General features: G+C 26.3%; 10 protein-coding genes and 1 long non-coding RNA gene across 17 annotated transcripts in view; 4 read left to right on the top strand and 7 right to left on the bottom strand.

The window, feature by feature from the left end:
* Positions 1 to 2858, bottom strand: part of LOC126897082 (polyamine-transporting ATPase 13A3-like) — a 19172-nt gene extending 16314 nt beyond the window's left edge. For all 4 annotated transcript variants that reach the window (XM_050670500.1, XM_050670501.1, XM_050670499.1 and 1 more), the window contains exon 1: positions 2582 to 2858. The gene's annotated coding sequence lies outside the window, so the exon portion shown is untranslated. The remainder of the gene's footprint in view (positions 1 to 2581) is intronic.
* A 4920-nt stretch (positions 2859 to 7778) lies between these two features.
* Positions 7779 to 13973, top strand: LOC126897084 (uncharacterized). Its single transcript, XM_050670506.1, has 12 exons — positions 7779 to 7869; positions 7940 to 7994; positions 8084 to 8323; positions 8413 to 8602; positions 8666 to 8812; positions 9386 to 9467; positions 9531 to 9678; positions 10189 to 10401; positions 12529 to 12671; positions 12954 to 13160; positions 13426 to 13557; positions 13617 to 13973. Exons 2-12 carry the CDS (start codon positions 7958 to 7960, stop codon positions 13839 to 13841), a joined length of 1764 nt encoding a protein of 587 aa, XP_050526463.1. The 5' UTR covers positions 7779 to 7869; positions 7940 to 7957; the 3' UTR covers positions 13842 to 13973.
* Positions 13974 to 13980: 7 nt separating this feature from the next.
* LOC126897083 (uncharacterized) lies at positions 13981 to 21920 on the bottom strand. 2 transcript variants are annotated; one of them, XM_050670503.1, is made up of 9 exons: positions 21552 to 21920; positions 19895 to 19968; positions 18323 to 18625; positions 18186 to 18242; positions 17855 to 18125; positions 17675 to 17796; positions 17346 to 17615; positions 15805 to 16497; positions 13981 to 15647 (listed from the first exon to the last, which is right to left on the bottom strand). In XM_050670503.1, exons 2-9 carry the CDS (start codon positions 19919 to 19921, stop codon positions 15486 to 15488), a joined length of 1905 nt encoding a protein of 634 aa, XP_050526460.1. In that variant the 5' UTR covers positions 19922 to 19968; positions 21552 to 21920; the 3' UTR covers positions 13981 to 15485. The 2 variants fall into 2 exon arrangements, with proteins under 2 accessions (XP_050526460.1, XP_050526461.1); XM_050670504.1 differs by having other exon boundaries at positions 18323 to 18628; positions 21552 to 21919.
* Positions 21921 to 26765: 4845 nt separating this feature from the next.
* LOC126894178 (protein LSM12 homolog A-like) lies at positions 26766 to 29806 on the top strand. Its single transcript, XM_050664991.1, has 5 exons — positions 26766 to 27144; positions 27412 to 27545; positions 27619 to 27728; positions 27791 to 27926; positions 29520 to 29806. Exons 1-5 carry the CDS (start codon positions 26994 to 26996, stop codon positions 29616 to 29618), a joined length of 630 nt encoding a protein of 209 aa, XP_050520948.1. The 5' UTR covers positions 26766 to 26993; the 3' UTR covers positions 29619 to 29806.
* Positions 29807 to 33832: 4026 nt separating this feature from the next.
* On the bottom strand, positions 33833 to 35541 carry LOC126893889 (bromodomain-containing protein DDB_G0270170-like). Its single transcript, XM_050664428.1, has 3 exons — positions 35264 to 35541; positions 34955 to 35070; positions 33833 to 34805 (listed from the first exon to the last, which is right to left on the bottom strand). Exons 1-3 carry the CDS (start codon positions 35539 to 35541, stop codon positions 34015 to 34017), a joined length of 1185 nt encoding a protein of 394 aa, XP_050520385.1. The 3' UTR covers positions 33833 to 34014.
* Positions 35542 to 37590: 2049 nt separating this feature from the next.
* On the bottom strand, positions 37591 to 40342 carry LOC126893888 (putative ATPase N2B). The gene is made up of 7 exons (XM_050664427.1): positions 39807 to 40342; positions 39530 to 39691; positions 39205 to 39446; positions 38430 to 38598; positions 38235 to 38375; positions 38042 to 38161; positions 37591 to 37815 (listed from the first exon to the last, which is right to left on the bottom strand). Exons 1-7 carry the CDS (start codon positions 40110 to 40112, stop codon positions 37693 to 37695), a joined length of 1263 nt encoding a protein of 420 aa, XP_050520384.1. The 5' UTR covers positions 40113 to 40342; the 3' UTR covers positions 37591 to 37692.
* Positions 40343 to 42011: 1669 nt separating this feature from the next.
* Positions 42012 to 45393, top strand: LOC126910348 (pleckstrin homology domain-containing family G member 1-like). The gene is made up of 8 exons (XM_050692842.1): positions 42012 to 42142; positions 43597 to 43691; positions 43910 to 44026; positions 44170 to 44320; positions 44422 to 44595; positions 44721 to 44876; positions 44952 to 45047; positions 45125 to 45393. Exons 1-8 carry the CDS (start codon positions 42050 to 42052, stop codon positions 45260 to 45262), a joined length of 1020 nt encoding a protein of 339 aa, XP_050548799.1. The 5' UTR covers positions 42012 to 42049; the 3' UTR covers positions 45263 to 45393.
* A 931-nt stretch (positions 45394 to 46324) lies between these two features.
* LOC126910260 (uncharacterized) lies at positions 46325 to 69447 on the top strand. 2 transcript variants are annotated; one of them, XM_050692664.1, is made up of 7 exons: positions 46325 to 46733; positions 63416 to 63464; positions 65125 to 65222; positions 65913 to 66158; positions 66242 to 66375; positions 66464 to 66789; positions 67786 to 69447. In XM_050692664.1, the coding sequence occupies exons 2-7, from the start codon at positions 63422 to 63424 to the stop codon at positions 68697 to 68699; spliced, it is 1761 nt and encodes a 586-aa protein (XP_050548621.1). In that variant the 5' UTR covers positions 46325 to 46733; positions 63416 to 63421; the 3' UTR covers positions 68700 to 69447. The 2 variants fall into 2 exon arrangements, with proteins under 2 accessions (XP_050548621.1, XP_050548622.1); XM_050692665.1 differs by lacking the exon at positions 46325 to 46733 and adding an exon at positions 59431 to 59531.
* A 7504-nt stretch (positions 69448 to 76951) lies between these two features.
* LOC126893620 (protein gooseberry-like) lies at positions 76952 to 88434 on the bottom strand. 2 transcript variants are annotated; one of them, XM_050663992.1, is made up of 9 exons: positions 87991 to 88434; positions 87421 to 87724; positions 84043 to 84081; positions 82274 to 82389; positions 80146 to 80342; positions 79787 to 80015; positions 79403 to 79635; positions 78820 to 79021; positions 76954 to 77698 (listed from the first exon to the last, which is right to left on the bottom strand). In XM_050663992.1, the coding sequence occupies exons 1-9, from the start codon at positions 88046 to 88048 to the stop codon at positions 77448 to 77450; spliced, it is 1629 nt and encodes a 542-aa protein (XP_050519949.1). In that variant the 5' UTR covers positions 88049 to 88434; the 3' UTR covers positions 76954 to 77447. The 2 variants fall into 2 exon arrangements, with proteins under 2 accessions (XP_050519950.1, XP_050519949.1); XM_050663993.1 differs by lacking the exon at positions 84043 to 84081 and having other exon boundaries at positions 76952 to 77698.
* A 13809-nt stretch (positions 88435 to 102243) lies between these two features.
* LOC126894507 (uncharacterized) lies at positions 102244 to 109077 on the bottom strand. Its single transcript, XR_007701434.1, has 3 exons — positions 109056 to 109077; positions 108799 to 108951; positions 102244 to 102755 (listed from the first exon to the last, which is right to left on the bottom strand). It is a non-coding gene; the product is annotated as an uncharacterized LOC126894507 (long non-coding RNA).
* Positions 109078 to 110941: 1864 nt separating this feature from the next.
* LOC126910236 (uncharacterized) overlaps positions 110942 to 123166 on the bottom strand; it is a 38784-nt gene continuing 26559 nt past the window's right edge. Inside the window, exons 2-9 of the mRNA XM_050692610.1 lie at positions 120276 to 120324; positions 119617 to 119637; positions 116745 to 116765; positions 116304 to 116327; positions 115349 to 115381; positions 113519 to 113536; positions 111832 to 111975; positions 110942 to 111180 (exon numbers count right to left, since the gene is read on the bottom strand). Of these exons, the coding sequence (XP_050548567.1) occupies positions 111161 to 111180; positions 111832 to 111975; positions 113519 to 113536; positions 115349 to 115381; positions 116304 to 116327; positions 116745 to 116765; positions 119617 to 119637; positions 120276 to 120324 (330 nt within the window). The 3' untranslated portion in view covers positions 110942 to 111160. The remainder of the gene's footprint in view (positions 111181 to 111831; positions 111976 to 113518; positions 113537 to 115348; positions 115382 to 116303; positions 116328 to 116744; positions 116766 to 119616; positions 119638 to 120275; positions 120325 to 123166) is intronic.

Genomic DNA, 123166 nt, shown 5'->3' with positions numbered 1-123166 from the left:
TATGCAAAATTTGGGTCTTTTCTGTCAAGTTTAACCGTTTACATAGGCAGATTAGACTTTATTGGACTGGTCATTTTGATATATACCTTTTCATAGCGCTTATGATATTTTCACGAAACAGTAACAGAGTTAGGGATGGGCTTTGAGGACTAAGTCCAAAAATGTTGAAAATAATATATATTAATATCTCCTTATCTTTATAGCAATTATTTGGGTTTTGCTCTACTTTATTGATTTGTCAGGATTTTTACATCGGCTGTCGACCTGACGCAATCTCATTTTTGTTTAGAGAACCAGTACAAATAAAAATTATATAGTGTTCAAAAAGTAAGGAAACGAATAAATTATTGCAAACAATCAGAACAAAAGAAATTTGTGTTACGTCGCTACTTAATATCACTTATATGTGATCGTATCACCTGATTTCTTACTTCCTGAACACTATATAATGTTGTAAAACAATATTTTTTAAGAGGATGGGAAAATTGTTAACAGCCTTCAAATTTTTTTTTTTTTTTTATATGATTTTTTGCGAGGGAAAATATGTAAGAATGATTTTTACTACCACGCCTAATTTAAATTATGACTAAATTTTTGTAATATAAATATTTTTTCACCACGGGTGAATATTTAAAAATCATAAACAAAATAAATAAACTACATAACTATACTACACTTTAAATTTCAATTTGATATGTAATATACAGAAAAAAATAACTGATCTTTCCATTAAAACTATTTTTGGGTTGATTTCATAATTGTGAAATTACTACCAATAGAAAGATATATTTATGAAGAATTTAAAAATATATTTTAGTACTTTTTACACGTCAAAAAAAACAGGAAAAGCACAATAATACAATAAGATATACTTAAAAATAAAAAATCCAAAAAAACTATAATTTTATTTTTAAAAACTTATTTTCGTTATTTTTTGTGAGTTTGAAAAAGAAATTTTACAGCCTTAACACATTATTCAACGTTATGTGTTTTTTTAGACTTTGGGCTAAGACAATGGTGTAATTAGATTTCGCGTATGATACTTGGGTACTCAGTTAACTAAACACCCAAGCATTGTTTAAATAATTATTCAAATAATAGTAAAGAAAAAGTTACAAATATTTTACAAATTACAATTTTTCACTCAGTTAGGTAGTCAAAAAAAAAACCATCTAAATTTTGAAATACTTGTCATAATCCTAATCGAATTGTCCCATTGTCTTTAGCCTCAAAAAATACAGAATGTAAATTATTTATTTTTGAAACTTACAAAAACTGTACTAAAAAACCAGCATAGTGAGGAGCGGCATAGTTAGGACAAATATAGATAATATTGACAGTGATTTACTTGATTATTTTAAAACTCTTCGATTATTTAACATGTATTCTACGCACTAAACATTACATTATAAACCCAACCCAACAATCAAAGTATCACCTCTAGGATAGTACCTTTTATACATTTTAGTACTTATATGTAATAATTTATTTGTTCATAAGTCCCATTTTATAAATAATTTCACTGTTAAAAAAAATTGTATTAAGTTAAGAAATTGTATAAGTGTAGTATAGTTGTTAAAAATTGTACTTTTGATCCACTATACTGAAAAAAAACGTTAATAATGGAAATATTTCATTATGAAAGTATGCCAACTCTATGATTGTGCTAAAATTGCTCTCATGATCGGCTTGCTTCACTCGTGTATATTTTTTTTCGCTATACCCATTAATGCATACTCAGGATTTTCTCAGTATTATAATACTTAGAAAAGTGTTTATTATCACTTCCAAGTGATATCTTTAACACATAATTAATTCTATTATAAAAGGGGGAGGATTAAATAAAATATGGTTTTAAGTTTTACTGTACATAAATAGTTTATTATTTTACTAAATAATCTATAAAAGGTCAAAACTTAAATATTTGTTTGGTAATTTATTTACTTTTTACACATCTCAATAAAAATCTTTGTTCAAAATAAAGTGCTGCGTTTGGTGTTAACACTCCTTAAACATTTGTCGTCGATGTTTAAAACAAATCTTATCACTTTAGTTTTAATAGCTATTTGCATGAATTTTCAATTAAAAAAAAGTATATTTTAGCATAAATTACTTCTGACAATCCTAAAGACTGAATTTTATGGTCTAAGATAATAAAAAAATAAGAAATATCATATTTTTTTGTATCGTAAATAAAAATTAAATTCCCAGTATTCTATTAACTATTTCTTAAACAAATTTTAAAGGTGACTCTGTGCTATAGTATTTATTTTATCTAACAGCAAATTTTGTTTTACAATTAAGAATTAAACGAAAAAATGTATTCAAACATCTTCAATTAAGAACAAAATTTATCTAGATTATTGTAAATGGTTGATTAACTATTTATCAGAGCAGATAGTTAATCAGTATTCGAAAAGACATATCTAATAACCTAAATTAGTTTATTACTTAAGTCAAAAAATAGGTTTTACCGATTAACTATTATATAAAAACATAGTTTACCTATCCGATAAAGAAATGATAGTAGAAAATTCTTCAATTATTTAAATATTTATAATTTATATGAAAAATTACGCACCTTTAAAATTAATATTACATTTTATGATCCAGTATCATGTTGAATATATCTTTTATTACACTACACAGAGATAATGGTTTTAACTCCTAAAATTGTTGTAAACCACATATAACTTTTCACACAACGTCATTAAAAAAAATTAACTGTGACTAGTATTTGTAAATTAATATTAATCACAGCGCATTTAATGTTGCTTTATTTGGTTGATAAATAACTTATGAGTATTATCATCTTTTAATATATAAGAGAATGTATTCAACGACGACCCACTAACAAACTACTTTTATAAGAAGCATATTGTCCACTTACTTAACCGCTACCTGAATAAGCAATTATTATTATATTTAATATACGGGTTTAGAGAGAGAGGGAAAGTAAAAATTTCTTAAGTTCTAATAACCAAAAACATAGACTATAGTTAATAATTACAAACTTAAAGAAGGTCAAGGTTAACATTAAATTTGGCACATATTAGATTAATAAATATCATGTTAGCTGTTCACTTTATTTATATTTACAGTTAAAATAAGGTAATAAATATTATATCGTAAACTTATTAGATATTATTTTATATTTCCTATAACTTCAAAAATATTCATATTTAACATTCACAGAATTATGCTCTGCTATTTTATTGTGGCCCTACATATCCCAGTTATTTTTTTCTAATTTAATGTAAATACACTTGTGTGCAATTTTATGTATTACTTACTATGTTTTTCCAGTTTTAAGAAATAATACATTACATAACACAATATCTAACAACACCTTTCACATTGACTTCAAAGCAATTAAACTGAATAGCGTCTATTAAACCGTACCAAAAACTGAATTACTTTTATCTTTTAGTGTATGGGTATGGGCTGGAAGCTATTGTAGTACACATTATATTATATATTCTATAATACTGAAATATTTATTTACTTAATAAAAAGTACCAATTACATTATTATCAGACACGTATTAAAAAATTTGGCGCCCCCAGGCATATAATTTATACCCCCACCCCACCCTCATCACCACAATAAATAATAATAATAATAATATAACACTATTTATTTCGTTCATAATTGATTCTTTAATATTAAAATCCAAAAAATCCAACTTAATAATTAATAAATGAGAATTATTTAATACTTTTTTAGCTTCGATGCGAAGCTAAGAAGATATTAATTTTACTATGATGTGTTTTTTTTTTTTTTATGTCTGTTGCCACTTTTTCTCAGCTCTCACTAGACCGATTTCTTTCAACAATACGTCAAAAGATCACAAATCGTATCTAGTTAGAGAAATTACCCTTAAAAATTGAAAAAAATTCCCTCGTTCCCCAAAAATGGGAGAAATATCCAAAAAAATTACAAATTTAAAAATCAGTAAATTTTATCATTTCTTTCACTTTTTTTTCTTAAAACTACCATAATTTTTTCAAAAATAACAAATCAACATAATTTTTTTTATACTAAAACCTTAGATATTTCCCTTTTATTTGATATCATTTTTTTGAAAATCTATCACTTAACCTGCTCATTGGGGGGGGATTTAAAATAGCAACTTTTTTACAAAAACTAACTTTTTCAACTTAATTTTTGAAAATGTTTCGGAAATACTGCGTCCTTTAAATATATATCAAATTAAAGCTTATTTTATGTACTACAAAATGAAAAAAAAAAATTTGTCCCGACACTTTATCTTCTGTGTGTAAACAGCTGCCGTAGTTAAAAAAACGGTATTTTTGTGTTAAAATTTTCGATTTTCGATTTTAAATTTTCAACTTAAAAATGCTATAACATTTCGAAAAATGTATGTATCAGCACAAATATTTTTTTCTAAATACATTATAAGTACATCTTTAAGATAATATTACATCTATAAGACAAGGGTAGGCTTCCGTGTCACCTCCTAAATACGGCCCTGATTATTATTAACTTATGAAAATGGGTGATCAATTAATTGAATCATAAAAACCATGAACATATTCAGCTTCGATGCGAAGCTGAGAAGGTATTAATTTTACCATGGTTTGTTTAACTTCTTTATCTTTGCTCTCACTGGACCGAATTTTCTCAACTTATACAACAAATATCACAAATCGTATCTAGTTAAACATAACCCTCAACAATTTTTAAATCCTCCATAAAATTACGATTTTTAAGATCTTATTAAAAAATAAACAAATCAAAATAATTCTTTTAGCTTCGATGCGAAGCAGAGAATGTATTGGTTTTACTATGATGTGTTTTTTCTTTGTATCTATTACCACTTTTTCTCAGCTCTCGCCAAACCGATTTTTATCAACAATACATCAAAAGATCACAAATCGTATCTAGTCAAAGACATTACCTTCAAAAATTAAAAAATATATAATTGCTGATTTGAAATTAGCACCATAAATAGAATAATAAAAGTAAATTTTTGACTCTGATNAAAATAAAAAATTTGTCCCGTCAACCTATCTTCTATGCGCAAATGGCTACCGTATTCAAAAATATGCTATTTTAACAATTTTTTTTTTTTTAATTAAATACTATCTACAGATTTGCATCGAAGCGTTTTTTATGATAGTGATTTTAATCACTGTCAAATATCATCTATACTGGACCCAACTATGCCACGACCCCACTGTGCTGAGTTTTTTTTCATTACATTTTTAAAATAAATTTTGCTAAAATATTTTGCCGCTTCTGAAACATGCCGCCCCTGGGTATAAGCCTACCCGTGTCACCTCCTAAATACGGCCCTGATTATTATTAACTTATGAAAATGGGTGATCAATTAATTGAATCATAAAAACCATGAACATATTCAGCTTCGATGCGAAGCTGAGAAGGTATTAATTTTACCATGGTTTGTTTAACTTCTTTATCTTTGCTCTCACTGGACCGAATTTTCTCAACTTATACAACAAATATCACAAATCGTATCTAGTTAAACATAACCCTCAACAATTTTTAAATCCTCCATAAAATTACGATTTTTAAGATCTTATTAAAAAATAAACAAATCAAAATAATTCTTTTAGCTTCGATGCGAAGCAGAGAATGTATTGGTTTTACTATGATGTGTTTTTTCTTTGTATCTATTACCACTTTTTCTCAGCTCTCGCCAAACCGATTTTTATCAACAATACATCAAAAGATCACAAATCGTATCTAGTCAAAGACATTACCTTCAAAAATTAAAAAATATATAATTGCTGATTTGAAATTAGCACCATAAATAGAATAATAAAAGTAAATTTTTGACTCTGATGAAAATTATTTGTAGACCATTTATTCATAATTAACCACAAATTATCTTCTGAAAATTTTTGTATCAAGCCCATTAATATTTATACACGTTTACCATAAAAATAACAACTACTTTATAATTTTTTATAATTTCTCCGTAAAAATTACAATACTAAATTATTAAATATCAATTTACTATATTTAATTTCTTTAATAGATATTTAATAATAGTATATTATACTTCTAAATCAAAAAAACTACTAATCAGGAATTATAAATGGAAATAGGAATTAATTTTGCTTTTGGTATAATCCACTAATATCTTAAAATTCAACACTATCTACAGATTTGCATTGAAGCGTTTCTTATGATAGTGATTTTAATCACTGTCAGATATCATCTATACTTGTCCCAATTATGCCATGTCCACACAGTGCTACAGTTTTTTTCATTTTTTTTTTTTTCATAGATTTTTATAGTTTTTATTTGTTTTAACGTTAACGACATTATTTAATAATGTTTTCGATCCCAAATAAATTGACTTGGTCTATGTTTATTTATTTGAAGCCTATTACTCTGAAGTTATCTATTTTGATATACAAGAGTTATAAAACAAAACAAATTACATTACCATAAAAGAAGCCAATTTTATATTTTACACATTTTCGTGTAATCTATAAAAGTATTTTATTTCTGCATATTAATTCTGAATAAGTGAATTTAAATTAAATCTACTATATAGATAATAATAAAATTATTTTTTATAATTTACTAAAAATATTCTGTAGAATTTTTTTCTTATTACAGTCTTTAGTGAAAATTACAATAAGAATCGATCAATAATAAAATTGTTAAATTAAAATAATTATAGTATTTTAGTTGGAAAATACAGAGATTTTTTTTATAATATGAAAACATAAGATATTACAAATACACGTTAAAAATTATATTAAGTATATTATATTTTAATTCCAATTTCGATGTGTTACTTTAAAATTATGAAATTAAAAAATTATATATTTCAATTTAGTATAATAAATATGAAAAACAGTGACAATCAACAATGAAATACTTAAAACATTTATTTATTAATTATATTAATACATTGATTATATATTCTATAATGAATATTTATGAATTTTTTTTAAACTAAATTTATGCGGTATTTTTTATTTAATGTAGCATAACATAACTAGGACTTAATACAAGATCAAGCACATTGCCAATTCAAAATTAAAAAGGTCCAATAGACCATCTTGATGATATCGACTCATATAATATTAAAAAAATTATAATATATTTTATCTATTCAGTAAATTTTATTGTAAATGGATTTTTGAGTATCAAGCTTCAATTAAGTTGTTGAGTCATTAAATAAATTTTATTAAATTAACTAATAAGACAATGAAATACGGTTTCAATATTATTATATAGTATCATTAATATTTTTTTAATACATATATATATATATATATATCAGTGCTATATTACTCTGATAAAATCTACAACCAAATAAACAATCAGTTGTCACAATATTTTCACTATTTTTATGAACCTTGAAGATTAAAGTTTCATAATAGCAATTGGTATTCATGTGCATTTGCGCAACTTTTAACAATACATTAATAAAAATTCATTTTGCATTATACATAGTTTTATCGTATTCTGCATATTACATGGACAAAAGTTAAACCGACAGCTATTAATTATCTCCAATTAAAAGTGGTCGTGACCCTTATAAAATAATATGTCAAATTCTATATTTGCAAGTAATTAAGTAGTTAGTGAAAATATATTTAGGCTTTTTTCATCTATGTAAAATTGTCCCACATTTGTCACTTAAGTAACCCAGACAATTAATTAAAATAAATATCAACTGTTATTTTACTCTATAAATTAAAAAAATTTCAAAACATTTTTTCCTTCTAAAATCGAATTAAAATTTTCCATTTATAAAGTAAGTGCTTTTTCAAATCTTTAATAAAAATGTGATCTTATTACACAAATGCTATTCGAATAGTGGCATACCAAATAATTATATTATTAACAATTATTCCACACGTATGTGTAAATTTTGTACTTCTTAATGAACCTGCACTATTAATTATCAATAATAATATGTGTTTTTTAGTGAATGACTTAGTTTGGAATGTTCTCAAGGTCTTGCATACCTGTTACTAAAGAGGGTAAAGAGTAATCATCCTTTATTGTCATTATTTAATATTTTATTATACTTGTTTACTAAAATACAACATGGTTAAATTCTGAATTCCAGCGGATGACATATTTAACATTCAATTCTTACCGACGAAAATTGATAAATTAGTGACTTGTTTTCTACACATAATGATAATTTGTTTGAACTCATTGTTGATTAAACTTAGTCTGAATTTGTATCGAAATAGGCTAAAATTTGCCAATTACCTAGACTTTATAATGTATGAAGTTATACATATTGTAATGGAAGTCGTCGAGATAACTGAACACTATTGTTACATGATGATAATTCATAATGGTAACATCATATATATATATATATATATATATGTGTGTGTGTGTGTGTGTAAAATGTAAAAAACCTTATTTTCAAATTTAACATTTTAGTACTCATTCTGAAGATATCTGGAGAAATAATATTAGTATTTTTTTTAAGATTGATATTAAATTATTTAATGAAAATAACAACTAATTCCTGTGCATATAAAATTTTCCATTTAAATTTGATATTTGTTGTATACCAAACTAGTCCAGTAATAATAACAAAATTGTTAAATATATTTTTTAAAGGATCCTTGTAAGTTTTACTCTAAAAATTTGATTTGTTTATTTATATGATAATTTATTCCAATCATTTCAGTTCAAATATGTTGTGTACACAGAATTTCATTAAAGATAACTATACTATATCAACTTCTAAAGAGCTAATAAGAGAAAATATTTATCAAGGATTTACAGCTTTCAGAAAAATAATGACTCTGGTTATATCTAGTTACTTAAGCAATAGGTAACTTATAGTAAAAAATTATAATCATATGATTATAAATTGATTGCATAATTAATCTAATATAATATTTACAAATAAATTGGTCAAATTAGTAAAGATGTTAAATGTATTACTGGTTAAGCTTTGAAACTAAAATATTAATCTAGTAAAATGCCTGTAATGTTAATAATAAATAAATAAATAAATCAGTCAGTATTTTATTAATACTGATAAGGACTATGAAATAATAGATGATTTTTTCTAAATTACAGAAATGATATCATCAATACTATAAACAATATATATATGCATATCTTACCTTAAATCCTGTTATAACCAAACTTAATTTTTAACAAAATACTAACTATTTAAGAATCTAAAATATTATATTATTAATCGTCTATAATTATGATAAAACTAGTATAAAATCCTGATTACTTTCAAATCCATGAATCATAATAGAGTACACTTCACCCCTCACTAGTTTAAAAAACTTTATCAAAATATTACTTAAAAAATTCAATTTTCTTTGAACGTCTTATGATAAAATAAATGATATAAGTAAATAAACATTGATGTATTACTGTATTGTAGAATTATGTTAATATTGTGGTCCACTGATATTATGTGTACGAAAAATGTATTTATTAGAGCCAAATGTAGCGGTCATACAAAGGTTTTAATATTGCATTATGAAACGAATAATTATAATGACTAAATATCTTTAACGAATTTACAGATTCAAAATACTTTAAAAGCTTCAACAATGGAGGCAATTGTTACAATAATATTTTTAGCTGTACAATTATTTTTTCGGGATATCAACAAATGTTTTACCACTAAATACTTAGTAAAAACGTCTATAGTGATGTCATTCAATATGTTTGGTACGTATTAAGTTCATAACTTTTTTCGGAAAAGCAAAACTCATTTACAAAAAAAATTTCGACTAAATATGATTCAAAATTATTATTAATTATGGAAATACAGTGGATAGGACTTACTGAACACTCTGTATATGAAAAAATGATACGTTTTTTAAAAGTCTAATATGAAAATTTAATTAAAACTTAAATTTGATTATACGGTTATGCCGTTGTATAAAATCTAGTAATTTTTGTAGGTTTATCACATTTTTTCATTCAAATGAAAAAAATATCGAATTTGTTTTTTTTAGATTTGTAAATAGTTTAGTTCACTTGAATATATTAAAATATGTTCAACATTTCTAAAAAATTATTTTAATACTCACAGTGCTTGCTAATGTATATAAAACAATTTTACAATTAGCAGCTAATCTTATTTATTATTTATTTAGAATTATTGAAAAACAAATTTTTTGATATTATTAATTGATTTATTAAATTTATTATAAAAATAAGTAATTATTTTTAAAGCGTTTAGATATGCCGGTGCTATGATGAATCCTACCTATGCTACAGCTGTCATGTATGGATGTAAAGATATGATTAACAAAGAACATTTTATTGTTTATTGGCTAGGGCCGTTTATCGGCGCTGCCGTGTTTAAAGATATAATGAAGACTGTTCAATTTTTATACAAAATAATAATGTCTCAATTTGGATTGTCTTGGAAATTTCCATGTCCCGGTACTAAATGGGAATAAACTTCGAAATAAGTTATTTGATTACACGCAAAATTAAATATCTCATAGAAAATTTCTCAAATTTAAATTATGAAAATTGTATTAAAAATTAATTGTTTTAATTCTATTATTATAGATTTATAATTTACAATTTTCATTTATATAAAATCGCTAAAGATTTTAAAACAGTAAACACAAACATATAAGGTTATCCTTATAACTTATTTTCAAAATTTTAGACAATTTTGATGTAATAACAATGTAAAATATTATTTAAAAATAATGGAATATTTTATTAAAGGAATTTTACGTAAGTAACCACAGCCCTCTTTGTATTATTAATATACATATTATATAATGCATATTTTCGTATTATATTAAATTATTTTAAACCAACTAAAGTGGCTTTCATGGCTTACACACTGAATTTTAATGAGACTTAAATAAATAAAAAATAATTAATTAATAAATATAGAATCTAATTTTGATTAGTTTTCAGCCTTTAAAATATCGTAGCAAATAATTTATCTCATTGAAAATGCCAAATCATAATGGTATTTTAAATATAATTATGATTATATATAATACATATTATAATATATACTTGATTATACATATAAGAACTGATCATATTAATAAATAATTTGTTTATTACTACCTCAACAAATATACGTTGTGTAGATTTTTTAAGAAATATCCTCATTTTGTGGTAAATTATAAGTTTTTCATAAAAGTGTACAAATTAAAATTTTGTTTACTTTTATAAACTATAGTAAATATTAAGTTTATTGTAAGAAAATATTATTTCTAATGATTAGATTTTGGAGGTAACTTTCGAAAATTTAATGAAAACCTATTATTTTATTGAAAAAAAGAATGGTCTAATTCAAATTTTGACTGGTCAATTATCTGGTTTGTATTATTGCTTAATACTGCGTATCTCAGTTTAACTAGGTTTACAGGATGATAAAAAAAAATTGAATTACATACGTCGTAATGTAAGAGGTGATTTTATTTTCATAATTATCAATAATGATAAAGTAAATGTATTTTATCATTATTAATAAACAATCTCATTTTGTCAAATGTTGAGATATGCATTGCTAAACGTTAAAGTAAACCGTGCAAACAACTGTCTAAAATACTATTAAGTTAAATTATCTCACACTAGACTATCCATGGTGATTAGGTTAATTGACCTTGTAGAGTGTCATTTATCAAGTATAATAACCCCCTCCCACCAATTTTTCTTAAAAGTATACAGATTAAAATTTAATTAATTTGTACAAACCATTGAAAATATCAAGTTTGTTGTAAGAAAAAATTAACTTAAATGTAAATTTTAGGGGTAATATTCGAAAGTTAAAAAGAACCTATTTTTATTACTATTAATTGGATAATGCGGGGTATGCATCGTAGAGGAATTCTCATCTATGCGTAATGGTAAAAATATTATGCGTTGCTTAACAATACTCTGCTCTTAAACAATACTCGACTTTTGTAATTCTTCATATAATAATATCCCAAAAAGTAATAATACAAAACTAGCTATCGACCATTCAAAATTTGATTTAGATTTCTTTAAATCATTCTTTATTTAATAGCTAATAATGTATAAATAGGTTTCTATTTATCTTTCAAAAGTTACCTCCAAAATATACCTTTAGGAATATATTTTTCTTAAAATTAATTTGATATATACAATGGTTTATAAAAACGAATTAAATTTTAATCTCTGTTTGTATGAAAACCCCATTTAACAAAAACGAAACAACAAGGTTATTCTGGAAAAACACCATTGTAAACAAATCTGCAGTTTACTTATTGATTAGGCGATATACTCATCAGTTGCTAAGGGACCTGCAGCAAGTTACTTTAAATTTTTTTATTTAAAAAACATACTTTGTTATAATATTAAAATTAAAAATGAACCATGATGATATAAACCCATTTAGAGTTAAAGCTTTTGCTAATATTTATCAAAAAACTTTAGTGAAGTTATCAATTGTCGATTCTCTTTACAATACTAATAATGTTACTTACTTGACAAACATTTTTCAAACATTTATTAATGACTTAAACAATTATGAATCTATGCAAGCACTAAAATTAAAAATCAATAATACTCTAGAATTAACAAATAATAAAAACCAAAGAAAAGAATCGCTTAATATAAATGACGAGCAAAATTATGTTTCGGAATCATTAAAAAAGGAAATAGAACAGATTTCATTAAAGGAGCAAGAAATTGATAGAGTTATCGAAAACTGTAATGTTAGTATGGCTAAAAATATTATTTTTAATGTAGATGAAATGGGCAGATGACATTGGTCACCTGAACACTTGTAACTAACCAGGTGAGGTACAAGGGGGGTTGTATTGGTTAAATGTAACATTTATTAACTTTAATTGTGAATAAAATCCGAAAATAGTACTAATCACAAATGCCGGAGTATTCATGGCTAAGTAACTATTTCTGGGAGGTCATTATGATCCTTAATGGTCTGCAAAAGCATGAAAAAAAATAACTACTTAATTTTTAATTTTAATATACAGGAAAGATGTCAAGGAGATCTAATAATGAGGGGAATGGAAAAACTATACGTAAAAAAATGGGAAAAAGCCCGAATAGAATATTTTAAAATAAAACATGTCTCAGAAGAGTTCGAACTTTCAAGACTTATTGAAAATACAAAACGTAGGATGGAAACTGAGGAAATGATTGATAATGAAAGCTTATCATTCCTAAAACATAGCATTTTTGTAAGATTATTTCATATATTCGGCAACGTGAATAAACCTCAAGTCATATTTATAACTTTTTTTTTTTTTAATTTTTTTTACATTACTTTTTTACGCATATTAGTATCACAAAAGAAAAATTTTAGTTGTAAATCTATTATGTTAATGCTGAAAAATTAAAATTCGTTTCTACAGCAACAAATACAAATGGAAGTTTTATGTAACATAAAATATGACTACGAGGTTTTATATGTAAATATATATGCATGTTTCATATTATGTTAAGGAACTAAATGAACAGTTGAAATATTGGAAATTAAAATACGATAATGATATTGTGGAAATAAATGAAAAATTAAATAAGTTATTACAACTTTTGAAAACCAAAAAACACGAAGAGAGTCTTATTAGTTTTACAGTAAGCTTAATGATGAATTTAAATTTTTATTTGCATTGACAGTATTAAATCATGTTTAGTTCTATAAAAGGCAAGGCATTATTGATGAATACGAAAGAATACAAATACAATTAGAACAAGATAGGAAAAATGCGGAACATAAAGAAAATATGATAATTAAAATTCAAGCTTGGTGGAGAGGTACTATGGTCAGACGTAGATTGGGGCCATACAAACAAATGTTATCATTAAGAAAAAAGAGTATTAAAAAAATGACATCTAAAGGAAAAAATCATAAAATGTAACAATAATATTGGTTATTTCATATATAGAAACAAAGAGTAACAAATTTGTTTTAAGTTATAGTAAAGAAGTTTTCTAACTATTTTTAATTTGCAAAAAGGTATACATGAATTGTATAAATATAAATAATTAAAGTCAGGATTTGTTTCCTTACTAAATTATTGTATTTTAGTTATTAAATTATAATATTTAACTATAAACATTTTTTATAACTTTTAATATAACTTTAACTTTACAAACATAATAATCTACTGAACAATTACTTAAAAACTAATTAACTCATAATCAACATTTTTTTATATACATTAGGATACAATAAAAAAAATGAATACAGGCACTTCAGAGATCACTGATTATCCAAAAAAAAAAAATACCGCTTCGATATTATTTCTATCTATTATTTGGCAGTATTGAGAAACCACCAATAAATATTATTTTTCAGTCAACAAAAAGTTTACATTTTATCAAAAGAATTTTTAGTTGGTTAAATTCTTGTTACCAAGTTTACTTAATAGTGATGTTATTAAAATATTACAAATGTATTTTTTCACTAACTTTTAAATTATGAATGCCCAAATAGGCAATTTATATTTATATATGCTTATAAATTTTAATACAAATTATTGTATTACCAAAGAAATATTTTGTACCTTTGAAATTTTTTTATAAAGTAATTACTGAATTTTAATCATTTTAAGCAAAAAAAAATTAATAACATTTTATTTTCAGTATTATTACTTACATTATACAATAGAAAGTCAGTTTTTAACAATTTTATAGTAAAAATGGCAATGAATTTTTGTTAATTGAACCATAGTAAATACATATTTTTAGAACTCAAAATACATTTATAATAAGAGACATAGAATTTCATAATTGTTTTGTACATAAATAGATGTGATAATTTCATTACCCAATATAAATATATTCAAGTTAACTTCAGTAATTTTTACACTATTAAACTCAGTTCTGAGAATTTAAGTATCTGTATGCTAACATTTAATCTGATTTTCAATAAAATAATATAAAAAAAACTTTTTATTAAATATAATTATGTGAATTTTTTGTCAATATTCTTATACTAAGTAGGATTAATGTACTTGAACATTTTTGGTTAACAATGATAAAAAATAAATAAATGCATATTTATACATATGATAAATATATGTATAATATACATATATATTTATATATAGCATAAAAATATGTTTATTTATAAACACTAATAACACTGAATTTTTTTACAAACCTATTTGAGCAAATTTCACTAGAGACCTTTAAATCATTAAGTAAGTACTGTAAGTGTCTATGTTTTTTACAGGCGTTTCTATATTATATCACAGTAAAACAGCCTTATTTGTCATAAAGGGTCGACAATATGCACCATTACCTAATATATGTGTTTATTAATTATTAATAAATAACAATTTTGAACACAGAATGGCAAAATATTTTTGAAAATATAAATATATTTTTCTAACCAGCATGACCGTCATTCCAAGCTTAAGAAAATAATTAAGTTAAATAATACTATGAAAAATAATAAGTGTAGGAATAGCTTTATAGATTAACGGTCTTGTTGAGGCTATTAAACTTTGATCACATATAAAAGCGGTAATTTTTCATTTGGTTTTATCATTATTTTTTTAAATAGTCATTGACCTCATGTCTGAACACATTCCTTCTACCTGAGGAGTACTCATGTCACCTCCGGCCAACGGATCTGCGCGACTATCTTCACTACTGGAAACTTCTAGGTTGTCAGCTTGATCAGGAATATATCGATTTACTCGGTTTCCTTTATATGACTGTAAAAATAATTTCATTTATAAATCAGGTAATAATTGTTATAAATGAAACAGGTTATAGAAGAACAGTTGAACAAATATTATTTGCTTTATATTTAATAAGTTAATTGTAATAAAATTAATTAAATCTATATAAATATATATAAAACATACTCACACTATAATTTTTTTTTTGATAGTTGTTACTGTATCTCGTTCCTCTGTTGAACATTTGCTGTCCATTAGTAGGGCGTATATTTCCCTGAGCAGGATAAGGATAGTTTGGATTTAGCATCACCTGAGGAACAGTAGGATAGTGCACTTTAGGAAATCGATGACGGTAGCCAGTATTAGGAACATAAAAAGAATTAGCATAGGAAGAATTGACCATAGGACCATTAGGGTGTCGGGGATGAGTAATGGGAGATTGGGATGGTCCAGTCTTATAGAAAGTCCGAGTTTCTGGATACTTTTTAGGACCACTTTTTAAATAATCATTATTGTTTTTAACAGATAGATTATTATTATTGCCCTGATAAGATTGTGTTTCGCTCCGTTGTTTATTATTCACAGGATCTTTTTGTTCAGGACGATTATTAATTGTAGGTGGTGGGTGCCTAATATTGTACTGAATCTGTGTCATGAGTAGTTGATTAGACTCAGATTTTTCAGGATCTGGTGGAGATGATGTGGTAGGCTTAGAGTTTACTGGTTGAGTAACAGATTGAGGAGGAGGTTCAGCTAAACTTATGACTGGAGTTAAACACAATTGTTGGGGTTCAGGTGAATACATTTGAGGTTTTTCCTCGTCGTTTCTAACTACTGACATCAACGATACAAATTGATTGGTAGTAATTACTTGTGTTTGTCCCTAAATTTATAAAATTAAAAGTAAGTATAACTTAATTAAAGGCTTACTAATATCTTAATTTTTTTTTTTATAAAAAACAAATAAGTAACTTAGCAAAACTAATGAGATTGTTAAATTCAGGTATTATTAGTCTAAATTAAATATTGAACAATTAATTTGAATTAGAATTTAATTGGAAAACTAATTTTTATTTTGATTTTTAAGAAATCTGAAAAAGTAAGACAACTCTTATACATTTAAATTTTAATATTCTAATATTTTTTTTTTTTATCAATTTGTACATTCAATCCCCATGTATAAAATAAAAGGGAGTCTGATTTATTAGATAAACCAAATTATAAGTAACATTCCTTAGTGAAAAAAATTAACAAATAATATACATTACAATATAAAAAAAACAGCAATTTTAATATTTTACTTTTAGTTAATTAGACAAAAATTTGAATTTTCAAAAAATAAAAAATAAATATTAATATAGGGTGTCCCTCTAAGATTGACTTATTTTAAAATTTGTTTATATAGTCAAATTAGTAGGACATTCTGTATATCAAAAGAATCTATGAAGTGTTTAGATATCAAATTTTGGAATTATTCATTTTTTTTAAAAGTTATGGTAAAATAATTAAATTAAAACTTTTTACAAAATTTTTTATCTTTGATGGTCAATAAAAACAAGTGAATAGGACAATGTTTTTCTTACTTGAATCTAATTACGTAAATTTTAATATGACATATAAGGTTTTTATAAGTACAGTTAAAAATTAAAATGAAAAAGTTTTGTTTTTATATTGATTTTGTATAATGTAAAATGTATAATGTAATGTAATAATTAAAAGTATGTTATTTACAGTAGAATCTGAAGATGGTGGTCTAGAACTTGTGCACTGTTCTGCATACATAGGAGGATGAACAAGTTGAATATTTTCCATTGTTGGATCATAATATGGGTAACCACAATCAGATGCAGCAACCATGTATGGCATATATGGAGACATAATTGGCATTGAATAAGCCATATCAGAACCAGGAACCATACTTGACATTTGAGCTCCTGAGTAGTATGGTGTATCACAAGGCATAGAAAAAAGAACTTTTGATCCTTGAGTACCATTACACACCTATAATAATTAACAAATGCTAACTAAAAAGAATAATATAGTTGCTAAGTAAGACTTACTGAACTAACTGGCAAGTTTGAATAAGACTGCTGTAATAAGACTTGGGGCACAGGATTTGGATAGAAGATAGGTTGACCACTATAACCTTGCATACCTGTTGTATTTTGGGGGCCATACGGAGCTATAAAATTTAATTGTCAATTAAACAAATTAAAGTTATCTATGATAGAAATTACTACCAGCTGCATAAACACTTGGTACTAAGGTTTCAGAAGGAACTGAATTGGATTGTCCTGAAGGTTGAGAAGCAACTGAAGAATTTCCATTTACTGGCATATTAAAAAATGCCATACCATTTTGATAAGTGTACATAATAGGGGTTAACATTGGTTGAGCTGGTGTTGCCATAGGGGGAACTGAGTATGGTTGAACTTGATTGCCATAAGGCATTAAATGAGACTGCTGCTGAGAAGATGAAATACTGGTGTCATTATAATTTGTCCTATTATCCTGATAAAAATTATATATTCATAACAAAACTACTTCTTAAAGTGTTAATTAAAAACATACTTTTTCAAAAGCAGGTGCTATGTTGATACGTTTATCTTTAAAAATCAAAACAGGTCCCTAAATTGATAAACATTTATTTAATTTCTTTATACTCGAATGCAAAAAATTATATAAAGTATTAATTAATGTATTCATACAGCATCAATAATTTTCTTCACTTCATCATCAGATCCAAAAGTAATGAAACCAAAACCTTTTAGTGCACCAGATTTATCTTTGACAATTTTTACCACTTTTACTTCACCATAAATTGAGAAAAAATTTCTTAATTCTTGTTCAGTAGTACCATTGGTTAAGCCTCCGACAAATATTCGGTTTGGCACCATGGTAGATCCGTTCCTTTTGTCAGCCACTGTACTGTTATTATTTCTGACAGTTGGTTCTTTGATAGTTGACAAATTTGAAGGTTGATAGCCGTCTTCAAAGTTAATAGATGTATTCTACTTTTATAAAATAAGTAACTATAAATAAATTTTATTTATTTAAGTTTACATGGTACATGATAACTATAATATTTTTAAAAGAAAAGTAGTCATCATGTAAGACTTAGAAATCATAAACTGATGTTTCATTAAGTGTGACCTCTGTATGAACCAATAACAAATATTGCTATGTCAGAAAATTGGTTATTACTTTTATAAAAAACCAAGGGAGTATAACTAGTGAAATTAAAAAATTAATTTTTAAGAAATGCTCTTAGTTTTAGTTATCATGGAGATGGAAATGCACTCAGACATGTTGGTCCACTTTGCACACCTCATACTGAATTGTCATGATTCGGTTTACACACCTAAGTGATATCATCAAAGCGTTATTACATTATACCTATCATTGTATAAAAGGTAGACTATCAAGTCACCCCTGTGGATGTCCAAAGAGTCCTGTCTTTCTGGTGAAGTTAAGTATCTCTCTGGGTCTTTAAGAATTGCTCTAATCAAATCAACATTATGAAGAGTTATAAAAAGAAATTAAAATGTATTACTAAACAATTTTTAAAATATAATATAAATTTAATTGTGTTTTTTAACTTATAATAATAGATTAATTGTCAGTTTTATATTAGCAACAAATAATTTTATTGATTATCAGAAAAATTTCTAAGTGGCTCACTTCATATATATATTAGATAATGAATTACTTTTAATCAAATAGTTTTATTAATAACTTGGATTAAACTAATGTTATTTATGTTACTATACTCTGGTAATTCCTAATTACAAAGTATAGTATTTCCTTGAGCTTCTTACAATCAAAACTTTTGAAATTTATAGTATAAATGAATACAATTTTTAGCAAAACATGGAAAAAGTATAAATTTGTAACAATTAAATATTTGAGAATAACAAAAAAATTTTTCTAAGTCATGTGGACTTATGATAAACAACTATTTGTTTTCTAAATTATTATTTTATTATGCTTAACTTAATTGTGCCAATAATTTTTAGGTACAGCTTTAATCCAATACTAGTATTTCAAAATGACCTTTTTAAAAAAAACCTCAAGCTTAATGGGTTAAATTTAATCTCAAAACCTATAGCTCTTAATTATAAAGAAATTTATACTATAAAACATTTCATGGGAGGAGCAATAATTGAAAATAATTTTCTGTTAAGAGTCAAATTTCCAACTTTTTTTTTTCCAAAATATTTTATTAAATATAATGTTTAGAATATTAGTAATTTAAGAGTTTATTAATTAAAAATGTGTACCTTCTGGTTTCGTTTCATTTGTGACATCAATTTATCAATAGTACAAGAAGAAAGATGAAAGAACGCAAGAAGACCTAATAACAAAAATTAAATAGTTTTAATAATAAATAAGTTTTGCAACACATTTATTTCATATATTTTGATTTTAATATACAATAATTACTAATTATTTTTAGGTCTCGTTCATGCAATCTTATTGGATATTAGATAAAAATACAAATATCAATTGTCTCAACATTTTTTTATATCAGTTATATAGAAGATAGAATCATGTAATAAGATTTATATAATATACAATGCAATTTTTATTCATAATTTTTATCTTAAAAATTTAGGAAATTTTTATGCAAAATTATACTTATGATTATTTTATTTTAACTTTATTAAAATTTGAAATTTTAAAAGAATTGTATGCTGATTTTGGGGCAAATATTATTTCATAGAAATAAAAAAAAATTTTTTTTGAAAATTGTCTGAGAATCAGTTTGTCCAGTGCAACAATTTGGTAGTTTATATTTTACAAGAGGACCAATTTACTGAGATAATATTCAATAATAGTAATTTTAAATTATTTTTTTTAGTTAGATATCTTTGTAAATAATTTAAACATAAAATCCATTTTTAAATTTAGAAATACAAAGAAAAGTAATATTAATTCAAAATTAATGAAATATAATTATATGTAAAATTAGACATACTAAGTTGAAATGAGAATGAAATTAAAAACATAAACTGTGATTTTAAAATATCTGAAATAATTAAGTTATAATATTTTAACTACAATTAACCTTATTGGCTAATTCAGACCTATCACAATAAACTTTATTCCTGAGTAAAAAATGAGTAATATTTTATTATATTTAGTTCATAAAAATAATTAATGTTTAATGAATATATATAATTAATTTATATATATAGGGTGTCTCACTATCATTTACTAATTTTAATATTAGTTTGTATAGTCAAATAATTAAATAATGGTGGGACACCTGTATATACATATTAAGATTTGTAAAAATTTTAAAAATAAATAAGATCAAGATAAAGATAAATAAAAATAATTTATTTTATCATCTTATTTTTTTAATTTTATAAATCTATGAAATAAAATTCAAATAAATAAATACAAAATAATAACTCTAAATTAGAGATAAAAAAATTAATCAAAATTTTAATTTAAATATTCTCATTTTTTCATTTTAAAAATGCTATTTTATCTGTGGGTTGTCAATTATATTTATATAATAAATTAAAATTATAAATGTGAAATACAAATTTTAAATAAAAAACAAATTTATACGAGTTACAAGAAATAATAATACAAATAAATTGTAAATTTGTGTGGAATTGAAACAAAATTGAAAGACATTTTTCAAATTTTAGTAAGACTTTTTATTTAGATTTAGTGTCAAAGATGCGGCTGGGATTTCCTATGGTGGAGTGATAAGCAACGGGCTGATTTTGAAAAACAATTACATGAAATTTATATATCAAAAATTAAAACAAAATTATAATACGATTTTAATTTTGTACATTTCTCCCCCCATAGCCGAGTCGTATTATTCAAAGAATATAGAACATACCTAATCAAACGAAGGCGGTTAAATGATTCCCGCCCTCGCACTAACTACAACGCTCCTTCGATAAAAATACTCACCAAGATGAAGAAATGTGTTCACCAGGTAGTAAGACGTTAGACCTTATTGACCCGGCGTCTAAGTGTTTAACATGTATGGTGTAACAGCGACTATATAAAAAATTAAGTTCAATCGACTTTAGCAAAAGTTAACTTCATGTAAAATATAAACTTTAATTTATACTACACAAAATTATTTTAAAAGTTTTTATTGGCCATGTTTTGTTCCAGTCAAAAAACGTGAACTAGTGGCAGGAGCGGAAAAGAGTGAAATAAATTAATGGATTATTATTGAGTGAGCAAAAAATAACCAACACAAACGGATTAATTTATCAGCATGAGAATGATGAAAAAGAAAAGAAAATACAAATGGGGAGAAAAGTGGGAAAAGGCAAAGAGTACATAAATGCAACGGCCGACGCGATAATAACATGTGTTGTCGAACACTATATTAATTGATAAGCAGTATGGTAGAGAGGGTGAAATTGTGCGGTATCAGGGTTTAGAAAACATATGTGATTGTCGCTTGAATTGTGACGTCACAACGTCTTAACCTATTTCTCTCCGATGGAATTATGACAAGGAATTAATTAAATAAAATAACTTATTAAAGATTATAAACCATTACTAATGAATATTGATACAAAATAAATTAATCTAATTTTTAATGATAACGATTTTTTATTTACGTTATATAAAAATAATTACAGATCTCAATAATATGATATTTAGTAAAATTTTTATAATATAATTTATTGCACTATTGCACAAATGAGGAACTTTAGTTACGGCTTCCTAGTCTAGAGCACTTTCAGTGCGTAAACCATTCATCTATGCAAATTAAATTTAAATTTAAGAAGTTCTTAAAATGTTAATAACCTATTGCTGACCTAGATGTAAAATAATTAAGGTATTAATTTACATAACTTTTAACAATTACGACAATGACAACCGGTCAATACAAAAATACAGAAATATATTTATTTTAAATTTGGTTTTTGTGTCACTGTCACAATAATGGGGATTTAACACCTATATACCCATATCCCCAAGATAATAATTATACATTAAAGATATTATTTATTTTATTTAGAGGAGAGGGTAGTGAAAAAAATTATTATGTACATCCTTCCCATATCGAAACTATGCTTCAAGTAGCGTATTTAATGAATTAAATGAAGAATTCATTAAATCCAGACCCATAGACAAAAAATAATTACAGCGGGTATAGTGAAAAGGTGAAACTCCCTACTACTCTATATTTTAAAAGTTATCTCCCATACAACATTTTTAAAAACACTATTGCATGTTTCTGTTTTATAGAAACCTATTTAATACTTAAAATATTAAGTATAGTATAATTTTAGTAAAAATATAACAGACAAATTTGAAAAATATACATCTTTTAAAAGTGACGTATTTTTATTTTATCGATAAAAATAATTTGGTGATATCTAAGGGTATACGTATTTCAATTTATTTATTAATTAATTAATAAATAAATAATTTATTAATTTAAATTGTTTTGTCGAAAATAATAATTAATCTTTGACAAAAAGATGCAATATTATTTCAATAGTAACTCTGCATTTTTTTGAAGGGTTATTAATTTATTTGCTAACTAACTAATTATCAAAAAAATGTAATGCGTAAAAAAAAAAAAGTATTTGAACTTACATAAATTTCAAGGCTAGGGACACTAATGCATTTACAAGTTAGTTATATCAAAATCAATTTTTATTATATGGTATATTTTTTTTTTTTTTGTAATACTATAAAATGATTCTTTATAGCTTTTATAATAAATATTTATACAGAGTGTTCAGTAAGTAAGAAAACAGGTCAGTTGTTACAAATAATGAGAGCAATAAAAAGCCTTTTCCTTACTTACTGAACATATTGTATAACAAACATTTTTTTTAAAGTAATTCAAACATAAAATAAAAAAAATGTGATATCAATAAACGTAAAAAATTATTAAACATAATACGACTTTAATATATATTAAATATATTTTTAAAGAAAATTTTTCTTTAAATGTTACATTTCAAAAAATTCTATCTAAGAAAAAAGTACTAATTTTCCCATAATAAAAACTGTGTACGATAGAGAATTATATTCCGAACAATTTTAATTTTAAATACAAAAATTTAGTAACGTTAAAATGTTAATAAAAAAAATTGTTTAACGTGATAATGTTAGAGATAAAAATTATAAAGCGTTTAAATGTTGAACTGTCCGACCCCTGATTATAATTATATTTTATTGTCTATTTTTCCCTTAAATATTCTATATTACAGATCTTTCATCCGGATTACATTGGCAGGAGTAGGAATTTTTATGATAATAACATTTATATAACTTACAAGGACTACAACATTTCTAAATGCGCCTTATTACAAATTTCTAAATTGTAAGAAAAAGTGCCATATAATTTTTCAAACGCAGAATGATGAGAATGTCGGGCCTTCACGTAACCCAGATACCATGATTTTGTATTTTGTACCAGTGAAAGGGGTCAGGGCTACAGGCGTAATTTAGAAGGAAGAAGTTAGAGAATGGTTTATTTCCCTAAGACAATGAATTAGCACCATCCAATTAAGAAAAATAGGTATATTGTTATATAAAGTATTTTTTAGGGCGGTGAGAAAATAAAATTAGTACTCTCAACTATTTTATTCTATTATATTATTCTTAATAATAATATTAAAATATTGTTTTAAGTATATTGTCATAAGTTGTGAACTGAATAATAAGAAGTTTATAAAAGTTCAATTGGATATTTTTAAATATTTTCATTGTATTTAAATATTTTATACTTCTTTATATTAAAAACAGGCTTATCTCTTGAATAATAAAATATGATTTTCCAAATTGTAAATTTTATTTTAAAAGATACGACTTTTACTCCTCCATTCTGCTGCTGATTCCTATTTTTTATTTTAAGTTCAAAATTTTGTTTTTAAGTCTATATAACTTTTATGTATGAATTTTTTCTTTATTCGATTAATTTCGGGGAAATATTAATTGAATCTCCACTGAAAAAAAGTTAATTTTATCAAATTGTAATTGAGTCTCAAGTTTTAATTTAATAAGATGTAAATTGAGTCCTAATATCTACAGGTATTCAGATTCACGTTTCAAGATAGATATGACAAACGAATATGATGGAAAAGCCATTTTATTATAACATAGTGAAAGTCAAGATCTTAAAAAAGTTATGTTTTAGATTATAATTTCCATAGATTTAAATGTAATTTTTTAATATTATTATTTATGCTTTAGTCAATGTTTCTTATTTTACAAATTTAGTAAACTTTTTTTATTATAGAATTTATAAATGGTTTTTATATTCGTGCACGACAATTTTAAACATATTACAACTGCTGATAACAGACTTGTATTGCATTATTACGATTGGTCTATAAATAACTGTTAGATTTATCTGTTGTGCTAAAGCAAATGTTTGATATGTTTTTCTTTATCAACCCGAAGGTTGGTTTGTAACTACAATTCTCTATTCTAACCGGTTACTCGCCTTTTCTTTAAGTTCCTTAAAGGTTTTGACTCTTGCATCACATTTAATTTATTCTATATATGAGTTTCGGGGACGTCCAGCACTTTTCTTTCCTTCTATCATACCCTCTAATATTATATTATGCAACTCTTCTGGTTGTCTCTGGGCATGTCTAATCATTTTCAAGCATCTTGCTCTAATTGCATATATAAATGTGCGTTTTTCTCCCACAGCTCTATGTATTTCATCACTTGTTTTCCGCTCTATCTAACTTATCTTTTCCATACGCCTCCAACACCACATCTCGAAGGCTTCTAATTTTTTCTTTTCGGTATAATTTATTGCCCAAGGTTCACATCCATATGTCGGAACAACACTGTTTTTATAAGTATCTTCTTGATACTGAGATATAACTTTTTTAAAGTGAGCAACTTATATTTTTACCAAAAGCAGTTTTTGCTAATGCCATGCGTTGTTTTAGCTCGCGGATGCTCTTACCATCATATGTGATTTTGCTCCCTAGGTATATTATTTCCCTCTACTTGCTACAATTTTTGACTATATATGTATACATCTGCTTTTACTTTCGGGTCTCTGGCGTAGACTAAGTCTTCGTTTTTGCACTATTTATTTTCATTTCTGATGTTCTGAGCATTTCATCCATTTCTTCAACTGCACGCTGTATGTTATCTTCACTCTCTACTATTATCACAATGTCATCAGCAAATCGTATCGTTGATACAATTTCTCCACCAATTTTGATTCCAATATTTAGTCTTGTAGCTTTGCTTTCGCTAATTTATAACTTTTTCGATGCAGCAGTTAAAAAGTGATATGTAACTATCAAAAAAAAAAAAATACACCAAATAAATATTATTATTCAGGTTATAACGTTTTAGTCACTATAATTTTCAAACTTAAGTCTTGAAATGTATTTTTTTTGGATTCGTAAAAAATTTTTAAGTTTTTTGTATTACCATTTTTAAGCTTGAGTGATATGGACGTTATCAATATAACCCCTAAAGGATACAATATTTTTGTGATTATATGTTAGAAAATTATATAAATTGAAATATTTTATTCTACTTATTTAAGACAAATTAATTTTTTTGACAAAATTTTGTGTAGTAGAGTAGATTATTAATAAGTTAAAATTTCTCATGCATAATATTTTTTTTGAAAATAGTACAAATTCACTTTATAAAAAACGACGCTTTGAAAAGTTTATTAAATAAACAATAATCATTTTGAATGAGGTTAATCTTTTTTATATCTAATATAGTTTTGCAACTATATAAAGTAATAGAATATCTTCACTGCACTGTATTCGAGTCTCCTAGATTACTTGCTTGAAATATATATTAACTTTATTTTTAGATAATTTAGCACTATTAATTAATTTTTGAGAATTCTAATTTGCTTCCAATAATCGAATTATCGGTGTTTATTTTGCTTAATGATGTAGGTCATACCTTCTTACTTTTATAAATTTATGATTAGTAATATCAATTTTTATTGTAGAACAATATAAATAAAACTTATAAGAAAATTTTAGTGATTGATCCTACTTATTGAAAGACAGGTTGTTGGCGATATGTATTGTGATACACTCATGACGTCATAAATATACAACTGTATCCTTATCACTATTACAACATTTATACAGTACACCTAACTAACCTTGTGTCATGCGCCCGCATGACCATTGCAAACTTGATCGAGACAATCATTACATATACACTCACACATACGCACATTTTTACCGTAAGTGCGGTGTTTTTTTCTTAGGTAAAGTTTATTTTATATTTTTAGATAATCATAGTTTAAAATTAAAATTCGATTAAAAGACGTCGACCGGAGATTGTGCGAGTGTCGGATCCGCACCCGTATTCCGTTATACTCCTCAGTCGATCATCGTCGTCGTCAACCGGTATTCTGTGTTTTAGATGGCGATAAACTTTTATGGGAAACACAAAATGGCCGGTGTCAATGAGTGTTTTTCTATCGGTAGTATTGTCGTTTGTACTAACTGCTTCGACGAGGAGATTGAAGGCGAGGTGCTCGGATTTGAACCAAATACGAAAATGTTGATTTTGAGTATCCTTTTACTTACAAAATTACTGAGAAATTAAGAGTAGTTCATTAGAAAACCCTCGTGTTAAATCTTTCGTTATCAGTTATATTGTGTATTAAAGATAAGTACATTTTTACAATCCTTTATTTCAATCAGTGATTTGTTATTTTTAATTTAATTGATTAAATATCTCCATATAATATCGATTTGTATGAAGAGAATCAAATTTACTATCATTATTTAAATTGGGTTATTTAGAATACAAAAAATTCCTTAATATATTTCTATAGAATGTCCATCAACTAGTAACAATTCTACATTAAATGACATTAATATAGTAAACCTCGCATTTGCCAAAGATGTGCAAGTTAAAAAAGAATCTAATTTTGTTCCACCGCCGTTGCCTTCATTAAATTTAAATAGGGTAAGTAATCTTACATTAATTAAGTTTAAAAAAGTTGTATCGTTACACGGTGTAAATAATTTTTTTTTCATAGATAAATAATAGAATAAAAACTCAAATACAAGATAAGAAACGTCAGATATCAGCTATGTCAGCTAATGTTTCTCCAGAAGCACAAAAATTGTATATGACTATAACCAAAACGTAATTATATTTATTAATATTAATTCTATAAATTTGTTAATTTTATAATTTTAATTTTGTAGGATTCCAGAAGTATCTTGGCAGGGACAGAATATTGTTGTGTATGATCAGGTTATAATAAGTCCTCCTTATAAGCCTGAAAATGTCAAAGGTACAGGCAATCCAGAAGATAAAGCTATAGTGTACATAAAAAATATAGTAAGCAATTATGAATTATTCAGAGTTATTATTGATTTCTTTAACTACATTTTTTTCCCCTGAAAGTAAAATAAAAATAAAATTGTTACTCATTTACTTTATTACCTAAAAAAACTATGTATAATACATTAGAATAATGAAACCTATTCTAATCCATTAATTAAAAAATATATGAGACTTTATAAATTTATGAAAAACATAATATTTATATATTTAGTTTATCTTTAATTGTTATTTTTGAAAATACAAGAAACCTTTAGTGGTATTGAATGGTGTTTCAGGTGTTTCAAGTTTAAAACTTTTTGTTTATTTTGTTTTAATGTTGATTTTATTTTAATTTATATAAAAAAGTGATAGAATATTTTTAATGTGACATTAATGAAATATTATAGTTATGACAAGAAATCATTATGAATAACATACATAAATTCTTTTTAAAAAACATTTATGTAAGAAAAATTTATTCATTTGCCCATATTAAAAACTATATATGGCAGTGAATTATGTGCCAAACCCTTTTAATGTTAAACATAAAAATTGTATAACTTTTAAATGTTGAATGATGTTAATCTCAATTGTAAGATAATGTTATAATACATTTAAACATTAATGACAAAAAAAAAAAAATTAAATTTGACCCTTGCTTTTAGTTAATATAGGGGTTGAAACTAAATTTTTATTTTAATTATTTAACTTTTTTTAGAACACTTTTGATATATATTGCTATGTATTTTAGATACTTCTAGAAATTTAGTTCAATTTTTAGTGTATATTAAAATTCAATGATACTTAATTTGACATCCTATTTTTAAATAGAATGTTAGGGAAACTAAATCAATATAAAATGTCTCAATATATTAATATAATGTTTAGTCATATGTTAATTTAAAGATTAACTAAAATTTTATTTTAATTTAATGCATACCTCAACATAATGCAAACTTATCTAAATAAAGATTTGTTTAATTATCTTCATCTGATAGATTTTGGTTTTTAATAAATACATACTGGCTCCAAAAATACTTAATTTTTGCAATATTTGTTTTTAAGTTTTGATTATTGATACCTCATTATTTTAGACTATTATAGTTTTCACTAAAAGGTATAAAAAAAAAATCTAACTGAAGACACTGGTGTTATAACTATAAATCTTCACCTTTAAAACTTCCTAGGAGATACAGTGTATATTTGGGGTATTATGATTGACTTATTTGATATTTTATCATTTAACAATTTTAAATCTTTTTCCCTCCCTCTTGCTCTCTTATTATTAACTATAATGATTTTTTAAATAATCATAATCACCTATTAAAAACTATCCATAATGATGTAACAATATGACAACAATTTTTTCCATATAACATATAACTTAAGGATATAATGAATGTTTACATTTGTGCATTTTATTAATTTTTTGAACCTTGAATTTTTTTGAAAATTTTTAGTTTACACTAATTAATTTGATTTTTTTTTTTTTAATATGTTAGTATATAAAATTAAACTAATTATTTTGTTAATATTAATTTGGTACTGTTATTTGATTAATATGCTATTATTATATGTTTTGTAATTGTCTAATGAATGTTATTACAGGTGGAGAAACATTTTAAAGATAATGCAATTCAACAAGTATCTTCTACATCTACAACACATCGGAGTAAACCAACTGCAACAGCTTCACAATCACAATAATTTACAATTCTAAGTGAATATGTTGAAATAAATTAATATAACTTATTAAGTCAAATATAACAGAAAAGAGGGGAGTTTTTTTTGTAGAGATGTTTATTACCAATTGTCAACAATATTCTTGAATATTCATTGAATAAACTTTGTTTTTTGTATCTATAAATTAAAAAAAAATCAGTAATTGATTTAAATTGTATAATGTTGGATTTTTTTTATCCCTTCATAGAAAAAATTGTTTCTTTTATATTTTTGTAATGAATGAATAATTGAATGATTTCACCAAAAAGAAAAATATTTTTTCTAAAAATTTAAATAAAATTAATTAAATCATTCATGTTATTTTAACTATTTATTTATTTTATTATTTGATGATAAAATTATTAGGAAATCTTTTAATAATACAAGTCTGTTATAGCCTTGGACTTAATCTACTGGTAAAAAGAAATCAGGGTACTTAAATGCATTAGTGTCATTTCAATTTTTAAAAAATACCAAATAAATTTTCACTAGCTATGCTTGTAATTTCCACACTATTATTGAAAACTATAAATACAGAGTGGTCCAAATTTGGTAAAATACTAATTTTCTTAGAAACTACTGAAAATTTTTTAATTTTAAAAGTAAAATATTAGGTTCAAAGAACTACAATAATATATATTCAAACAATTTTTTTTCATCCTTTGAAAGATAAACATCAACTAATTTTTTTAATGGAAACCCCTACATTTAATTTGATATGTTATTGCAAAATTAATTACGAAAAATTTTGTTATTGTAATCATTTTTAATTAAAAAAAAAATCTTAATACATTTATACCATCTCATAATAGGAGTATATCAATTGTCATATTTTTTGACTGACTTACTATCAGACATTTCCTGTATGTGTAGAAACATGAAATTTGACACAAAGGTAGATTTTTAACAGTGTAAGTAAAATGAAAAATATGAAAATATGTTATTTCCTCAAATAAATTATGCTACAAGCAGGAATGTAACTTGAGGGTATCAAGGCGGGCAATCTAAACTTCTGATATTTTAGTGGCTCATGAAAATGATGTATTTAGCTTACTTATACCACTAAAAAAGAGAAAATATCCTTACAAAAACCTAACTGTGAAAACGGACCAAGTTTCAACTTCAGTTTTATTTTGATAACCAAAATTTTTCCTTTAGTTATATTAACACTTGGCCAAGTATTGACTTAATACTCATTTAGGAATTTCCTGGGAGATAGGAAAGAGAAAACTTAGAAGAAAGGAAAAGAAGATCGAGATCCTCTCACAGGATTAATTGTAATTTGCGGAAAAATCTACTTTATGTCTTACTTAAAAATGAAGTATTAAGTAATATGAATAAAGGAGTATTGTTGTACATGAAAGTAGGATTGAAGTTTATGAACTAAAGAACAAACTTGACACTATGTAATTATCACTATTTTGATAGGTAGACTTTTTTGAGAGGGAGAAGGTTGGAACGTGGTCTTTTTTCACAGTTAGAATATTGTAGAAGATTCCTCTTAAACATCATTTAGAGGAGCATATATGAAGATACTTTAATTTTTTATTTTTGAATTCACTCATAAATTATCTGCCATTAAGTCAAAAGAATATTTTTTCTGATAAAGTTAAAAAATATCAATCTATTACTCTGTGGGAATGTTGATGTTAAACATAATAAGTTGATTTAAAAGTTATCATCCAGGTTAATTATTTGTACATCATTAGAATGAAAAGTTTGCCAAGTTTATTATAATTTGAGTCTAAATTTCTTAAATTAAGGAATTTTTCTAATATTTTATGACTATTAGTTCACCTAGATTAAATCCGTTCATTTGATATATTGATCATTAAAATTGGTTTAGTAATAGCTGAGAATTTTTATGGACACATAAAAAAAATGCAAATCATCACGAGATCTTTTTAGTATCACATCGAAACTAAAAAAAAAATACAATTTGTTGTTGAATAAATCTACACATTAAATTTTATAGTTAAAAACCTATTATTATATGAAAGCTAATTTGATAATAAATACTTTAAGAACATTAAAAATGAATAATTTATATTGTCTATATGAAGATTGTGGACTATATAACTTTTTAACTGATAATGTGGAATTCCTTTTTTAATTTTTGAGGGTAATATCTTTAACTAGGTGCTAGTATTAAATATTTGATGTATCGTGGATAAACATTGTTCAAGTAAAAAGTGAGAAAAATGAAAGACAACAAAAAAAAACCACATAGTAAAATAATTTTATTAAGAATAATTAATTTCTTCTCATAAGGCGAGACTACAGTGATGGGGTGTTTGATATTCATTGAAGTTATTCGATCTAAATGAGATTAAAATCAAACGAATTTAGAATTTTTTCCACCTAAAAAAAAATTACGAAAATTTTTTTAAAAAATCAACTGCGTGTGGGGTTTCAAAAAAGTTTTACTTTTTATATGCTTGTTTAACGTTTTTAACCATTCCTGTATAAAGGAAAATGGTCCAATTAAAAAAAACTATTTGTTGAATTGTTACGGACGGTAATTCGTGCCTTTTGCCCAGATGATTTTCCTGGATGTCATTTTACGAATTAAAGTTTTTATTTATAGGCCATCATTCATATCGGTCTCAACACCGTGCGACTTTGCTGATGCAGCGTATTGGCCAACGAAGCATTTTCATTAGATAGCGTATCGAAAATTAATATGCGATTTCTGACCTAAGAATGTAACGACATTGTGAGTGTACTAATTATTAACCCCCGTTTATTAAATTGGCATTTCTCTACATAGTAAGATTAATTAAATAATTAAATTCAATTAAATAGAAAATTATTATCTATTTACTCAATTATTTTTATTACATGGCAACTATTGGTATTTTATCTGTGCACCATATTTCATTTTCTTCTCTCATTATAAATCTAATTAAAAACAATCATTTGCAAAATGATTCTAATTAATGCATATGTCTTAATAATTGCGCTTATTTTTAATAAACCTCATACACAGCCGCCCACAGTAGTTCAGTAAACAACCAGATAATCAAATTAAAATACATAAGAATACTTAAACACGTAATTGTCACAAAAGAAAAACCCTTTTATGAGATTCGCTCACGTTACAATCGTCTGGCTCTCACTCATACATTACTCATTGAATAATTTTTTTATATATAGTGCTTAATTTAGTAGTAATAATACCTACACAATTGGTACACTTGTTAAAACATTCATTAATACTATGTTAAATCGTAACGGTTCGTACTACAAAATTCACTATTACAATATTAATACAATGATAAATTCTGAATATCGGAAAAAGAAAATCGACAAAACTAAACAGTCGTTATCACAGGTACTTAACTAATACATTTTATTTTATGAATGTTACTCTTAAGCTTATTAACTTATCTCGAATCTAAGCGCAAGGTTGCCACTTCAAAAACTCCCTCTTGTATTGTATTTTTTTAACACGTATATAAAATGGATCTGACTTTTACGAATGAGATGGTTTTATAAATCAATGAATCAATAATTGAAATTTCTTTACATTATATAAACATTATCTTATGCAAGATTAACGTAACTTAAGGCATTTATGTGAATGCACGTCTGTTTTTGACAACTTTTATTAGAATAAAATATCATAAATAAAATTTTAAGTGTAAACTAAATGATTAATTATTTTTATGCTCATATATATATTTTTTAATTATTTCAACTCTCAATACAATCTGCAAATGCAGATTTACACTGTACAACTTACACCTATATATGAAGATTAAAAGATTTGATTTATATTTTAATGATCTTTAATATGAATAAACTATTGTGTACATAAAACAAAAAAAAAAGTACAAATGTAATTTAAATATAATTTGTTCTTGAATCAAATACCAAAAATTAAACAATATAACTTATTTTCAACTATATTATCAAAGTAATATTATTACCGAAGTGTAAACTAAATATTTCAATTTAAAATTGTTTATTATTCATATAAATCATAAATTTTATTTACAAAATTGAATCATCAATGGTCATTACAATCACTAGAATAGTAAAAAATAAAATTAGTTTTGAAATAAATCAATGCACATTTTTATTAAAATATAAAATTTATTTAACAAAATAATAATAATAATAAAATACATTTTTTTTAATTATTTATCAACATTTTAGCATTAACAAAAAAATCAATTCGTATAAAACGGAAAATAGTTTTCAAAACATAAATAAAGTGACATAATTTTCATAGGTACATCAAAGGTAAAAAAATTAATTTCCGATTAATTAAAAAAAGAATAAAAAGTTGTTCAACTAATAGAACAATATGAAAACTTGTTAGCAATTTATATCATCATCAATTTGTCTAACTTAATATAAGTTAATACATTTAGTTTTATATGCTGTCATTCTTAAAAATTACTTCACGCATTTCTGGAATCCAGTCGTATACAAAACTGATACCTTCTGTAGTACTTATGGCGATTTTTTCATAATGATCAACTATGAAAGGTTGACCTCCATCACAATTATTATCATGAAAATTTGTGTGAGCAAGTGCGTTCATTGGCTGCACTTCTGTTCCACGTGCAGTACTCCCGTTCATAAAAGGTTGCTCATCGTCGTCTGAATCTATGAGATCAATAGTTTCCACATAACTAACGGGAAATTCGTTCAAAGGGTTCATCAAAGTTATATACCTAGGACCTGTATACATATCAGTATGGGTCGTATAAAACCAATCTTCTCCCCATGGAGTAAATATTTTACATTTGACACAACGACTAGTATTTGAATACTTTTCATTATTCGAAGTGCTGGGCTCCGAGCAATTATTATTAATATCAACATTCATATCCAGTTGAATATTTTTAGGGTCGACATGTATATCTTCGTTCATAACTGATTCTTCATCGAGGTCATTTGTATTATTTTTAACAACATTTTTTAAAAAAGTGTTATACTCCGGTTTGGAAACATTGTGTTGTGAGGTACTGGTTAAATCAACATTTTCAGAATAACTGTTATCCTCCTCGCTATTATGCGAATTGGCATGTTGACATTCAATAGAGTTGCTTATAATTGGTTCTACGTTAGTAGCGAAATCGCCTGCTAGAAAATCCTTTTCCATTTTAATACCAACATCTGTTCCTCTAGTGACCGTTATTTTGTTTTCGACAGGCAAATCTAAAATAATTTATAAATAATTTTTTTTGAAATAATAATTATACTTATTACAGACATTATAAATACGATTTTATAATTATACGACTACATTATAATTATATAATCAAGTGGGTTTAAATATAACTAAACTTCAATAAACTTTTACATACCAATCATCGATTTGTTATTACTCCATTTAAAATTAGTCTCACGTTCAGGATCTAACAGCCACGGATAACCTTTAAATGACCAATCATCGCCAACAGCACACGGTAACTCACAACACCTTAAAAATAGTTTATAGTTAGTTTAAAATTTGTCGAGAATGTATTAATTTTTTATCTTGCCGATTCCTAAGAAAATATTAAAACGTTCATGTTTCTTTGCGTTACCATTTAAAAATGACATTTTTAGAAAATTAATATCTTAAATATAAATTGAATATACTAATTTAATTTTTATAATAATAAATAAATTACATTTTTTTATTAGGTTCATCCAAATAATCATTATATTTGCGTTTTAAATTAATTTTTTTCGTACATCTTCCATAGTAAGACGAACTTTCGTTCGATGAATCATCGCTACTGGACGACGATGAACTACTATTAGACGACGATGAGCTAACACTTGACAAAGATGAACTACACCTAGACGACGATGAGCTTCCAGTTGAAGAAGAACTTTCGTCAGAAGAATCATCGCTACATGACGATGATGAGCTGTTACTTGATAAAGATGAACTGTAGCGTGACATATTTTTTGTGTGTACACACTATTTTTAATAAAACTATGTTTAAGAAATCAATTTGCTTTTATTATTATAGAAAACTTATTAAATTAAATTTAACAAACATTCGCCAAAGTGTCAAATGCAAAAGTGACAACTAAATATATTTATCGAGTAGAAAACAACTTCTCAAAATAAACAATGTGGTAACCATGTAAAAAAATTGTAACCAATAATAATATAAAATAATTTTTTTTACACTTTCTATATATATGGTTGAATTACACATAAATATAATATGTTTAACTGAAATTAAAATTTCTTATATGAATTTAGGAGATATGTATTAATAGTACTTACAATTGCATTAATAAAAAAAATTATAATATAATTTACGTAAGTTAATTCATATGCTCGTTTTCAAAACTTTTATTTGAATACGACCATAAATTGTATGTGTCAAAAATTTTTTCACTCTACTTAATCTTAAATTTCATCTTAATTTTGATAAATTATAAAAGTTATATTTTATTTTTAAATTTAATCATGATTTGTTTTAATTTTTTCCTTTAATTAATCATTTCCTTTATACCTATTTTTAGTATTTGACATAATGTTTTGTTAAAAGTTTCAATAAACTTTTTATATTAATTAAATATTACAAAAACTTTTTTATGAAAATTTTATTTATATCTTGAATTGTATATTTTTAAATTACCGAAATTTATGAATTTTATTAGTTAACATAATATATATAGAACTTTTGACTTTTAGGGTGTAAATATATGACTTATGTGATTTTTGCTAATAACCTTTTTTATGTAAAATAATTACATGTATAATTTCTTTCTTATATACTTTTACGTAAAGATCATAAATTTTGAGATAAAGCACAATAACTGAAAAACTATTTTTTGATCAAATTTTCAACCCTCTTGTGGCTCGTGGTAATGTTAATCTATCGGGACCAAATTTTACAGATTATTTTTACATGTAGTAGAATAATTTTTTGGTAAAATAGAATTTTGAAAATTTGTATTTTAAGGACCAACCTAATATATCCAGCGAAATAGAATAACTATGGCTTACAAATTATCTCTGAAAATATAAGTTATCTTTTTTTTTTCTATATGAAATATTATGTTTCTATCTTGGGCTGCGCAAAGAGTAAAATTACATTTTTATGATCATCACTTATGCTTTAAATCAATATCAACTTTCAATTTTCAAATGGTAAACCTATTTTTTTATGTAATCAAATTAGATTTAGTTTCAAAAAAATTTTTTTCGTAAAAATTATTTTTTTTATTATTTATTTTTAATTTTTGGTAAGAAAAATATTGTTTGATTCAAATATCTCTAAATTACTAATTATTGTTATCAACAGGAATAATATATCTGGTGATTGATTATAATTAACACGGCTGCTAGTGATTGACTGTCAATTAGAGAAAGTGTACTAGAAATACTATGTAAAAAAGAGGCAAGGTATGGGATTAGAATCCACGGTTGAAGGCACCATACTGACAAACCTTACCACTAGGCCACCATACATTTATGATTCAGATTCAGGTAAACTTTCATATAGGTTACTAACGTGAGCCCTGAAGCAATACCTCATGGCAGTTTCAGGGTGGCCAATACTATGTTGACCGTATTGAAGAAAAAAAAAAGGTTAATAACGTGATGTGCGGCTTAGGGAAACGTGGTACCATGTCTAATAATTAATTCACATCAATTAGTTTCTCATGAAATGATGATCCTGCAATAAAAAGCATATTGAATTCATTGTTTTAGTCATTGCAAGTTGACTGCAAGTGTTAATATTTATTTTATAGAACTCAAAAAACTAACGCTTTAACTATTCAAGGTTTTTCAGTTACAAGAGTTGTTCTAAAATTTAACTATTGATGTGTATTAATCATTTTAATAATATTAATTATATTTAAAATATACAGATTGTATTTAACAATATTTTATTTAACAATAACAAAAAAAAATTATTTTGAAAATTTACTGGTTTTTCATTAACTAAAATTTATGCTAGACCATAACATCTCATTAATTAAATTGCTCAAAAATAATACTATGAAAAAAACCAATTATAAACTAAATTTTAACTACGATTTCATGAGAAACCAAATAGGGTAACTTTAGATAACCTAATAGAAAATAATATTAAACTTTTGAGCGACAATTTTGCCAGTATTCATTGGATTGCATTTCTGTGATTCGTGATATAGTTCTATCAAATGCAAATATTTCTTCATCACCAGTGAAAACATTTGCCTTAGTATCAGCCTGAAATAATAAAAATTAATTTATATTTACCTTAAAGAGTAAAAGGACTTTGTAAATATTTAAATAAGAAAATGTTCACTAATTATTCGTAACAATATGACACATTAGTTAAATTATTTAATTCAAAATTATTTTAAATGTAATAATATGTTGAAATAATCTAATCTTATAAATTGTAAAATTTTTCAAAATTAATAAATAAGTTTTTTATAATTATTATAATTACTGATTCTGAATCCAAATTTAAGTCATCCATTAGTACTTTTTGATCATCTCCGAGACCCCCTGATTTTTTAGCTACAAATAATTTATTAATTGGTTTATCAGCATACAAAAGTATACAAACCTAAAATAAAAAATATATAATTATTTTTAAAGATAAGTTTTAGAAAATTTAAGTAGACAATCTTTCAAATTACTTTATTATCATAGAGTGTATCAATGAGTGTTATAAATCGTCGCATTGGTGAAAGTGAATCAAGATCTAATTGAGGAATATCTCTTATTGCAATTGTATGAAACATTTGTGATAAATATAAATAATCAACAGCACCTAATGGCTATTTTTTTCAAATTATTATTTAATTCAATAATTGTTTAATTATTAATCTTACACGATCACATAATTCTTCAAACGTTGCATTTAAAACTTGTCCACAAACTTTTTGAAAAGTTAAGTTTCTTTGCATAATAACAAATGTTCTAGGTCTTACTGTATCATTTTCATTGTTTGTCAACCTTTTAACAGCATTTTCAAAATCTTCTTTTTTGTCAACATTTTTTCTAAATAAAAAATAAAATAAATCTTGAAATTCATAGGGTAATTTTTTTTCTTTTAATAACAATTATTACTATAGACGATATTAAATTTTTAACTTTTTTTAATGAATACACTCCTAGTTTACTAAGAAAATTATAATCAGGAGATTTAAATGAAAAAAATGTAAATGAACTATACAATTATAAACTAATTATTTTCTTATTACGTATTTTAAAGACAGAACTTTTGAATGAAAATTTAAATAACTAAAATGAGTGACACAACTTAAGCAGGTCAATTAATAGCAGTGTTTTTAGTTGTAATTATAGTATGACCTATTTAATTTGTGAGTATAATCTATTAAAATGAATCATAGTCCTCATAAACATTGAAAAAAATTGCCAATCTTTCATAGATAAATCTAATTAAGAAACTTCCTGCATTAAATAGATACTAATTTATATCTCTCAGTTTGAATAAAAATGTAACATATCAATTTAAACCAAGAAATATACATTATTTTGGAGCCAGTATATGGAAATTGTAATTTTTTTTTATCATAACAATTGCTCTATATGTTTTATATATTTTATCCAATCCTTTCATAAATTTTCACTCTTTATACTTACACAAAATAGCTTTTAGTTCCGTTTTTAGCTCTTAAAACTCTGTAGTCAATACCTGAATCTAGATTCACAACCATACAGTGTTGTTTTAATACTGGTATAAATGGCAGGAATAAAAACCTTTGTAATCCATTCTTATATAAATCATCTGGTTTTCGATTACTAGTTGCTATCATAATAATGCCTCTATTGAACAGTTCAGTAAATAGCCGTTTTAAAATCATTGCATTTGCTATATCAGTCACCTGATAATACACGATAGTCCTACAAATAAAATGTTGGACACAAAAGAGTGACTTCTACATTAATAAAAAATTATTGTAAATACCTGAAATTCATCAAAGCAAATTAACCAAGACTGATCTGCAATTGTATCCGCTACCATAGGTATAGAGTCAAAGTTTCCTTTACTGCTTAATCGTAATTTATGTATTCTGTCATGAATATCTAACATAAATTCATCAAAATGTACCCTTCGTTTTTTTTTCATCTGTAAATTGAAATATGTATTATAAAAAAAAAGAGGAATGTTGATCAATGAATCACTTAAATAACTAATAAAAAAGTACATGTATGCAATTCTAATATAATAAAGTAACACTTACAGAACAACAGTGAAAAAATAGATCCATTAACATAGTTTTTCCACAGCCAACTGTTCCATGCATGTAAAGGCCATTTGGAGGAATTTTAAGTTTACCAAAAAATGTTGAAAGTATATTATTTGATGGAGGAGAATAGTCTTCCAGTGATATAAACACATCATCTAAATTTTGTATTATTTGTCTTTGATGATTATCATCTATAAGTTCACCATTTTTTACTCGTTGATCGTACAATACAGAAGGTTTTTTCTGCAAATATATACTAGTGTGCACAAACTTTATATGAGTATTTCGAAATATTTTCATATTGAAAGAGTTTATAGAAATATTTCATTCAAATAATACCCATATAGGTCACAGGCAATATTTTTATTATTCGTTTATATATAAAATTTTGTATACAATAAACATTTTACTGTACGATTTAAGTAAAGTATTGATCTAGTATCACAATAATTTAATAATTTGACAACACGACGTGAGTTTTCTGAATATTAAAAAATTACAAAATACATTGATATAACTATCGTTTAAATATAAATTCCTTTGGAATTGTATAATAAATTTGTCTATCATTATCACAATATGATTTTTAAAGATAACATCTACAGAGATAACAGTGATGAAAATATTTTTCAAGGAGATTTTAACTATTGTAAGTAAATTTTGAAGGTTTTGTGAGAAAGTAGTCTAGTAAAATATTGTCTTTTTGTACTTGTAAAAAGATTTTCATCTGCCTAATATTATTTAATATGACTTTTATTTTGGTTGAGCGATAGTGAAGATGAAGTGAATGAGGCATTCCATACAGAAATTATTTATCATTTTTCTTAGAGTGGTAGAAATTTTGGCCACTCTATATATCAACATTTGCGGGTCACTAAAAAATATGGATAAGGGACTACTCGCCCTACCGCACTGAAACGATGACACTCTATTCCAGACATATTATAAACATATATATTTTATAAATAATTATTGATATTATGTCTATGCCATTGGCATGAGCAGACTTATGGATCTGGGGCAGCAAAAAACTTTAACGGTCCACTTTACAAAAATTAAATTTAAGACTCGTATAGCCTTAGTTAAGCAACCCTAAATATTTCAGGAGTAAGCAAATACTCTATTTAACTACTCTCTTTAATACTCCTTCCCCTTTGTAAGTATAATAAATAGTAAGCTTATTTATTATGATGGGATGCTATAACATGGATAAGTAATTAAGTCTATGAAAGTTATGCTAAAGTTAATTTTTTTAAATCCAATCTTTTAAAACCACTTTTTAGTTTAATATTTTTAGGAGATGTTTTAAGGTAGCATCAACGTTTACTGGCCCTTTTAATATAACCAGACCCGTAGGAGGCAGCAAAAAGATCCTTTGTGGTCTTTGTGCGCACGTCCATGATCTATGGAAGACTTTATGTATGCCACCATCACAAAAGGGGCACTAAAGTAATTTAAAGGTTTTTTATCTTTAATTGATGAACATTTATTCCTAAGATATGCTCCTTAAAAATGTATTTTCAGTTTAATTAAGAAATACAGTGTAACAAATGTGTGACACTTCTAGTGTCTATTTATTGTTATTTAGGTACGTTAAACTTATACTATTCACTTTTTCCCTTCTTATTCTAAAATCTTAAAAATTTGTTAAAATAATAAATATATAGATATGAAATTGGAATATTTGAAAATATTATTTACCAAATCTAAAACATGTACTTTTAATAATATCTAATATTATAAATAAATCTTTTATTTATTCCTGATAAGTACTTTTAACTGTTAAAATCCTTATTTTATAGCCAAATAATTTCTTGTTTTTCGTATTTGTAAACCCATTAAGGGCCATAATGGCCTCCCCTAAAAGAGGATGTTTCTTAATCATTAATAAAAATATCTATTTTTTAATTTTCTTTTATGTTAAATAAAGGTATTAAGATAATTAATAGGAAGTCATTGAATTAATTTAGTTGTTTAAGTTAATACTACAATGCAAATAATTTATTATTCATAAATTAAATAAATATAGAAGTTAACAGAAGGTAATTTATGCCAATAGGAAATTAATACTTAGTGTATGTTATATTATTACATTGGATGAGAACTATAAACAATTTTGTTTTATCACAAACAGTATATTTTAATTACCTTAAGCTTGCATAATTATTGCTGTACGTCGTCTAGTTAGCATACCAGTTTCTTATGATATCGTGTTTAAAGTATAAAAATTTGTTTTTATGAATATGAGTGATTATAAAAGAGATCTAGTTATTATAGAATTATTAGAAACTGAAAGATCGTATGTCCGTCATCTAAGAGAATTAATTGATGTAAGTTTTTTTTTCTTCACATTTAACGTATTTTCAATTGATATACAAAACATATTGGTCATGTTTTTTGTTATATAATGTTTATTACTTTGAAAAGATAATGTACTTAACTGAACAAATTCGAGTGGGGAATTATAGATTAGGTATTTAAAATAAAAACTAAAAATGTCAGTCATATTTCAATAAAGACAATTTTTTTTAAATAATTTTAAATATGTTTATTGCTAATTATTTTATCTGAGGTAACGTTATAATTATATTTCAAATTTATCTGCTATTAATTTTACTATCAAATAGCCCTGAATACATTTAAAGATTTTTTTATTATAATTTAAAAATTAACGAATTTAAAAATAAATTAAGTAGGAAAGAAATTTCTAAATGATAAATTTCAGTTTTTTTTTGAGTAATTAACTTTGATTTTTGGCGTTTCTTTTCAAAGATCTATAATCAGGAGGACATGAACCAAACAATTCATTTTAAGAAGATCAAAATTAAATTTTGATTTCTCATTTTGTATAATGTAAAAATAAATTTTATTTTTCATGAAAAAAAAAGGATAAATTTTCTAAGTAAAGAAAATAAGGATATAATATGTATATTAACAAATTTTTTAAGCTTGTTTTTATAGAATTAAATATTGAATACTTATAAACTAATTAGACGATAATTAACTAATGATAATTTTTTTTATCGATTACCTTGAAATAATTATAAATTTTAATTTGTTTAGTATTTGTTAAGTCTTCATAATACTAAATAAAATTGAATCATTGAGTTTAATAATACAAATGAGTAACTATGCTATTAGTTTATATTTAATACTTTTTACTTATTACCAAATTACATTAATAAAAAAAAATAAGTTTTTAATTAATTTAGTATTAAAAATGGTTCAAAGTAAATAAGCTGACATAATAATTCATGTACTACCAATTCGTAAAATAATGTAGCAAAATGGTTTACTAAATGTTTTTTTCATTAAGGTCACAAATTGGGCCGTATTAAGGCAGTAATGAAGAAAAGTGCTCAAGGGTGCAAAAAAAAAAATGAATACACTTGTTTTTGCATTTGATGTATTTTGTTTAAAAAAATATTAGATAGTGAATTCCCTAGGGTTTTTATGACGGTAACACAGCACTAATGACAGAAGATATTTTTAATACCGTCCTGAACGTTAATGAGTGCAAATAATATTTGAATAATGTTTTTTATGTATATAAAAAAATTAATGGAAATATTACGAATGAATAGTTATAATAAATAATGCATTGTTAGTAAATGTTTTTAAATACTCAGTATATTACTTTTTAATTTAAATAAGATAAATTTTTAATGAAATCACTAAAAAAAGTAAAATTTTCTTTAGTTAGCATACTCTTGGAAAGAAATGATTGCATACATCAATGTTATTTAGTGATACAATATGTTAACTTAATAAATCATTTTTACAGGATTATTTAGCATATTGGAAGAATAGAAATTTTTTGACTAAGTATCAATGTAATCAGTTATTTGGTAACATATCAGAAATTTATGAATTCTCAAAGTAATATTGATTTGATAAATTCAAATATTATTTAATATCTTATGTAGCACGGCTAAAAGTTAATGTATACGACCCTAACGAAATTTATTATATCATACTTTTCTATCGCTATAATAATAATTTAATAATTTAATATTTTAATTATCTAATATTTTTATTTGTTTATTTATTCATATTTGAATGTTTTTTCTATAATCTTTAAAATTATTTTATGGTAGATTATTTTTAAAAGAATTAGAATCCTGTGAAAATAATGGAACACAAGTAGCTCGATGCTTCTTAAACAATCATGTGAAATTTATCATATATTCAACTTACTGTGTTAATTTCCACAGGCAAGTAATCTGTCAGACTATTAGCACGATCAGTTTTTAAAAAACAATACACTCATTCAAGAAAAATTTCATTTTGAAGCTACTCATTATATAATAATACAAATCTACAGTAATCGTGTCTTGTGTAACCATATTTTATTTAGATCAGATTCATTTTTATCGGAACTAATGCGAAATCATAACACTTCTACTATGATACAACAAAGACAAAAGGAATTGGGTCATCGATTACCACTTGGCGCATACCTTGTTTTTCCTATTCAAAGGATGTTGAGATATCACCTTTTATTAGAAGTAAATTGAAAATTTTGAAATTAGTTATTCATGTGTTTATCGATTTAGATAGTTCATGAAATGTCTATTTGATACTTATGCTTGGGATTTTATTTTTATAGAAATTAGTAATGTATACGGCAAAAAAATCACCCGATTATGTGTTAGTATGTAGAGCTCATTATAAAATGACTCTTCTAGCCAAAATTATCGACGAAACTAGACATAAATTTGAAAAAGGAGATCGTATTAAAAAGATGCAACAACTGATGAAACAATGGAAGGAAAGAACAAATGTAACAGCTATACCGTCTTTTCGGAACATGATCATAGCATATTAAATATTATTTTATAGTTATTATTAGCTATAATGATTATTGTGTACATACATTGGTTAAATTAAACTCTTTGTGTTTCATAGGTCGAAATACCGAACAATTGTTTCGAACTACACGCTGAAGGCGATTTGACAGATGCAGGAACGAAAAAAAAACTTCGTGTGATTTTATTAAACAATGTGTTATTGATTGCCAAAGAACAAAAGTGTAGTGTGTTGGAATACAAAGCTCATATTTCGGTAAACATTTTTTAAGCCTACAGAAACAAAATTAATATGTAACTATATTTTTACTGTATTATTATTAACTTTCAGAGTAACAATATGATACTTTTTGAAAATCTTAAAGAAGATCCTTTAAGTTTTGGCGTTTTTTCTAAAGATGAACCTAAGTATTTTTATAAGTTAAAAGTAATAATTATTATTCTCTAGTAGAAGATATACTTAATAAAATTAATCAAGACACTATCAATATCAACTTTTTACAGGCAAATACGATGAAAGACAAAACATTTTGGATTAAAACAATGAACGAAATGAAAATGGACACAACAAAGTTTAAAAAAATCACAGGACTAGCTGAATTAATAGCTGAGCGGTTTTATTTACCAAAAGATATACTTTAAATTTATTTATTTTTTTAATCTTAACAGATTTTTAAATATTATTTTGACTTAATGGTATGAATACAACCATTGATAATTAATCAGACATTTTAACAAATTATAAATGTTTTGTTTTACCTCTTCAATATAAAATAACATGTATAAATCTAAAATTCAAAATTTCAATAAAAATTTTGTACTCTTGATAATTTTTTTTTTATTATTTTCTTAAAATTATTTATTTATAAAATTTTAAATTATTTTGATGTTTATCTGGCCAAAATATCCGCGGTAAAATAAAATCAATATCCTATTAAAAATATCCAAGGAAAAAATTTTCTATAAATAAATAATTAAAAACTAATACTCTTATTATCTCGGTTTATTTAAGTAAACTGATATAATAAATAAATAAATCAGTATTAAAAATATTACTGACCAAGGAAAACTGTCCATACTTAATTAAGTATGGATAATAAATTAATCGTACTAATAAAAACTAGATCAAATTGCATGAATATACTTGTTTCAAAATAAACCAGTATAAGAAATCAAGCCTTAAAGTTGTGGTTCATGTTATATTATAGTAGGTGTGTATTATATCGTGACAGATTATTATCTTATGCTTAATCGTTGAACTAAATTAGTTAAAAATATATTTAATAAAGCTGATATCATTTTAATTAAGTGTACAGATTTAAATTGTTATAAATCGAAAATATTTGTTTTAATTAATCAGAAATGTTTTACCTTATCTACATAATGTAGATATCAGATAAATGTGAACAAGATTTTTTAAAAATATATAAGTTTTGCAATTATCGTCACCATCAGATGTAAGAGCTATCGATGTCATTTAAATTAGTACTTTTAAATTAGTAATATGATTGCAACATTATTTTCTTATTATTGTTATTAAGCGTTCAACAAATATATCGAGAAGTGCCACCAAGTTAATATAGTTTTACGTGTGTGCGTTTCAAATGATGGTAACATTGTGCGAAATGGTAGTGGTCGGTGAACGCTAAGCGGGAGAAGACAAGTAGAGGACGTGTCTTTGGCCTAGTCGCCGGGGACTGGAAGGACCAGAAGACGCGCCACTGTCAGTATTAGTTTTGCGCGCACGGCTTCGACGTTGCTCGTGTAACAGTATTTCTACTCGGATTATCTTTATTAATTACAAGTTAAGTACTATTTCCTTTATTGTTAAAATACTATTTGAGTGCGGTTTGAAATTTGTTCATACTACATTTATTACGCTTGAAATCCTTTTCGAGTAATGCGCTGACGCCGTGATCAATAAAGTCGCCTTTTTCGGTGTCAACAAAATTTCCAGGTGACTATCTTGAGTGGTAGTTGTCATCGGATTTTCATGTGCTCCGCCGCCGGTAGAAATCGCCAATAGGCGTAACGCCAATCTCAATACTTCGGGTTCATGTGACCTTTTCGCACTGTACACGTCTCCCGCCGAACTACACCGACTCAGATCACGGTAAGTTCCAGTGGTGGTGTTCATTTATATTACCGCACTACTTATTATAACAGTAGGGATGTGGGTGTACAGGTAATTTCAGTAGTAATGACAACATTTTCGTTAAGACATGTCGATTCTAACAAAACACAAATGCCGCCGGTACAACATGCGCTGTGTATTAACGTGATTGTGGCATCGCTGCGATTTGTTTGTTGTTGTCCTGTCTATGATCAACGGTNGTTAAGACATGTCGATTCTAACAAAACACAAATGCCGGTACAACATGCGCTGTGTATTAACGTGATTGTGGCATCGCTGCGATTTGTTTGTTGTTGTCCTGTCTATGATCAACGGTATATTATTATAATACATACCAGCCCGGACGATAATCAGAACATACAGTTACGCCACAAAAATAAAAAAAACTCTCTCCTACCATCACTACAAATAATGGATAGATCCACGTGAAACTATTTTATTTTCTCCGAGAAAAAAATCACAGTTTATTACGTTTTGAAAGACGATGTATATATTTTTATTAATATTTTTGCGATTGTATCGAAGAATAAGATTAATTTTTGCAATATTTGTTTTATATGTATGCTTGCGACGTATTGGTAAAAAATATTATTTGTTTAGTCACCAATATAGTGATGTCATTATTACGGTCGCATTGGCATTCTACTCGACGACGTTCCTTCCTNGTTGTATCGAAGAATAAGATTAATTTTTGCAATAATTGTTTTATATGTATGCTTGCGACGTATTGGTAAAAATATTATTTGTTTAGTCACCAATATAGTGATGTCATTATTACGGTCGCATTGGCATTCTACTCGACGACGTTCCTTCCTTTGGGGGTCATTAGCTCGGTCGTAAAGAACAGGTTATAATATTTTGATAAACAATTGTTGGGTGTACATTTTATGCAACAAGAAAGTTAAATCAATGATAACTAATGTCATGTTTAATAAACAATTAATAAGTTCACTACTTATTTTGCCATTACTGTAAGTTCATTGCAGTTTTTTGCCCCCATTTATCATTAATACTCTCATTAGATTAATTTTAGTTTGTCTATAGGTAAGAGTGCATTTTATCCTAGACAAAACATCGACATTGTGAAATGGTTTGTGTTCTCAAAAGTTTATTACAATTGCTTCGCTAAAATTCGCCTCAGGATTCAGATAAAAAATTGTAATATTTAATATATTTTTCTTCTGGCAACCTTCGTATCACACTATCTGGCAGTATCAATAATTAGAATGCAATGCATCGCTCTATGTGCGTCTCATTTATAAGCCACCTCATTAGGTTTCATGACCGGTCGCCTGGCTTAGACTGTACTGAAGCGAGTTAACGGTGTCTTTAATAAGAAGTTGCATGATGAAAATAGACGCAGTACTCAAGGCACTGTACGTAGACGTTGTGCAACATGAATTAATTTTAATTTTTAAATATTGTAATCGAATAGTTTGTAATATTATGTCCACGCAAAAAATATCATAATTGATTTTAAATAGTCAATCACATGTGTGTATCAAAAAAAAATTTTCGTGGGCTATAAAAAATTAGAAATTATGTGACACAATTTAATAAATAATACATTAATGTATTAAATGCAATACATAGGTGTGGTAACTATTAATATTGTTTCATAACTTAATGTAGTTTTAAAGGAATATTCATATGTAATTATAAATTACATTATATTTTTATTTTCATAAATTAATTTATTCATATTTTCAAAATAAGTTTTTTTTTATTCTTAAATATGACTAAATTGTATTATTAGTTTATGTTAAATATAAACTCATATTATGACTTCTTATAGAGATTCTACGCTATTTAAAATATCAAAAACAAATATATTTCATTAATTTTAAATTATTGTCCAAATATAACAGTCTACTGAGATACTGTCTCCATACAGTCGGTTTGTTAGTTTTTGAACATGACTCAGAGACACCATAACTGTCTTATTTAATAAGAAATATTAATTTTAAGTTTTTGTGTAGATTAAATATAAAACCGCGATAAATCATATTTTTTGTTATTTGAATAAAAAAATCGACAAATAAAAATTTAATTAAATAATAAAAAAAATGATAAATGTTTATTATTAAACCTATTTGATAAAATGATTTAATAATAAACCAATATGATTAAAGATAAATCAATTATTTATAATAATAGTTAAAATCTTTATTTTACACGAGACTAAATGTTTATTTAAATTTAAAATTTAGTATTGAAGTTAAATAATAATAATATTAAAATTGTCTACCATGATATCGATTTGTTGATTTTCTTTTGTTGGCATAGTTATCTTATGTAGATCGTTTTTCAACAATAAATTAATTAATGTAAATTATAAAATAATACTTTATACATATATTTCGCACAGAATATATTACATTCAAAATGAAATAAATTGTATAACGGAAATTATTTATTAAACATAACAATTTCTGCTAAAAAAGAACAAAACAGAAGACTACAATATTATAGTAAAAGTGGGCACTTGCTTGAATAATGTGTAACAAACATTACCAAACCGATGATATAATGAACAGCATACTTTTTATTAGTACAATTTATTTACTTTAGTAATAGGCGATAAGTAACAAATAGAAAATAACCCAACCGAACGATCTATTAATAGCAATAATTTTAGTATATTTGAGTGACAAATTCAAACAACAGTTTTCAGCAGATGGGACATATATTCAAAAAATCGGCAAAACATTTATTGATTATTTTCCATTCGATGGAAAGACATTTGAGAAATTTTATACTGAAGTCGACCAAACCAATTAGTGAGAGCGACTAATATAAATAAAAGAAAAGGTAATGAGCAAACTGGTAACGTGTTATTGGTAAGCATTAAGTACTAATTTAACGCTCTATCTCTTGTAGTAACACAGACTTATCAAAGCAACGTTGCCAGTTTGTTGGATAAGATACTATATTACCATTTGGGCAAAGAGCTACGTTCTCTCATGCAATATATTCACTGTACTAAACATTTACAACACTTTAATTTTGTTCATCTGAATATTTGAATTTGTCGGTCTTACTACTTGATTCGATTGACTTAATATTCATTTTTCCAGATATCTGTCCATCGAATTCTAAATAATCAATGAATTTGTCACCAATTTGTTGTGCAGTTTTCAATTTATTACTCTAATATATTTGTGACCGGATATGACTATTCTTATCATTGAACGTTTCACGGCTGCTCATTTCGATTTGCGTAAATATAAAAATACTAATAATTTTCCAAGTACTGGTCCAATAGTTATTATGGATTAGTCATTTTTTATTTTATAAGCAAGTTGAAAATGTATGTTGCTATTTAAAAAAAAAAAAAGTTTCTATCCTATAAGGGATAAAAGACGGATTTATAAAGTATTTAACCATTTATAATTTGAGACATCATAATAATCAACAAAGCGAAAAAAAAATATTTCGAAGATTATTATTACGGGGAAATTTAGTAGTCAATGATAAACAATCACTCTATAAAGCTAATTAAATAATATATTATATATAGTAAATATTATTAGTTGTATTTCACGCAATTTTTATGTAACAGTTTTACACATTTATTAAATTCACAATTTTGTAAAAAATTATTTATATTTTAAAAATTTAAATTCAAAGTTATTACAATGTATAACCGATTAAATTATTATTAATTACATTATATATATAATCTCAAATAAAATGTAAAACGAAAATTTAAAAGTACTATCAAAGATAACACATGTTTTTGCTAAAAAAAGAATAACTATAATGTAGTAAAAGTGGTGATTGAATAATTTGTATCAAAAATTGATGAATCTGACATATGAAACTACAAACATTTTATAAAATTAATTTATTTACAATACTAAATAGCAATAATTTTATTACATTTGAGCGACAAACTCAAATAAAATGTAATTTAATGAGAAATCTGGCAACTTGTGGAATTCATAAGCGCTAAAAATGATTTCAACGTTATGTCTTTTTTAATTATACAGACTAAGTAAAAGCAACGTTGCCAGTTTGCTTATGAACTTATTTCTAAACCGTGAGACATTAAAGAATACAACTGAGTGACTATTGAGTAAGATAGGATTTTTTCTATTTTACCATTTAGCGGCTAAGTTAACTGCTCTCATGCAATGTATTCACTGTATTATACATTTATGACACTTTAATTTTGTTCATCTGATTATTTGTACTTGTCGGTCTTACTGTTAGCTTGTTTGTCTTCAGTATTCATTTTCTCAAATATCTGCCCGTGGAATTCAAAATAATTGTCACCAATTTATTGTTTAGCTTTTAATTTAGTACTCTACAATTGTTCACTGGTAGTATATTAGTAATTGAAATTTATCATTACACTTTTTTGGTCGCATACTTCTACTCGTCTAAGTATAAATATGTTAATAAGGTCGGATGTACTGATCCAAAAATTGTTATCGATCAATCATTTAGTTAGATAGTTGTCTATTTTATAGTATATTTTAAAAATTAAAGTTAGTAAAATTATAAGGGATAAGAGGCGAATCTAAAACATATTTAACCACTTATAAATTTATATTATATTAATAATTGAAGCAAAAAAAAAAATATTTTCAAAATTCTTTTACGTGAAACTTAGTGGTCAATGATAATTCTGTAGAATTATTTAAATAACATATTTTAAATTAAATATTTATCCTAAAGTCGTTATTGATTGATCAAATTTTATTGTAAGAAAAGGCATAAAAAATGGCTACTTTATAATTTTGAAACTTTGAAATAGAAATTAATTTTTATTGTTAATAGAGAAAAATAATAAGAAATATGATTTTAACGTAATTCAAAATTGTAATACTTATTTTTAAATAAAGTAACGCGAATTTTTTGCTGGTTTCTAAAGTTCACATGTTTAGTTTATGTTTTAAATCGTGTAACAGATTTCAGTATTCCGATGTTGATTAATTTTTTAGAAATAGTTCATAAGGTATTTCTGGTGGTGCCTAGTTGAGTTTTAAAAATAAAAGATTACACCCAGAGAAAAACCTCGATCTATATAATAAATTCATTGTTCAATTTGATAAATATATTATTACTATTGAAACTATGATATATTTATCAATTGATAATTTTTTTTCTTGTCTTGAACAATAATTATTTATAAGAATAATTATTTTGTTCGTATTAATAAAACATTATCATAAACCCTTGATAAAATTTCTCTATCAAAATTGATTGAAGTTTTTCTTTGGGTGTATATCCTGACTTTAACTTGACGCCACAAACAATTTTAACAAGATGGAGGACATGGTTAAAAACTGCTCAATGTTATTGAGATAATTATAATAAAATAAAATGTTTTATTTTAAATCTTGATATTGAGAGTGCTGTGACTATTTTAAAAGCTGGAAAATTAAAGGAAAGTGTTGATTTAATAAATAATGTATCTTGAACTTCTGCAAATGTTTGTTTTTTGGTTCAAAAAGTTATGTAATTTGAAACTCAATAGATGCTTTTGAAAAAAAAAATAATGAATAAATTGAGTACAGCAGAACGTGGACTTTTAGATAAAAAAAAAGGTATCACAGTGGGGTCGTAAGACAGCATGGACATGGCATAATTGGGACAAATATAGATAAAATTACTATTATAAGAAATGCTTCGATGCAAATCTGTAGATAGTGTTTAATTCTTGGAAATTGATGAATAATTTCAAAAGCAACATGGTCTCCTATTTCTTTATATTTATCCTGATTACACGTTTTATGATTTATAAGTGTAATATATGAATAAATATTTAGTATAGCAATTAAATATAGTATTAAATTGATATTTATTAATTTAGTATTGTAATTATTTACAAAAATCGTATTTTTTCAACTCATATTTCCTTAATTATGTAATAATTTTGTTCTTTGATTTAAAAGTATAATATATGAATAAATACTAATTATAGTAATTAAATTTAGTATACAATTGATATATAACAATTTTGTTTATTTATAATTCATATTTATTAATTTAATATTGTAATTTTTACGAAAAAATGATGAAGTAGTCATTTGGCTAACTGACTTATTTAAATTGTTAACTGATATAATAATTAATGAGCAGAATAGATTTATAATAACACTGAAAAAATTAGAGTCACTGTGAGTAGGTCTTTTAAAAAATATATTTATAATTATAATATTAATTAATATATATATACACGGTATTTATCATTTATTTACGAATTTTATTTAACACAACTCAATTTGCAAATGTATTATATTAAATATGTACGAATAGGAAATTATGCTATTTATTATGACCATCGTAATAAATAATTTTGAATGAGAAAAGAGAAAAATATATAACATTCAACATAATATAGTTTTAATATCCTTGTAGATTATTAACTTTCTACTACGACTCTACGTATGATTTTTAAAATTAATAAATATTTTGTACAAATTGCTATTCATTATATTAAAAAAGATGTTAAAAAAATTTCAAAGTATACTTTCCTAGTACAAAAATGTAGGTCAAATAAATAATTTAAACATCAGTTTGATAGTTTTATTATGTAAAAAATAGGGGTATGATTTAGTTAAGAATCACACGAACGTGGTATTTTCAAATGAATAAAAAGAAATATCGCAGTTGACCTAAAACAAGTTTTTACCGAAAAAACTTTCAATAGAAAATCTTTTAGCAAGTGTTAAAATAGGAGTTAAAAGTTTTAATATTAATAGTGAAGATTTAGCAAGAAGGGAGCATTTTAATTTTCTTTTAAAAAAATCGATTGTAAGTAAATGGTGTTTAGGAAAAAAAATATTCACGCGATTCATACAAGACATAAAAAATAAAAACTACTTTTATTTAAAAGCAGATTAGGGAAATTCCATAATAATATTGAAAAAGATGATAATTGATTAATAGTTTTAAATATGATTCAAGAAGATCTCTGTAAAGAAATTAAAAAAAAAACTATTTTATAAAATGATAAGGGAGACTACAAATATTACCAATAGTTTAAAACAAATAATTGAAGAATAGTTCAGATCTTTCATGAAAATTTCAAAACCCCAAATAACTTAACTATATGCCTCACCAAAATTGCACAATCCGGAAAACAACATAAGAACTATTGTGTCAAATATTAGTACTCCAACGTACAATTTATCTAATCATTAAGTAAAATGTTTTTATATATTCTAAAATTCGATAGATTTTAAGGTAAAATTACTTAGTTATATACTTAGTTCAAAAATTATCTGTTTACACTATTCAAAATAATAATAGGTTACTTTCTATTGACGTAGTAGCCTTATTTCCTATAGTTATAACAATTGGTTTTCTGAGGGACTAGTAAAGGGAAAAAACTATAGAACAGGATAAAATAAATGAGTTTATAAATTTAATAAATATATTTAAGGGTCAAAATGATTAAAATTTCAAAATACATTTATGAGCAAATTAAGGACATAGCAATGGAAAATCAGTTATCACAATTTTTAGTAAAACTTTTTATAAATAGTTTCGAAAAAATTAAAAAAAAATTTATGGTGGTTTTCCAAAAATTAGGATTAAGTATGTTTGTGATATTTTTTTAATAAAAAAAAATTTTAATACGGAGGTATTAATACAACTTTTAAAATCTTTTTACTTATTCAATAAATTCACGTACGAACAGGAAATGAAAGGAAATTTTCCATTATTGAATTTATTGATTAAAAGAGTTGTTGAACTAAATTTTGAAATTCATAAAAAAAAAAAAATACACATACGTTCATCTACATTCCTAACAGTTTTAACTACATCCGACAACACAAAATGACAGCTTTTAATAGTATGATTTTCAAATTAGTTAATAATTCAATAAATAAAATAAATTTTGATAAAGAACGGAGAGTTATAAAATAAATTACTAGGTTTAATGGGTATGACGCAAAAGTAATTTCAAAATTAGTCCACACAAAAGTGAAGAAATGATAGGAAGGTAGTATACTAACTGACGCAGGGGAAAATTAATTAGGTCACCAATTTTATATTATCCGGACATTTCGACTGGTTTAGCTCGAATTTTTAAGAATTAGTATTTGTGTGATGTAACTCATAATTTATACATATTTTCAAAATATGCATTGCAATAAACTGATAGGTTATGTTCATGAACTTTTATGAATGACATATTATTAATGGTAATTTTCAACAGAATTTAATTAATATGTTTTTTAAAGAAAATGTTTAATTTATTTAAAGTTCTGAGTATATTTACGCAATAGGTTATTCTTGGTTATTGAACTTTTTGTTTTATAAATTCAATCAATTTTTAACTTTTGTTTGGAGGATAATTATGACATAAGAAAAATTATCTGTTTGAGCTTTTTTATTAGCTTAATATTATTTGAGTGCTGAGATGTTATCTTTATTAATAATCTTATAATTAACACATACATTTTTTAAATAGATTTGTCATTATTGTTTTGTTTTATTTATGATGGTTTAATATTATTTAGAAAATCCTACAGCTGTTTAAGTTTTCAAGGTAAAAATAATTGATGTTTTATCTAAGGTCATTAAGAAAGTGATTCGGTTTGTTTCATTGCGATAGTCAGCCTGTTTAAGGAAAAGTTAAAATCTTCTAATTGGTTAAAAATTATATACTCGAATGCCGTAAATATCATGTAAAATGATTCTTTAAGTGAACGTGTTAGCTACATATAAAATATTTAGAAAATCTTTCAATATGAGACTAAAGAATATTTACATTTTTTCAATTAATGAGGTTGTAAGTATTTTTTTAGTTCTAGGAGGAAATTTTCACTAAAAAAAAGTCATATTTTGTTTATTTTAGGCTAATTAAGCTTATCAAATTTGAGATAAAGTGCTGTCGATCTCTAAAATTTAGCTTTGTTTATGTGAATGGAAATCATGTTTTCAATTTTAGAAAAACTTTCTGATCTATCTTATCACTGGTATAGCATAAAAACTTTTATATCTTATAGTATAGAGTCGTTGTAGGTTTTCAGTGTTATATGTTGTGTAAAATTTAATAATTAACCTCTAATCAAAAACGTAACTCATTATTTATTTATGAGTAACACATATACTGAGATTACTGATATTTTAATTGTTTTGTTATAGTATTATTAATTTGCATTCAGTTTTATACTTAACGGATTTATGGTTATGTAAGCATTTATGTACATTTTATTTGCTATTATTTTTAGTTCGTTTATTTAGTGACCTATTTACCGGCAATCGCAACAACTTTTACTTTCTGCTCATATTTTATCGCGCACCGTACTTTAATATTCGTGATTCCGATAAACTGTGGCTTGTCTATATTTTACCGTTTTGATCGGTATAGTCTTAGCTAATAATATTGATCATAATATTTTTTTTTTAATTTTAATATTAATATTTATTTAATAAACACCCTGTGGGCATAGAGTACAGAGATAATTAGTTAAAATACATGAATAAAGTAATTTTGCATACATAATAAAGATGAATAATAAAAAAAAAAAAAAAAAACAACAATAAGTATTTAAGATAATAATGAAACTATAACTAAAGATTATAACTATTTTTCATGCAATTTTTTAAATCTGAAAGTGAATTCGGTAAAAAAAAATCAAAATTATTAAGTTTATTACCAAGAGTTAACATTCGGTTTACCGGTGCAAATAGACAATAATTACGTTTGCAAGTAGGAGTGTAGAATGTAGATGTGGATCTTAACGTGATATTTGGAACATTTATATTAATTAAAGCAAGTATATCTGGACAATCAGTTTTGAAGTTTAGTAAGTTATAGAGCCAATGTATGTCCTTAAATTGTCTCCTAAATTCCAAACTATCTATTTCATATTTTAAAGATAATGATTGCAATGTTAATTCAACATTATTTGTTCTATATGCCAGCATACATAAAAATCGATTTTGGATTCGTTCTAATTTATTAATAAGATACTCTTATAGTCTTAGCTAATAATATTGATCATAATATTGATACAGCTAGTGTGATGTGATCTAAACCGTATTCGAAAATCAGCATTTACACTGTTAGAATTAGAGATCCATTAATTTTTTACATTGTTAATTTTGAATTTATCAATTGAGGTTTAAACAAAGAGTACAATATATTATTTATGTCTTATAAAACCGTTTAATTTGTTGGAAAAACTACTTCTTTTATTAACAGCAATAAAACGCCTTGAGTTGTTTGATATGTTGTATATATGCTACTGATGCATAATTAAATAAAAAAAATAGTCTGATCGAATAAAAGCGTTGCTGTTTTTAGGCGACCTTGCAAACAAAACACGATGTATTATGAAATAATAGTCTAAGCGTTTATTAATAAGTTATAGCTAATTATGTATTTACAATTGGGCTGTGTAATTTTTATTCTTCTAATACATTAATTTCAAAACCACCTTCCTTGTCAATGTAAACGTCATCAAAGTAAATGAAAGTAAAATCAAGCTTCTGTACGTGACATATTAAAGACAAACCTTGGATGTATATATTTTGGTACTTAGAGCAGATACTGGTCACGGAACTTATTGGGAATAAGTTACTTTAGCGTTAAAAGATAAATTATTAAAAAATAAATAAAGCTCAATACAATTCATATCAACGTTGAAAAAATATAAAACGTATCTTTCATACATTCGTTCCAGAATTTGAGTGAAGGTCACCTGTATAACAACAATAAGAGCCTTACCTTACTGATCGAGGATACCACAGAAGATACTTACATTAGGTAATTTTTCTGGGAAAGCCTCGGATTTATGTACGATTGAGTGCATACATATTCTGATGTTTTTTTCTAATGAATTAATTTTTATGATTTTATCAGTATATTTTACGCTTTCAGCACTCATATTTATATACAATTTATTTTACCAAATATACTTTGAGAGTAAGGTGTTTATTTTTGTCTTGCATTGTGGTGTGTTCTGATATTTATTCACTAATTAACAATTTTGTTGTTCTGAAGAAATTATGTAAAATAATTCAAAAATATATACTCTTTAAACAGTTATTAAAATGAAAATTTTAGATGCATTTTTTAGTTATTGAACTCTAGGTATAATTATATTTTCTATATTATCAAGATATGCATAAATATTTTCTAAAAAAGCGGTATAATATGTGTTGGATATTTTGTAAAAACCAGCAACAACTGGTATTTGTAAACTTGATAAAATTACTAGATGTATTTTGAGATTTATAAAACGGTATGAGAATTAGAATTAAGATTTTAAAGAAGAAACACAATTTTTCGGCCATCATCAATTATTACATAATCTTAAAAAATTAAATTATAAATTAACTTCTTACTCTTAAACTATAGATAATGATAAATATTTGGACCTTTTATCAATAAATAAAAAAACTGTATTGGGGTAAATGGTAGTACATGTACTTTTAATATTAACTCACAAAAATATGTGTTGAATAATATTTTATAAGGGGCAGCCTTCAGGATATGACATTAAAAGTGTATCCTTGATCTGGATCTTATACTTATATTACCGGTATGATGTAACTATTTTTGACTTGCGGATAAATGTCTCTGTAAGTTACTTAGAAACTAATGTAGTTATCAAAAGTGACATTAACACATTATCGATGAGATTATATTTATGTTCATATCGTCCAATGTTATATAATTTTGTTTACGTGACACGTTTCTTATAGAACGATATGAGACCAAAAATTTGTCTTCAAGTATATTGATCGGTTAATAGCTATTATAAAGAATTAAAATTTGAATTAGTATTATAAAATAATAAAACAGTTGATTTAAATGGCGTCATATTTTATTTTGAGTGGTGTGTTTGCTGGTAACAAAAAATATAAAACAAGCATTCTTATTTAACGTTCACATAGGTGTGACTGAATATAATAACATTTAAATTATATCAAACACCGTTAATTTTTCATAATACGTTTTAGGCTGACTTACGTATGCTGGTAACGCAAATAACCTTGATTTATTCGTCGAGGAAATGTTATATCTTAGTTACTATTATATACATCAGGCTGGTTTACTTTCAAAACTTCCATATTATTCAACGCGTTTTCAAGTGCTTACATATTAAACACGTTTAGATACTTGTTCGGTACTTATTTAAGTGATCGGACATTAAAATAATAGATAAATTATAGGTCAACTTAGTTAATGATGAAATTAACAGTTTAAATATAATTTAAATTTATTTTGAATTAATAAAAAATATACCTTAAAATGATTTAAACATGAAATCCAGTATAGTTGGTCGGCTAATAAAAATTCTAAATTAGTAAAAAAAAATTAAAAGTAAGAAGAAGCGTGTTTTTGTAAAATCCCATGACGTGTTGATTTCATAGTCAGATATTAGTAATAAAATCGTTTTAAACTGTAGGAACCACAGTTGTTTTTTGACAGGTTAACAAAGTCATTTGCAGGCCGTCCAATATATTAGTGCCTCGACCTGCATTTTATCACCGTCTACAGAACACGTATGGTATTTGTAAATAAATCATGGCATTAACTTATGTGTTTGTTGTCTTTGAATTGGTGAGTGAATAGGTAAGAATGACAGAAATAAGAGAGAGAGAGAGAGAAAAATCAGTTCATAGTGAAAGTTTCGTCCTCCGGTCGCGCGCACACACTCGCGGCCGGTGTAGTGTACGCACATTAACCGATCGTTGTGGTGCGAACCTTATGGAATTATTCCAAAAAGACTAGAATGGCACGTGTGATAGCTGACGCGTAACACTATTGTTCAGTGCACCTGATGTAATCATCTCGACAACGTACGTATTCTCAAATATACTACTTTCGTTTGAAAAATATATAATAATAACAATACTTTCTCAGTGCCAATTCGTTTGAGACAATTTTATGATAAAAATTCTGTATTTGGCGATAGTTTATTGTTCTCCGCTAATAATATATCGTTTAAAGTTCAATGACCATCAAAACGTAGGAACTACAAGACGAGGAACTTAGGAGTGAACATACGTCTCGTGTACTATCACAAGGTGATGCGTTCGGGTACAGCTGTGGCGCTTCAAGCGAATGCAATTGAACCAGCCTATTGAACCTGTCATTTTGAACTATTATAGGCTTTGTTATAGGACTCCGTGTAATCTTAATTAAAAAATATAAATTCGAGACACGTTTAATAAAAACACGAAGCGTGTTTCACATTGAATCATTTTGCCAATTATCTATAATTGTTGTTACATCAAAAACGTGACGGTAATACTGCGGAGACTTTAACGACCGGACATGAACTGAACGTCTCACAGCTATTTGGTTTTTTGCCATACGACTTTCTGCGCACCTTTATTCACCGTTAACTTAATATTGAAAAAAATTAATACCTAAAATTTTTGGAATTATTGAACCATTAACATAAATATTTTATTTTATTTATTCGTGGATTTTAAAAGAACTTTTAACATTTTTTCCTCTTTAATCATATACGGAATAATTGTATGTATTTGTTTATACGAAAAAAATATTAAAGCAATTTAAGTATGTGTGAACGAAAGTGTGACGACTCGGTTGATGGATTTGTATATACTCTTAATTGGATTCATAAGATGTTGTGTTGGTATTAGGTTAGTTCTTATGTTAAGTTAGGTTATTTTGACTATAAACATATTTTAATTTAATAAATCATTAGTATATTCTGTTTTTATCATTTATGTAATCGTTTTATTGATATACAGTGAAATACATATACACGATTTAAGTAAAAAAATAAATTATAGCTTTAAAAAAAGATCTAGGTATGAGCAGAAAGTAATTTATAATAATGTTTTTTAAATTAAGTACTAAGAATTGAAGCTACATCTATAACAAAAACTCACTGTTTTAATAATACTAAATTCGAAAAAAATTATGAAATTACTTCAGTAAACTAAAAACGACTTTGTCGACAAATAAATAAAAATATGTCATTATAGAATTACAAAAACATATTAAGGTAGGTTGTTTGATACATCGTTAATTGTAACTCATGCAATTTTGACTAGTAGAATATATTACATATATATTCAGCAATTAAAAATCAATTTTATTTTAATTTACACCGAACATATATTAATCGTGCATTGAAAGCCACAAACTAGTTCTAGATAGTTTTCATTTAATATTTTTTAATAAATTTATTAAATAAATAATAATTTTATATGTATAATATGTTTACTAAAGCTTTTTCGTCTATAGTAATTTTATAAACAATCTTAATTGTATATAAGAAATCTTCTATTATTACTTATTTGAGGTGTTAATGCAAACTAAATTTTATTTTTTCTTCAACTAGTTGATGATGTGAAAGTATGTTTTTTTAATTATTAAAATGTATCATTGAAAATTATTTCCCATTATTTTTTTATTATAACGGTTATTGATAAATACATAAAACTTAAAATTTAATTATTTTATTAAAATTATTACTATATAAAAATAGATATTATTTTTAAAATAAATATAAATTTACTTTATACTTCAGAACAAGTCTATGACTGAGTAGTCGCATTTATTTGGTCATTTAAAGTTATATTTAATGTTTATAATTAATATTTTAAAATTTATAACAGTATTAAAAAATATTTAATTAACACTTTAATAAAAAATATTTTTAACAATTAAATACTTTTAATGATACATATTGTATAATCAAGTCGAGTTTCATTAACTTTCACAAACATTTATACAAATACCAACGACATTATCATTAATATACAACTATCTTATTAATTAATCAATATGAAGACGTCCTTGAAAATAGTAATATATATATATTAATTGATTACTGGGGACAGAAATTATTTTTTTCCGGTTTATTGTTTTAAAATAATAATTTATATGATTGCATATTTTTAGATGATATAACGTCAAATAGGCTAACTTGGGTCAGTTAAATAATTATCATTTTAGTTGTATCAAGTTACAGCACTAGTGAAATGTTCACATGTATTTTATGAAATACAAAATATTTGTTCACAAAAATTATGTCATGAAATGTATATAATATTTAACTGGCCCAAGTTTAATTATCATCCAAAATTGGCCCATTTGACGATGATTTAATAATTTAAAAGTTATTTGAACTTCTTTTTTTATTTTTGAGAGATATTGAATAACATGAAATAAAATGAATGAAAATTTTAGTTTTCATTGTTTGAGCAAGTAATTTAGTGGATTTCAAACTAACATATTTTAATTCGGTTATGTATAAAAGTTTAAATGGAAAACTCATTAACTTTAACGTTATTTTGAACAAGTGATTGGTGTGACGTTTTCAAAAGTATCGACCACACATAGTTCAATGAAATTTTAGGAATAGTTTCGAATTTATTCTAGAAAATAAAATACTACACCCATTTCAATAATATGATAAATTTATAATAGTTTGACTGTTATGATGTGTTATATTCAAGATTTCTCAGTTTGGGGGAAACGATATTAATTTTAATAATTGTTCGGTTTATATATTAACATTGTTGATAAGGCGCCGTAAACGTATTGTTGTATTTGGGTTTTTCAGTCAGTTGTCAATTTTCTCTCGTTCTATCGTCGCCGCACTGCTGTAATAATCGTAAGCAATCATTATATTTTAATAAAATGAACCTTTAAGCAAATTATAAACAATTATCGTATTTCGTTTAAATTTATTATACTATCTTTAATACAGTCCACATCGTAGTCAAAACAATAGTGTCTAAATTATAGTTAAGTTTAAAATCCAAAAATTATAGCTCTATCTTTTGTGACCACAAAATATAAAGAGTTTAACAATGTAATAATAATTATCGCAATATGATTTAATTTCATAATACCTAACTGTTGAAAAATTGATCAATGTGTTCGCAATGAACCATAACGACAGCTAGTAGATGGTTACAATAAAGTCAATGTACGGGCGTAATTTTCATTTCATATGACGTGTTGGAGAAGTATACAATTTTTCAATGGATAATAGTAGCTGAATTGATTTTTTATGTCCGACAAAATAGTAGCATGAAATTTGGGCATGTGCGTGAGGCCTACTATGTCTGAAATAAACATTTTTTAAAAATACTATTCAATTTATTTATATTAAATGTTTATTCTAGTTATTACTCGTTTCAATGTCGATTTAAAGCCAAATTTTTTTTCACTTTTTACAACTAACATTATTTTATCTTATGCACACTAGTGAAACAAGTCAAGGTTATAATTGGCACACCCAGATTTATAATACAAATTTAACAATATTCATAATAATAGAATATTTATAGGGATATTTGCTATTGATTACATCATATACTGGTTTTCCAACACAAAGTTGTTATAAATATATATAATAAAAATGAAACAATAATACAACATTTAAATTTAAAGTTAAGTTAAGTTTAAGATTATTATATCTTTGAAAAATAATCATAAACATTTTCTTCAAAATATGTTGCTATTGAATTATTAAATGTATACGATATATTAAATTAAAATCTTGACCTCATCTTTCTATACCCTCAAAAAATTAAATTATGCCCAAATAATTTTTTTCTGTTATTAATATTTGTAGACTGAAAGTTTCTGTAACTTAATTGAGAAATTATTTTATAAAAACTCTTTTATAATCACTATTTATAAAATATTCATAAAATACTGATATTTATTTAATTATATTCATATTTTTTAGGGTGAAATGAGACGGCTCAAAATCGTATTTGTTTGTAAACTGGCAATTTGTAAGTAAATACCATAAAAATTGTGTTATATTATAAAAAATTTAAGTTTACAAATAATACTTTTATTAAGTGAAGTAAATACCAATATTATTTAAATTATATTACGCATTTTCTCATATTTTATTAATATGAATAAATTAAAAAATATTATAAAGATCATTAAATAGAAAAAATATTATCTGCAAGTAGAAAATTAATTATTTTGAAATTTATATATTTTGTACATTTTTAATAAAAATTTTCGTGGGTTAATATGCATTTTTTATCATTGAATAAAATTCTATTAAGATTTTTAAAAGGTATTTTTAGAAACGATTCGTATCAATTAATTAAAAATATCATTACCTAGAGTATGATCTAATACATAAAATGTGCATAAATAATTTTAATTTAAAGTATTAACGATATTATGTAATACGTCAATAAGAAAAAGTCTAAAATATTCTTTTTATATTAAAACTCAAATGAAATAAATTCACATTGAAGCACTTTTTGTAATTTTCTCAATAACAGTGGATGCTTTCAAAATCGTTATTTTTTTAAAAAGTTTTATAAAATAGATAACATGTTTGTGGTAATAATGTCTTAATTAATTAATATTAACTTCAGGATTAGTCATACGGTGCCAACTGTTACGCATATAGATCTATACCGAATTTTTAAACACTTCATAGTCTTCGATTTCTGTCTAATTGAAAGTAATATCACTTTTAAAACTTTCCATTGGTGTCCTTTAAAAACGGATATTATTTATTTTGCATGTGACAAGAAACGAATTAAAGTAATAGTTAACTAATAAGTTTATTTATAAATATTGAATCAACTGAAAAGTTAAAAAAGCATTCAGGTTTAAAACAAATGAACAATATTTTAGAAAAAAATATCTCTTCGTAAATTTCATTAGTCATGTTATTATTTAATTTTTATTTATAATTAGTTTTTAATTAAACATTAATAAAAATAAGAATCATAAATCATATTGCGACATATTAAGAACACACAAGAGCCTTGAGGTGTGTAAAAAAAGTTGTATTTGTTTAACGTAAAGGTTAATACCCAGCCATTAGTAGAATGAAAAGCATTGAAGAAAATCTCATCCAATTCCTGATAATAGTTTTTTGGCCGAATATGATGAGTTCACTAAGGTCAAGGACTTATTTGAACAACTGAATATTTTTAATGACGACTTTTATCTATAATGATTCGGGTTTGTTTTTTAAATGAAATTATGACTTGCTTTATTTTAAAAGCATACTATAAATAATTATCCTCTACAATGTCACGTTCTAGAAGAAAGCTATCGAAGGGTGACTAATGAAAATTTTTATTTATAAAATATTCTGGAAGCCAACATATATTTTAAGAAAATAAAATGATAACTTAAATTATTACCCAGTTATACATTATCTAGAACTTACTTCAATAATTATTCTTAATAATATATGTTAATAATAATATCATTACTATTAACTAAGAATTATAAGGCAGGTTGGTTAAGTGAATGAAAAGAAATATTCAAAAATATTATGAAGAATTTTTACTTACATAGTATCATTAAATTTAATAATATGACAAAGAGTTCGTCGTCAATTTTTTAACTTAATAGGTTATATTTAAAATTTAAGTAGAAAAAAGTTAATATTTTAATTGATGGTTTCAGATTTACTATCATGGTCTATATTTGTAGGAGAGTTACATGCTTTAAGAGGATCAGCTGTTGTTCTACAAGCAAAAAGTAAAGCTGAAAAAAAAATTTCAGTAAGTTATTTACTTTTTACACGTGGTAGTCTATTATAATTTGGTATAATATATTATATTATGAATTACTTAAGTTATATATAATTAATATAAATTATTACAATTTCAATATCAAAAATTTTAGAAGCATAATATGCTTCTGAAAAATGTGTCTAAATAATGATATTAAAAAAATTGTGATTATTTCGTCATTATTATTTTTTATTTTTACTTTCTAAATTTTTTAATAAAATGTATAATGAAGCATCTGTTTTTCATTTAAATAATTTATTATTGACGGTGGAGTGATAGCATGACACGTGTACTTAAAACATTTACTCATCAGTCATTAATCTCAACAAGAATTAAATTGTTTGAGTTATGCGAACTCTATATCAATATTATAATCTTTTAATTTTTCAATTACTTGTAAAAAAACAGGTTTTGAAATGAGTATGGCTGTTTACTTCTAATAACAATTTATTTTTTGTAAATTTAAAATACATAGTATTTAATATTCGTAAAAAACTGCATCATTTAGTTGTATAAATTAATTATCTCAAATGTATTTCATGATCAATTTTTAGATTCAACTAAAATTCTATAATTAAATTCTTAATTTTAACAATTAAGGTCTATGTGTATTTATTATTATTTAATTTTAGCATCTAAATAAACAATTTTACAGTATATTTTTTATGTCCATTGTAGGATGATGAGGTGGCTGAGCTTGACGAAAATGGTGAACTGAATCCAAATGCAACCGTCGCATCTACTAAGCCAACGTTAACGGGCATACCGCAAATAGACTATGTCCACGATCCAAATCTTCCCCGAGAGCTGAATGGCTATAACTTGACGGATTATCCGTTTCTGAATTCCGTGCCTGAAGAAATAGACTTTAAGTGTGACGGTTTGCATGACGGTTTCTATGCCAGTGTACCACATAAATGTCAAGTTTGTAATCGAACAACTTGTGATTATTTTATAAAACGAGCAAAACTATTAATATGAATTATCTTACATTTGTATATGTATAGCTGTACCATCATTGTTTGTTTGGGACGAGGTACGATTTTTTGTGCGCCAATTACACCGCTTTTGATCAGAAAACGTTTATCTGCCATTTTGTGTCTCAAGTAGACTGTAATAACTCCGCAAAATACTTCAACAGGTGAGTTAGTTGTATAATTATTTTCATACCCATTGGTTAATAAACACTGGACAATTTTGTATTTCGTTAATATTATACTATGATACAGAAATGAAGCCTTGTATAAGGCGGCCGAAACTACCACTACTTCTACGACAACAACGTCTACAACCACTGCTGCCCCCCCACCGCCTCCTCCGCCGCCGTCAAGACCACAGCAGCAACCACAACAACAATTCAGGCCTTACGAAGGCCGCAGGGTTGTGGCCGGTGGCTATGCGCAAGGCCGTAAGCACAGGCCCTACAGAAGACGTAGACCCGTTTATGAATACTATTATGTAGATGATGAATATGACGATGCGGAATATTACGATGATGCCATCGAACCAATACCTGTGGTGAAGAAGTCGGCAAGAAAACATTCCAGGGTCAACAGTAAGTGAAATACATAGCAATCATTTTAATATGTCGATTTTAATTTATATTTGTATAAAAAAATTACTTGTGTTACAAAAGAATTATAACGATAACTTATTGTTCGATCTTTTAATGTGATATAAGGTAACATATTGACACATGCCAGTACCTCGTTAATCGTCAAACTATAGTGAATTATATAATGTATCAATAGTGGAACATTGATTAATACACGGGGTATTAAAAATGTATGGAGAAAACTTGGCCAGGGATCGGCCTAGCCTAGTGGGTAGAAACGTATGTTTTGGCCCACGAGGTCCCGGGTTCGATCCCCAGAGTGTTAACGAGATTTTTATCGTGACGTTTTCATTGGTGGTGTCTGGTTTCTGGCGCAAGCCGCTCATAATACCCGTCCCGACCATCTTTAATTGCTTAACATGCGAAAGAGGAGACCAACACTCTGTAGCTTGTTAAGTTTAGGAAATAAAAGGATGTAAGCTTCTTGATTTCGTTTCGTAGTTGTTTAATGTAAATATTTCATGAGGTAAATAATAAAATAAAATTTCAATTTTAATTTAAATACAAAAAACATTCATTCTAAATTTTAGTCTCATAATGGACTAAGTAATATTAATTATTAATAGTATGTATAATATTCTTATACACAATTTGATTGAATTATAAAAATAGTAATAGATCCTGGTTTACATAGACATCCTTTTGATTTACTTGATAATTTTTTGTATGATCATATGTTTAAAAAAAAATGGCGCATTAATGGATTAATTCAAATCCTAGGGACTAACTGGTTCTATTAGTTATGACGTAACACACATTAAATCATCTTTAGGGTGTCAAACCGAAAGTAAAAATATGCAGCCAAATTTAGAATATTAAGAAAAAACCTGAATTTGACTTTAGTACACATAGGATCCGACTCTAATTAAAAATATTTGACATATAAAAAATTATACAGAATTTTGTTTCGTATAAATAAATATTTTAATTTTTCAGACTACAAACCAGTCGATTTAGAAAATGAATATGTGGAAAGCAGTTCTGAGTTGGATAGAGATAACAACGAACCTATTGAGCAACAACATCAACAACAGCGAGCATCTTCTTCTGTTATCCCTAAGAACGTATCTAATAACCAGATAATGTCAGTTTACGGTAAGCCAAGGGCGCCACCGAAGATACGACGGCCGGTACCTCTTAATGAACGAGATCGCTATGATTATATACCAAAAGCCAATGAAGGTAGCCAACAGCCACTGGCAGCGTCGACTACAACTAGTACCACTACCACTAGTACGACTACAACAACGACTGAATCACCAGCAAAGTCAAAAGGAAAAATACCACCTCCGCCTGTTGAACCAGAATATTACGATGAAGAGGAAGAGGAATATGTAGAGGAAGATGACGTAGACAGTAAAGAAGTAGTTAATCCTCTCCCTGCGAAAGTCGCACCAACAAAAGACTTTGATAATGACAAGCTAAATAAGCGACAGCCTGTAGCACTTCCATCATCAACGATTGCACCTAAAACACCACTCTCTGTTTTCCGACCAAAACTCACCAAGCCATTGACAGTACAACCTTCGCCCGTATTACAGCATCAGTCTGCAACAGTGCTCAAGAAAAGGCCAGTTGAAAGAGTGGATGAATACGAAGATGAACTTCCAGTTGCTACCAGACAAACCACAACTAAGCGAACGTCTGGCGTATATACAAACAAATCTGCCGTGAAAACGAAAGGTCCGGTTGCAAGGTCACCCGTCTCTGAAGAAGCAGTTTACCATCAACCTCAGAGGGTTAGCGTCAGACAATCTACTAGACATAGGCAAGAACACAATAAACCAACAAGAATGGTAAACAGGAGACCCGCAAGACCAACTTACGAGTATGAGTATTATGATGAATGATTATAACTCTACGACAAAACTATAATACTATCATATTCACGATATATAATGAAATGCCTTTTAAGCTAAATGTGATTTAATCGTCATTCAACGTTAGTTGAAAAATAATTGACTTGTATGTCCTTAATCATAGAAAGTAATAACTACTTTAATAGTTAATTATTTAAATGCTACATAATATATATTTATATTAAAAAATAACACCTTTTATACATGCTGATAAATAAAAACAGCTTAATGAAGTAAAGAATTGAATCGTATTTTATTGTGACTTATACGTAGTTGATAATCTTTATTTAATTAGTGTAAAACAAAAATGTATATAAGATCATTTTTTGTGATCATTAAATTTAAGTATACGAATATAAATTTTTTAAATCTCAGACTTTATAAAATAAAAGATATGTATTATTTTAATTTAATAATGGTGTATCTATGAATTACCATAATTCATTATCATGTAATTTTTTTAATTCTACGATTCACAATCATTTCATACGAAATTATTTTAAAACGTATGAATTCATTGTAAACGAATTATAAAAATATTTCTTAAATATTCTTTTTGCTATATTTTTGAAAAAAATATCGCATTTTATTTTATTTTTAAGTTTTTAAATAATTTTCTATGAGCGAAAATTGAAAGATACTCTTCGAGAACTTGGGCATTTAAGATATTTTTGCTGCCAATAAAATATGAATTTTATTATATTTATATAATAAATAAATATATATAATATATTATCTATATCATGTTTATGTGTTATTGGAAAGTCTTAGACGACCTTTTATTTGAATATTGCTTTTAAATTAAATAAATATCAAGGTAGTTTAGTCATTCAAAATATCAATTTTCAAACCATTTAATATCAACAAAATAATTTTACTTTCTATTATATATTAATAAAACATTGTTTTATTTTTGAAGCAATTGATTAGTTCTCATGTCTAAGTAATAAAACTGTATTAAACTAATAATACATAAAAATTAAAATATGCTTTAAAAGATTTTCTTGTTGTTTGTGTAAAGTACTAAAATTTATTTATAGTACAAGCACAATATTTTTTTGACCGGTTATTATTTAGTCATAAGGGCGACCTTAAATTTTACAGCGGAATTATAATTTTTAGAAATAATAAATTTTGGTAAAATTTTGATAGAAAAAATATTACGTACTACAGGATACAATTACTTTTGTATAAAATTAACTTAATTGAATAAATTTAATGTCATATTCATAGAATACTAATGCAACATTTTTTATTTAATTTTCTTTAGCTGGTTTATTGTAGTTTCTAAAAATTCGTTAATATTTGGTAAGCATCTTGAGGAAAAATTTATAGAATATTTATTTTGAATTAAAAATTGAATTTATAAGGTTTTATGTTTTTCAACTTATATTTTTGGTCTATTTTCAATGTTTTCTTTAAAAATTCTATATTTCATTGACTTAAAGCGAAAAATTTCATGAGTTAAAAATAATTTTTTGGGAACAGTCTTTGGAAATCATTGGTAGTTATTCTGAATTTAGAAGTTTTAAAATATCATAGAAATGGAAAACATTTTACGGCAAAAAAATAATAGATGTACACAAAGAAGTAATAGAAATGTTTAAATTTTAAAAAGCCATAAAAATACATACATTTTAAGAAGTCATGGAAATATATTATTTTTAGCAACCATTTAAATTATTAAATTAAGACATATTAATAAATAGATTAGGATATTTGAAGTTAACATCATTAAATAGTTAATGTAAACATGACTTTATAAATCTGAATTTGATTTTCAAATAAAATATTTAATTAAATTAAAAAAAAATCATCTGCCGATCAAATAGTATATTAATTTTATTAAATAAATAACAATTATGTCTAAACAAAATTATACACTCTATTATTACAAATTGTAATGATATATTATAATAAAAATTAAATAATATACTTGTAGTTTAAAATTTGTAAATAATTTCCATATTATCATCGTATGAAAACCCGAGTTTTAAAAATTTTTCTTTCGTAAATTCATCTATTTTACTTGAAATATAATAGTTAAGAAATTGTACACGACTTGTTGGTGTATGTCTTAGATTATTTGTCGTCAAATAATTATTATAATTTTCTATTGAAGGCCCTTTACATTCATGTTGATAGAACTTAATTGAATAATTTTCTTCTATCAAACCAAATGCAGGACGAAGTGCAGCAATTTCATGTGTTTGATTTGTTTGATTATTTTTGAGTGAATATATCAATTGGTCAAATAGTACCAATAATTTACCAATAAGATAATAATTTTTGTATGAACTTATTACGGGCATATTTGTTAAAAAATTTATTGAATTGAGTAAACTTTTAATAAATGTTTCAATTTTTAAAACATTTTCATCTTCTAAAGTTAAAGGTTTAATTGATTCTTCGGAATTTGCACTTACATTTTGTTGGTTAAATTGAGGACAAGATATATGCTTATAAAGCCATTTTAAAATGAGTGTATACTCATAAGTTAGCATAGTCATTACTTGATTAAATTTTAAGCAAAGGTTGTCTTTGTTAACTGAATTTTTATCAAGTAAATCATTTGTATTAAAAGTATTTATTGTATCTGGGTAAGTATAATACTTATTTGCAAATTTCCACTTATTTGTCGTGAGTAATGAATTTAATACTTTGACTGGATCATCATTATTACCAGCAACTATTTTTATCGAACCATACAATACTGCTATCAACATAACTGCAAAGATAGACTTCATTATAATATAACTATAAATTGATAATTATAATTAATAATTAGGAATACAAGCTTAGAACAAAAAATAATATTCTACTAAATTTTACTACAATTTTATACCTGTAATTTGCATATATCATTTTTATTATTGACGTCATGGCACATTGGTAAATATTTTTCTATTTGCAATGAGTAATGTGAAAATCAAACAATTTTAAAATCAAGATCAATTTTAACGCTGAACATCCCATTTTTCAAAACTGCCCCATATTTTTCAATTCTTTTGCTACTTTACTATTACAAAAAAAGTACAGAAAGGGTTTGTACACTATTAAATTGATGTACTTAAAAATATATTTTCATTCAAATTTTTGAAATATTTTAGAAATATATCCTTATAATTTATGTTGAATTTAACTTTTGTAATTTAAGTACTTAAACGTAATAGTATAAAATCTTCCAATGATTTTTCTACATTATGCATTTTCTACATTAGGCTTCCTAAAATAATATATCACACGATTTTTTTTTCATTTTTATTATTTGGAAATTGTTAGGTAAAAATAGTTTAAGAGCATTTGTTGTGAAATTTAATTAAATTATAGATAAAGGTGGGAATAATCTTATATTTTCAAACACATTCTCATGGAAGCGTTATATGATTAAATTTTTTTTAGTGATTTTAATCACTGTTAGATCTCAATATGTATTGGTATCTGTGTAATGTATGTAATGTACTGAGTTATTTTTATTTGTAAATGGTTTGTAAAAAAAAAAAAAAACAAACTAGAAAGAAATACGTAAATATATGTATATGACATAATATGTATATGTATAGGAGCTATACTGTGTACTATACATATTTTAAAACAGTTTCTTGGAAGAGATATTTTTTTATTTTGTTTTTATTTTTCTTTCAATGACTCATTCAATGACTAAGAATTCTATAATTCTCTTCTACAATAACTTTGTAATCGAATTGAGCTACCTAAAAATATTTGAATATTTAGAGTATTTGTTCAAATCTTCTATCATTCCACCATTAATTTTGTTACCGACAAAAAAAGTTATACTTAAAAAAAATAAGATTTTTCAATATTTAATAATAGATATTCAGTAATTTTCTAAAATAACAAAATCTGCCTCTGCTATTTAATTTTTGGTCAACTATTATGATCAGTATATCAAAATAGTTTGATTTTTACTGTAGAATACAAATTTTTTAGTTTCAAAATTTTAAGTTATTATATGATATAATATATATTTTTATGCAGTTTGGCTTATATTTATGAGTATTATAACTAGGAAAACAATTATTCACTTATTATAAAAACTTACACCTTTTTTAAAAATAAAGTGTAAGATAAAATATATGATATTTTTGAAAATATTTATATATAATAATATAAAGAATATAAAAATTTATCTCTGAAGAAATAGCGATTAAAATATTAAAGACATTATCTAATGACTTTAAAAATTTAATTTCTTTTCTATTTTAAACAGCAGTATTTCTTTTTTAACTTAATTCGCTCCTTATAGAGATATTTTATTTAACGGTTGATCATTAAATACTTTTCAATTATTTTTTTATATCAAACATTTCATTTATAATAAAATCATACATCAGTACAAATTAAATAAAAAAGTGATGAAAAATCAGCGAACCTATGTGAAGTTACAGATTTACTTGATTTTAATAGTAAAATTTTGAACGTATTTAGTTTTATTTTAATAATTTTTTACCATAATTTTATTTCTTGCGGTTATTATAATATTAGGTAAGAAAAAATAAGTTACATATAGTTTAAATAAAATTAATTTTTGATATCATAATATAATTATATAAAAACTATTACAGTTTTAATATAAACTGTAATTTAAGCCATACCGCTTCATTTTTTTTACATAAAATGTCTTTGTAACTCTATTTTTAGGCTATATTTTGAATTACATTTGACAATTATAACTCACAAATTTTTAATAAATTTTATGTTTAATTTAATTTTAGAGTATAATAGTAAACTCAAAGATAATATCTCATTGTCTAAAGATTACGACAAAAAAAAACATTATTGACTAAAAGCTCCCATTAAAAGGTTCAGTTTTAGCTATTTTTTATATTTTCAAATTGTGACCAAAAAAATGATATCTATTAGTCAACGTCTATATACAAAAATATTGATACAGGCGTGATCGTAAACTGACAGCCCCATAACACTTAATTGTAAAATCGTTTCACAAATAAAAAATCTTTATGAGAAGTGAATTAAGTTAAAAAAGAAATACTACTGATAAAAATAGAAAAGAAATAAATTTTTTTACGATATTAGATATATTTTAAATCGCTAATTCTTCAGACATCAATTTTTTGAACAAAAAAAGTAATTTATTTATTTCTAATCCAGTCTTTAGTACCAAAACTTCAGAATATAATAAAACTTCTTAAACGATTCGAGATAAAAAGATAATAATTTTGAAAAACTTGAACTGAGAATACTAAAATAATTATATAAATTAATCAAATTAAATCCATATAAATGAATTGTTTGATAAAAAAAAAATAATTGAAAAATATTTGACGATCAACCGTTATTTATAAATATTTTCAAGAATCTCATATATTTTAGCTTACACTTTATTTTTAAAAAAAGGTTTTTATGATTAGTGAATAACTTTGTTCTTAGTTATAATACGCATAAATATAAGCCAAACTGCATAAAATTTTTTTTTTAATTTAAGATTATTTGAGACCTACTACAAATATATCATATAATGACGTTAATTACGATATCTACACTATCAATTTTTGACTTAAAATTTTTAAACTAAAAAATTTGTATTCTACAGTAAAAATCAAACTATTTTGATATACTGATCATAATATTTGATCAAAAATTGAATAACTGTTAAACAAATAATTGTTTTTTTAGGGTATTTTTTGTCAAAATACTAAAAACACGTTGAGCGACCAGTAGAATTTTTGTTAAAAATCTCAAACTTTTACAAAATGTCTATTTTAATGTATAAAATAATGTTAAATAATTCTTATTAAAATTTGGAAAATCGACTTTTTTGATCTACCCTACTCTGCATGCATGATCGACTTTATTCAATCAATTCACTAATTTTACCAAGTAAAATTTTTTTCATCAAGTAAACAATGCAAATATGTTCAACTATTTCATTTACAATTATATATATTTTTACGTAAGAACATGGTGGACTATGAAATCAAGCTTTCTTTAATGTATGAAAAAATTTCATAATGTTACTAAATATAAAGTGTAAAATTAAAATTAGAATTGACCAAAATTCATTAGAATTTTTTACCGGGGTATTAGGTGATTATTATTTAGTAGTACCTAACTACGAAAATCTATAAAATCGTTGATGATTTTCTAAAATATACAAAACAAGTTTTAAATGGTATATTTGATATTGAGAGTCTCTAAGATGGATATGTGACATATGTGAAAATCTATTTATGGCACTTACTAATCTCCACATCTTGTTAAAAAAAATTTATCATCAATTAAAATTGAAAATGTTAGTAAAATTCCCAATAGAAAAGATAATAATAAATTACGAATTAGTTCAGCTGTATCAAAAAAAAAATTTTTATCCGATAAATAACTAAAATACTTGATTCTAAATTAATGAAATTGAAAATACAGAGATATTTGTTTATCATAAATCACTCAATTATTTACAACAAATTAATATAACTTCAGGTGTAAACTTAATTTATTAATGCCAATAAACATACTTAACTCACTTATAATACAGAATAAATGTAATTAAAATTGTGACTGGTCGACGAATACTTTGGAAATTATTAACATTTTATGCCTAGACCGGAGGAGGAGTTGATAGTGAAACAAGGAGGATGATTAAGGAGGAGACACGCAACAACAGTGAAAAAGATATAAAATCGTCCTAATTAGGTGTATAAAGAGAGTAACATCCATAGTACTTAATCAAAAGTTGTTATTAACCAATCACTTTATTAATTAGATAATTATCTACTTTATAAGTGTCGTAATATACTCTTCACTATTATAATATGGAATAATAGTAGGCACCCTGTCAATGTACACAATAATAATCTCTTCTATTTATACATTCTATTCATATTCTCAGAAGACCATAATTCTTTTCAAACAAAAAAATTAAATGAATAACTCAAGGAAATATTTAACAAAGGCATACTATTCAATATTTATATTATAATTCACACGATTCAGTTATACATCAATTAATAGTCATTTTTCAATTACCCTTTCCAAAAATAAATCTATAAATTATACTTGTCATTTTTATTTTTCTAATCTTAATAATTAAACGCATTGTGTCAACCCTAATCCTAAGTATAAAAAACTATATTAACGTTGTATAAAATAGTAAAACGATTTGTTTGCTAATCATTTGTAATAATTTTTTATATTTTATGCTTACTTATTAATAATAAATAATATTATAAGAACGAGACAATGATCATTTTAGGGGATACAAAATATTATAGAAGGCAGAACAAACCCTTTCAGTCCAATCTTTTTTAATCGCTCACTAGAAATCGTTACGTAAAAATTATGATCGTAATTGTCCAAATTCTTACGTATTAATGTTGTGAACTACATCGAATTTGTGTTATTTTATTTATCAATTATTAGTTAATACTATCATTTAAGTTCTTCTAAGAACTAAGAAAAATTATCAGGTAAGATTTCAAATCAATAAGAGTCAATACTCATATTATTTTATGACCCTCGAGTTATATAGTTCAAATGAAAGTTACTCTCACTTATATCAAACACACTTTCAATGTTAAACCATTCTATTGTTTTATTATTTAGTTCAAATGTAAACAAGAGTTAACACACATTTTTCTTTAATTTATAAGTTTTGAGTTACGATATAAATAAAATAAATATTTATTTTACCGTTTAAAAAATAATGTTGAACCTCAATGTTTATCAGCCCATAAGGGATGATCCTAAAAAATAATTATTATCTGATGAGTCAAAAATTATATGTCAATAAAAGAAGTAAAAAATTATTTTTTCAAATATTGTATTTATTTTGCCAGTAATTTGTGATAAACCTTTTACTTTGTACATAAAAATTAAATTTCTTGAAAATATTAAGTTCTCTCTTCTAAAATATCTTGATAACCCACACATTTAGAGTTTATTAGGTCTAAAGTGAAGAAACCTCTTCAAAATTGTATCGCAGATTTTTAAATTTATAAAATATTTTTTGAGTAATATTAAATTCTAATCAATTTTTTCCTACTCGATTACAAGTAGAATTTTACAAAAGTTTGCATATAATCAAAACAATTACAAAAGGGATTAAATATTTCTAAAAACAAATTACATTAAAATTTTAAATGTACATTTTATTTAGGTAAATATTACATCAAATTTATATATTTGGAGAAATAATAAAGAGAAATTATTATAATCAATTTATATACTCAAAATAAATTCACATGTGTATATAAACATCTAAAATCAACAAAAACAATTAATAAACTACAAATAAGGATTACTGAAAAAAATCTATTTGTAAATACAAATTAAATTTAACCAAAACAAATTTACAAAAATAAAATACATTCATTTACAACTATTTTATTACTATACAAAATATATTTCGATATGTTCAATTATAAAATAACAAATAATTTTTACAATTTTAAACTAATGAGTTACAATTTGTTTCTTTCCCGATAAGACACTGTAGACATTAATTATAATTTTTCTACGGATAATAGGAATTCATTTTTATTTTGATCGATTACATGATATGTTTTTTAATTTAAAAATTAAGCTCATCATTAATCATTTATAATATAAAATCTAGGTTAGGAACATATAATTGTATAAAGCGTAATGAATAGAAAATAACTAAACAAATATTATTCGAGAGTCTAAATTGTTATTTGCAAGGAAAAATTGTATATTGTTTATTTTGTTGTTAATAATAACAAATTGTTTATTATCAATGTATCAGTACCACGTATAAAATGGAGGATGGGTTTGACGTGGCTGATAGCTGTGGTAGGCAGCCGAAGTGGGGCTCATTTGACCCATACACGATGTAGGTATGAGCGTCGGCTGGGGGCTGATACGGGCGGGATTCATTGGAGGCATTTGGTGATGGCCATGGTGATTTGACAGTGTGGACCAGCTCGATGGGCTTTGCATTGAAACTAGTTCTGACGACGAAACAGTGATCAAGCTATCTCCTCCGTTTGTACCTATAGATTTAATAATAATTTGGATTAGTACAAGTATAGAACAACGTTTTTATTTATTTGTACGATAATGAATTCTTTAATGGCGTAGCGGTTTGCTATTAATGTATTGGCGATAGTACTAACATTTTATTGTGCCTGTAGAGTCTCAGACAGCAATTTAAAAAAAATAATGTTATAAAAACATTTTTAGAACATTAATATAACATTATATGTTATAATAACGTTATGAAAACATTATTAAAAAAAAAAAAAAAAATGCTGTCTGGGATAATAATAACATATAGCGACAAAAATTGTATCATGGAATGTTTATAAAATTGTATTATTGTTTCTGTTAGGTTTTTTGACGCTGACTTTATATATGTCCTTGATTTTTTCTATTTCTATTATTTCAACCACAATTTGGGTATTTGTAAAATTACAGGTTTTTTTCACATAAAATTTTAATTATATTTATAGCTATGATAATTTGCGCAAATTTTTAAATCATTCCGTAATGTTTGATATGGATTTTTAAATTTGAGTTTTACAGAATTTTAAAACAGGCAGAATTGACACAATTCTCTAAAACTATTTTTATTCATATTTAAGTTTTTATCATTTATTATATCGATAGAACAAGTTATGAGTATTGAAAATATACTAATATAGTACTTATTGCGTTTACTTTTAGTGACATAATCGCTATAAATATATATATAAAAAAAAATTAATAAGTGAAAAAATCGTATAAACGTATAATTAAAATCATATTTTGAAAATGTCAACTATTTAATTAATTATTGTAAAACAAAAGAAGTATTAAAAATAGTCAAATTTTATAATAATATTCATCGTGATATCACTTCAATGTGTGGATTTCAGATGGAAATAAAAATGTGTACACTATTCGTAAAAAAAAAAAAAAAGTTTATACATTCAATTCTAAAATAATTATGTGGTTTATTTATGCAGTTGTATTGAATTGCATGTTAAAATTCGACTACTTTTTAACGGTTTTATAACTATTATTAATTAAATAGTTGAAATTTTACAGATTAGATTATGAATTTTATATTTGATAAATAATTATCTTAAAACAACAAAACTGATAAATCATAGAATATTTTTATAATATTTACCATTTGGTTGTCCCATAAGAGTAAGGTTAGCAGAAACCGGAGACAATTGATGATGAGTGATCATTGTGGGCGCGTTGGGAGCTGCTGACCCAATTTGGTATGTTTGTGATGCTCCCGAAAGTAAACTTGGCGATGTCGCCTGATGTCCATTGCTTCCAATATGCAACTGCGAGAGTTGACTGTTTCCGTTCAATTGACCCATCTAAAAGTAAAAAAAAAAAAAAAAATAGAATATCAACTAAAATTCCGGACCTGAAATACAACGTTCGTGTTGCGACAAAGCGATGGCTATAAATAACGAGCTCTTAAATGGTGTCACCGTTCAGACGGGACCCTTTTTACGAGCCAAAGACATGCGTCCTTTCTATTCTGTACATGACAACCCTTTTTAAATATGTAAAAGACGGTTTAAGCTGCACACGTGTCTCGCGCATCACATGAAAAATGAATCGATTTACAAATGTTATGTCAAAATATCAAATGAAAAATTAACCTCGATGGGTTAATAATAACATTTATAAAACAGATTTTGTTTAAATTATCTAGTCTTCAAAAAAGGGTTTTCCGGTTCATGTGAACTTACTTGGGAAGCGAGTAACGACGGCGTGGTAGTGTACAGTGGTGTGGTGGCATAAGAACCGGCCGTGATACCGATGTAGGAAGTAGCCGTAGCCGCTTCCGTGCTTATGTTACTGTGGGGACGATTGTCGTGATCAATCAATGTAGTGGCACCTAAGCCACCGTACATCATGCTGCTATGCTGCTGCTGCTGCTGCTGTTGATTGTCTTTAATCATTTGTTGGTGATGGTCTTCTTCTAAAAAAAAAAAACCGAGCGAAAATCAGCGTCAATTAAAACCAAAGCAAAATTACGCGAAAATCAAACTGTTATAGGGACACGGGGAAAATATAGACGAGCATTAGTTGAACAACCGAGAGGATATTCACCAAAAAGGTTGTTAACTTACCTTTGTATCCGTCCGGTGTGCTATAAGGCTCGTGTAATTGTTGTGGCGACATCATGTATGCGGGAGTGGAAGACGAATTGGGTACCGACGGTAGCTGTTGGTTTTGTTGGGCGGAAGGCGAGTAACCTAGAGCCAATCCCATACTGTAGCCCCCAGAGCCCGGTGTCGAACTTCCTGTATTGCTAGACATTTGCTTTCTTAACCTGGCCCGGCGGTTACTGAACCATACCTGTCGAATTAATAACGGTTAAAGCATTCTATTCCAGAAGACATAAAGAATTGAAAAAATTATGGAAACCTATTACCACAGTGTACATATGGAGTAGCGATTTTTATTAAATATACATTTCATTTTTTACCTGTATACGGGCTTCGGTCAATTTTGTCCGCTGAGCCAACTCTTCTCTGGTGTAGATGTCAGGGTACTGGGTACGTTCGAATGCTTTTTCCAGTTCATCCAATTGTAAAGCAGTAAATGTGGTTCTGCTACGACGCTGTTTCCGTTTTAGCGGTATACCTGGTTCCGAATCACAATCCGATCCATCAGACGTCTTGCCTAGAAAATACAGTTGTTTTTTTTAAAACCATTTACTTTTCTACCGTCGTATGTAACTATCGTGTCCTTTTGTCCAGTGGCTATTCGTTTTCTTCCCTATTTCTGTTAACATCCGCTGCTATCGGCGTGTAAAGGGGTTTTTTACAACTTCAAATCTATTAACTAGACGTTTACCATTAGCCGGCGCAGGAAAATATTGTGCAATGTATTGTAATATATATTAGCGGGACACACGCAGTTCACCGGCAAGGATCGAACGTGTCGGATGACTGAAGTCTGCAATTTCGGCAGACCGCAACGATTGGGTTACACAAAGAGCCGGCCGCCGTCGGTAACATTTGCGCACCACCACTGTACTGGTACTTTGGCATGTATATATATGTTACAAATTTCATTTTTTGTTTTATTGTACCCAACAGCTGAGGGAACAAACGCCGACCGCGCGACGGAGGAGGTAAAAACATTCATTTTTCATAGTTTTACGCCAAACTCGGCTGTGGGTTTTTGTCGGTGACCGACACACACACACACACGCAGAGAGGCGCTAAAGGATCATCTCTTAATGGTTNTACGTACACACACACACACACGCAGAGAGGCGCTAAAGGATCATCTCTTAATGGTTAAAATAATAATAACACATAGTCATCTCAAGATGCATGCGGTTAATGACATTTACGGGACCCACCGCGGATCATTTGCAGGCTAACAATAACATAATTTGTTAGTCGCCCTATATAAAGGTCATGGGTGGCTCTTTGTTGTGGTCCTTTAATGACGTGGATAGTTATTCGCACGCCTACTTTAACGATTAAGTCGTGTGTATTTATGTTTGGATAGAAACGTATACCTGAATGTTAAGTAAATGTGTATTTGTCGGTACAATTGACTAGTGAGATATTCGGGATAATCCTTTTTGGCCACGAACCCTTTGTAACTACCTCTGCAATTATTTATCTATAGTGTGTGGTCGTCGTATGTCATACTTCATTATTGTCCATTTTAACAAAATTTTAGATATCCATTTAGTATAATAATAATTTTCAATAATTTTATTAGTTTACGCGAGAAATGATAAGATTTCAACAAATTAAAAAAAAAGTTTTTTATATTTCGAAAAATAAAAAGATAATTTCATTTTTATAATAATAATAATACGCTTAAAAAAACACTTGTCCGTCTAATATATAGAAAAATCAACAAAATTATCTGTAATTATATACACTATTGTAATAATTAGATGGAATTATCGATCACGTCTGGTACGTATTATGAGATTACATTTGCGGTCATTGTAAAACTATCTTTGCATTTTGTTTTATTGCAAACGTAGTCGCTAAGTATTTACTAAGACGTTTAAAAGCGAAACAAACGTTAGAATTACAATTTTTATTTTTACATGGCAACTGTAGACTAATATAATATATTGTTCCGTTTTCATCAAAGTAGTACATTGCGTATTTGAACGTTGGCCAAACACTATAAAAATTGTTTTATTATCGCTTCATTAGTGGCATTTAATGTGAAAAAAGAAATATACTATAATTTTCTAATGTTTCTGTCACGGTAATAGTATTTACGATGTACTGACGAATCGAAAGTTACCAAGAAAATAAAAAAATATCAAATTTAAATTATGTTAGGTTGGCGAACATTTCTGAAATTGACGGAATAAGTAATAATAAAAATATTATCATTACACAATTAATCAAGTAAGTTTTGATCGAGTCAATTGACCGAACAACATTTTTTTAATTTAATAATTTTAGACATTTTATATACCTTTACTGTGTTTTAGTATTTTACATATATATATATATATCTTAATTTTATTGCACCATAACCATTTTAACTGTTAATTCATTCATGAGACTTATATCTCTATACAGATAATCGTAATGTTTTGAGTACATTAACGTTTAAATTCTTACCATCGCTGATTTTTTTATCAGAAGCAGAATCATCTCCATCATGTCCTCTTAGAAGTCTCGAAATGGCGCTTATTGACGGTGCACTGCCTCGGTCGCATAAACCTTCTCTGATTAACCTAAAAATAAATATAATTATTTTTTTTTGAAAAAGGATAAACGAAATTAACTACACGTTTCAATGGTTTTGGTGGATCAAAAGTGTATCCTAAAAGACGCGTATCTCAGATCAAAAACTGATGATTCCTATGTTTTGTAAATATTATTATTTACAATTGGTAAGTGTGTAAAGTATGCGCAGTTGTTCTTTAAAAAACAACCCACACAAAAATATACCACTCTCGCAGCCTGATCAATATAATCATAGTAATAATAATATTGCAGACCACCACACTGCACAATTTAGAAAAGGCGATAAAACATCCGGTACTCATTTAAACGTGCTCTGGCAACGGTTTTCAAAGTAGTCGCGTCGAGCCCTCCTAGTGACTTTACGGGGATCGTTTTAACCTCGACGGGAATAGCGAAAAAAATGTTGAATACAATGTAAAAAAAAATATGCAGTTAAAGAAGAAAAAATAGAGAAACTCTAAGAAAAAAATGTACTGTACATCCTTCCAACGCAATATCGCAGTTACATTAAATTTATTGATTTTGGCTAAATACAGTAAACGCAGTTTAGAAATAAACCGAACAGTATATTTTTTTTATAGATAAACAAAACTCGACAGTAGTTTTCGATGAAATAGGTATTTCATTTCAGCGGCCCCTTGTGCGTTACGTTAGTAGAAAATAATATTAACGATACGTACTAATGGCTGCATGTACCGAAAACAATTGCAAATTTCGCAACAGTTAAAAACAGAGGAAACAATTGATCGAGAAGGCATTTCGCTTTACCGTTGCGTCATCATAAACATTTGCTCATTGGAAAGGGATAAGATTGCCGGTGAAAATCGATAACAAGCACTGTGTAAAAAAATGATTAACAAATTACAGTGACGCAACGATTGTGGGATTTGGGTATCTTAACCACGCGCCTGCCTTCCATGACAGCCCTAAAAAACGTTTTGGTTTTTATGTACAAGTAGTTGACAAGTGAACAGATAAATTTTAGCCTACTTCAAGAAACCATTAATTTATAGCCGAAACGGTCTTATTTAAGGGCTAGGCTAACGCGCGTGAAATAGTTCAGCAGTGCACACCGGACTACCTAACGATATATACAAGAGCAAAAAAAAAAAAAAAAATAGTAATAAAGAAGAAGAAGATGAATCCTTAGCCAGAAAATCGTAAACGAAGAAAAAAAGGATCCAAAGGTCACTATTCTGACCCGTTATTTATGTACAAGCACACAAAACATGTTATTGCTATTATGTTGTACACGCCACGTACTCGACAGGCGTCTTAACAAACCAGTTAAAAGGACAATAAATAATTGAGCGCACTGCGTACAGTAAGTCGAGTATTTTATGGACCCAGGTATTTACGTACATACATAAGATTTTGTAAAGGGTACAAAAAAATCTCGACAACACGAAAAACACCCCAATGACAACCGACGACTTTATTAAGCGTTGGTAATATGTGTGTTGGCATTTGTGTGAAAAAATCGTCACCGAGCACGCGTCTTTCATTATTCCATTTGTAAGCCAATAAAATATAATTAATCAGTATTAAAAGTAAAAAAAAAAAGCAATAATATCGAAACGTTAGCGTCGAGAGTTTTTTAAACTTATTTTGAAATTTTAAGAAAATGTTTTTACACTAACCTTTTACTATCGTGGTATTGGGCGGGCTCATTGTCATTTCTGAAACAAAAACGGGATATCATTCTTAGAGGTTCTAATAATATTCGAAATACAGCAAAGAAATCATATATTATAGTTTTAATAACAAAAGCAAATTGTACATTTATATTAAACATGTATTGGCGAACGGCCTATTGATTTGCTAACCCGTACAGTTCTATGCACTTAAAAGCACAGTTTACAAGTATTATGTCGTCCGAGGATCAAGCTGACAAAAGAAGAAGCAGCGGGAGAGGAGCTCTATTATCTTACAAATTTTGGTTTATTACGTTTGAATGTTTGTGTAGTGTATTTTATTGGGCTCGACAATTATTTATTCGACATCAGAGTGGAAAAATGAATACATTGGCTACTGAGTTCATGCGGCGGTGGGCGTGCGACGTGGTGTTTCAATTAATTTATCATCCTAATAATTATTACCAGCATGATGACAAAGAGATAGCAATCGTATGTATTGTTGTTATATAAACGTTAAAACGAAGGTCCGTATGTTAGTTAAAAAAGGCGCCGGAATAGGTTTAATTAAAATAACATTATAACAAATACGTCTGTAAAATGAACATTAAAAAAATTATGCTTAGTTGCATTCAAAAACGGTTTTTAATCAGTGAATTTCTTAATGTGACGTTAAATTTCAAACAAATCATCTCGATTGCATTATCGCATATTTTTACATATAGTTCGTAATAAATATAAGGTAATGTATTCAATTAAGTCAGTTAGTTTAGACATTAAGCGTTTTAGCAAAATAATTGGCAAGCGACAATACTATACACAAACAATATTTATTTTTTAATAATTTATGTATCAATGACTATCACAATAACATTTCTATTTCATAATATTACAATTATTTTTTTTAATGAATTAATTTTGAAAATTCAAACTGTTTACGTGAGGGATGTTCTTGTTCTATCGTGTCAGGGTATGAAAACTTTATAGAAGATATAATATTAAATATTATGTCAATTAATGATTAAACGTTTGATTCTTATACTGTCGTATATAAACATTTTCCCGAAATTATGTTAACTTTTATAGACTGAGAGAAAAAAATAACCTTAAGAACATTTTTTTTATTTTGATAAAATATAATAAATGCTTTAAATAGTTAAATAATTTTTAATATGATATGGCGACTAAAATGTTTAATAATTTTTATGACTTATTTTTTTTTATTGCTTTTTCAATATTTGAAAGACCATTTATTGGTAACTTAAATATTTTTAATGGTCAAAGTAACTTTGAGTGAGCCAAGATATATTATGTATTAAAGACAGTTCAAATTTAGACAAGGATAAATTTGGCGCAGTCCCTTTTTTTTTTTATACCATTATAAAAATCGATTCAATGCATTTATAAATTTTAAAATATACATATAGTTAAATTTTTAGATGATTTAAAGTTTTCTGTTTAATTTTTAATTTTATAAATGTTTATTTTGTTATAAAAAAAAATTTGATTGTAATTGATATAAATCGAAATATTTGCACTAAATTATAAAAAAAGATACAAATAACTACAACTGAACATTTTAATTGATCAAGTTTTCTGAAATAAAAAAACAGTTCTTCTTTCGTAATAAATAGATTATGATACCAATGGAATAGTTTAATGCTATTGTAAAAAACTACAGCAGTATTAAAATATAACATGTTTAAATTTAGATTTAACTCGTATTTTATAAATTTTTTTTTAACTGTTAATGTAGATGGACAGTAATCTAAAAATGCTTAGATTATTGAACTTTAAAATTTTTTAAGTCGCTTACTACTTTTAAACTGGGAAAAATTTAAAACCTATTGAGTTTTGAAAGTTGGAGTTTTTGTAGAGTCAAATTTTAATTAATATGTACTTATTGTTAACCGATTAAGATAGTTTTCTATATTTTTTATTATTTTACGAGTTGTTTATGTATTTTATATATTCTAAATACGTTCTTTCAATTGTTGTATTTCAATCAATAAAATCGACTTAAAATATTAAAGATTTTGGCGATTTTAGTAAAATGAGAGCAATTATAATTCAGTATTATTAGATTAGGTTCAACAGATAGGTTTCAAATTTATAATGAAAATAGCTTAAAATTAATTACCAAATATTTTTTAAATATTTCTAAAGTTGTTTTAGAATATTATCATACGATGGTATTAACTTTACATACTATAAGTTGGATAAGATTTTACAACAATTGAAGACAAATATTTTGAAATGGATGGAATTTAATTGTGCTCTTTTTGGGTTATTAACTCGGGTTTTAAATTTATTTTGTTTTCAATTTAAATTCTTCAGTCATTATATGTTCATATAAAATTTACTTTTAAAGATGTCAAATTATTGATTAAAAAATGTATTATGAGTTATAAGAGAAATATTAATTCAGCGTTCTAGCTAAGCAAATAAAACATAAAATTGATTGTTTAATAAATGACAACTTGAGGATTAATTTTGTTACAAAGCTTATAAAAATATGTAATATTTTTCTCACCTGTCACGAATTTCCCAACTGAAAATTCCTGNGATAGGTTTCAAATTTATAATGAAAATAGCTTAAAATTAATTACCAAATATTTTTTAAATATTTCTAAAGTTGTTTTAGAACATTATCATATGGTGGTATTAACTTTACATACTACGAGTTGGATAAGATTTTACAATAATTGAAGACAAATATTTTGAAATGGATGGAATTTAATTGTGCTCTTTTTGCGTTATTAACTCGGGTATAATTTTGTATTCAATGTAAATTCTTCAGTCATTTAAAGTCAGTCACTTTTAAAGAAGTCAAATTATTGATTGAAAAATGTATTATGAGTTATAAGAAANTAAAATATTAAAGATTTTGGCGATTTTAGTAAAATGAGAGCAATTATAATTCAGTATTATTAGATTAGGTTCAACAGATAGGTTTCAAATTTATAATGAAAATAGCTTAAAATTAATTACCAAATATTTTTTAAATATTTCTAAAGTTGTTTTAGAATATTATCATACGATGGTATTAACTTTACATACTATAAGTTGGATAAGATTTTACAACAATTGAAGACAAATATTTTGAAATGGATGGAATTTAATTGTGCTCTTTTTGGGTTATTAACTCGGGTTTTAAATTTATTTTGTTTTCAATTTAAATTCTTCAGTCATTATATGTTCATATAAAATTTACTTTTAAAGATGTCAAATTATTGATTAAAAAATGTATTATGAGTTATAAGAGAAATATTAATTCAGCGTTCTAGCTAAGCAAATAAAACATAAAATTGATTGTTTAATAAATGACAACTTGAGGATTAATTTTGTTACAAAGCTTATAAAAATATGTAATATTTTTCTCACCTGTCACGAATTTCCCAACTGAAAATTCCTGGGTTTTCCGATTTATATTCCTCTATCCGTCTCTCTACATCTGGCGTGGCTACTCTAGGTTTGCTTCCTCCAATCACTCCAGGCCTAATGCTTCCCGTTTCCTGATATCTGTTCAGGATTTTCGAAACGCATCCATGGGAAACGCGTAATTGTCTGGATATAACACATGGCCTGACTCCGGCTGCAGCCATCTCGACAATTTTCAACCTTATGTGGTTGGGTAATGGCCGACCGTTGATGAACACACCACCTAACTGGTTCACCCGGCCTTGGCCTGCGCAAAAGTTTCAACTGATTATTATTACAATAAATTTAACTGCGAAAGTAACCAATGTAAAGTCTAAAAATTAAAAAGAATATTTCCCGTGAATCCTAAGCGACAATTATGTCCAACGCGTCAGTCCGTTCAAAAAAACTGTCGAAATTAATTATTTGAATTTAATTAGCTAAGATTCAGAAGGTGTTCGGAAGAATTCGTAGGTCGTTTATTATTGTTATTATCTATGATACTAATTGAAATGAAAAAGTTTTGGTACTTGCCTTGGAAAGGGTATCCGGTAAAACAAGGCCTCATCATGCCGAAGTTGGTAACTGTCATCTTTCTTTGACCGCGTTTGAAACTTTAAATGAACGGAACAACATCGATTAACTAAGATCACAAAGTTATTAGCAATCACCAAGTGAAAATTAATAGCAGTTCGATGCAATAACCATCAGCAGCGGGTTCGCAGACGGCACGTGGGAATATCCTACGGGTTAAACCTTAAGCGTGTACGAATGTTGATTTTTGTAAAAATATTTAAAAATACTATTTGAAACCATCCAAAAAAACGTACGAAATGCCGTCGCAACGATGTCCCGAACAAGACTGGAACCGACGGAGCGAACAGCTCAGTGAGGGCGTGCAGTTTGTGTACGTCGATGGGGCGTGGAGACTTTGGCTCTGTTGGCCAATGGCAGCGCTCGTTCGGCTCGGCCGGTTGAATGAGTAGTGGATGCAGTTTTCCTTCGTTATATATTATTTATTTATTAGGAGTTTTTTTTTGTTACATTTGTCGTCGTTTTTTGTGTGCCCTCAGTCGAGTTATTTTCATTAATAACAATTACATGTATTTATTAACTTTGAAATTATGTACGAATGAAAATTATCATAACGCAGGAATATTTATACTCAAGTCTCAAGTCGAAACGATGCGTTTTAATGATTTCCTTTAATGTAATGTTAGAAATCAACATAATTGACCTGTTGTATTTCTACTAGCAAATAAACTGAACGTAAATTTTCTTGTGAAATGTTCTCGAAATAAACAATACAAATTGACATTAATTTATGATGTAAGATCGATATTACATAAAAATTACCGTTAAAAAATTGTTCTCCCGAAAGAAATTTAAGATTGAGATTTCATGGTTTATATTGAATTTGACCAAAAACGTTTGTGTACACAAAATTCGACTTTAGTAATTTTGATTATGCGGATTAATTAGTACTTGAGTGTTTAAATTAATACTATAATTTAATAATAATTTATTTTTGTTTATGAATATCTAGTTATTATTTTAAATCGTCATATGGAAACTAACAGTATTTTTTCCTTATTAGAAAAATTTGTATATTATATTTTACGTTTATTTGATTTACACAAATTACCATATAATTAAAAAAGAAATTACAATGTATTGTAAACGTGTTTTATATTTAAAGATACACTTCAACCGGTCGTCAAGACGTTGTAGATTGGACAAGACGGTAAAGTCATCAAAAAATCTAGTGAATATATTGATAATGCCTACAAGAGTTGTATCCAAGTGAAAAAGATTTATAACGCGATGAAATCTAGTAGCAACAGCAGAGGTAGAAAAAATATCTATACCTATAAATAAAAAATGGTGGGTCGTGACGAATCGAAAGTAAGGACTTTCACGGGAAACGAAGCCAAACAAAAGGTTTCGAGATGTTCAGCGGACCGTGCCACGCAACGAGTGCAGCTCAATACCACACAGCCCGACAACTCGTACCGTTTTTTACCTTCTACTCTTTATAGCCTATTATAATACCTTAAATATATATAATGGCCTAATGTTATATAGCCTATTATTATTATTATTATTAGTCTATGTTCCCTTTTCCACTTTACATCGATGTAATTCCGTACAGCTTCTAGAAAGTGTTCATCTTACCGGTACAGCGCCGGGTCACAGAGACGATTGGATGTTCAGGAAAACAGTGTGTGTGATCAGTTTTTAATACGGCGAGTTTTTTCAATGTTACCCTGAGATTCATAGGATTTACAAATATAATTCCTATGAAGAACGAACGCAGGAACAATTGCAGATTTTTTTTCACCAAGACACTATTTTGCACTGTGTTGAATGCAGTAATTGATTTATATCGACGTGGCCCAATATGTTTTTTCTTAGTTTGTACGTAGCCTTAAATAAATAAACAGCATACGCAATTCGCATTTTTTTTCACCCTCACAACCCAACCTTACTTTTTCCCTCCCGCTGAGGATTTTCGGACGCGCGACGTTACTTTTTTCTAGATTTTTTCATTACTTTTATCCAACGCTATACCTTCAATACGTTAGTTTTATCGGGAAAAAAAATAGAAAAGAAAAAACTCCCGCGTTGACAAATTGTTCGAACCTCCCAAGTCGTAAGGCACTCAACGGGTCGTTGCAATTGCAAAAAGGCAAAAAAAAAAAAAGCGAATGAAAAAAATATCCTGCCCGTATGTGACCTTATGTTGTTTGTTTATTTTTTTTAGTACTATTGCTGTTTTCTGTGTTTGAATCAGTTCGAAGACAAATTGCGTCGATACAAAGTCATGATTATCCGTGAAAACTTAAAAAAAAAATGTTTGAAAAAAAAAATAGTGAATTTGTGGATATTCGTATCGAAATTATATTTCCAACATAAATATGTTTAGTAATTATTTAAATAAAATTGAATAAAATTGTTACAAAAAATATACATCATACAATTTAGTGAAAAATTATCTGTCATCAGCGTTGCAAATAAAATAAGTAATAATAGTGCGATTATTTTGAATGCTAGCGATCATAGAAGATGTAGAGAAACTCATTGAAATGTCTAAAAATCATCTTCAATAGAAATCGGTGCACGCCAACGATTTCTTTTAAACAATGAAAATCTGCCATTTGCAGTCCATAATGTATTTTTTGTATACATTAAGCAAAATTAAGTTTCGTCAGTAACTTTTTGTAAACAGTTATAGTTAAAAATGAGAATATCAATTATATTATGTTGTGATACTTTGAAATAATTTTGTGTGAATAATCTAGTGCGCTAATGTTATTATAGATAGCCCTGTTGTGATAAGATGTATAATAATTAATTTCCAGATTAATTCAAAACTAAATTTTACAAAATTATTTTCTCATCGAGTGAATTTCACAATTTTAAACAACAAAATTTAATCTAAAAACGTTAAGACAACTTAAAGTTCTTCAAAATCCATTAATCGGGTATGTTTATAAAACTGATATTTGTATTAGATAGATTTTCAATAGTTCATTTAGTATTTAATCAAGTAGACTCGCTTTCGATAGTTCATTTGTATCCACTTTTAGATTACTCATAAACAAAATCAAAACTATACTTTTATTGATATGGTTTTTTTTTTTAATTTTACTAATGTTCTACAGGAATAAAGAGCCATTCATGTATTTTTGCACTTTAAATGCATATTTTGCTAAAACGATTAGTTTTTTTATAAACACCAGTAAAAAAAAAAAAATAGCACAATTCACCATTAATATTTTTAATTTTTGGATAATCAATTTTGAGTGATGTTTTTGAGTGAGTTTTTAATTTTAGTCATAAAGTACGGAGAAGTAATTTTTTAACGTGTGCTCAATACCTAAATAGGTGGTAAATTAAAAAAAATGTTTATACATTTAGGCGTGCAAAATATATGGCCGCCAATGCATTGTGTTTTATTAGGGAAATGAAATTAGTAGGGATTCCAGTAAAACATTGGCCACCACCAGGTGCAGCGGTTTGAGCAATAAATTTGCCAGCGTAACGGGTCTTAACACGTGAGCACAATAAATGTCATTGGCGCGGAAAAATACATTTGTGGTAAAAGTGTCTATTAATTTGCTAATAAACTCTTTTTGCGGCCTGAGGTCGGCGGGTCGGCCTGTTATCATGTGAAAGAATACGGTAGCACTGCAAACGCGTATCTCGTGTTACGCACGGGGGTCGGTGTCAAAACGATGGTTGTGGACAAACGATTGACGGTGCTCGGGATCGGCCCCTTTGACACTGCGGCCAGTGGCGTAGTAAAAATCACTCGATCCGCATCGAATGCGCCACCGTGGCTTGTGTACCTGCTGGACGCGGTTAAACAAGATGTTTACCCACATAATGTGCGTTTCGAAATGTCATGAAATACGCGATTTTACAGTTTGTAGACACGCTCGAGCCGTACCGCGGCGGCGTGTCTTTTCAACGAGCAGAACACGTGCAGCCGAGACCGAGCGGCGTCTTCTTCGCGTAACTCGGTCTCTTTGATGATAATTTTTGTTTTCTTTCTCACCACCGCAGTCTTGAAACGCACCGCATACTGGTCCGTCATAAACAACTACCTATTGAACGCCGTTGCAAAATCCATGTAGTACAACTGCGGTAATGCGATCCGCCGGCCGGAATGTGGTCTTACTCCCCCGCGACTCAAACGCGCCGCAAATAACGGTCTATTTACAGTTTACCGCAAACGCGTTAATATTTCACGTGTCGGAGTATCAGTAAAATAACAACGGTGGATACACAGTGTACCTAATCTTATTATAAACAAGATGGTTTTTTTACACATAAAAAATGCGTTTGTTGTTTTTCATGTAGTTCTTAAGGTTCACTCGTGTTTGTTTATATTAATCGCGTCCGCAATGATAAAATAATATTACAATTGTACCGACAAAAACATATCGCACGCGTACATCAAAAGTGTCGCGATACAATTTCACATTAAAAAGTGCGCAGTAGGATTTTTAATAGTTTTTATCTAGTTGTGTGGTATCGTTCCTTTATTAACACCGGGGTGGGTTGGCCCACGAATTTCAGGAGACATCCTCGTGTACTGCGCAGCCAAGCACCACCTACACTATATAATGTGCTCTCCAACGAAAGAACTGAAGATAGTAACTGACAAAAGCCTAATGCCTTAAATGTATTAATCTTGTATCTTTCTACTTCAACTAAAAAATAATATTGTGTTTCTTATTTTATAAAATATATGCAATTATTTTTATGGATAATCTTACGTGACAACAAAATACCTTTTTATGCAAGTTAGAATGATCTAAAATATTATTTCCGACAACATTTTTTCTAGTAATTTTATTACTCAATAGCTGTTGTGACAATACAGTACGTGTAGCCGTCCGACAATTATTTATTTTATTTTCTGTAAATGATACCTACAGAATTACTTGACTAATTTACGGTCCAATTGATTTTCCAATGAATATCTTCAACATTGAGGACGACTATATAAAATACAAATTTCATTTTAATGTATTCATAAAAAAAATGTTGATGTAACATTATGGATAATATGTTTATTTCAATTGACTGTAAATTTTATTATTTACAAAATTTGTACCTATGATTCATTTTTACAAACAATAATATCAATCACTTTGATGGTGGCGACGATCGATATTTTCCAAATATTACAACACGAAAAGAAAATTATTAGTATCTAAAAGTAAATTGACGAATTGCCAAATCATGAATGATTTTGCTTCTAGATGGATACTTGTCAAACAGTGTGTTGCCTAATACTTTTTATGAAAACGGCAGTTGGCAAAAAAAAATAACGACAAACACGTGTAATAGTCCATAATAGAGAGAGCTGGTGGGAGATATCTTTGAGAGGGACAAGGGCAAAATCGGTAGCAAAAAAGTACACAGGAAAACACTTTCTCTGCGGGTGATTGAATAACGTGGAAATTGTTTGTCGACCGGTCATTTTTTTTTTTTTAGTTTGTTGTTCCATTCAGAGCTATTAACTCAAAATGTGTGACACACGACAGCTAGACATTGTGGCACTGTATATTTTGTTACATAGTTTTAACACGTTTGGCATATATTTTATCGAAAGAAAGTTTGTCACCTGAATAACAATTATCTAGACTCTCTTTCATTTTTGTGCTTCTCAAATTAAACCTTTTAGTTTAAGTTAGGAAAATATTTGTTTATTTGATGTACGAATTATATAAATACTCCTAATAATTCACGTGATATATTTCCTTTGAAGGAATCAAATTTATTGATGTTTGTTAGTATAAATAGCAATTAGAATAGAACTTTCATACGATTTTGTACAATTTTTAGAAGAAGAAAATATCATTATTTATATTTCAATGTTTGTAAAAAACACTTAAGAATTGACTAATTTCATAAATAACCTAACCTTTAAATTAACGGTTGTCGACAACATAACTAAGAAACGATATCTATCACTTAAAAAAAAAAATAAGCTTATTTAAATTTGATGTTAAAATCAAGCGAATGTCATAGTTTTGGATCAAGTTTCAAGCTTTTAACAGGTTAACAATGTTAATCAAATCGTTCGTTTAGACATCATAGGTAAATGAATTAANGTCATAGTTTTGGATCAAGTTTCAAGCTTTTAACAGGTTAACAATGTTAATCAAATCGTTCGTTTAGACATCATAGGTAAATTAATTAATTATATAACTAGTGTGTATTAATTTCTAATGAGTATACTAAAATAAGATTTATGAATGATTAGTATTATTTAAATGTATNTTTAAAAAAAAAATCAGCTAAAAATATTTACTGGATCAAAAGTTATTTAAGTTGTCAGTGAGTGGTGGGCCACCCTGTATAACTAGTGTGTATTAATTTCTAATGAGTATACTAAAATAAGATTTATGAATGATTAGTATTATTTAAATGTGTATTTTAATTTATTTTCTAGTTGAACTTTGACTGCGAAGGTTATTTCAACATTGTAATGAAAGACTAGCGGAAATATTGTATTTGGACACTGTGCGACAAGGGAATTTAACGAGAGGTTAACGCCTCGTGAAAAATTCGGTGAAGGACATGTACAGGAAAAATTATGTAATTTATTTATAATATAATTTTTCAACGATTACAAGATTTACAGAGTAAAAATAAATCATTTTTAATTAAAATTAGTGTTAGAACATTAAATATCTATGTATAAATTTGCCCGGAAAACTAATAAATATAATTTTAAAATCAAGTCAATCTTTCTTTTATTACATTTTAAAATGCATTTGCGTTTCGCAATAGATCGTGTGTTGGAGTTTTTACATTTTAGAGTACGCTCAGCGCTGGTTGAACGGCATTTTTTATACGAATATTACAATGGCTGTCGGTTTAGTACAAGGTTACCGGGCTCGTCGGGCGTAACGGGCGTGCATTATATATTACCACCCAGCCAACTATGATACTTCGGTTCACGAGACACACCGGCCTCGGTATTTTCTATCAGAAAACCAAGGACTAGTGATAATGGTTGGTCCACATTCCACGGGTCCACAGCGATTTCCAACATATACATTATTTTTCATTTCCTTCTAGTGTAGCTCCTGCAATACACCATAGCGTGTATAGTTAAAAAATAAATAAACGCGTGCCTGCTGGACGGTATGAGGCTGTGTTGTACGTATATGGACTGCCGAGTGCATGAGGTCACGGCTCAGTAATCGACAGTACGAAAAAACCTTATAATGTGGAAAATAAAAAATAGGAAACATTTCTGTAATAAGGCCACGATTTGCCAATTCATTGTTTTGTACTTATACGTGAGTTACTTACACGTGTTCATTAGTCCATAAGGCCACTGATTGCACTGGCCAAACATTTGGATAATTTGGCGATACAAAGAACGGCAATCCGGTTGTCTGGCGAGAGTCAAAAACAAAATTGTGTATTTTAGTCGTTAAGAATGGTTCTAGAATTTTAATCTACAACTTTTTAGCTATTGTATTATTTTATGTATTACAAAAATGGCGTCATCAACGCAGCTCGCACTAAAACCTCAGATAATATATCTTTATCAGTGGCAAAACTAAATTTACCAGGCAGTACACTGGAGGAGATTACTCTATTCACTAGTACGGGAGTAACGTTAAAAATTTGTATTCGGCCCATTTTAAGATCATGTTGCAATCGTTTTACTACAGTCTACGAGTAATTAATTATAACGATTTTAACACGTGATACCACAATAGAAACAAAATTAATAGTAATTTAATCTATTTTATTTTTAAACGACATTAGTGTGAAAGAAAAATATATTATTTTAAAAGTAATTAATAATAAAGTAATAGTATTTCTCAAAAAAATAGACACTAGTTAAATTTTTTCAAACAGTCTTCTGTAGACTCTCTTTAACGCCGTCATCGTTTAATTAACTTTTTGTTCACCAGCAGGTAAACGCCGTATTCGTTTTAGACTGGGTATTATTTGTTACATTTTTTTTTATTATTTAACTATAGTTTCGTTATTGTTTCTTCCCTGTCGCGGCTGTCGGATGCCAGACGTGCCAACCAGCCACTGGGTACAATAGTGTGGTGGTGATAGGTCCGGGGTGGAATGTGCGTCCGTCTGTACTTCGGATAGTCCGTGTAAGTATATCGACGGCTCAGCGTGTGACTATATAATATTACTATTATATGTGTACTCGGCACTCCAGTTAATAAATGAAACAGGAGCACCCGGGTAATTACACAGCAAAATTACCCACCGACTACTGTGTATGTGTTCACAGGCCGACGACACATTGTGTAACACCTCTACGTCTGGAAGGAGTACGACGTATTGCTCTCATGTACAAGTGTGTTGGCTTATATGTATACAAGTGATGATATTTTCATCGTCGTCTTAACGCAGACCGATCTCGACGAAATTGTTTTGGCTTGTTGGGTCCCATTGTGTGTTACAAATGTGTTAAAAGAACACTATTATTCTATACGAGATGAATTATACACGTTCTATACATAGAATTCTATTATATATTAATGTTATTATTTTTTTTTAACTCCCCCTCGCGCCTCTCCCGTTCTTCTTGCTATCCTCTTGGCCACCGTTGTAGTCGTCGTCACCGTCAACCGATACTCTGCACAGCCGATGGCTACTTCAACAACGATTTTTTTATACCACAAATGCGATCATTCGGGTTATAGTAACAACATAATGGTACATCGTTTCTACCTTTTAAGCACCATGATGTCGTTTTGTTATGACATCCTGCGGGCTCACCGACTAACGAATAAATGTTTGACGGAAGTTGGGCTTCAACCATCCATGTATTTCTATGAGACTAGTGTAGTGGGGGCATGACGGTTAGACGACCAGTTAAAGTCCAGTGATTAATTTTCATCTAATTAATTAGAATTAATTGTACATGCATTGAGTTTAATTTAGAGTCCTCGAGCTAAATAATTTATTATAATAAAAAAAACATGTGTCTTTTTGAACTAGCGACAACCGTAATTTTATAATAAACTATATAACGTATATTCTAAAATGATTTTTTTTTTGATCATATGTCCTTTTACAACTAAATGTTTTGATTGAATTTTTAAGTAATTTAAAGATTATAAAAAAGTTAAAAATAAGTTGAGTTAACTTTTACAAACAGATACAAATAAATTTTACGTAAACTTAATTTCTTTTTGGTTCAATGTCTTGTTAACATTCAACAATATGTCAACTTAACTTTTAAATTAATTTATTTTTAAAAAGGTTAGCATAGTAGGGTCGCGGCACAGTGAAGATGTGGCATATTTGGGACAATTATAGATGATATCTAACAGTAATTAAAATCACAATCATAAGAAATGCATCGATGCAAATCTGTAGATATTTTTTAATTTTATGAAATTGGTGAATTATTCCAAAAACAATATATACTTCTATTTCTTTGATTATGTTCTGATTAGTAGTTCTTTGATTTATTAGTATAATATATGAATAAAAATTAAATGTAGTATGAAATTGATATTGAATAATTTAGTATTATAATTTTTACGGAGAAATTATAAAAATTATTAAGTAGATGTATATTTCGTAACTTCTGTGGCAAACGTGTATAAAAATTGAAGGGCTTGATGTAAAAATGTTCATAAAATATTTTTTTTGTTAATTATGAATAAATGGTCTTCAAGGAATTTTCATTAGAGTCAAAAATATATTTTTTTTGATTGATTTTTCGCGCTGATTTCAAATCTACAATAAGATTTGTTTTATCAGCTCTAATTTTTGATATCATGACTAATTAGTTAAAAACGAGAATTTACATATAAAAAAATATAGTGTAAAATGAAATTCAACAACACATTAGTGGACGAAATCTTTGGTGAACCAATCAGTATACTATAAAATACTATAAGATAACTATACAGAATATAGTTCTGTATATATCAATTGTAGTATCTATTTAAACACCAAGAGTTAATAGTAGTAAAAGAGTAATAGAAATGTTGGAATTTTTCCATAAATTTGCTGTTAATAGTAATTATGTAAGTTCCTGACTATATATCAATCTAAACAAAACCATTTTTTTAATTCTAATAAAATTTTCTATTGAAATAACATTTTAAATCTTGCAAGTTGGACTTAATTAAAAGTTCAACATTTTTAAGTTATCAACTTTCATAAAAATCAACTTAAAGGATGAAAAAAATAGATTAAACATAATTATGTTTTGAATTGAAATTTCGCACAGATATTTTTTAATATATTACAAATTAAAATCAATATTTATATGTAAATACTCGTTTTTACAAATTAATAATAATCTTAAAATAAGAGGCTCTGGAAAAAATCTTATTGTAGATTTGAATTAGCGCAAAAATGTGGTTTAACAAAGTATATTTTGATTAAAAGTAGTTTCATTGTAGTGATATGATTTTTAGCGTATTTTAGTATAAAATCAATTTCTATACTCCTATTATTTATGAAGATATTTAATATTAAAAATACATACTTTAAATAAATTATTTTTATAAAAAAAATGTTGAATTTTTTTTTACTTTTATGGCTAATTTCTCATAGTGGAACAGTCGCCGGGATAATTTTTTTTTAAATCGTATAGTACATTTCAAAATCTTTAATTTGATGTAAGTTTAAAGAACGCAGTCATTCCGAAACATATCCAAAATCTGTGTTATAAAAAATAATTTAACATGTATGGGTGGTTTTTTTCAAACCCTACTTGTACTTATGTTTTTCATTGGATTGTCATAAAAAGCTAACCCGATGAAAGAATATTTTATCTAGGGTACTCTATTAAAATTTCATTAGCATCAATGTTTATAAAGATGTTGTTGCAGTTTTAAAATGCAGAAAATGTTTTTTGAAAATGCCGTTTTTTACAGTAGCGTAATCTTGAAATATTTGTATAAATATCAAAAATTAAGGGGTTTTTCATTATTTGGTTAATTTATAAGTTCAACTAGATTAAAATTGGGTTCTTTTGACGTATTCATCATTAAATCAGTCCATGGAGAGCTAAGAATTTTTATGGATAGACATAAAAAAAAACGCAAACCATCACAAGACCAATAACTTCTTAACTTCGCATCGAAACTAAAAATATACTAAATTAAGCGTATTATAAAAATTATAATTATAATTATAAAATTATAATTGGAAAAATTAATTTTTAATTCAGGTGAAACCCAAAATAATTCTTTTTAGAAATGATTTATAAGGTATCATGTTACCAATAAATTTGGAATACTATAGACTGAAGTAGACCATACAAATAGATTCAAGAAATTAAAAAGTAACAAAGTAAAATTGTATAACTTTGTAGTTGAAATTTATTATCATATCAAGTCTAAATTTGACCTAAAATACTTAAAAAATATTAGAAATTATGATTTAAATTTTGTCTATATAAAAAAATTGGTCTAAGTAACTTTTGAATTTTAATAGGGAAATTCTTTTCAATTTTTGAGAGTAATATCTTCAATTACGAGTTATAATTTCGCGTATCGTTGAAAAACATTTCTCGAAATTTATGATAGGCACAAAATAAAAACTATATAGTAAAATAATTTTAATATGACTAAAAAATTCATTCTTAGAAGGGAAAACTACAGTTAAGGGGTCCCTGATATTCATTTAAGTTAATAAGTTTAAATGAGGTAAAAATAAAAAAAATTAAGACATTTTTTCAATAAACAAATTAAGAAAGTGCAAAGAAAGAAATTGTGGTGGGCAAGGTTCGAATCTCGTTCCTCATGCGTAAAAAACCTTAATAATACCGATGCGATAATTATTCATTGCATTTGTTAGTTGATAAAAACGACAATTTATGCTAGTTCAATATGTCAAATTCGTATTTCATGACTTAAAAGAACCAAAAAATTAAAAATTAGTTTAACTTTATATTCTATGTTAGTTAGATGTTTATAATTTTTATGAAAATCAGTGGCCTCTTCACTACTCTCCTTAAGGCGTTTTAAAATAAAAATAAAAAGTTACACAGGGTTTAAAGTCAAAATAAATATTTTGGGAAAAAACTTAGGGGGATTGGTTCCCTAAACATCTTTTTCTTAATACGCCTATACAGTTTGCACTAATTTCTTAAAAACACTTTAAAAAGAGTTTTTGTACAATAATTTATTACATTTTTATGATTTCCCCAATTTACGAAGAAGAAGGGAAGTTTTTTCAACTTTTGAGGGCAATGTCTTCGATAACATACGATTTGTGATCTTTTGATGTATCATTGAAAGAAATCTGTTCGACGATAGCTGAATTTAAATTCCATTTGTTTTTACAATGACCTTGGTACAGTAATGTAAAAGATACATTACAAAAATTACTAAGTAATTTCCAATTTGTAAAAAATATTATAAAATTGGTAACAATTTGTATGATTTTATTATTAGTATTATTGTAAAATAAAAAAAACATCTTTTTGGATTGAAAATTATTTTTGTCAACCGTGTTTTAATCGATCATTAAACAATAGCAATCATTGTCCACATTGATATAAATGAATTTTAAATGAATATGCGTTGAAGAAATCATATAAATACTAAAAAACCTAACTATATTTAACAGTACCAAAATTATTGGTACAGTTAAAGAACTCAAATAGTTAAATTGTTGTCTAAAGAATATTAGTAATATATATAGTTGAAAAATGAATTGGTTGATTTTAACCATAATCTTTTATCAATATTCTTATTCAAGTTTTTCATAAAAATATCTATAAAAATATTGAACTGATATACAAATTATCTATTTCATACTAAATTTAATTACTATAATTATTTATTCATAAATTATACTAATAAATCAAAGTACTATTGTCAGGATATTATTAAGAAAATGGGAATAGATGTTGTTTTTGGAATAATCCACAAAATTCTTAAAATTAAGAACTACAGAGTTCCATTGAGTCGTTTTTTATGATAGTGATTTTAAACACAATCAGATATATATACTTGTCTCAACTATGCCACGTCTCCATTGTGCCATAACTCAACTGTGCTGGGTTTTTTTTTACCAAAATTAGTTTTTTATCGTTATTTCTGTATTATTAAGATTATCAAGAAAAGAAGTTCTTAAGCGACAATGTTACACGTATTATATGATATCTCTAGACTATTTTTGTTATAAATTAGCCAATCATCTATGTAAACAATTAATTAGTTATATACCTACATTATGGCAGTGGAATAAGATAAAATAGGAATTTAAAATTTCTACTTAGGTTATGTGAATTCATTAAGAAATGTGTTTAATACATTAATACATATATAAATATGATATAAAAAAGCATTAAGTAATTTGATAATAAAGTAATCGTAACATGTATAACATGACTATTGAAAATAATACTTATATGCTATGACTGAATCAAGTAAACCATATTCATTACAAAAAAAATAGTATACAGTTTTTCACTTTATAATAAGCTTAAAAGTTTATAATTTAGATTTTAATTTTTTTACAGATAATAGTTTAGAAATATCATTAATATATTTTTAAGAAGCCAAAACATTAAATAAGCTTTGTTATAATTCAAATTACAAAATTAATAAAATAAAAATGGAAAAAACGGATTGGGATGTATATGGTGAGAACCTGATGTTGTGGTTCTATTGGGTCGTATGGTTCGAGGGTTTGGAACGACAAAGACAAGTAGATATAAAAATAATAAACGCAGTAACTCTAATTGAGGTAAAATAGATTTTTGTCTGGTTAGTTTCTAATATTTTTTCTAAGAGGCCACGAAACGGCGGAGCCAGTTCACGAATACCATATAACGTGATTATGTATAATATTTTAACCAGCTAGTCAAAATTAACACTTTAAGATATTAATTTAATAAATGATCTATTGCTTTGTTATCCTTTACTCAAATTTATTAACTCTAAATAATTGGGATAACATAAATTTACTTATTTCTTTTTTCTTGCAAATTGCTGTGAGATAATTCAATAAATATTTCGATATTGTTATATATACTTAGAGGTATTGGATTCGTGCTTCGTCACAAGATAAAAAATTAAAACAAATTCTTTTCGTATGTATGTAAGCAAGACGCATAAAAAGATAGCCGACAACAACACGGGGTTGTGGCTAACAATTATTTTCTTATTTGAATTCGGTGAAAGCGAACTGGTGTCAGAAAAGATTTCAGTGCTTTTTATAGTGAATAACAGTACCCCCATTCTAGGGATATTGTTGTCAGCGCTTTTAGTGATCTTTTTAGATTATTGTATTTAATTNATTGTTGTCAGCGCTTTTAGTGATCTTTTTAGATTATTGTATTTAATTATACATTACATAATTATTATATTGAGATAGCATATTTAACAATGGATAAATTGACATATATATAAATAATAAGAAGTTGTGTTGAACAGTTTACATCTTATGACAGATAAGTTATTTATTTATTTACAAGTAATATAAAATAAAGATTATAAATTTTTCATTGATAATTATCAATTACATTATAATGAAATATACGTATATGCCAAACAATTGGCCATATACGACAATTTTTTGAATTTAGTGATCAAATTTACTTTAATCAAATAAAATTTAATGAAGAAACAAACTTTTCAAAGTTCGAGCTTTTAAATACTCATAACAATGATTACATTTTGTATGAGTTTTGACTTTTTCTTCTGTACACTTTTTACAATAATAATGTATGCATTTTGAAGAAACATTATGGTTTGCTTTATTTTCATTGCAATTTGCGCACGGAACAATTACAGCTTTTTTGTATCCTTTATTACCTATAAATTAATAAATTAATACCACTAATATTTAGTACTCATTACCAGTAAATATTTTAATATGTTTTCTCTGATGTATTGAAAACCATATTATTTGTTTAGATATTTTTCTGCTATGAGGAAAATGAGTGAATCAGTTTTACTTATATTACATAATATATATTTCGTTGGATATATTATTTCAATTATTTAAAACTTAATTAAATGTATAACTTAAATAATAATTTCTGAAGTAAGTTTGACAAATTTATACTAAATGGATTGTTAAACTCATAAATGTTAGACATAGTAGTGCATAGTTTTGAAATCTCCAAAATTAGTATGTATTATAATAAAATATTTAATCTGGATACAAACTTAATTAAATATTTAGTAAATATAGGCCTTATTCAGTCTCATATAGGATGCTGCTTACGTGTAAATGAATAAGTAAGATGACAATTAATAAATCTTGGAAGATGACTGCGAACCAATCCATGGATTAAATCAAAGAAAGAAAAATATTAACAAATTAATTGTAATGGATGTACAATGAAATATATTGAAAAACAATTTTCAAAGAAAATATATCCATACTCAGTTGAAAATTTTAATAGAAGGTGGATAAAAAATTACTATATGATATTAAAAGATAATTCAGAAGGTTTAAACGACGATAAAAATGCCAAGAGAATGCCAAGAGAATGGCAGACAATGGTGAATACATTAAATTCAATACATAAAAAAGTTAATAAACCAAATTGCAATAATTACGGGATAGCTCTCTTAAACAAATAAAGTATTTTCGAACTGCTTATTCAATGATAAAAAATTGAAACATATTGGTTTATATTAAAATTTGAGATTATATTAAAATTCACATATTAACAACAGAAATTGTGAGACATTAAAGTATTCAAAAATCTAGACTTTGAAAAGAAATATTGACATTTTATGAAATAAGTAAATTTTGTCTAAACAGAGTGGAACAGATCTAACTGACAACACATATAACTTATGATCTACATAACACTTTATACATTTTTTTTTAGCTTCGATGCGAAGCTGAGAAGGTATTGGTTTTACTAAGATGTTTTTTTTGTGTCTGTTACCACTTTTTCTCAGCTCTCACCGAACCGATTTCTTTCAATGATACGTCAAAAGATCACAAATCGTATCTAGTCGAAGACATTACCCTTAAAAATTGAAAAAAATTCCCTCGTTCCCCGTAAATGGGGGAAACCTCCAAAAAAATTACAAATTTAAAAATCGCTAATTTTCGAAATTTTTTCAATTTTTTTTACTTAAAAGTGCCATAACTTTTTCAAAAATGAACATATCAATATAATTCTTTTTTATATAGTTGTGTAATATTATTACCTTTCGTTTGGTATATTTTTTTCATTAATTTAACCCTTAACCTGCCCACAAGGGGGGATTTAAAATGACAACTTTTTCAAAAAAAATTAATTTTTTCAACTTAACTTTTATATATATCTTAAATTAAAGCTAATGTAATATTCTTTATTATGTAAAAAAACAATTTCGGACTTTATTTTGTCTTCACGGTGAAAATGGCTACCAAATGCTATTATCGTGTGAAAATTCTCAATTTAATTTTTTACATTTTTAACTTTATAATGCTATAACTTATTGAAAAGTGTATTGATCAATATAATTTTTTTATGGGAAATACTATTTTTTAATAATCCCTTTTTCATTCGACATACTTTATCTTAATCAGGATATTAATAAGGAACTAGCAGTTTATGAAGCTTTTGGAATAATCCACCAATTTTTTAAAATTAAACACTATCTAAAGATTTGCATCGAAGCGTTTTTTATGATAGTGATTTTAATCACTGTCAGATATCATTATACTTGATCCATCTATGCCACGTCACCACTGTGCCGCGACCCCCCTGTGCTGGGTTTTTTAAATCAATTTTTACAATGTAGAACTATATTTATGTTTTATGTTTTTTTTTCGTAATCACAATAAATATTTAAAAAAATTAATTTTTTGAATATGAATATAGTCATTTTATAGATAAGTTTTAAAGAAAATTTTTTTTATAAATAATAAAGTACATAACATTAGCTTTAATTTAAGATATATATAAAAATGTCAGATTTTCCGGAACACTTTCAAAATTTAAGTTGAAAAAGTCAATTTTTTGTGAAAAAGTTATCATTTTGAATCCCCTCCTGTGGGCAGGTAAAAAGTCAGATTTATAAAAAAAAAATACCAAATGATAGGTAATGACATCATGCATCTATAAAAAAAAGAATTATATTGATATGTTAATTTTTAAAAAAGTTGCTGCAGGTTTTAGTAAAAAAAATTGAAAAAATTTTGAAAATTATCCATTTTTAAATTTGTAATTTTTTCGGAGATTTCCCCCATTTACGGAGAACGAGGGAAATTTTTTCAATTTTTGATAGTCTTGTCTTCGACTTGATATGATATGTGATCTTTTGATGTATCGTTGAAAGAAATCGGTTCGGTAAGAGCTGAGAAAAATTGGTATAAGACACACACACACACAAAAAAACACATCGCAGTAAAACCAATACCTTCTCAGTTTCATATCGAAGCTAAAAGTAGTAGTATAATTAAGATTATTAAAACAATTATAGAAACTTTGTCTAGAATATGTTGAGTTTTTAATTAAATAAGTTCATTTATCATCAAATCTCCTAACAAGTAATATCCCATAATAATATTATTACAGTGATAGAATCACGCAAATTATTAATTGTTATCACTTTTAACTTGGCTAACCATGGAACATTCGTAGTTGACATACAATAATGTTTCTAACTTTTGTAATAAAGATTAATGATAATCATTTCTGTATAAAGTGCGTTAAACGTTAATATTATAAACGTTATTATGTTAAAGATTCCTGTCTTTCTAATATAATTCATTAAGTATCAATTTGAGTTATAAGTTTTTGATATCTTCTTTTCAAAGAAAAGATTTCCCCAAATGTTTAGTGTGGCCAGGTTATCACATTCACGTATAATATAAAATTAAATTTCTTATTCTGTTCCATACTTCTGCACAGTGATGATACTATTACCCTCATTGTGTAAAGATACTTAAGCAGATAACGGTGTCTTGTCAGTATTCCAGTCAGTGTGCTTATTTGATATCTAATCATGTTATTAAGATTCTTGAGTAGTAGACCGAGAGTCTTGAAAAACATTTCTGATTGTCTGGGTACCACAATGATCGCCTTTTGGAAGAAACGACGAAAGGTGAGTGAACCAGGTCCCTTATAGGACCCGATCGGCTGGACCGGACTCACGGTGAGATGACTTATCATCTCAACTAAGTGATGTCCGGCCGCGGCTGATTTAACGAGCACTTGCAGCGTATTTGTAAAGTAACCGCGCCGACGTGCAACCACTGTTCGAATCGCCCGGGAGAGGCTGATAGCGCTCTGCACATCCTCTTCCGGTGCGAGACGTGGGTTTATAAGCGGAACTCTTTGGAATCCCGCGACTAGGGTTCACGATCCGAGTCGGGTCCATGGTGGACCTGATGTTGAGGAGACAGGAGGCGTGGAGGATAGTCCAGGAGTTCGCCGAATCCATCTTAAAAAAAAAGTAGGAAGCGGAACGCCCGAGATAGAGGAAGCCACGCCGCCCGGCACAGGAGGACCTGAGGCGCTGGTTTAGGCCGGTGCCTTATGTTCTTATTTTTTTTTATGTTTTTTGTCTTTTGAGTTATTTTGCCAGCCCTCCCTAATAGTTCCCACAAATATTTTACTGTGTTGTTCTCTATACCAGGTTTTAGGTAGAACATTGAGGGATTGTTTCGTGAGTCTTACCACTGATTCTGGTCCAACATAAATTTTTTCTGCACTTTTCCTCGCTAAAAAGTCTGTTTTTTCAGTACCAGTCATACCTCTGTGCCCCGGTATCTGTACTATTGTAAATTTATTAAACCTTGCTAGTAATTCTAAAGTTTCCCTGCATTCAAGGACTAGCTTTAAAGCCACCTGATTATTACTAAGTACCTTTAGAGAAACTTTATTATAGCTTAGAATAGTTATGATATTTATTTTCTTAAGATGTTCTTTTTTTGTATAAATTACAAACCCTTCTATCTTAGTCTGCTGGTTTATATTGTATTCCCTATGTGTTGAGATCTTAACTTTACAGGGAGTGTCATTTTGCATAAACATGTTTGTTACAATCCGAGGGTTATCAAAATATACTCTGGTCTATCTCTTTTAGTACTTTAGCAAGTTTTACGGTGTCGCTATCTATAGCATATAAGTTTTGGAGTCTTAGTGCTTTAAATTTGGAATGAGCTTTAACCCGAAGGTGTAAAATAGGTATTCCAATTATTGTCTCCAGTGCCACCGTTATTGTTATAATTATCATCCCAGTAATGGCTATAGTAGCAATTTTTGAAAGAATGTTTCCTAGCAATAATAAGTGTTGTTATGATCAAAGTACCATATAAAACTATAGGTTTAATCAATGAAGTGATTTGAAGAATGAACTTTTCATTAATTTTTTATGGCTTTGAGTTTAATATTTTTAATATAGTTTTAATTTTACTTAATTTCGTTATTATTGTTTGAGAACGTATCGTCTGGTAATAATATTGCTTTGATGGAATTGTTCGATCCATTTCTTGGTGAGCGTAGAAGTATAATAGCTGTGGGTAGTTGATGTAATTCCCACAAATATTTTTCTAGACCTCTCTTTTGAACTTTTTCAATGCAGATTTGTATTGACTTTGAGAGTCCCTATAGGACTCCCCTAATGTTGTTCTAAACCCGATTTCCTTGCTTTGTTTAAGAGTTTACGAGAACTCTTTCTTAATTTTAATAGGCTAGCGTTCCATCAAAATGCATCCTGCCTTAATTGTCCGATACCATTACTTTCTACCAAAGGACAATTTTTCTTGTATGCTGAAACAATACAATTTTGAAGGACAGTTACAACCCTTTCAGTGCATTGTTCCAACCTTTATCTAAATTGTAAATTTTTCATATCATGAGAGGATGATTATTAACTTTTCTTCATTACAATAATTAAGTAGCACTATTAGGTCACCGACTAAGTCTGGGGACTCATATTATATCAATACTACATTATATAATATAATATTATGTATTAATATCAATATAATAGTACCCTGAGGCAACTATAATATTTTGACCTTTATTTAATGTTACTATAATAGTTGTCATGTCTACGCTGGACAAAGTATGTAATAAGCTGGTTTTATCATCAATCAAATACAAGGCTATGGTTTGTCTGACTGTTTTTAAAACAATTTTAAGCCATGGTTTCTGAATAAGTGCTATTTGTAAGGGTATTTTAGTTAGGGTCCTTAACAATACACTGATGACCCTTTTACTGTGATGCAGATTTATCTGCGTGAATTGTATAATTTTTCTCATACTGAGTGCCGCTAAGTTATTTAGGCTTAAAATAAAGATCATTGATCCTTTCAGCATCTGCTCCCAGTTAATCGTGCAACTGCTAGTGTGTATCTGTTGTCCTCGCCTCTATGATAGTAGACGGTTTACTAAAAGTATTGTTGTTCATATTTTTTTTCGATTTCAACGATTCTGCAAAGAGTCATCATTTTACGTTCTTGTACGAAAAATTTACCAGATAACTAAAAAAAATTATTACAAGATCATTGTTTTGTAATTTTCTAACGTTTTTATTCATCTGTTCCCTCAAGTAGTTGAGAAATAAAGGTTCATCAAAGTGGAGCTCGATACTGTGATAAGGCTAAATACTCTGAGGTAGTTTAGCCAGTGATCCTTGTGGTTAAAATTCTTGTATTATTTTTGGTAAAATACTAATAAATACAAATTTTAAGTATTAAAAAAAAAAACCATAATAAGTGGTCATGAAAATTTTATATGCATACTTTTCAATAATGCAAAAAAAAAAAATTATTATTTTATTAAATTTATACCGTTTGTTCAGTATACTTAAAATTTACATTTATACCACAAAACGAATGCACATTAAAAGTCATTAATTTTATAAATTAAAAAAACTTTTGTTCAAAAGTTATTACCTGCATCTCTGAAACAAATATTACATATTTTATCATGACCAGAGATTTCTAGATACTTATAACAATATTTACATATTCTCTCTTTACAACATTTAGTGTAATAATGGAACCTATGGAACTTCGAATGAATTACACAGCCACACATACCACATTCTAATAATTACACAAAATAATTCATTAATTAATTAATTGGGTACACAAAATGCAATCAAGCATTAACAGAAAGAATAGTTTAAAAAAGAAGTGTAAATGTATACCGGAAATTTCATATTTGCAAATGTATACATGAAGATCTAAGGTAGCAAAATGGAATGAGCCAATTGTTATTAAAAGGAACCGATCAAATAAAGATATGAATTTCAATTATTATTTGTAAAATTCAATTTATTTCAACTAAAAAAAAAACATATATCCATATTCATATCAATTATAGATTACCAGAATTATTTATACGAGATTTTTGAAAATGTTGAGAATTTTAGCTATGGTGCAATGTTTATTTTTGTCTCATTATAAAAAAATTAAATTATAAAATCCAATATGCATCTTGTGTAATGTTTTCTCTAGTAAATTAAGAAAATAATCCTGAAATAATTTTGTTAAAAACAAAAATAAGTGTTTTAAGAAGATATTAATATTGTTTATTATGTGTTTATTTTTGTCTCTTATAAAAAATTTAAACATTAACAGAATTAATAATGCTTATCATTAAGCTATAAAATCCAATATGAATTTAGTGCAAAGGATTCTCTAGTAAATTAAGAAAATAATCCTCAAATAATTTTGTTAAAATCAAAAATAAGTGTTTTCATAACTACTAATTTAAATTTTTCTTTTGGAAATAATATTGAAACAAAAACTTTAAAAATTCATCTACAGAAACAAAACCATCAGATATTAAGGCGTCCACTAAGCAAATTTATTAATTTAAATTCAATATTAATACTCACTTATTTCATCTAAAAAAAAAAAAAAGAAACATATATCCATGATTATATATATCATATAAAAAATGTATAATTAATTATTGGCTACTATATTTATTCTAAAGTGATGATTATACGAAATTTTTGAAAATTTTTAGATTTTAGCTTTGATGCAATGCTAAGAAGATATTAATATTGTTTATTATGTGTTTATTTTTGTCTCATATAAAAAATTTAAACATTAACAGAATTAATAATGCTTATCATTAAGCTATAAAATCCAATATGAATTTAGTGCAAAGGATTCTCTAGTAAATTAAGAAAAAAATCCTCAAATAATTTTGTTAAAATCAAAAATAAGTGTTTTCATAACTACTATTTAAATTTTTCTTTTGGAAATAATATTGAAACAACTACTTTGAAAATTCATCTACAGAAACAAAACCATCAGATATTAAGGCGTCCACTAAGCAAATTTATTAATTTAAATTCAATATTAATACTCACTTATTTCATCTAAAAAAAAAAAAAAGAAACATATATCCATGATTATATATATCATATAAAAAATGTATAATTAATTATTGGCTACTATATTTATTCTAAAGTGATGATTATACGAAATTTAGCTTTGATGCAATGCTAAGAAGATATTAATATTGTTTATTATGTGTTTATTTTTGTCTCTTATAAAAAATTTAAACATTAACAGAATTAATAATGCTTATCAATAAGCTATAAAATCCAATATGAATTTAGTGCAAAGGATTCTCTAGTAAATTAAGAAAAAAATCCTCAAATAATTTTGTTAAAATCAAAAATAAGTGTTTTCATAACTACTATTTAAATTTTTCTTTTGGAAATAATATTGAAACAACTACTTTGAAAATTCATCTACAGAAACAAAACCATCAGATATTAAGGCGTCCACTAAGCAAATTTATTAATTTAAATTCAATATTAATACTCACTTATTTCATCTAAAAAAAAAAAAGAAACATATATCCATGATTATATATATCATATAAAAAATGTATAATTAATTATTGGCTACTATATTTATTCTAAAGTGATGATTATACGAAATTTTTGAAAATTTTTAGATTTTAGCTTTGATGCAATGCTAAGAAGATATTAATATTGTTTATTATGTGTTTATTTTTGTCTCATTATAAAAAATTTAAACATTAACAGAATTATAATGCTTATCAATAAGCTATAAAATCCAATATGCATCTTGTGTAATGTTTTCTCTAGAAAATTAAGAAAATAATTTTGTTTATAAAAACAATGGGTGTTTTCCAAACTGCTGATATAAATTTTTCTTTTGGAAATAATATTGATACAACTAATTTAAAAATTCAGAATCTACAGAAACAAAACCATCAGATATTTGTGGCGTCCACTAAGCAAATTTTATTGATTTAAATTCTATATTAATACTCACTTATTTCATCTAAAAAAAAAAATCATGTACTCATATATTTTTTAAATAAATTTCCTTTTCTCTTAAAAATATACTAACTAACCAATGACTAGTATATCAAATAGTACACGAGTACTATGTGAAATCTGCCGTTATGGGAAGAAAACATTTAATTTTTTCAAATTCTTTCCATTATTTTAGTTTTTTGTATTAATCAAAAGTCTCATATTAATATAAACCTATTCGCATAAAATCATTTCATGATGTAAATCATTGTCAGTTGTTTATGTCCTAACTATGCAAGTTTTTAATTCTACTAAGTTTATTTTTGGCATTGTTTATTAAAACTGTAACTCAAGTTTTATTTTGTTAAATATTTTTATTCTAGAATAGAAGAAGAATTTATGACATATTGATACGTGGAGATAATAAAAACAATACTCACAAGTTCTATTATAAGGTTGGTGAGTGTAAATATTTTTAATCAGTTACATTGAAAATAATAAGACATTAGAAATTTAAGGAGTACAAAATAATCATAAGAATTATATCCAGTCCTGCTAACTATCTTTGTAATAATAAATTATTATAATTTTATGATGATAATATATTATAACAAATACTATAATACGTATTTGATTTATACAGAATAGTTCACAGAATTGTACTCAAAATGCTTACTAGGATGTAATATTTCTCTACAAACAGGACAATCATGTTTTGTGCTTTTTTTCTCCCAAAGATTAAGACATTCTGTATGATATTTGTTACCACATTTATGTTCAGTAATATCTTTGACAAGTTTTTCAAAACAAATTAGACATTCTTAAAAAAAAAACAGTTAAATAAAATGTTTTATAAAAATTAATTCAATATATATGTGCTTCAAATACACATGACTAATTTCATTTGTTTGTTTTATATTATATATGAAAACTTAATAACTATGAGGGATGAGTAAAAATATTATTTTTAAGAAATAGATAATTTTTTCAAAGTTATGTGAAATTTATTCTAATTATTATTTAAAGTAACTTCATTTAATCAAAAGGAAATTCTAAATCGTAAACATTTCAATATAAATTTGATTCGATTACATAGACGTCATCATATCCACAGCATCATTGTACCGCCGACTAGGCTTATAACATTGACATACGTATTACAACAGGAGGGCAGACTGCACACATAAACACTTTTGGAATGCATAGTCACTGTGCCATAATAATACTAATATCCCAAATGGCAGTTGACTTTTTCTAACCATTACTCTTTTGTCTTACATTTAACCTTAATTAGCTGCCGCAGAAATAGCGTGTGTGTCGCTCCCTTCTGGATTATTATCATCTCAAGGTGTGCAGCAGGTTGTACTATTTATTTAATATTTCTTTGCTTAATAAATATTTATATCGTTTTTAACTAAGAGTGTTATATATATATATATTGTAGTGCCACCCTTGGTAGTTCCTCTAAGGGAATATGAATTAAATAGGAAACCTCGGTACCTAAGGTAGATATAGCCTAGCCAGCTATCCCCCGTTGGTTCCTTAGAATACTGTTGACGGGCATTTAAGCTCAACCCCTAGTTAGTGACATAACAAATTATACCGAAATGTTGCCAACTTAAACGATTAAATATTTCTGAGTGTAATGTGTAACAACTCTCTAAAACCCTTTTCGGAACAGCCCTGATACATGCTTAACGCATTAAATAAATTTTATCTTCCCGTAATTTTTAGGATAGATACTTCAGGTATAAATTTAGGTGTGTATTAAATATTGACATGATGGAACTAGACACTAGGACCACATTTTTTAAAATATTAAACCCATTCTATTGAAAAATCTCGAATACGCCAAATAGCATATTCAAAGATTTTTTTTCTTGGGGAATTTTTTGTTTTTTATTAACTTTATTTATTTTACCAATTTATTTTTCTCTGAATTGATAATCACCCGAATAGTTTTATATAAAAGAAAAAGGATAATTAAAAAAAAAAATTATATGGACGACTATTTATGAACATCGAAAATCATTTCAGAGGGTTTGACACAGTAATGCATATATTTCGATACGTTTAATACACGGATATCTCCGTGTATTTTGCTAATATAAAAAATCTATCTACTAGACCACATCCGACCACAGAGCACAGCCACCGAACACTCATTCTCTGCTTTCTGTCTATCTAAATGTACCTACACATGTTGTTCCGTCATCTCAAACATCTAATTAATTTTTATATTCTTCAAAGATTTCCGAAACAATTTTCCCAAAAATTATTAAAGTTATTATACACGCAACTAAAGAATTTCAGGTTAGGTATGATATACATAATTTTAAATACTTCAGCTAATTAATACATACCATTATAACCATCTAATTCTGTAACAAATTATTTTAACTATATAACTTTACAATTATTTAGATTGTAAAGCTTTAAATTGCTGTACTATATTTATTAAATTAAGTGAAAAGAATTCTTTTTTTCTACTGGACTATTTGAAAAAAATTTAATTGTTTTTACATTTATTTTTCAATCAATGAAATTTTTCATAACTAATAAACACGTGAAATACATATAATTTTTTTGAATAAAGTTTTTATTGAAATTTATGTTAGATATGAAATAAATTTTCCAATTAATTAGTTGGTTCAGTTTTCCCTAATCTGACCTAATTGGTTTGAGTAGACTGATCCTCCAGGTTGCGGGTTTAGCGCAGGGCTAACAACCCGACCTAGTAAAGATCATTTTTTCAGGATCAAATAAACATGCCTCGGATATGTGGAGCTTTGGATAATAAGACTGGAGATCGGTTAAATGGCTGAATGTCAGGGACATCGAACGTACATACTCTTTTTAAACCTGAAGCGGTCCAAAACATTTTTAAAGAAATTAAGAAGTACAAGCTATAAATAGTAGCTTCACAAGAAATTAAATGGGATGATACTGGGACGTTAGATATTCAAGAAACAACAATAATTATAATAAATTATAATTTGTGACAAATGTAATGAACAACGCCCGTTGAACTGATTTTGCAGTACACAAAAGCTTAATAGCATATAGAAAAGAGTTCAAAAATTTTAATTTAAGAACCTCATTGCTGAAAATGATGGTGCAGTTTTTCGACATAACATTCATAAATGTACATGTGCCTTCCGAAGATAAGCCACAAGATGAAAAGGATGATTTCTATGATTGCTTGGACTCAACATTAAATGCATTATCTCAATTCAGAATAAAAATAGTCTTAGGTAACCTGAACACAAAAGTTGGTAAAGAGGTTGTATTCAGACCAATAATTGGTAGCCATAGCCTGCACGAAGCTACAAATGATAATGGATTTATACTTATCGATTTTGCATGTGGAAATGGTCTTGTAGTGAAAAGTACAATGTTCTCTCATAAAAATATTTATAAGAGAACATGGATATAACCAGACGGAAGACATGTCAACCAAATCGACCACAAGATTCAAAAATTGTATTCAAGACATAAGAATGATGAGAGGAGCCGATGGCGATTCAGATCGCTATCTGGTTAAAGGAAAAATGAAAGTCAAAATAAAAAAGGTCACTCACAAAAAAGGTGAAAGATTCAAGTATCAAATGTTGGAAAAAATCAGAAGGATAGATGCAAGTATAGGTTCAATTGATGAAAAATGGAAGAAAATTAAAGATACTATAATGGTAGTGACAGAGTCAGAAATTGGTAAAGTAAAAGCTGTAAGAAAAACATAAGATGTAAGATGGGATTCACAGAGAAATATTAAAAAAATTATATGAGGAAACGGTATTAGGAGTACATAGTATTATTGTGATGGTTTGTCAGGAGGAAAGACTTCCGGAGGAGTGGAATACTACACTAGTGTACTCTATTCATAAAAAGAACGACCCTCAGATATACAACAATTATAGCGGAATTGTATTATTAAACGTAACCTATAAAATTTCTGTATATTGATTATTAGATAGAATACAACCGATTGCGGAAGGAATAATAGGAGACTACCAAGGAGGTTTTTGACCAAACAGGTCCACAACAAATCAAATTTTTGTGATTAGGTAGACGCTTTAAAAAATGTAGCAGAAGATAGAAATAGATGGCATAATATTTATTTCGAGGTATGATGTTGAATTAGATATGGAATAATTTTTTTTTAATTACTTTAACTTATTAATAAATTTACATACCATAACTATCCGATTCTGTAACAAATTTATAAACTGATAATAATTATAATAAAAATTAAAAATATGTTTTTTTTATATATTAATTTAAAACAAAATATTATAAAAAATATTTAACTGCCCTAAACACATACATAAATGTTAATATTTAAAATAATATTAGCCACAAGTGATCAATTACTATTATACTATATTATTATTTTGATTGTAGAGCTATAAATATGCTGTAATTTATTCATTTAGTTAGGTGTAAATATATTCTTTTTTTCTTAAGAATTTTATACATTTATGATATAATAAACAAACAACACTTTTAAATTGTTTTTACGTTTAATTTTCAATCACTTAGATTATTCAAAATAAGCTTATCATTTTCATTTTTATCAAATATTGTAGTAAAATACGTAAATATTAATGAGACATTACTTTTAAATTATTTCTTTTAACATTACTTTTCAATAATTGTTTTCATTTATTTTAGAGGGAAAATTTTAAGAGTTACTTTTGAAAGTTAAATGGAAGATTTTAATATTGTTTTACTAATAAATTCAAAATGGTCTTAAAAAAATACTAGCTGGTTGTTAATTTTAATATAATACAATTATAATTATTCAATAGAAATAAACAATGCTGGTTATCGAACAGTCAAATTTTCTTTATTACATTCTCCAATCTAGTATAATAAAAACTTTTTTTAGTTCTTATTTAATTTTTGAAAGTTACCTCTAAAGTCTACCTTATGAAATAATTTTTTTTTACAATAAACTTGATATTTATTATGATTCAAAAAATAAATTAACTTTTATTTTGTACAAGTTAATGAAAAATTATTTAATGAATCACGAATGAAATTGTTATAGTGTCACGACAACATCCACATATTAGATTTAATAAATAATATATTAACCATCATATATTTATATGTTCAACATCACATATTATTTATTGATTAACATACCTTCTTCATTGCTTTTGTCCAAAGCTATAAAAATATTATAAAATTTTATTATTAGTATATATAAGGCGTATTTATACTTAAAATATAATTTTATTGAAATAATTATAATTTATGTATATTATATAAAATAAAATATTATTTAATAAAACCGGTAAAAATTCCACGTATTAGATTTAATGAATGATATGTTAACCATCATGTTATTTACTAAATTCTAAAAAATGTAAATGTTATTTAAGCGCTTAAAGTAAGACTTTTTTTAATTTTATTGAATTTATTATTATTATTTTGAAATTAAAAAATAAGTGTATTTTTTTCATTAATAAATAAAAAAATTACATTCATCAATTTTATTCAATTCTACAATAAAAATTTGAATGTTATTAATTGCTTAGAATAAGACGTTTTTCTTTCTATTTTTTTTTTAATTGATTAACATACCTTCCTTATTTTTGTCCAAAGCTATAGAAATACAATAAGATTATATTATTATAAATACTTAAATTGTATTTCGAACGAATTAAATAAAATTTGTTTACCTTCATAATTTTTATTTAATTACACAATAATAATATTTTTTAAATGCTTAGAGTAAGAGTATTATTTCTTAATATATTGTGTAAAAACAAGATTGGAAATGTCATTGGATTCTAAGGATTTTATGATCAAGTACCTACTAGACGCCTAAGGAGGAGCAGTTCAATAAAATAGTGGGGTAAGTCACCAACAACTTCTCTTCATGCAAGTGGCAAAAGAGAACAGAAATAAGGTTTAATTTATAAACGAGTGCCGGTAAAATATTATGGCTTAGACTAAGTTATGAAAAGCTAGAAATGATATTGCGGATAAAATCTAGTCGCTGGAACCACGGGATATTAGAAGGACTATGTACGATGGACCGATGCCATGGAGCAAATATCATAACAGGGGGAGAAGACCGTTTTGGCGAGTCATACATCCACTAGGATGGATTCAAAGTACCGTAAAGCATCAAAATAATGTAGAAGAAATGGAGGACAACATAGAAAAGATGATTTATTTTAGCAAAAGGAGTACTCTAATTGAAAAAACTATAGAGAAAGTAAGAGGATCAGAAGGTTTTGTATTAATAGCCGAATAAAATGCCTGGGAATCTGAGCAGATAAGAAAAGATGTATCCTGAGAAACAGATATATAGAGTAGTGCATTAACAATTGAATTCAGTAGAAAATGAGGATGCAAAAGAAACGAGATAAAAGTTGGTAGAAAAGGAAATATTAAGACTTGGTATTTTTTTGAAATATTATTTTCCGCCGAACATTTTTTGGTAAAACGAATATATCAACACATTGGTATTTGATTTATTTATTAATATTAGACACCCTACACATTTTAAAAATAAATAATTAGATTGTATTGTATCTATTACTTATTGAAGAGCAATGACCTGAATGGTCAGAGTACTTCCATAATAACATCATAATCACGGTTTTAATTAATTAAAAGCTTTCTCCAAAGTGTTTTTACATTTGTCGACCAGCCAGTCTGATCTCTGTCATAGTGTGGACCATCGGAGTGTAGAACACTTGTATAATGTATTATGCAATGAACTGAAATTGAGCTCACATTTACCCTAGATCACTCTATGGAAGACTAAAAAGACGTAGGCCACTTGGAAATTATTTATTGCGCAGAACAGTTATGTTAGTTAGAATATCATTAAAAGTTTTACAAATTATTAAATTACAATGTATGTAGTATTTTATACTACACACAAAGTCAAGGAACATACTACATAAATATATAAAAAGTGTTGACATGAAATACCAAAAGAATATAAGTTCGACTTTAACTTTGTGTAGATTTAATATAAAGTTGTACTAGGGAAATAGTTATATACGAATTAATATTGTAAGACGTGTAGTTTTAATTGTGTACATAACGTAATAGTGACATAAACTGTTGCATTCATTGCATACAAATATTTGTCTTATCGAGATAATTTGAGGTAAGTGAGAACTTACTAATTTATATAATAAATCCAAATAATACTTTCATTGAAGGATTTTTTGTAATATATAAATAGAGTGAGATAGATCGTCAAAAATGAACTGACTAAAATAATTGCGCAAAATACTATTTTCATAAATAAAATAGATTCATGAATATATTATTGTGTTAGAGCTAAATAGTAATTTATCATTGCCCTTTTATCTCGTGGTCACATTTATCAGACGTGATTCTGTAGGCAAACATACTCCGAGATCCTTTCACTTTTATTCCATTACTGTGGTCACCGTTTACCGACCACTCCCAAGATTGCGCTAGACCAAACAGCATCACTCTTACTTTCTGTTTATATTATGTCACTTATCATTTTTGTTTAATTTGTTGAAAATCAAGAAATAGAAGATACAGAATTTGAAGAGAAATGTAGGAAGCGATTAAAATAAAGCGAGAAAAGGAATTTACAAAAGGAAGGGTACCCACTTTTAATTGCAATTAAATAGCGTTTAAACGTTTTAAATCATTAAGTATATTAATTGAATCAAAAACTCCCTTGATATCATCAATAAATACTTCTAGAAGAATTGTATTTTTCTTTACGATAAAGAGAGAGATAGACACTCAAAAATATCTTAGAAATTCCTAAAACAAAATAGAATATAAGAGATTATGTTATTTTTTTTTTTCAGAAATCAATCTAAACAATTTTTATTATGTGTTCTACTATTTAATAGAGAAGAAGAGAGAGCAAGAGGATGAAAAGCAGTAAGTGATGTATTAGGTTGAGAGATAGGAATGCGATCAAAATTTTTCCAAGGAATGGTATAAGGCAATAAAAAAAAAAAAAAGTTTAAGATTAATAGAAAAATGTCCAAGCCTAATAAATATTTTTAATATCAAGGAAGAAATATCTTCCATATCGAACCTTGAGAAGGAAGAAGAGTAAGCTGCTAAAAATAACTCATTAGTATTAAAAAGCATAGTAAAAGGATGTGGTAAAAAACAAATGATTCAATTGTGGAAGAATTGAATGATTTGGAAGTTGAATATATGAAGAGGTTAATTTCTTTTGAGAAGAAACGTAAAGTGGCGCCACTTGATTACAAAATGAAGGAAACTAAGATTCTTTTAAAAAAATTGAGCGACGATAATAAAGTTTTTAAACTGTTTAGCAGTAAAAAAATTTCAAAAATATATTTGCAAGAATTAAGATGTAGAGAGATGAACAAAATGAATGTCAATAATTTTTTTGAGTATGTTTTTGAGTACGAGTGATGAACATTTATAGGTAATTGTCTTGGTGAATAATTTTATTTATAATACTCACTGATAATCGAAGAACCCAATTCTAAAAGAAAACAATAGTTAAATTTTTTTATTTATTTTTTTTTATACAAAAAAATGGTTTACTTGATTCAGCCTTAAAATTATTNTTTTAGTGTTATAATTTTGTTTAATAAAAGTCTACCGCCATTTAAATAATTGTGTGTTGTAAGATATAACCCACAATTTTAAATAGCAATGTTAAAAATGTTATGACAATAATATATTAAGATTACGTTGTTATGTAAATATCAATTTTCTTGACGATTTTTTAAATCATATTACCACTATACATTTTTCATTATGAATTCACATATATGACAGATAATATGACGTTTAACTTACTATATTGAATTTAGATTAAAAATTATTAAACTGAATTTCATATAACATATTAAAATGTATCGATAAATTTTCAACAAAAAAAACATTGTATACTTTTTTGACACGCCATATAATATTTGGGTTAACACAAATCTTTGGAATTTTTTTCATTGTTAATACCATTAAAAAAAGAAAAGTTGATTTTTTATTATTTGATAATGTATAATATTTTCTAATAAATAAATGTTTTTTTCTTAAATTTAGGTACAAACATTTATTTATTTAAATAGTGACAGCTAAATTTTAAAATTATGTGCAATAAATTTATTTGTATATTACCATTTGATAAAATAAAGTACAAAGTCATAAATTTGATTAAATATGAATTCTAAAAAATAATTTAAATATCAATTTAAGTATGAAAATACAAAGTGATTCATTTAGGATATGACTTTCGTAAAGAACATTATTATTTAATAAAAAAATTTTACGATAATATGGAGTTAAATAAGTTGTGTTCTCATACCAGCAGGTATAAAAATTTAATTAATTTCTTTAATGAGAACATTAACTTTATTTTGATGATATGATTGAAAAAATTGTTTGAGTTTTAAAATTATTTATAGATTTAAATTTAAAATACTAATATCATTATTTTGATCTTAATAGTACCTGAAGTAATAATAATATATTAAAATGTGCCATAAATTATTTATTATAGTTCAACAATATTCGTTAGTAAAATTGAGTTGAATATGAGTATACTTTATTAATAGACATGAATTATTAAATATTAGATTTTTTTAATGAATAATATCGAATTGTATCTGTGACAATTGACAAATACTGAATGCTAAAAAAAAAAATTATTAATAGAAAAATCGTTAAAATTCAAAATGGTTCACTAAATAAAAACAGTTCTAAGAACATTTTTATTTCTATCAAATTATCTAACTTAAAAATAGATGTTCCTATTAATGAAAATTTAAGATTAGGGTTTTTGTCTCTAAAAGTATAAAGAAATTTCTTTAATTACATATTATTGTAGAGTTTTTTGAATCAAACAATATTTATTTTGCAAAATTTAAAATTTTTCAATAGTTTCCAAGAAAATGATTATCATAATCTCAATGAATCATCCTATAGATTATAAATTGAAATACTTACCATTCTCTCAGTTAAAAAATATGTATATAGAATTTTCAAAATTTTGATAATTGTAATATTGTTAAAGAAGCAGTTTCTTAAATTAAGTTATATAATATTTGTCGGTTTTATTAATACTTCAATGAGTATGCTAGTAACACATTATGCTAGTTGTTTACATGGCCTACACAAAAATTTTGCAACACATGTTTCTCAATTTATTTAATTGTATTTTTTATATTAAAATAATAATGATGTGATGAAAACACATAAATTAAATTGTTGTAAATGATCAGTATCATATCAAATTCTATTAGTCGACTTTTTTTTTTAAATAACTGTATACAAATATATTTGTTTACAAACACATAATTTAATCTTTTATAGAGTATAAATAAATGGAAACATATTATGTTCCCATTTAAATGTATTAAATACATATTTAATAAATAATATATTATTTAATTAAGAAAATGACGCGTTGATAACAAATATTTCTGAAATTAATAAGATTTTTATACTTTGGATGAAGGAAGAGTGATGCCTAGAATTTTTAATGATCAAAATAGCATCAACTATTTCTTACTGTCCAGTTATTATTTTAAATTGTTAATAACTTCTAAAATAGTTGTTAAAAGCTACTTATTTTTTTAATGAAATAATTTTATATTTTATAAACTTGTGGAAATATGTGTGTTTCCATTAAAAAATAAATAAAGACACTCTTATAACCTATAAGGGACGACAATGAAAATATTTTGTAATAGTAAATAAAAACACATATGTAATTAACAAAAGCCAAAAACTCACAAAAAATTATTATTCTCAGAGAAATTATATATATTTAAAACTTTTTCATTGCTTTGTCAAATAATAGGTTCATAGTCGACTCAATTCCTGGTGTAGTCTTGTTAGACGATATAGTCGTTAATAGTACCGTATAATCTGTCCTCAATGAATTAAAATAAGTTATGTAAATTAGAAATGTAAATTATTTGTTATTATTATTATTATTTTAACTTTATTTGTAGGATCAAATATCATTATTTTTGTAGAATAGGAAAAATATCATTCCGGACTTAAAATTGTTTTGCTAACCATATTTTAATTCTTAAGAGTGTAATGAATAAAATTCAAAAAAATTTTACAATGAAAATTATTGAGTACTTTTTGTATTTCTACGTTTACAACAGTATTTTCAAAATTTGCGTTGACAACGTTAAAAAAAGGTGTATTTAGCAAATTAATTTCACACCACACTTTCAGTCTATATTTTAAAGTAGGGATGGGTAGTTCGTGAGTGAGACAACTCAAAGNATAATGGTCAGTAGGGATGGGTAGTTCGTGAGTGAGTCAACTCAAAGAGTTGACTCTTTTAGGTGAACTGAATGAGCTGAATCAGTGTGCCATGGTACTGTGACTCAATGACTCAGTGTGGACTACTAAGAATTGAATTTAGTTTAAAACGTCTTATCAATAAATTCTGAATCATGCGAATTGTGATGTATAGATTTAACTTACAGAAGTAGAAGTTGACGGAGTAACATTTGGGTCATCAATCATCTCTTCTATTACATGAGTCTATTTAATAATGGATGCTTAGATTTAATATATCTAATTAAATTTGAAGTCGAAGAATAATTATTTTTTAATTTTATACGACAAAGTCCACACTTTACATGAATATAAACTGCTTCAAGTTGAAAAAAAAATCCCAAATAACACTTGATTTATTCATTTTAAAATGAAATAAAATACCTTCGTAAATTAAATAAAGTGTTTCACAATTTTTGATTTTGTGCACAAGATTTATTGTAATCACAGGAAACAGCGTTAACACAATGAGTAAAATTTTAAATAAATAAGACTAGATTATACATAATATGTCTGTTTTTAGAACAATATTCATTCAAGAATAGACCTGTAATTGCATACAAGAAAATTTTGAAATATACGAGAGAAGAGACCTATTTTTCTCACTGCATGCACTAAACATTAAACGTTGATAATACCTACATTGTATTTATATACCTAATTTAACACATAAATAAATCTATGTATTGATGTTAATAATAAAAAAATAG

This window comes from Daktulosphaira vitifoliae, unplaced genomic scaffold (genome assembly GCF_025091365.1).
Source record: "Daktulosphaira vitifoliae isolate Bord-2020 unplaced genomic scaffold, ASM2509136v1 Scaffold_1, whole genome shotgun sequence".
Lineage (NCBI taxonomy): Eukaryota > Metazoa > Arthropoda > Insecta > Hemiptera > Phylloxeridae > Daktulosphaira > Daktulosphaira vitifoliae.
Note: the sequence above shows the minus strand (reverse complement) of the source record. Positions and strands in the feature narration are given on the sequence as shown.

Bases quoted from the DNA above. Each gene is read 5' to 3' on its own strand.
- LOC126897084 (XM_050670506.1), top strand. From the start codon at position 7,958: ATGTTCTCAAGGTCTTGCATACCTGTTACTAAAGAGG. The intron at 8,324-8,412 runs GTAACATCATAT...TTAACATTTTAG, and splicing joins CATGATGATAATTCATAATG to TACTCATTCTGAAGATATCT. The intron at 9,468-9,530 runs GTTTTAATATTG...ACGAATTTACAG, and splicing joins AATGTAGCGGTCATACAAAG to ATTCAAAATACTTTAAAAGC.
- LOC126897083 (XM_050670503.1), bottom strand. From the start codon at position 19,921: ATGTCACAAATGAAACGAAACCAGAAG. The intron at 18,626-19,894 runs GTACACATTTTT...TTATAAAAGTAG, and splicing joins AAATGAAACGAAACCAGAAG to AATACATCTATTAACTTTGA. The intron at 17,616-17,674 runs GTAAGTCTTACT...TAATTATTATAG, and splicing joins CAAACTTGCCAGTTAGTTCA to GTGTGTAATGGTACTCAAGG.
- LOC126894178 (XM_050664991.1), top strand. From the start codon at position 26,994: ATGGCGATAAACTTTTATGGGAAACACAAAATGGCCGGTGTCAATGAG. The intron at 27,546-27,618 runs GTAAGTAATCTT...TTTTTTTCATAG, and splicing joins CTTCATTAAATTTAAATAGG to ATAAATAATAGAATAAAAAC. The intron at 27,927-29,519 runs GTAAGCAATTAT...ATGTTATTACAG, and splicing joins TAGTGTACATAAAAAATATA to GTGGAGAAACATTTTAAAGA.
- LOC126893889 (XM_050664428.1), bottom strand. From the start codon at position 35,541: ATGTCACGCTACAGTTCATCTTTATCAAGTAACAGCTCATCATCGTCA. The intron at 35,071-35,263 runs GTAATTTATTTA...ACTATTTTTAAG, and splicing joins GATGAACCTAATAAAAAAAT to GTGTTGTGAGTTACCGTGTG. The intron at 34,806-34,954 runs GTATGTAAAAGT...AAATTATTTTAG, and splicing joins TAATAACAAATCGATGATTG to ATTTGCCTGTCGAAAACAAA.
- LOC126893888 (XM_050664427.1), bottom strand. From the start codon at position 40,112: ATGAAAATATTTCGAAATACTCATATAAAGTTTGTGCACACTAGTATA. The intron at 39,692-39,806 runs GTAAGTGTTACT...TTCAATTTACAG, and splicing joins TATTTTTTCACTGTTGTTCT to ATGAAAAAAAAACGAAGGGT. The intron at 38,599-39,204 runs GTAAGTATAAAG...TTTTTTATTTAG, and splicing joins GGAACTAAAAGCTATTTTGT to AAAAAATGTTGACAAAAAAG.
- LOC126910348 (XM_050692842.1), top strand. From the start codon at position 42,050: ATGAATATGAGTGATTATAAAAGAGATCTAGTTATTATAGAATTATTA. The intron at 42,143-43,596 runs GTAAGTTTTTTT...TCATTTTTACAG, and splicing joins ATCTAAGAGAATTAATTGAT to GATTATTTAGCATATTGGAA. The intron at 45,048-45,124 runs GTAATAATTATT...AACTTTTTACAG, and splicing joins AGTATTTTTATAAGTTAAAA to GCAAATACGATGAAAGACAA.
- LOC126910260 (XM_050692664.1), top strand. From the start codon at position 63,422: ATGAGACGGCTCAAAATCGTATTTGTTTGTAAACTGGCAATTT. The intron at 63,465-65,124 runs GTAAGTAAATAC...TGATGGTTTCAG, and splicing joins TGTTTGTAAACTGGCAATTT to ATTTACTATCATGGTCTATA. The intron at 66,790-67,785 runs GTAAGTGAAATA...TTAATTTTTCAG, and splicing joins AAAACATTCCAGGGTCAACA to ACTACAAACCAGTCGATTTA.
- LOC126893620 (XM_050663992.1), bottom strand. From the start codon at position 88,048: ATGACAGTTACCAACTTCGGCATGATGAGGCCTTGTTTTACCGGATAC. The intron at 87,725-87,990 runs GCAAGTACCAAA...ACTTTTGCGCAG, and splicing joins TACCGGATACCCTTTCCAAG to GCCAAGGCCGGGTGAACCAG. The intron at 80,016-80,145 runs GTAAAAAATGAA...TTAATTCGACAG, and splicing joins TGACCGAAGCCCGTATACAG to GTATGGTTCAGTAACCGCCG.